The 124,607-nt window shown below is 40.2% G+C and overlaps 1 protein-coding gene across 6 annotated transcripts; it reads left to right on the top strand.

Annotated features, from left to right (window-relative positions):
- Positions 1 to 28,342: 28,342 nt before the first annotated feature.
- On the top strand, positions 28,343 to 108,617 carry JPH1 (junctophilin 1). Of its 6 annotated transcripts, none has more exons than XM_015145592.3 (6): positions 28,343 to 28,971; positions 34,255 to 35,014; positions 88,769 to 88,887; positions 98,073 to 98,719; positions 106,000 to 106,095; positions 107,936 to 108,617. In XM_015145592.3, exons 1-5 carry the CDS (start codon positions 28,593 to 28,595, stop codon positions 106,078 to 106,080), a joined length of 1,986 nt encoding a protein of 661 aa, XP_015001078.1. In that variant the 5' UTR covers positions 28,343 to 28,592; the 3' UTR covers positions 106,081 to 106,095; positions 107,936 to 108,617. The 6 variants fall into 6 exon arrangements, with proteins under 6 accessions (XP_015001078.1, XP_015001077.1, XP_015001076.1 ...); XM_015145591.3 differs by having other exon boundaries at positions 107,829 to 108,617; XM_015145590.3 differs by having other exon boundaries at positions 106,698 to 108,617.
- Positions 108,618 to 124,607: the final 15,990 nt, after the last annotated feature.

Below are 124,607 nucleotides of genomic sequence, written 5' to 3'. Positions count from 1 at the left end.
CACAGAATCATAATTTTATATTAGTCTAGTTATTGTATGTCTCTGAAAATTTGGCATCATATAGTAAGTTGAATTAAAAAATCTCTTACAGTAATATGTATAAATATAACCATGGAATAAATGCCTGTACAATGTATTTGGCAAATATTTTTTGAGCACCTACAATGTTCCAGACATTGGGCTGGCTCCTGGTAATATAACGATATGTAAGATCTAATATCTAACACTCAAGATATAATCTGGCAGTACAGACGACCAAGGAAATAGACAATCACAATAAAGATGAGAACTGTCTTACGGTGAATGCAGAGAACAATGAGAAAGGAGGGGCAGGCAGTCAACCGAGGTCAGAGAAAGGCCCCTGTAAAAGACAAATCTCATGAGGTTCTTCCTTGCCTTTACAGTACTTCATTTGTTACTCTCTGTAATTCTTTCATAATTTTTAAAGATTTGATAATGTCTTTTTATATCCTTCAGTTAATTCAAGTGCTATGGAAAAAGTGAACTCCTTGCCAAAATTGTTTTTATCAGTTCACACTTAACAGTAAAAGGGGAAAGAGGAAAACATTGAAATCAGAGTGGGGTTTAAATTCTAGCTCTACTCTAACTTGAGCTTTCTTCAGCTTTGACATCATTGTGTGTAAAAAATGGATACATAAAAATTATATGCCTACTCAGATGGCTGTGGGAATTCAAGAAAGGATGTACATAAAGCACCTAGGGTATTGCCTGGAATGTAGCCATTGATAAAAATATATGTGTAAAAGCCCCTTCACTGTCATTAGGAGGACATCATATTACATTTCATCCTCTCTCTTTTGGTCTCAAAATTTTTAAAACTACCCATATAATCCCCCTCTCCCATTCCTCTTCAGAACTTCATTTTTTAATTATCCACCTTCAGATTCCTAGTTTTCTATTCCATTACTTTCAGTAGCAAACACTGCACTTACTTTTGCACCAACGTTAGTACTAAATCATTCTAAATATTTGAACAAATTCCAATACTAATGATAAGCCATTTGTCACCTGCAGCTGAAAAAGTCCTGACAATAAAGCCCTGGTCCCTCAAACACGGAACACTTTCTCCATCACATCCTGCCCACAGCAAAGCCATAGAAGAAACACTGAATGGCTTGATTACTTGGGGTTTAGTACAAAGTAATCATAGATCTCATTGGGAGTGTAAACATGCACAGAACTTCTGCAGGCAAATGTATCAATATGCTTCAAGAATCTTGAAAATGGGCATAACTTCTAACCTAGCAATTCCTCTATTTGCAATTTAAGGAAATAATTGTGACAAATTCTGACAGTTGATCCTACCTATTTTCCCCTTCTTCCATGGTAATAGAAATTTTAGCTGAGTACATGACTGCTGAGAATAAAGACTGTATTTCCCAGGCTCTACTGCAGCAAAACATGGTCTTCTGACTATCTTCTAACAAGGGGAAGGTCATGGATGTGCCACAGGGCAAGTTCTGGGAATCTTTCTTAAAGAGACAATCAGCCCTGTGCCTCTTGTTCATCCCACCCTCCATGCTGCTTCAGAGAGGATGGATTCTGATCTGGACCATGAAGAATGGAGCCACGCCCTAGGAACAGCTGGGCCATGAGCTTGGGGAAAATTGACCTTCTGAAGACAATGAGGAGCAGAACCCACACCAACTTTAGTCTGCAAACCTCCAAACTTTTACTTGAAAAGGGAACAAAGGATCTTGTGCAAGGCACCGTTATTTGGTGCTTTCTGGATGGTACTCTCTTAACCTATCCTCACTAATACATCAACCTTGTAAAATATAGGTGGCTTTTATTTCTTTATGCTTCTGCATGGTCTAATTGTTCTATAATGAATGTGTGTTGCCTTTAACTGTTAAAGGTGTCAACACTAAAATAGTATCATTAAATAGATGACATAAGGAAAAAGGTGTGTGTGTGTTTGTTTTATCACAATAGAAGAACTGCTACATCTACTTCCAATGATCTATAATCATTTTTTTCCATCCCAATAAAAATATAAAAACCTTATTATCCATTCACATGTTTATTCAGAGCTTCTACTACACTGTGTATTCTGTATCTATGAGTTTTTGTAGATCATAGATATAATTATTGTGGGCTCCTTGAGGACAGGAGCCAGGTCCAGGTAAATTTGTTTTCAATATACACTTGTTGAGCCCTAAGTGCTAGATAGAGAAGATACAGAGTTCAAAGTCAGTCACAGTCACTAGCCTTAAGGAAATCAAGTGTGAAGGCAGAGAAATGAGATCCCAACATGGGGTGGTACTTGCTGTGAAATCTAGAAAGTTATAGTAGGAATATAGAGAAAGGCACCTAACACAGATAAGCTTCCCAGAGGCGGTGATAATCTTTACCATAACTAGTACCATACTAATGCAATTACCCATATATCCAGGGTAGTGTCCCCACTGGCTCATGATAGCTGATTGTTAAATTTCCGGAATTTGCAAAGTGGATGTTCAACTCAGCTATTTGTCAAAATTAAATCAAACTGAGTTGCATTTAAATGAATTATTTTTGCCAGGCGCGGTGGCTCACGCCTGTAATCCCAGCACTTTGGGAGGCCAAGGCAGGCGGATCACGAGGTCAGGAGATCGAGACCACCCTGGCTAACATGGTGAAACCCCGTCTCTACTAAAAATACAAAAAATTAGCCGGGCGTGGTGGTGGGTGCCTGTAGTCCCAGCTACTTGGGAGGCTGAGGCAGGAGAATGGTGTGAACCCAGGAGGTGGAGCTTGCAGTGAGCTGAGATCACTCCACTGCACTCCAGCCTGGGTAACAGAGTGAGACTCCTTCTCAAAAATAAATAAATAAATAATTAATTAATTTTTAAAATAAAGCTAACAAATACTTAAAACTCATCATTTCCTAATTATTATCTATACTCCTGAGTTTGTGTCTATCATATCCATACAAAGGAAATAGTATATAAGGATGTGCTACTTGTATATCTCTTCCTCTCTGTTCAGTGATGTCATGTTAGTGACTTGAAATTGGCCATGGTAGAACTTTTTACAGAAATCAGTAAATGCTATCATGTTTAACTTTTTCCCAGAAAGTTGGTTGTTAAATATTTACTAATATACCATTGAATGTATCTATCTTATTTAGTATTTAATAAAGTGTTTTGATGAGGAGAAAGAGAACTGGGTAAATTTGTGAATGAGTAAATTTGCATACTAATTTGTTTTCGGTACCTTTTCCTTTCCCTAATCAGCTTTTGCTTCCTTCTCCATTTCCGAGACATCCACTATGCTTATTATCTTTTCATTCTCTTCACTATCCTTAGGAAGAACATGGATATGCACAGGTCAATCTGCCCACTATCAAACACTGAGCACTTCCTCTAGCACATCTTCCCAGCAGCAAAATCATGAACTAGTAAACACTGAATGAACTGATGACTGCACTGATGTTCAATATTAATACTTTATAAACAAAAGGTATAAAGTAGAACGTCTGCATCAAAAGATCGTAAACACTTTTCTTACAATCTCATTTGATCTTCATGATAGCCTGTGAGGTAGCTACCATCCCTAAGTTAGAAGAGCTTCCACTACAGTTATAGCTGAAGAAATGAGGTTCAGTAAGTGAAAGACTAGTCCAAAATTGTGGAGCCAGTAAGTGACAGAACTACATCTCAGACACACATTTTCTGATTACTAGTCAAGTATTAGCTTCTACTACACTATGCTAGCCTTAAACCAAAGAGAGAAAGTTGTGGACTTGCAAGTTTTAACCAGCCTGAGGTGGATTTTGGAGAAAAATACAGCCAGCTTATTGAAAATGAGTCCATGCAGATGGATACTGTTCCATTAGAGTCCTTGTCAAACTGCTGTATTATTAAACTACTGTCCATATGTCTTTCTGGTGCATCAGACTCTGAGCCACTGAAGGGCAAAGATCCAATATTATTCATTTTAGTGTCACCAGGAACCCAGAAAGTGCTTGGTACATAAAAGATGAACCCAAACTGCTTATTAATTAATGGAGAAAAATAGCAGGTAAGCACTACCAACAAAAAATAACAAATACAATAATAATAAATTGTGACCTAATAGTCTACTGCTCTAGAAATTATACGTGTAAAAGTAACTTCATTTGATAAATTTTCATATTTATAAATCTAGATTATAGATCATGGCTCTGTAAACTGACTTTTATGTTAACATTTATTTCAAGTTCCTTCTTCATTTTGCCTATTTCTGAGTGAATGAAGTTCACATGAATTTGACTGATGTTATAAAACAATGAATCACATAACTTCTGAGCCTGAGTCATCTTACCTATAAAATTATGATAAAAAATCTACCAGATATGCTGGCTACACAGAAATACCCAGTTTAGGAAAATTCCTCAAGCTAGACACTTTTATGTTTTGTGCAATTTCTTGTATGTTTTTGCTTTATGCTTCAATAAAGTTTTACTTTATCCTATAGTACTGTTACGGCTGAGGTGGTATACATTTATGTAAGTCACTGTTATGTAAAAATCCTATTACTGACTTATCATATATATTTTGACAGGTATTAGGTAATTCCTATATTTAAAAAAGAAGAAGAAGAAGAATGACAACTAAGCTAGAGAAAACTGATAAATTAGAATACTCTGGATTTCTGGTTTTTTCAGGTACTTTTATGAATGGCCACAAGAGGTCTCTCTGTTTTTAAGAATAACCAATCGCCTGCTATTTTTCCTTCTTGACAAGTTAGAAAACAGAAATGGTGATATTCTCCAGAGAATATATTTATCTAATTAAGCTATTTCAAAACCAAATTTTCCAAAATTAAAAAAGATTTTTTTCTTTTTTTTTCTGAGATGGAGTCTTGCTCTGTCGCCCAGATCTGGAGTGCAATGGTGTGATCTTGGCTCACTGCAACCTGCGCCTCCTGGGTTCAAGCAATTCTCCTGCCTCAGCTTCCTGAGTAGCTGGGATTACAGGCACGTCCCACTCGGCCCGGCTAATTTTTGTATTTTTAGTAGAGACGGTGTTTACCATGTTGGCCAGGCTAGTCTTGAACTCCTGACCTCGTGATCCACCCACCTCAGTCTCCCAGCCAGGCGCGAGCCACCGCGTTCAGCCATTAAAAAATGATCTTTTATACCTGTAGAAAAAAATAGAATTGTCTTCACTTTCTCCTGACAGTAGCAATGTTAATACTATTAATAAACACCCAGAAACTACTTTGTCTGCTCAGCCTTGACCTATGCCAGTAATCAGATCCATGTGAATTACACAAGATTTTTAATTGGGATACACATAAGAATAAAGGGTGGGGGAGGGGTGTTCACCCACATAGACACAGGCTTAAGAAAGCAAGCATACTGTCTGTGGCCAAGACATACTAGAACCACAGCACACTGTGGACAGGTGCTCAGTGATAAAAGTTCAGTGCCATGACAAAGGTATACTGTGTCAAAGGGGCTCTGTGATCAATACGCTGGGAACAATGCATTGGGGACCAAGAAGCACTGTGGCCACCCCCCCCCCAAAAAAAGGGGAGTGCTTATTTTAAAATTTTTTTCTTGAGAATTTTTATCTTGAATGTGAACAATTCGTGTTAGCTGATATTTCAAGTGTCTATAAAATTCTAAATATTATCTAATTAAATGAGATAAAAGATGGTTCATCAAGTATATGGATTTGATAAAGAATTGTGATGGTTCTGGCTAGTTTACTAGAGTTCCAATCAACCTGACTCCAGTACTGTATTTGATTTATTGCAGTGGCTCACAAAGTATGGGTCCCTGACAAGCAGTGCAACATTACCTAACTTCTTAGAAATGCATATTCTACTGAATCAGAAACTCTGGGGGTGGAGCCTAGAAATCTGTTTTAACAAGCCCTCCAGGGTTTTCTCATGCAGATAAAATTTACAAACTATCAATTTAGTGTATCACTGATGAACTGTCCCAATTCTCAATCCCTAGTTTTCCCTCATCTGTAAAATTTTCAGAGCAGAATAGTGAGAGTCTAAAAGAAAAGGTTAAATAACTTGAAACAACCTCCACAAAATGGTCTGTAAAATCTCATGGTGTCAAGCTACCAGTTAAAGAGTCTCCAGGTTCAAGGTGCTAAGATTCCACCACCTTCCCCTCAAAAACACAGATTACCCTCTGAGGGCTTCTAAGCAAAAGCCTCAACAACCTTAGAACAGCCCAGACTTGATTTTGAAACTCTAAAATGTTTTCTCTGGTCTTTCACTGCATCCCAGAACAAATAATCATGTTTAATAACAAGTGCAACTCATTAAGTCAGGACACCTTTGCTATGAGGTTACTATGGACTTATAATAGTTTAATATTCTAGTTTCCCAAAGAATGGCTAATAATGTTAATGATGCACTAAATTCTTTTAGTAGGAAATTCACTTTAAGTGGAAATTCACTTTTCTTGTGAAAAAGATTTGACATTATCTATCTATGCTCTTTCATCCAACTCTTCTGTGATGAACGGTGTACATATTCAGAATAAGTACACGAATATAGACCAAAGATGCATTTGCACCACTTGGTTGCTAATACTTCTTGGAGTGTTTTCTGTGTGCCAGGAAATGTCTTAAGGGCTTTATATGTATATTGTACTTAACAGTTGCAAATCCCTCAAAGCAGGGAGAAATATCATCCCTGTTTTACTGATGAGGATACCGAGGAGCAAAAATTTTCCTGAACTCACACTGTTCATGTCAAAATGAGGAATTAAACCCATCAGTCTGGTCCAGAGATTGTGTTCTTACCACTACATGATCTGGCCTTACTATATAAGGCACAACCACAGTCATCAGTTTGATTTCACTAGTCCTACATATAAATATCACCTATTCCTTAAGTCACTAATTGTTCTACCTTAGGAAATTTTTGCCCAAGATTGTTTTGAGTTCATAGAAAAAAACTGGGAGAAATAGGGTAGAAAGAATATCCTGCTAAAAGTAAACCGACTTTTAATAATAATATAATTATTATATATGCTCTAATAATATCTAATTTCCTTCTAAAAGCTTACAAAGTGCCTTTGTAAACAGTACTTATTTGATTTTTCCAACAACCCTTCCAGTAGAAATAAGACATTAGCACTGAGGTGTGAAGTTCACTACCTCACTAATAACCAGTAGAGCTGGAACTAAAACCCAATTCTTCTAGCTGCAAACTCGCTGTACGCTCTAACCGTGTCCCACAGCCTCGGTGTGGCCTACCACTTGCCTCAGCTTGTATGCAGGACCAACTCTAGAGCCCTCTCTTTACCTACTGGCAACACAGCCTGACTTCAGTTCAGTTTCTTGGCTTTTGGACACATTGGTTGGGTCATGGAATCTTCCCAGTGCATGAGGAAGTTTTATTCAAATATTAGATGACAGTGGGAACTGCCTTCTTTTTAAATGCAATTTCTCCACTGTAACATAGCATTACCCTTCACTCCAGAATATGGAGTTGTTAAGAGCTCAAATTCTAAAGCCAGAACTGGATTCAAATCCTGGCTTCACTGCTCACCAGCTATGTGATCATGGGCACGGCTTCCTCATCTACAATCCAGGTAAAGCAATTATACCACCATTATTGGGATATTTTGAGGATTCATTGTAATTTTTAACATGTTAACTATTTAACACAATTTTAGCACATGGCACATAAGAAGTATAATAGATAATAATGACAGAATGGTAAAAATAACTGGTTTTTTTAATACTCTGGGTAAATGTCAGCTAATAATATGTTCTCCAGTGTATCCTGCTAGATTGACCGCACTTTGTAACTTCATTTTTGGCAATTCTCTCTAATGGTTTACAATGAATTTTAGGTACTTACACTTCAAAACTACATGTGAAATAATCACTACTAGCTGGAAATTACAGTTTATAAAGAAGGAAATAATAAATAATAAAAATCCTTAGATATTACTCATATTTCCACAGATTCATTTCTTGACTTCATGCTACGCCTGCTGAAAATCATTAAAAGAACATTTCAATGGTTATATTAATATTCTGCAAAAATCACTTATAATATGAAGGTAAGAAAAATCTAGGAGAAAAAAACGAGGTACTTCCCACTGTCATCTAATATTTGAATAAAACTAATAATATCACAAACATTTGTCTTATTAAGAATAATTAAGAGGTATATTTATAAATGCAACTATAAAAGCCTGTAGGATATGTTAGACACAATCTTAGAAACACACATTGCGAAGAGGATACTTAATGCTTAGGTTTGAAACTGCAGCTTTTATATATTTCCTAAAGTTAAGTGCTTTCTTATTAATTTGAAACATGTTTGTGTACATTTTAACTATCCTCTCAGTGGAGAGTGCCTTTTTCTTGCTATTTCCCAATAAATGATTCAAGTAGTCTTCCTGGACATCTTATTTTATCATTCTCTTTTCATATTTAAAGGAATCTTTCCAGAGATTTAAGATCATTTGGAACATAGCTTTGCCATTCAAATTAAGAGTATTTAAGAAGACATTGGTATTTATTTTTCAAACGTCCTTGCTGTTGTGTTCTTTTTGTCACTAAATAATATATAGAAAAGTTAATTTATGTCTGCACAGTCTCTGGCTACATGAGAAACACGGCATAAAAACTCAGAGACATAAGCTTTAAAGAAAGAAAATGCTAATGTTGCAAAGGTTTCTCTAAGTAAGATTTTGCTTTTTGATGGTATAAATAGGGCAAGTTAAAGTTCTGGGCAGCAGCAGACCCTGAGCAGCAATAATCATTTATGCTCCTTTGGCACCAGCTTCAACACACTGGCATGATTTTTTTTTTTTCTTAACCACCCATTACCAAGGACAGTGAGAGCACAAACATGAGAGTGATTACAGTACTATAAAAACATACTTCATTTTATCTTGTTTGTCTTAATAAGATCCTAAAGAAGCATAAGATATCAGTGATCATAGAATATAGTGCTGAATTTTACAGAGACACCAAAGTGTAAAACATTGGCTTTCATTTTTTAAGTACTATATTTTTCAAACAAAAGTAATATTGCAATCCATAGAGAAAAGATCAATTTAAATCCTCAGTATGTAACTGAAACAAATGAAAGCACGGAGTTGAGTCTGTGGTTACTAAAGCTCTATGAGAGAAAGGGGTGGTGTGGCCAAAGTGAATCTGCTTCCAGGGACTCCCTGTGGGGACAGGTTGGAGAAGTCAGTGAACCGCAAATATGGCAGACAGGAAAAGCTTGGCTTTATGAAATTGCATCATTTTAGAGCAAGGAAGTTTAACAGAAAAAGGGAAACTGGTCAAATCCAGGTGATGCTTTGGTTTCCAAAGCACATGGGAAGAACCAGCTACATATGTTAGCTTGAAAATGATTCGGCCTAAGAGACTCCTGCTGTATGCAAGTTATGAAAATGCATAAGCCCCATCCTGCCAGTTTCAAGTGGCAAAAGATGATGGTAAAACCGCAACTCCCCAGAGATATGGCCATATAGTATACGAAATTGGAATGTATATGAAAATAGAGAGATGAAGATGAGGCATCTAGAGCCTGAAATGGCTAGAACCCAGCGGCTTGGTCTGGAAGGGAAGCCTTGATGAGTTTTGAGGTAAGGGAGATGTTCCTTCCTGTTAGACTTCCCAGAGAAAGGTGCTAATTCTGTGCAAAGAAGTCACTGAAATCTAATGGACCCTCTTTAAATAACTGATGACCAATGAGAGCCCTCTTTTTTACCTTCCTGATAACGCCTGTGCCTTGATGGCTGTGGCAGCTGCAGACAACAACAAGTTCTCAGGCAGACATGCAGAGAAGTTCTCAGCTCTGCTCTCAAGAGCCCTGAGCCAGCTGTCCTGAAAGCTGATTTAGAATGTCCTCCCCTGTGGCCAAGAGGGTGCCAAGTCCCTTCTAGCTCTGAGTTGGGGTCTAGACCCTATGCCCTGTTTCTTTCTGTGCTAAGTCACAGCTCTGAAATCAGCACCAACTTTTGTACACATTCCTTCCAAAGCCCTGAGCCACCCCTTGTGGCCAGTGGGCCTGCTGGGTGCCGTAAATGTGATCCTGTCTGTCGTTTTAGCCTCAGCAGAAGAGCGACATGACCATATTTATTGCTGTTGCTATTCTGGGGGGTGGATGACGTTTTTCTCCCCTTGTGGCTGAGCCCTGCCTGTTCATCTTTCACCACTCCCTCCAAGTCTACAAGACTAAAACCAGTGATACAAATAGATTCTATCAGGAGGAAAGTTAAAATGAGAAGTTCTTAGGCATTTCCAAATCTATCTGCTGTATGTCATCAAAAGCTTCAAAATCTGTTGACCTACATTTTAAACGTGTACTGTTAGCATCCCACTAGTACCATAAACAGCTATTGGTGGTAACTTTGTTAAGCAAAGAAAAGATGGATAAGGGTGGGGTGGGGGGGCGGGAGGGGGGTGAAAAAAACAACTTAACTGATAAGTACAGCTTAGAAATTTGGCAAATGTTGGCTTTTTCACCAACACAATGTTGAGTGTTGGGAGTGTCCAAGATTTTCTACTTGCCCGAGCGTGAGCTCAGTCTCTCCACTCTTCCTAAGACACTCCTCTTTTGTGACATGAAATAAACTAAATGACAAGCCACCAAAACTCCAATTGAGGATAAAATGATACAAGGCACAGGTGACGGCTCCTGGGAAGTAACTATATACAGGTTTTCTAAATGAAGGACTTAGATACATAAATAACTAATTACAACATGCATTACATGACGCACCAACTGAGAGGGATTCTTCCTGCCTTTCGAGGTTGTAAAAAGGAAAGAAAGAAAGAAAAACAACAAATGAGAGTGACTTTGACTTAACCACTAATCCATACTCATTACCAATTGGTAAAATCTTCTACCATAGCTTATAATCCCTCCGTGTTTGTATGCACCTAGTTCATCATACGCATGTGACATTTTTAACTTTGCTAAAATGACTGTTCAGATTCCTTGTGCTCTTCTGCAAATTTGGCTTGAAATGTACACAGAAGCAGAACAGTATAGCGGAGGCAGCAGGTTGCAGAGGTGATGAGCATGGGCTGTGGGTGTAGAGCCCTGCTTGGCCACAACCCAGGTGTGGAAGTGCTTGAAGACTCCATTTCCTCTGTAAAATTAAGGTCATGAGCGTAGCCACCTTCCAGGCTTGTTGTGAGAATTAAATGAGAGAAATCTCTGTAAAAGCAGTTAGAAAAATTAAAAGGCTGAGAACAAGAGCCTTGTTTGCATTTTAGTGCAGGGGCATTTAACCTCCCTTTAACAAGTTTCCTTTGGATCCACTGTAGTTCATGTTCAACCTGTCCGTTCAGTCTTAAAATGACAATACACAGGAGTTGTGCTCCAGATTCTGATGTTTCTGGCTGTCTGCCGGGGAAATACCTTTTGAACATTCAGGGTATTATTTAAAGTGCACTATCAGCTGAAAGCTTGGCTAATTTTCACCTGAGAAGTCCATAAACTACAGAATTATTTAAATAAAAGCCTTCGAAGAGGACGTGGTTCTTAGTGCCAAGAAAGTGATTTTATATATATATAATATATATAAATAGTATGTAAATATATAATCTTACAATAAATAAATATATATATCACATATATGGCTTATCTGCACTGTGTTTTTTACTTTCTTCTCTCTTTTCAGTTGCATATTTCTGCACAATTACATCACAGATGTGTACAAATGAAGCCATCTTATTTCTCTAGGACCAAAATTAGTAATTCTAAAGACCCATTTCTACTTTTTTGTAGAAAAAATTAGCTGTCTGTAGAAAAAAGTAGCTTTTCTGGCTGTCTCCTACTCATCCTCCAGAGCTTGGCTTAAATGTCACAAAAATGAAGCGTGGAAAAACACTTCATTTTGTCCCTTTCAGGGAAACTTAGCTACCTCTAGTATAATATGATCCTTTTGGAGGTAAATATTCAGTCACCCTTCTCTGTCCCTCTGGTGGTGGGAGGAAGGGTGGAGAAAGGATCTAGTTTTCAGGTGGCTTGCCTCAAGGGAAGGGCATCTGGTTTAAGAAACATCCTCTGGTACTCACTGGCCTCCCCTGAAGTGTCTTTTCCAACAGGATCTTTGGCACTTGACCTCTGGCCTTGCTGCATCTGCTGAAAGATTCATATCTGAGGTCACTCATGGTCAAGCCTCCCAGCACAGTCAGCGTGTGGGTGGCCTCTCCTCCTCCCTAAGGCTGACTCAATCTTGGCTCTAACTGATCCTGTGAAATACAGCCATGTCTTCCATCCAGGCTGTCCCTTTGTGATGCACACCCAAAGCCTCACCTCTCACTATACCACAGCAACCCACCAGCAGCCCACCAGCTTGCAACTCTTACCCAGGTTACGCCAGGAGAACTCATCTCCAGTTTCTTCCAAACTTCAACTCATGACCCAGAGGACCTACAGAGGCTTGTTGTAGCTACAGCTTCATAGGAAACAGACTTTGAGATTTGCTTACAGAAGGTTTATTGGCAAGAGTTCTCCATACAACATCTATAGAAGTGACGGGAGCCGGGTTGAGCAGAGAGAAGTTAGAACTGCCACACACTTGCAAAAAAGCTGACTGTACAGGGAACTGGAGCTGGGACAGCCTTTGTGAGTTGTTCCAATTGAAGCAAGGAAGCCAGACCTTTATCACTCCGACAGTCTATCAGTTATTCCATGTAGGCTGCCCCCAGCGAGTTCACATGACCTCTCACTAGGAGGCACTCTTTGGCTAAGGGCAATTCTGGGAGAAGGAGTTAGTCACAGGCATCAGCTACCAACACGCACATCAACAGAGCGATTGAATGCTGGATCCCAGAAGAGTGTCTGTGCAGCACTACAAGGTCCACTACAGGACTATCTCAGGCTCTGCCTAAATACCCAAAACCAACCCCTCTACAGTGGCTGTCCTGAGTTGGTTCTGAATATTTGATGAGGCTGCTGCCATACCTTCTCCTAAGACATCTGGGAGGAAGTCTCATTTGAGACACTTGTGCCCTCAGATAATCAAATCTGGAAACTTCTATCCCCACTCCCTCTTGAAGACCTCTCCAAAATGCTCTGATATCATGTCCTACATCCTCTCGCATCTATGTGTCACAGTTAAAATCCTGTATTCAATTCTCCAATTGATAACTTTTGGGAACCCCATAATCATTTTTTCCTCCTTTCAACAAAACCTGAATCTTACAAATATTAGCCTTGATCTCTTGTATATCATTTCTTCCAAAGTTAAAATCCATCTGCAAGTTGAAAGTTTCAAGTTTACACCCTTTGTAATTTGACCTCCTCTGCTCCTGAAGTAATCAACATTGTTGAATGATGAGAAGACTTGTGAAAACAGTGAAACTAGCTTAAGCTGATATTTCAAATATATTAACCTGATCAGCTTACAAATGGAGGCTACACCACTTTCTGCTGTGTCATGAAATGTACATTTCTCTTATTGGCTGCTGTTTGCATTTGGCAAGTTATACAAAGTGTTTTGGAGCTCTCAGTTTTAGAGGGCCTTTACTCAAACTTCCTTGAGAGCTGTTCTTTATGTGCCTGAGAACAGGGCTCAGGTTTTCCAGGGCTCTTATATTTTCTTCCCACACCCCAGTGGATCAGTTTGTGGACTTGACTTTGGAGCCTAGTTCTCTAAGCCTTTTTCAGCCACATGGCCAAGGAGGCAAAGACCTCTCAGTCGCCTTTTTCTAATCCTGTCTGTCCTAGATACCATAAGCAGGAATCACGGGGATGTGTGATCTCACCCAAGTTGGTCTCTCCTTAGTCTCAGATCTTAATGATCACCTGATCTTGACCATACCAAACGCTGGGGTCTAACGATCCCTTTTTAGGCTGTTAAAAGGTATAATTTATCCTGTCCCTATGGATCTATGTGAGAAGAAATCGTTTCCTTTTTGTTTTTCCTTTAGGAATAATCCACTCTTAGGATTCCAAGCAGAAGTCCACATACCCATGGGAGTTCACCCATGTATCCTAAGGGGTCTGCTGATTCCCTCCAGATTTTTCATCTCCATGGGCTGTTACTTGATTTCAGAAGCTGATTTTATGTTTATGTTTAGGCTGACTTTGGCACTAAGTCCTTCTACTCTAATTGATTCTGACTAATGAGAAGAAAAGCAGACCTAATACATAATTGATGCATCTCCACCGAGCAATAGCCAAATGGTACACTGTACAAAGAACGGCTTCCTACTAGATCGCAAAGCAGAGTCCTGAACAGCATCTAGCAAGACGCATGGGCTGAAATTAGGAGTGTGGCTCCACGGGTAGTACCGTAACATTTTAAAATGAAAAACATCATCTGTCACATTAAATTCAGGTTGTTAACTTTGATATTATTTGTTTTCAATTATGTTAGCTTTATGTTCTAAATAAACTATAAGCATACAGAGGTATATCTTATATTTTATGTACTGAAGTACACATATACAATGATTGTAAGTTTAAATAAAATAATAAAATTTAATCCACCACGGGAGAAAGGTCTGGACACATTTTTGTTTTCTTTCAAAAGTTATTCCTGGATTTCTCAAGCTTAAAAATAAACACTGTTCAATAGCAGAGGGGTCACATCTTGCTTCAGGATATGTATCAGAACCAATAGAGAGGGGCTAAAATTTAACAACCTTTCATATTTTCTAATATTACACTTCTGCCTCTTTTGCTTTCTCTGCCCCACCTCAGCTATGGGAGGGTAATTAAATAGTCACTGCTTCTTACTGAACTCTTAGAGTAAGATCACAAACAGGCCCTGGTCTCTGCCTTCCTCCCCACCATCATCTCTCACCAAGATCCTCTCCTTTGCTTAATGAGCCTTCTCAGTCCCTTCAATGTGCCACACTCATTGTGCCACACTATTTTCATAATTATTTTCTCTTCTCCAGCTGATCTACTTACTTTTCTGGCTGTCTTCTACTCATCCTCCAGAGCTTGGCTTAAATGTCACTTTCTTAGAGAAGCATCTAAGCAATATCTATTGAAGAATGGATGGGTGGGTAGATGGATGGGTGGATGGGTGGATGGTGACCAGACAGAGGGATGGGTGTGTAGATGGATGGATGATGGATGGATAGATGATGGGTGGATGATGGATGAAGGATGAATAGGTGGGTAGATAAATGGGTGAATGAATAGATGGTAGACGGATGGATGGATGAATGAGTGGACAGACGGTGGGTGGATGAATGGGTGAGTGGGTGGGTGGATGGTGAATGGATGATGGATGAATGGGTAGATGGATGGATGGATGGATGGGTGGGTAGGTGGATGGATGGATGGATGGATGATGTATGGATGAATGGGTGGGTGGATAACGGATAAACGGACAGATAGATGGGTTGGTGGATGGATTGTAGATAGATGGTTGGATGGATGGATGCATGGGTAGGTGGACAGACAGATGAATGAATGGTGGATGAATGGACAAATGAATGGATGGATGGGTAGGTGGGTGCAGGGATGGATGGGGAGGCCTTCCCTGATCTTGCAATCTAACTGAAAGTATCCCTTGCCATTCTTTTTTATAGCACTACTTTTTCTTCTGTAGTACAACAGTTGGAAATGATATATTGATTTAATATCTATCCTTTCAGTGGACTGTAAATTCCCTGAGGGTAGGGAGTTAATGACCTTATACCCATTACAAAGCACTCTATTTAGAAGGTACTTGTTACATATATATTGAGTAAATGAACAAAAGGAAATCTTGAAGATTATATTCACATCACTGAAATCGCTGTAAAGAATGGAAAAGCCCTTTTCTAACATTTTTCAATATTTTAATTAATGAATTATGTTAACATGGAATAATCTAAAAGAACAATACGTTTTGAGGGTAAGTAACCTGTGGCCTTTGAGAGGGAGAATCATAAACCAAAACAGCACTTGCAGATGATCCTGCTTGTATATTAATCAGAGACAAAATACACACCATAGTCAGTATGAAAATTACCTCAAAAGTTGTATTTTTAAAGCAAAATTCCACTACTGCTTGGACAGAATAGTTCTTGGGATACATATGATTCAGCAGTCACCACGTGCTTATAGTAATAGAAAAGAAAAATTTGGTTTTTTTTTCATCCAACAATAAAAAGCATCTTGAAAAAAAGTCTGAAAGAGGTGGTCCCAGGATCACTTGGACATACTCTCTTCCTGTATGTTCAACCCTACACCCCTCCTGTCTCAACATTGCTCTTAACCACCAGGAGTGGTGGACAGGAAATCCAGCTAATCCAGATGCTGATACTCAGAAGCAGGGACAGGCCAGTGTGCCCAGTTGCCACAATGTCCAGCTAGTCCAGGGCCATGTGAAACTCGCAGCTCAATCAAGGGTTCCAGCCATTCTAAAGTGGCTGGAAACCACAAGGGCTGGGGCAGGGAGTACCTTGCTGTGTCATGGCCTAAGAACAGAGCTCTTTGGGGGCTTACTTAGCCTGGATACTGAGCCCACTGCTTCTCCAAGGTGGATAAAAGAGACAGACTTCCCATGGTGCTGGTGCCTAGACACAGCACCTCCTAGTTCAGTCTCCAGATGCTGGACAAGAGAAGATAACTTACAAGTCCACCCACTGGTTTGGCCTAGTTATCAGAGTTTTGTTAAGGTCCTGGTTTCAAGGCCACCTCATAATGGCTAGTTTTGTTTTGTAAATATCAACTATCCATTGTATACTTATCCTTAGAAGACATGTTCTTACATAGTACTTTTGAATTTTGCTTTTAAAATTACAAGGAGAAGGATATTGTTTATAACTATGAAAGCACTTTGAGAGATAATTCATGCAAAAAAAAAGTAAAGTCATGTTGGGATCACTATTTTCAGACAACTTTGAACTTATTTGACTAGCTTAACGAATCTAAGATAGGCCGGGCACCGTGGCTCACACCTGTAATCCCAGCACTTTGGGAGGCTGAGGCAGGTGGATCACAAGGTCAGAAGACTGAGACCATTCTGGCTAACAGGGTGAAACCTCGTCTCTATTAAAAATACAAAAAATTAGCCGGGCATGGTGGCAGGCGCCTGTAGTCCCAGCTACTCAGGAAGGTGAGGCAGGAGAATAGCGTGAACCCAGGGAGGCGGAGCTTGCAGGGAGCCAAGATCGTACCACTGTACTCCAGCCTGGGCGACAGAGCGAGACTCCGTCTCAAAAAAAAAAAAAAAAAGAATTCTGATATTGAATTCATCAGATGAATTCTGATTCCATGGGCTTGGCATTGGACACCTGGGCATGTGTACACAGACAGTCCCCAACTGAGGATTTTTTTGACTTTACAATGGTGTGAAAGCAATATGCATTCAATAGAAACCATACTTCAAGTACCAATACAGTCATTCTGGTTTTCACTTTCAGTACAGTATTCAATAAATTACATGAGATATTCAACACTTTATTATTATAAAATAGGCTTTTGTGTTAGATGGTTTTGTCCAACTGTAGGCTAATGTAAGTGTTCTGAGCCCTTTTAAGTAGGCGAGGCTCAGCTATGATATTCAGTAGGTTAGGTGTATTAAGTACACTTTTACCTTACAATATTTTCAACTTATGATGGGTTTAATGGGTTTATCAGGATATAATCCCATAGTATGTCAAAGAGCATTTGTATTTAATAAGTTCCCCTTGGTGACTGTCAGCAGGGGAGTTTTGGAAATTGCCCTACGATAATGATTCTCCATCAGATAAGTACACTAGGATTGCTAGGAAAGCTCTCAGAATGTATGAGATGGGGCCACTCTGACATTTTGCTAGAGGAGAGCAGAACCTACACAAGCATCTTTTGAAAATGCTCACCCAATGATTCTTACCTTTGCTTTGATGAAATTATCAGCCCTAAAGGAACATTTAGTATGGAAACGAGGCATGATTTAGCATAGGCTGTTACATTGAAGGAAATGATGGTGTATACTTCTTTCTAGAAATAGCAAAACTTTCAGAACAACCAAAATGGCAGGACTGACACAGCTGGAGGTTTCTAAATGCCCACTTCTGTCACAGACAGGCAAACAGTCTATGAATTATTCAATCAGTTGGTGAGTTGGAAATCACTCATACCATCTGGATTACCCAGGCAGTCTTTTTCCATTTCAGATGGTAAGTTTTGGAGGGTCCCAAAATTTATCAAGTCTATTTATTGCTTTACACAGGCTATTGCATCATCTACCAAATGGTGGTTCTATCCAGTTACATATACAGAATGGAATTTTCAAATAACTAAAATAATAAAATGCTAAGATGCTGAAGACTGACATTTCAATTTAATTAGTAATAAGTACTATAATTTCAAGTTTCAAATTGTTCTTCAGTGAAGCTTTCCTACTCTCACCCCATTGATTTGTATCTTTATAGGTTTTTACATATGTACAAATATAGCAAACTATAGCACACTACATACACTGTTCAATACCTTGCTTTCTTTTCTATCTAATAGATCTTGGGGTTTTTCCATATCAGTACATAGAAAGCTTCCCCATTCTTTTTTAAGAACCTGGAAATCTGATTTTAAACCCAGTTTTAGTAAGTTCTGATTTAGACTTTCCATCTCTCTCTGACCAAGAACAACCTGTAAATGTAAGCGTATATGTATGCATGTGTGTGTTATCTGTGTGTTCTTTAAAGATCACTGGGTGTATCAGTTCAAGGTCTCCAAGAAGCAGATTCCAGGATAGATTCAGACATATCAGAGATCTACCAGGGGAATACACATGCAGGATAAAGGCTACAGGAAACAGGAGTAGGTGGGAAACCCGTGAAAGCAAAGCAGGGAAGGAAGAATTGCGTAGAAAAGGCTCAGACTGCAGTGTAGCCCTTAAAAGGTTTTAGTCAGCTCAGTGGGGAGCACAGGATATCTCACCCATAAGAGGAGGTCTGTGTTGAGAAGGAATGACCCAGTTCTTGGAATCCCACTGTGCTTGGTTATTGGCTGGAAACAGCTTAGACAGAGTGTGGCCTCAGCATGAATGCTATTGGAATTCAAAGGTGCAGCAGGTACAGGCTGTTCACCAACCTCTTCTCTCACAGCAAGTTCTCCTGAAGGAAGCTCTGAATGGTGCACATCTATGACCACCACAATCTCCCATTGCACTGCAGAGATTGTCTTCACATGTATCTGGGGGCAGTTCCTGGGGGACTTTCTTCCCAATGGGAAGCTCTGATAAAGGAAGTTAGTGGGACAAACAGCAGTCCCTGTTTCTCAACTCAGCCTTGCGGTTGAAAATGGTTCTCATCTTCTCCCTTTCCTTTACTTCATTCTCCTCACCATCAGCTATCACATGAGCAGGTTCTAGTGGCTTACCTAGTGGTGTAACCTAATCCTTCATTTCTGGAAGGTCTGAACCCTTTGTAAGTCATATATTCCTCATACCAGGGTTGCCAAATGAGTGCATCCATGGTTACAAGGAATCCGTAGAGTCCCAGGAAGCACCCAAATGGATCACCTGGGTCTGCACGTATTTTCTGTCCCCATTATATAAAAGCCTCCTTCTGCTCATCAAAGTCAACCATTTCTGCCAATTTGGTGATTCCTCTTCTTACCTGCTGATCCTGGGCACAATCCCTGGATCTACCAGGCAGGAGCCATAGTTTGCAGCTCTGCTTTGTCCCCTGGCAAGAGTGCTTCCCCTCTGGGGACCCTGCAGAGCCCAGAGATGCAGGGATAGGAAAGACACTGAATATGATAGTAAGTGAGGTACTACTGATTCTAACTCTTAGTTCCTAGGTTATATGTCCTCCCTATTAGAGATAATGCCATAGAAAAATCTGATTCCGTGCATATACCAAATCCCCAAAAGTGCCACTCCATCTTCGCAGATTACTACCAGAAACTAGAATTATAGCTGCGCCTTTAGGAGACCGTTCCATTATTCTATGAGGTTAGCCCCTCAAATGTTACAGAGGTATGCAGTAATACAGTGTCTAAGATACAGGGGACCCCACAATCAGGGCTTGTTCTGGCACCTCCTTCACTGTGAAGTGGATTCCCTGGTGGGAGTTTATGTGTGAAATTCCATGCTTGTGAATCAGGTATTCTATAAGCCCCCTGGACAGTGCTGGTACAGGCTGAGGCTCTGTGGGGAGGAAAGGTAAATCCATACCCAGAACGTCTATCCTTAGTAAGGATGAACCACTGGCTCTTCTAGGCCGAAATGAGTCTGATATAATCAACTTACCACCAAGTAGGTGATTGATATTCACAAGGAATACTCTCTGTTACTAACAGATTTGACTTGCAAAGTTAGGAGAAGTTAAACTGACCTCAATAAGCAGCAGTCCTTGCTTATGATCCCGGGTGCAACTTCTATTTCTGCCACTGAGTCTACTAAGCTCATGTGCCCCTTGCTTCAGATTTGGGATGTCTGTTGAGGAAGGCTGACATTGACTGGCTGAGTCCTGTCATCTAATTGGGTTTTCAGTGCCTCTTGCACTTTGTGTCCATTCCCATATGTTCATCCACATGTCTCTAGCCTAGACCTCCATGTTTTCAGTCTTCCAGTCCTTCTCCATCCAGCCCCTGACCAGGCAAGGCTGTTAGCCACTGCTCAGAAATCTATATAAATATTCCCACGTGGGGCCACTTTCCCTTCCACACAAAATACATGACTAGTTCAACATTCACAGTTCTGCCCACTGGAAAGATTTTCCCTGTCTACAGAAGTTCAAGACCACTCCTGAGTATAGATATAATGCAGCCTCCATCCATTTTCAGCTTCATCTACATACTGAGCTCGTGCAACCATAAACCAGACACAGGTTTTTCCTCCCCCTTCAGCTGGTTATTTGAAACCCCAATCTGCTCAGAGGAGCGAACCAGTGGAACCCTGGTGGGGGACATGAGGGTCTGTCCCACTCAGCCCTTAAGAAAGGGCAACCTGTTCTTGCAGCTTTCCATGCCCTCTGGTCCCACTCAGCTTGCTCCTAGAGATCCCGGTCCCAACTCACAATAGACTGCTTCTGGGTCTGTCCAGCTTTGTCTTGTCAGAGTCAAGAAGACTCAGCTCATAATGGGAAATTCTGAATGAACAGGCTACCTTTACTACCAAGGCCAAGTAACTTTCAAAGAAACTGTTCCTAAAAAGATGTGAGACTGACTGTTGCAGATGACATAGATCCTTGCTTTAGATCCCCATAGACCTGCAACTATGATTCTTCCACAGGGGCTTGCCATAATCTTCATATATCTTTTCTCACCACTGATACCTCCAACACCATAGGCCCTGCCTGATCATATGGCCCAAGAGGCAGGGCTGCTTGCATCACAACCTGGCCCTCTGGCAAAACCCCTTCCTGCTCTGAGCCCTCTCAAAGCTAGTGGCCTCCCCTCTGTGTCATCTAGCACATAAGCTGAAGTACTGTCTAAGTGTGTATGTGTTGCTTCCAGAACCAAAGAGTAGGCCTACTGGGTGTTCTGCTTCCTTTTTGCAGCAGAGGATGCAAGACACATCAATTTGCCCTTAACTTGGAGGGGCTGTCAGGGGCAGTGGCCTTGATGCAAAACCCATAGGAGATGTGAAGTTGTGGCAGCTGGAGTCTGTTTGCCAAGTACCCTCCAAACTGTAGGTTCTCTTGAAGGGAGATCTGAGCAGTGAGCCTCCACGGCCACTCTTTGGGTGTTCTGATGTCTCTGTAAGCTTTAAAAAGTGCTTGCCACGTGAAAATGATGTAAAATGCAAGAGATGACAAAAATGCTAGAGTGTGATGAAGGAAAGGAAGAGGAATTTAAGCTTTATTTGGAATGCAATCAGTATCTGAAGAATCCTACAAGGGCTTTGAGGTGTGCATGCTGAGCTGATATGCAGATTGGTACTGCAACGGTTGGCAAAGATACCACATCCCCCCTTGTCATTCAGTTAGAGGAAAGCCTCTTCTATCATTGCCTATTGTTTCAAATCCCATTCCCAAACTCTTGGAACCATTCACTCCTCGATTATAATTTACATTTCTTTTACTGCCTAATAATTGATTTCTTTTTTCTTTCCTTCAGCTATGAGTCATTTAGTAGCTTACTCCTTTGCTTTCAACAATATTGTGTACCTCCTTTCTTTATGCAACTGCTTTATGAAAAGGTTATCTCATCAATTTTTACAACTTTTAACAACATCTCAATACTGACTCTCTTCAAAATGCTTTGATATTCCCTTGCTATCTCCAAGTCGTGCAATTTCAAATACCGAGTTGCCTTTCAGCCATAGTTTCAGAACAAAGCATTGTGATTTTAAATGTAGGATGAGAGATGAACTCATCACCACGTCTCCTCAGATTCCTGGGACTTCTTTTTCAGGAAGTCTCTTCTGTTCTTACAATCACAGATTGAAAGACAGACTTGAAAGAGTGGTAAACCTTCCTTCCCTTCATTCCTTCCCTTGGTAGGGTGCCTCTTAATTCAAGAAGATCACTGCATTATAAATATCTGGAAGGGTATGCCTTTACTATATCCATGAACAACGTGCCACTGACTACCCAAAATTGTTTCAACCATAGCAGTCCATTAAATCACTCTGTCCTCTTAACTCTTATGATACTTGGCACTTATTGGCTACTTGTAGTTATCGCCCTTGTATGTTTATTATTTTTCTTTTTCATCTCATGTCTCTTTAGAAATATTTTATATCCTTAAGTGCAAAGGCTGAGCCTTACTTCTCTATGTCTCCAAACCTGATAGTAATCATGTATGCATATATATGATGAATAAACATAAGCACACATATACATACATATAAATATATATTTTGTGGTTTGGTTCAGGCACTACATCTCTAATACAGACCTGCAATCCACTCTGTCTTCAAGTTACCACTCTTTCAATTCTCCCTTTCATCTGAGGTTACCTTTTTTATTGTTAGAACTTTCCTGAAACCCTCTGTGAGTCTCATCATTGGACACGGATGGTGTCCACGTCTATGTGGAGCTTTCCCCATTAGGAAGAGGAGGCAGAGGGCCACAAGAGACACATCATGAGAAGAAACCAAAGCATTGCCCTTGAGAGTTAAATAGGCTCAGCTGGTGTTTTTAGAGCAGAATTAGACTATTTCTAAATCAGACTCTTGGCTTCTAGGGCAGGATTGCCTAGTTATACAAGACAAGCCAACAAGTACCCAGCAACTATACAAAATTCTGCTACCATGAGGCTAATAGTTGGAATACAACAGATAACCTAAAGTTAAGGAGACTAGAAAGGGATAAGAAGAAGAAAAACACACAGGGAATGACAAAGCTGAAGTGGTGGGAGATAAAGATGGAGAGGAGAAGCATGAGATATGGGCATCACAGAAGCCAAGGAGATGAGTGCTCACAAGTATCAAATTCACTGTTGCCACTAGCAGGATAGGAACTGAAGAGATACCATCATATCTGTCAAACAGAAGGTCCCCAATGGCTAGACAAGCTTCACTAGACCGGTGAGAACAGAATCCAAATCAAGTAGTACATAAATCAGAGGCGGGGACGTAAAGACCAGAATACATTCTTTCAAGATCTGCAGTTTCAAGTATGGACATAGAAGACTTAAGGAGATGGCAGACCAGCAAATTAGGACTGTTTTAATACGGAAAACACGAGAGCTTGTTTTTTGGCTGAAAGAGAACAAATTAAAGCATATTTAAAAGAAAGAAGGTTGGGAGGCCAAGACGTGTGGATTGCTTGAGGTCAGGAGTTCGAGACCAGCCTGGCCAACATGGTGAAACCCCGTCTCTACTAAAAATACAAAAATTAGCCAGGTGTGGTGGCACACACCTGTAGTTCCAGCTACTTGGGAGACTGAGGCAGGAGAATTGCTTGAACCCAGGAGGCAGCGGAGGTTATGGTGAGCCAAGATCGCACCACTCCACTCCAGCCTGGGGGACAGAGTGAGACTCCATCTTAAGAGAGAGAGAGAGAAGGAACTGACCCAGAACCTGGGGAGGAAAAAGGATATCTTTTCCTCTTGGAGGCAGGTGAATGGGAAGAGGAAGAAAATGGGAACCTATGTAAAGTTTTTGAAGAGAGGAAAGGTGCAAGTGTTCCTAGCTCCTTCTTCCTCTGTAAGACAGAAGACAGTGTCCTCTGCTCAGCAGGAGAAAGCTGGGATGGAGATGGGCTCCAGGATGGCGATAAACATCTGGAAGTTGCTTGGGAAAAGTTGTGCTATGTAGCATGGAGGACTTTGATGAGAACCAATGGTGTATTCAGTGACAGTGGCAATGAGGGAATGCTGTCAGAGTGGAATTATAAAATCCCAGTTTACAATTTTCAGCTGGACCTTTACTCTCAAATTCCAGAGAGTTGGCCTTACCAGACCTTACTTGCTGGATCAAAGTAAGGTCCAGGCTATGTCCGAGGCCTGAGTGAATAGTGTAAGTCTCAAAAGGGGGTGTTACTGAACAACGGCTGTCAGAGGTAGGAGAAAAATGGGCATTATTTACTTATCCACTTATTTTTAATTTTTGACCTCTCCTATCTAATTGCCTATTGATCATCTCTGGGGTATACTTCTGGACCATTCTCTCCTAAATAAATATATCTTCCCCAGCTCCCGTAATTTACTGTCCTTCCTCCTTTAAAAAAAGAAAAAAAAAAATCTAGACAGCAACATTATCATTAACCCAGGCAGCTAATCTAAAAAAATAAGAAAGAAAAGTCATCTTTACCACACCTTTTTGTTCTCCGCTGAGCATTTGAAAGCTCTCAATGTGTTCTCTTCCTCTCTCCAATTAAGGACAGGAATAAAGAACCTCCTCTGAAGTCACACAGACCTGGGTTTGAATCCTTCCTCAATCATTTCTACCTTGAATAATTCTGGGCATATGAATAAGCTAAACTTTATTTTCTCCTTCTGTAAAATGGTTGTATGACTAGTACAAATCATCTACAATTATGATATTTAAGTGAATTCATACCTGTAAAGAAAAGCTTAGTATGGTATCTGTCACACAGTAGTTACCATAAAAGATTTGAAGACCATTAATCTTGGAATTCTCTTCCTCTTCTGATTTCACGCTGCCTGCAAAGTTTCTCACCATATTTCTTAATTTTTATATTTATCATGGACAAATTTCTTGAATGTTTGTGAATGCTATATTGCAAATAGTCAAATTTTGATTATTTGATTTTATAAATCAAGATGTTAATACTTTTTGACTTATCTATCAAGTGATTTTAATTGTATGTGCTTTTCTACACACTTTGAATCATGGTCTTTAGACAATAAACACATACAGATTAGCTTTTAGTCATTTGTAAAGTTTCTATTAACAACTCTCAATAATCAGTCTTTTTTCTTTCTTTCTTTTTTTTTTTTTTTCTTTTTTAGAGATGGGGGTCTTCCTATTTTGCCCAGGCTGGTCTCAAACTCTTGGGCTTAAATGATCCTCCTGCCTCAGCCTCCCAAAGTGCTGGGATTACAGGCAAGAGTCACCTCATCCAACCAATAATTAATCTAATATGTAAATAAAATGAAGTCACCAATAAATTTTTAAATGCACCTTCATTTTTTAAAAGACATCATTAAATCCCAGCAAAACATCCTTACTAATATGTTGTTAATTGGTCATAGTCACACTCAAAATAGCTTACAATATGTTATAAAATTTTTTAGAATGGAACTATATAGTAACTAGGTTTTCAACATGGAGGAAAACAAACTGCTAGGGCAGTTGCTGGCCCCTGGATTTTCATGGCCTCTCCCACTCCACCTGTCAAACCAACATTCACATTCTCTTCTTACTAATCCCTTCTTAAAGCTAAATTCAACTCCCCCTTATCCAGGGCAAAGGTTCAGAGGGAGAGGGAAAATAAGGACATTAACCCTGACTATTAAACTGCAACGTTATTCCACTGTCTACTATCTGCTACCCCATCACTCTCAGCACCTCTTCCTCTTCCTAGTTCTCTCTCCCAGTCTTCTCCAACCATTACTATTGACCCTGAACACTTACATGAACACATACGTCTTCGTGACTGGGGAAACATTCCATTGTGATGGCAGCTGGTAAATGGAAGCATGGCCTATATGGTCATTTGCCAAAAATTGTTTAGTAATTTACCAAAAATACTAACTTTCTTTCATAAAGAAAGTCAACATCAGAGCTAGGCTAGGATTAAGATTTGTTAAAATTTAATCATAGATACCTGGTGGTAAAGTCTCATTTTAATTAAGGTTCTTCGCAAGGCATCTATTAGGGATAGCCACAGGAAAAGTAAGCAATAAATGGCCATGTCTTTTTTCCTCCCCAAATCTCCATATTCAAACCAGATGTATGTGCACCTCACACCACAAATGGACTAGATATCCATTACAGAAGCCGGAAACTTATTTCATGCTGTATGTTCCAGAAAATCCCTCATTTACATGACAACTAATTAGAAAGAGTAATAAATAAATACATAAAGGTTTCCCAAATTTATCCCCTTAAAGAACATATATGGGTGCTAACACACCGGGTGGGTCCAACAACAAAAAGAGGTTAAGGGACAAAGACTACTCTGTGACGAAATTTAGTTTAGAAAGAGACTCCCCCATTCAAAATATTGACTTGACCAACCACACCTTTTCTCATATTATACAGAACCTCAAAATATATGGGAACACATATTTCTACATTAGCTCCTGATTCTGGTGTATCCCCTAACAGGGAAGTGGAATTATGGCTCAGCCGCAAAGCCCTGGCCCTCATCTTCCCAGCGGCCTAAATCAATCCCCAGTCCAGGACAAGATGCTTCGAGAGATGCATAATTATTTCAGGCCACTAGGGTAAGCACTATTCCTGGCAACTCTGCCGGCAGTGCCATGGATGAGGGCTTCTAATTCTCTTTGGTGATTTGGTTCCGCATAAACTGAGATTTTTCTTTCAGTTTTTCAGCCAGATAAGCAGGAAAAGTCAGCTTTCATCCTTAGAGAGAGGCAATCAAGGTTAATTGGAGTTCCTTTTCTGTGCAGTTTAGTCTACTTTTTCCCAGGCTGTCTTCCTGACACCTGTCCTTATATCTATATCTGATTATCAAATACTTAGTGAGAGAACCTTTGGCAGCTTCTGATGCTCACATAGTCATCCAAAGGCCTCTCAGTCTAAGAAATAACAGGAATACACTTCAAATCAGTTTCCTTGAGAGGCCAACCTGAGACCCTAGGCTGTGAACGCGGGAGAAGTGTCTCCCATGGGTATTTTGAGGGTGAAGTGAAGAATAATGCTTTTTCTCACCAGAGACAATGCTGATTCAACTTGCCTATTACCAAATCTCTAATTTTTGGTTTGGCACTGAAGCCACAATATACTCAGTTATTACCTAACATAGAAAGAAAAGCAAATCTTGTCATTCCCATTCGGAAGATGGTGAAATTGAGGTTTAAAAGTTTAGAAGAGTTGTCTAAAGTGAATTCGACAAAGCAGTGTTGTAGCTAGAAAGTAGATAAGCTGACATCTGTCCCTGGTTTTGTAGGTCACAGTTTCTTTGCAAGTTTAGAGCAGTGTTTTACTTACCATATTCCTCCTTGCAAACTTGTTTACTTTCTCAAACAGTGGATACCACTGGAGAGGTGTGCATTCCAGACACTTATACAATATACACAGACCGAGCCGTCTACCTGTTGGGCACACAGCTCCAAACTCAAGAATCTCTAAGGTTGTTAAGAAGCATAAACGAGACAGGAGAGGGAGCAGGCTCTAATGTAAAAGGAATACCCTGTACCGCTTCAAAGGCCGATTAAAAAATCCTCTTCACCACTATTAATAAAAAACTAACCAATATATTCTGTGTTTTTTCAAACTGTACTGCTCACCCTCAGTGTCTTCATTAAATAAATGCAAACACGTGTGCTTTGAAACGGGTAGGTGTAAAAGAACACTCTGCACAATTATATCTAGGCTGCCGCAGATTTACATCACATGCATACATATATCTAGGAGATATCAATTCACGATGACAGCTGAGCATGACAAATGCAACAGTACACAAGTTGGAACGCTGAAAACAATGCAACTACAAACCCCATGCAGACAAACACGCACACAATGAGTTTTCCCTCAACACACACGTGGCTGCACTCACAGGAGCTTAACCACATTGAAAAACCCCAAACACAAAAACCGGAGGCTCCAGCGCCCGCGAGCAGCCCCCACACAGGCAGCCGCGCCTTCATCTCCAGGCAGGGATTCTCGTGCGTCCCCGGGTACACTCGCCCTCCCACCGGCATCCCACTGCGAGAACACATGAGCGCCAGCCGGTCCCCGCGCGCGCCCGCCCGCCGGGAAAGTGGCGGCTCCCGGGGCTGGGGGCAGGGCCCGGTGGGGCGGGAGCGCCGCGGGGCCGGGCCTCGGCGGCCGGGGAGGGGACGAGGGGCGGGCGCGGGGCGGCGCCCGGCTCACGTGGGCGGGCGGGAGCAGCTGAAGGTCCGCTCGGGAGCCTGGGCTGTCCTCTCGCGCGCGGCGCTGGCCGGGGCGGCGGCGGCGAAGGAGGAGGAGGAGGAGGAAGGCGGCGGTGGCGGCGGCAAAAGAGGAGGGAGGACGGGGGCGGCGTCGGACTGGAGCCGAGCGGCGGCGCGAGCTGCCCAGGGCGCTGTCGTGAGCTCGCCCGCCGGGCCCCCACCCCCGAGCTACACCCTGCCGTGCCCAGCACTGCCCGCGTCCGTGCCCCTGCGGGGAGCGCGCCGGGGCTGCCCCCCGAATGACGGGCGGAAGGTTCGACTTCGACGATGGCGGCACCTACTGCGGCGGCTGGGAGGAGGGCAAGGCGCACGGGCATGGCATCTGCACGGGGCCCAAAGGCCAGGGCGAGTACTCGGGCTCCTGGTCGCACGGCTTCGAGGTTGTCGGAGGCTACACCTGGCCCAGCGGCAATACCTACCAGGGCTACTGGGCGCAGGGCAAGCGGCACGGGCTGGGGGTGGAGACGAAGGGCAAGTGGATGTACCGGGGGGAGTGGTCACATGGTTTCAAGGGGCGCTACGGGGTCCGGCAGAGCCTGTGCACCCCCGCTCGCTACGAGGGTACCTGGAGTAACGGGCTGCAAGACGGGTACGGCGTGGAGACCTACGGGGACGGAGGTGAGCGGCGTGGCGGGCGGCTCGGCTCCTCCGCGAGCTGGTGCGGTGGGCTCTGCCCTCGCTGTGGGGAAGTGAGGAGGACGCCGGGCGCACGTGTCCGGAAACCCGCCAAAACACCTGGGGGCGCCTCCCGCCCGCGCCCGCCCTTCCCAGAGGCGGCGCTGGGGCCGGACTGGGGCGCCAGGGCTGGGGCGCCAGGGCTGGATCTGACCCCGTTCTTGGAGCGGACCAGCGGACCGTGTGTCCACACTCAGGGGAGCTAGGCGTGAATGTACCTGGCCGGCGCCAGCGCTGCGCTGCCACCGGGAGGGAGCGCCGCCCGGGAGGGTTGGACTGGAGAGAGGACGCTGTCACTTGAGCCCGTCACATTACGTTCCTGATCCCTCCCTCTCCCGGCTGGGTTTGAAATCGCCACTCCCGTGGAGTTAGAGCGAACACCCTGAGCGAGTGAGGCTGGAGGTCCGCTGACCGCTCCCCGGATTGGTTTCACGTGGAATCGTATTTCGCTCCTGGTCCTCTAGTAGCCTAAAGATAGAAGCCAGAACCCCGTAACTAGGATGTTGGGGAATTGTACCTTATTTGGGGGTGCATTTGGAAACGTCCGAGTTATGGGAGCAGAAAGGCCACCTGATGCAGGTGGAGTTCAGAGTGTGAGAGTTCCTAGTTTTCATTCCATTCCTTAAAATATTGGTCTTAAAAGAGTAGCAGTCTTTGCTGACCTGGAGATCTTGGACAAATTACTAGCAAGATATTTTAGAAATGGGCCATGAAGTCTACGTTGAAAAAAATACAATTGGCAGGTGTGTTCCTATGCTGCTAAGTTAGCAGCTACTTTACTCCTGAGAATGGCAATACTGAAACAGAAATTTGCATTATGTATGACCTAAGCAGTATGCCTGGCTGTGAACAAAGATCACCTTCTTTTAAGATTTAACAATATTTGCCAAAGGGATTGTGTATATACCAGGACAGAAGTTCCTCTTTTATTAGGAAAAGTATACATTACTGAAACAGGTGTCAAAACCTGATGAATCTCCTTGTGTAATACGCTGAGAAAGATATTCATGGATAGCTTATGCTTTAGCAAAGTGCATTTCCCCATAAACATAATCATATTTAGTTGAAAAGGGTTGTAGGAGGCGACATCACTTTTTGGAATTAAGCAGCTCAGAGTTGGAGGATATTAAAGGGATGTAATTAAAAGTTTCTCCAGCCCACTGCAACCCCATTTATACCATTGCTTATATAAAAGCTTACACAATTTGTACACTTCACTTAGTCAGAACACTTGGGCCGTGTTTCAAATGCAAAATGGCAGAATGGTAGAACTTGCTAAAAAGGACATCTTTTCATCCTACAGTATAAATTAAGTGTATGGTTCTCATGGATTAAAAGAAAAAAACGTTCTCTAATACTTTTCTGTGGGGCTGAGTACCGAGTTTCACAATAGTTAATTAGGACCCTTAAATGTTCTGAATGGGCATAAAGTACCTGGTTGACAGCGCTATAAATATATTAGTTTGTGACTGGATTTTGTTGGAGGCCCCAGCTCTACTGTATAACTAAATTCCATGCTCAAAAGTAGAAGGCAAAATTTATTTTTTTAAATGTGTGCATTGTTTTATAATCTTTTAAGAAGGCCAGGGATGGTTCTCTTCAGTTTTGGAAAGTTGGAAATAGTCTTCTTTTAAAGATGCTATTCATTAAACACACTCTCTTGGTTTAGAGTATTCATTATACCTAGTAATCAAAATATATATAGCACAGTAGAGGTTGTCTGTGTACATGTTGTAGAAGCCCAAATAAGTCTCCAGAATGATTTTATGAATAATCTGCCTTCAGTTTTAAAATAAACTTAAAAAAACAAAAAAAACTTAAAACTTGGCATCATGCTAGGTGGTACTGTGGTTTTCTTCTTCTACCAAAAAAAATCTAATATGCTACAGTTAGGAAGAAAAACCTTAAAAATCACAGCTGAATGTCTACTCTGTGCTAATGGATTTTCTGCTGTCTCATATGTAACTTTATTTCATTAGAAAGTCCTCAATCATAAAAGGGGAGTCTAAAGCAAGTGTATTGCTATAACTTATTTCATACAAAGGTTTTGGCCAAAATAGGAATATCACAAAAAAATTAGCTTGTTTTCTGCTGTTCTCACTAAGGAGTTAGCTTGTTTTTGTCTCCACTCTCCCCATCGCCACATGTCCATCCCTGTACACCCTGTATCAGATTCAGGGAAAATCTGATTCCGTGTTTTTTTGTGGTGACATTAAACTGGAGGAGGAAGGAAGCAGTAATTTCATATGAGAAGTATAACTTATTTTATTAGTGATTTGTGTATGGTATGTTGCTGAAATAGAAACCCCCTGAATATCAACAATACGTTAGTCTCATACTCATGAAATCCAAATCTAGGTGCCCAGAATTTTTTGTGCTAATTCTGATCTGTACTTTGTTTTTCACTTGCCGTAAAACTATTGAAAATTTCTGGGAAAACATAATGTTTTGTTAACTAGATGCATATTTGCACATACCCATTCAGAGCATATAAACTGAAGTTTGGCATAGTGCAGTGCAGATTTGACTGAAACTCCTAAACTGGATGCCTTCCACTACAAGATTGTGTAGTTAAAACGACTAAATCTTAAAAATTAGCTCCCAAATGAACACAGTTTAAAACTGGTAAAAGTAATTTTTATACTTGTGAAATATGCATCTACATTTTAGGAATCAAGAGGAACTAATTAGAACTTTATTTGAGCAGCAGGGAGAAGTTGGAACCCACCTGCTTCATAAAGAAATAGGCCCTTTTTTTTCCTAGGTTCATTGACTAAACTAAACCTATTTTAAATTTCAGATGAACTGCTAACAGTTTGACTGTAAATTGGTTTCTAGCAATTCGGTGGAGGAATTCTTTCATATACTGTGATTTAACAAAATGGGAGAGGAATGTGGCCAATGCTCTTGTCCCCCCTTCCCTGTTTGACAGTTAAGCAGAGACTTAAACTTTCTAATTATTGCTGTTGCCTTAAACAGCTTGGATTTTCAAGCCATACTTTTTTGGAAATTCTAAATACTGTACTAGTCGTATTTTTGAAGATAACAGTTTAAGGAAACTAGCTGTTAATTTTCCATCAGTGTTAAACATTTACCAAGATGGTATGGTTGTATTTTAAAAGTGTAGATACTTATTGATATCAAACAACATCTCTGCAAATTGTTCTAGCAAAATTAACTTGTCACTCTAGACAAAAGTTAGGAGGATATGATTACAGCTTTCTTTTAACCAACAAAATATTAAAAATAAGGTGGTTTATTTTAGTATGTTCAAGCCAGATTGTGAAACTTTCATTCTAGAATTTAAATTTTACCCGTCTAGGCAAAGGAAAAATCAAAGTCAAAATTTCCTAAGAATTCCATTCCCATTCCTGTTGAGATGGCGGTATTTGGAGATGGCCGATATTCAGTAGGAATCTTCTTAGCCTGAAATGTTTTACATGACTATCTTATCCTCTTGGGTTAATCTTTCGGAGAAAACTATGGGCCACCCACCTCCTCAGAAGTTCATAGATGTCAGGTTAAGACTTCACATCTACCCAGAATATGACAGTTAGAGTACCAGACCCACTTAGTATTTCATTGTATATCTGCTATTGCCTATGTCACCTACGTCAGAATGAACAAAAAGAGAAGGTAGTCTTGAAATTGGTCAAAACTGTTGACTTGGGAGTCGTTATGGTTTTAACTTTTAAATGCAATGAAATAACCAGCCATTGTTGACACAGTTATATAAAACCACTAGCATTTTTGCTCAGTGTTTTAAAAATGAATATATGCCATGCAGTGGAAATCTGTACATGGCAATATAAAATGCAAAGTGACTGCAGGGTAGATCTATATAATCAGAAATGGAAAGAGGTCAAGACAGACTAATCATTATTTGTTTTCTCTGACATTGTGAATTGTTATGAATAACACAGAAGTAATTACATTTAAAATTTTCCAGATAGCTTCTTTTGAGGGATACTGTAAATTAAAATTTACCCTTAATTAAAGGAAATGGCCTTGATTTTGAAAAGAAACTTCTAAATTCCCTAATTTAACATTCATTTCCTCCTAAGATTATTTTAAAACCTGTACCAGGTTATTTTTTAATGTCTTTGTTTATTTAGTAGCAAAATATTCACTACAAATGCTTTAGATGACAGATTATCCTGAAAAAGCATAATATTTGTTGACAGAGTGATCTGGTATCAACATTGTAATAGTGTCAAATATACCTTTTCTCTGAGATGAAGTCCAAAACGGTAACAGTAAAAGATTTCATCTGGCCTTACATCAGTTTCTCCAAGGGTAAAGGGTATACCTTTTAGCCACCATATCATTTTAATGTCAACATAGTCATCAAACACCCTCTGTCCACAAACACAGACCACAGGACACATGAGAATTTTGTGTTCTGGTATGAAGTAATTCTGCCCTCAGGGTGCTTCTAGTCTGTGGTGTGATTTACAATGCAGTGGCAGCTAGGAAAATCCATAGAGGATGCAGAGATTTGGCAAATGACATGGCACAAAGCTTTGACCTTTTCACTTAGAAGCACAAAAATGTTAAATTGCTCATTTTTTTTCATAATAGTTCACTGTATTCATAATATATATTATGGTTGTCAATTCACTCAGCTCAAAAAGGTTCACCCAAATTCAAATGATAATCCTGAATATTCAACAGTTTTCTCTACACTAAAAAAAGAGATGCTGAATGTAGCAGAAAATTTAAGACGTTCATTTGATGACTGTGTCCCAAGTATTCAGATTTAAGCCTCTGTGCTTTTTGGAATGTTATACTGACATAGACCTAAAAGTCATTTTTTAGAGTTTTCCAGCTAAATTAGTAATATTAGAATAAAATGTACAAATAGAATTCATTTCATATTCTCCTGTTTCCTTGTCTTCTTCCTAAGAGGAATTTTTGATGCATTAATTTCAGAGGAGAATGTTGTTTTCCAGTGTTCACTTTTTGTATTAGAAAGTACTGGTTTTCCTCTGAAATACTTGCATAAATTTTTTAATGAAAAGCAAAAATTATCTGACTACTGGAAAATTCTGTGCAATGACATTAAAACCTTACCCCCAAAATTACAGGGCGGGGATTCACAAGTGGATGCAAAGTATCCTCCAGGGTTGACTTGGAAATGGTCAGATTTGAGTGTGCGCTGGATGGTGCAGGTGATTGCGCAGCTTCTGCCGCCGACTCACGGTGCTTTCTTGCGGTCTCTCCAAGGTACCTACCAGGGCCAGTGGGCTGGAGGTATGCGGCATGGCTACGGAGTGCGCCAGAGCGTGCCCTACGGCATGGCCACGGTGATACGCTCGCCGCTGCGCACCTCGCTGGCCTCGCTGCGCAGCGAGCAGAGCAACGGCAGCGTGCTCCACGACGCCGCGGCCGCCGCTGACAGCCCGGCTGGTACCCGCGGTGGTTTCGTGCTCAACTTCCACGCAGACGCTGAGCTAGCGGGCAAGAAGAAGGGCGGCCTTTTCCGGAGGGGCTCACTTCTCGGAAGCATGAAACTCCGCAAGTCCGAATCAAAGTCTTCCATCTCAAGCAAGCGCAGCTCTGTCCGCAGCGACGCGGCCATGAGCAGAATTAGTTCCAGCGATGCCAACTCCACAATCAGCTTCGGCGATGTAGATTGTGATTTTTGCCCGGTGGAAGACCACGTGGACGCCACCACCACGGAAACCTACATGGGCGAGTGGAAGAACGACAAGCGCAACGGCTTCGGCGTTAGCGAGCGCTCCAATGGCATGAAGTATGAAGGGGAGTGGGCAAATAACAAGAGGCATGGATATGGCTGTACCGTGTTTCCTGACGGCTCCAAAGAAGAGGGAAAATACAAAAATAATATTCTGGTCCGTGGGATAAGGAAGCAGCTTATACCAATAAGACACACAAAAACTAGGGAGAAGGTGGACAGAGCAATTGAAGGCGCCCAAAGGGCAGCTGCCATGGCGAGAACCAAAGTGGAAATAGCAAATTCAAGGTAAGTAAATGCAGGGTGGTTGGTTTTGCCGGGTTGGTCAGAACAATGGAGTATCAAATATTATGTTTGTCTGCCGGTGACATTGCTAAATGCGCTCTACAACTGCTAAAAAAATCAAAGGTGGAAAATGATTACACTCAGTAGAGTCAAAGTCAGAAATGTACCTGCACTGTTCTGCAACTTCCCATTGTCAAAAAATGTTGAAGGCACTTTGAGCTCCCCTTCCCATTCTAAATTACTTCCCTCATATTAAATAGCGTGAGGGAGTTCACTGAGACCTTGTGCTCATCTTCCTGAGCCCGGGAAGTTGCTGTTTTCTTTTCTTTTCTTTTTTTTTTTTTTTTTTTCCTTGTTTTAAGAAGGACCTCTGAAATGCTGCCATAGAAAGCATTGTGTTTTGTGTGCCAAAAGAAAATAGCAATCCACATAGAAACATACCTAGTATAGACGTGTATCTCTATTCAGATATTTACATTGGAGGTATGCACACTAAGCCTAGCTTATACAATTCAGATTCTATGAAGTCTTATAGGTAAAATTGGTTTTGAGACAGCCACCAAAATCTACATATGGCAAAAGTGGAAAATAACATGAGAAAATCTGGCATGCATTGTTTAAAACAACAACTATATGGGAAAGGCAAAGAGACCTAGGAGAATCGCCACATTCTATGCAGAAGAGATTAGGTCACTGGTGTATTAAAAGGAAAGGGGTGGAGAGAACCTACAACCTGACATGGACAGATGGGACTCTCAATGTGCCAAGGTTGGAAGAAAGAAGAGCAGTAGAGAAGGGCTGGAGTGAGTAGGAGAAAACCGGTGAATAATAGATTGACAAGTGGGGTGTATGTGTGGGCACAGAAGGACTATGTGCTTGAAGTTTTACCATTAATAGCTGGTTTCAGGGATCCAGCAAGAGGGATGGAGAAATCTGTGGGGAATAAAGTTCTATTAGGGAAGGATATTATAGGTGAGACAAAAAGAAAAAGGTGTGGTTATAAATGGAAAATTTTATTTTTAGTCTTATTTAAGTGGGTACTGACTAGCCACAGCTTTGTAAGACTTGAAGCATAAATTTAGCATAGAATGTTAAAAATCCTGTTTCTGCTTCAATAACACTCTTCCACAGAAGTAAACGCCCTTTTGAAACCACAAAATGTTAGCATGTCTTCAAGTTTTTGTTATTGGCATTGAATTAATGAACCTCCCTTTTTTTTTTTTTTTTTTTTTTTTTTTGGTGGAGCCATAATGAAATTTCCACTGTTCGAACTTCTTAATGTACCAAAAAAAAAAAAAAAAAAATGGTGACATCATATGGTTCAACTTCTAGAGTTCTTTTTTTTAAATGCCCCTACTTGAAAAATAAGTAGGGCTACTAAATAAGGTTGCATTTTTTGCATTACTTTTAGATATAATATTATATATTATGTTAAAAGGCTTCAAGGTTTTCATCTTTATCCCAAACTAATTTCATTTCAAAGCTAGTATTTTTTGTTAATCAGCACAAACTTTCATGAAAGGTCTCTCTCTCTCCTGTCTTCTCTACCAGGCATCTTTTACTTCAGATCACAGTTTTGGATCTACTTTGCTTTTCAGTTTGCTTATGGATCAGATACTCAGCACATCTAATCTTGCTGGCTTACTTTTAGACCTAGTGATATACATGTTGTTAGGCCCTAACCTCTAATTTTAAATGCACACTTGGATTCTTCCATGTTGTTTTCTCTTTACAACTTAGTGATATGCTAAAGGCAGATCAGTCTTGGCAGGTGAAAAATGAACCTGTGCAGAACACTTTAGCAAACAACTTGTGATTAGTTTCCATTGGAGGAGTTCATATAACAGAAAGCGACTAGCAATGCAGAGATGATCTCTGATTATGCTAGTATCGTAAAACTCTCACCTAAGTCCTAGCCATGTTCTCTCTGCTGAAAGTCTTTTGGGGGTAGTAGTATTTCATTTGGGAATACTGTATTGTGTAGTTATAACCAAGAGATCTTTAGTTTAAGACCTTACACTTTTAGCCAGTTAGTTACTTCATAAAGATTTCACTTAGCTGTGTTTAAAATGCTTAATTCATTATGCAAATGAAAGAGGCCAGTCACAGAAAAACAAATACTGCATGGTCTCACTTAATCAAATACTGCAGTGACCTGACTTTATCTAATTTGATCAAACTCATAGAAACCTAGAGTGAAGTGGTGGTTGCCAGGGACTGTAGGGTGGGGAAAATGGAAGGTTGCTGTTCAATGGATACAAAGTTTCAGTTACTCAAGATAAGTAAGTTGTAAAGATCTGCACTACAACATTGTGCCTATACTTAACAATACTGTATTTTGCATTGAAGACTTTGTCAAGGCCCGGTGCTATGGTACATGCCTATAATACTAGCACTTTGGGATGCTGAGGCAGAAGGATCTCTCGAGCCTGGGAGTTCAAGACCAGTCTCTGCAACATAGTGAGACCCCCGTCTCTACAAAAAATAAGAAAATTAGCGGGACATGGTGGTGCATACCTGTAGTCCTAGCTATTCGGGAGACTGAGGTGAGAGGATGACTTGAGCCCCAGAGGTCGAGACTGCAGTGAGCCGTGATTGCGCCACTGCACTCCAGCCTGAGTGTCACAGCAAGACCCTGTCTCAAAAAAAAACCAAACAAGAGAAAGAATTTGTTAAGAAGGTAGGTCTCATGTTAAGTGTTCTTACCACAATAAATAAAATACTGTTCGGATGACACAATCAACAGCTTAAAAATATTCAATTAACCTTCTATATTTTACTTACCTTCATTGTTTTAGTCATTTTCCCAGATACCTTACTATTATACAATGAATACTTCCAATTAGAGCTTTGTAACTTGTTTTTGGAGAAAGCAGTTAAAGGAATGACATTTCCCTTATAATAGCTCTGATTTTAGAGTCCTACAGTCTTTTAAAACCCTTAAAAATAAGAAAAGATTCTTTCAAGATTTGCTGCCTGGGAGATAGGACTTTTAGCTACGTTATTGTCATTAACCATGGCTCTAATGCCAGAAGATCTACACAGTATCTGTACAGAACATCTATATGACTCCTCTGTGGTTGCTATTATCAATGTTTTTTAAAACTACTGAAAATGTAAGAACATAAGATGATACTCTTCCCACCTAGCCCAGTGCACACAGAAGAAAAACTAGAAACTAAGTCTCTTGGCAGCTGCTGCTGTTGAAGTCACAGTTCATCATTAGCAACAAAAGGAGATGATCAATGAATAGTTATCTACTATTCAGTTTGTCCACCCAGTTGGTGTAAATCACTATTCTCGGCAACATAGTGAGACCACGTCTCTACAAAAAATAAGAAAATTAGCCGGGTGTGGTGGCGTATGCCTGTAGTCCCGGCTACTCAGGAGACTGAGGTGGAAGGATGGCTTGGTAGAGAAGACTGAAGGCCCCCAGTTTCAGATCTGGAAAGGCCAAGAGAGAGCATCTCGTCCAAGCCACTCACATTCAGAGACAGGGACTGAGGCTGTCCCCAAGATCCCAACACTCCCTGTAATGTTTTCATTTCATTTATGTTATTTCTTATGCTTTAGGGACTTTTATTTATTATTTAAGTCCCAGGGAAATGGACGCACCCTTGTACCATCATCCTATTTTATCTTGAAGCAAAGGTTCAAGTTGACTCTAAGGGAAAACAATTATATTCTCCAATAATGTCTCCAGGAGACACAGAACCTACCATCTTTGGCCCGAAGATTCCTGAAAGCATGGTGATCTGTGGACCTTTGCTTTGTTTCTCTGAAGAGGGAGTTGTGTTACTCCGCAGTAAACACATACAGGAGGCTTGTTTCAGAAGGCTTATTATGGGCCCCTGTATAATTCCGACAGATCAAGGACTATGCGGATGACATAACAGTAGATAGTAGATATCACATAGTTGATATAGAGTATTTAATAGATTCCAGTGGATTAACACTTAGAGTCAAGACCATAAGAGATACTTATAATTTACTGACTCCTGGGACTTAATTTTCGTCCTCTGCTCTGCTCCAAAAGGCACTGTGTTTGTAAGATTTACAAAATTTTATTTCCCTTTTGTCATAGTACTGAGGGTACAAATCATCATCTGGGATTGAGAGTGTCAACATTTTTTTTTTTAAGAAATGTTCAAAAGGTGGAAAAGCAACTCTAAATATCTCAAGAAATGAGTATACCTAGCAGCTACTGAGACCGCTCCATGCCAGTAGCTGACATACCACCTCTAGTTCTGGATCCCAGCTGCTCTGCTCTTAGATGAAGGTGCCACTCTGACAGATAGATGTTAGAACTGGGGAGAGTGGAGCCAGTTCCTAAGCTCAGGCTCCATGGTATTTCCTTTGTGCACCCTTGATGATAATTTGGCCAAGCAGACCCTTTTGAGTAACTGGAGTGCTGTTTTAGAGCCCTAAACTATAACTAGAGCCTTATAACTTAGAATTGGATCCCCCAATATGCGAATTTACTTTCTAGAAACTGTAATAAGCAGAATCTGTTTTGGTAGAGGAGACTGAAGGCCCCTAATTTCAGATCTGGAAAGGGCAAGAGAGATTATCTGGTCCAAGTCCCTCACATTCAGAGGCAGGGACTGAGGCTCTGCCCGAGAACATCCCACCGTCCCTGTTGTTTGCGCTCTATTTCTTAGGCATTCAGTTTTCATTCCCTTAGCTTTTGCCTCCTTAATTCCTTCAGCTGTTCCTGTCATTTTAACTGTATTTCTCATTTCAACTATATTTCTCATTTCGCCAATTTTTACTCCATCGACTCTTATCTTCAATAATTCCTTAAATGAGATGTTCGAAGATGTCACTACTCCTTGAGAAAAAACTTTAAGAAAGAATGTTAAGGTAAGACATTTGGTTGAGAAAGCAAATAAGAAGTGACCCTTAGAGACCTCCACATCTGTGGAAATGAACAGATCACTTAGGAAGAGGTGTGGACAGAAGCAGAGCTTGGTGTGATCTGAATATTAGAAGAAATAATTATCTTGCAAGAAGATAGAAGATGTAGGAGGAGTGGGAGAGAGCTGGCCTCAAGCAATTGAGAACCACAAGCCTTTGCTTGTACTGGCTTTGTTATATTAGACAGATAAGAAGAAATACTATAAAGTGAGGAGGTTAGCAAGTTAATAGGTAACTGCTCCATTTTGCAAAATTTGACTAACTCTGACCAGCCTCACTTAAGCTAGTGAAGCTCATTGGTACTCAGCTGAGTAGGCTCCCCGTACTACCAGAAAGTGTCAGTGATGAGGATAGGTGGCCAGTCACATGGGACTCTGCTGCTCCTTTTGCCAACCTCTCTCTGACCATTACTGGCACTTCAGGTGATGATTGGGGCTACCTAGACATGTAATCTTAGGAGGGAGTCTCTTTTGCTCCTTGTTCAGCCCAGAACTAAGGTTGGATGCCATGTTTGCCAGTTTTGGACTTAAACATAAAAATGATACATACTTTTCCTGTAGGATTTTTAAAAAACCATTCCCCATATGTTTGCATGAAAAAGGATATATTGCATTTTCACGCAGATCTCCCCTCCTCCCCCATACTCAGAATGGTTCAACCATGCCAGCTTGCTTTCTGTTGGAAAGAAGGTCTCAGCCCCTGTCCCTGCTCCCTCTGGCTGGATCCTTGGGCTGCTGGGTCCTCACTCTGCTTTAAGCCTAGGTCCCTTAGGTCTAAACTGATACTTAATTTCACGGTATTTGTTGAATCTCTCTCACCCCAACTAGATTGGGAAGGATGGGCTGACTCTGAAGTCAGCTTTGCTCACTTTTTTACACCCAGCAGTGAGCTTAGATCAAAACACGTAAGTGCTCTAGTAAATATTTGGAGAATAAATGAATTAAATTCTCACGACTTAGGGTATGACCACTGCCAGTGCTCCTAATTTTGTTTTGCTGGGCAAAACCACATTTTAAGGATGGAAACTTAGCTCTCATAATTCATGCTATAGTCTGACAATAGTCAAGGAGTGCAGAAAATGCCAAGTGTGTGCTACAGGTACCCTTTTCCTTAATTAGGTCAACATCGTTACAGGACATAACCACGGAACAAGAGCATCAGGTTGAGCCAAACTGTTACCTCCATTCTTTATAAGTATTGAGCTGGTCAGTGATACATATGAGAGATTCCCTTCCAGATGTGGAAACTCCAGGAAGCTAAGTTGGCTTAGCTTCCATATTTGACAACACCAAAACATGTAATATGCCAGAATGCAGGAGCTTTTTTTTTGGTTGGGGGGGGATTTTTCTTGTTTGGGGGTCATTTTTCTTAGGCCTAAAGAAAATCATTTAACTTAACACATAAAATTGGCTGGGATAGAACAGTTATTCACAAGATCACTTGACTTGATTCACATTTCACTCATAAGTAATTAAAACCCGAAGTCAACTATGAGTCAGTGCACATTATGGATCCAAATTAAACTGACTATTACCAATATCAAAAAAAAAAAGGCCCATTCTCTGCTAAGTTATTATAAAGGGCCAGGTCTTTGAAATTCTTAAATTATCCTCAACAAAGGGATCTTTTACAAGTCAAAGCTGTTTATAAGCTGTCTTTATGTCTGTACTGTAATGATAGTGGTTGTATTATATTTTTAAACAGAAAGTTTAGATCACCTTTTCTATGGATTTTTTTTTTCTTCTGGTGTTCTGGTTAATTTTCAGTAATTATCACAAGTGATTTTTACAGAAAGGGGAAATCCTTCTGATGCCTTCTGAGTCATTTTAATGAATAGATTGTTAAATAGTTAAAGAAATTTTAGAACAAAATCACCTAAAATGGATGGTGGTACTGTTTACTCAGAAGGATACCGGACAGGAAGGGACAGATTTAGGGAGGAAGATAAGTTTGGATTTTTGGCTTCTTGAATTTCAAGATGCTAGCCCAAAAGATAATGGGGGAAGATGTATCTGGAACTCAGAGATTTGAGCTGTGCTTGCAGAGCTTGGAGCCAAACCTGGGAAAGACTCTTATGGGACATGCAGAGAAAGAGGAAATCTGTGTATGTAATACTAGACACAGCTCTTTTTAAGAAGTACAAGTAAAGCAGTTCTCACATTAAGTGACTAGGAATTTGTTGCCTTATGACAATGCAATTCAGGTATCTGAATTTCTATTCTTGACTTTGTGAAGTTATGCTTTCTAAGGTTTGTGCTCAAGGGACCTAAAAATGTGGCACTTATTGCTAAGGAAAGCATTGGTTATTTTCTTTAGTTCTACTACCTATGTTCTTCCATATCTGCACCTTGACTGCCTGTCACTCTTTGCAACTGTCGTAACCGGTGCTTCTAGGAGCAAATTCCAGAAGCTTGGTTGAAACACCCAGACTCTGAGGTTCAGAAAAGTTATGGTAAACAGGGAGCAATTATTACCTTACCCTTCATGGCAGGGTTGTTTTGAGAATTGAATGGAAGAGTGGGTATCATGGGTCTTTGTAAACTATAAACCACACATAGCAGTTGTTATTTAGGAAAATGTTGCAATCCTAGAAGTACCATTTTCGCAAGTGAAAGTTGATAGAAGACCAAGAAGCCAAACTGGAATGGAGGTAAAGATGAAGTGAGAAAGAAAACGGTTCTGCAGAGACTTAGTGAAAGCTGGCACTGAAGTCTGGAAGGGAAAACTAAAATTTCAGGATGACAATAAGCCAGGTTTTGGGGATACATGTTGACCCTGTTTTAACTGTAGAAGCCTGAGCTTGCTTAAATAGTACAAACTTCAACAGATTCCAGCTCATTTAGCCCTGAAACATGACCCTTTCTCAATAGTACAAACATGAAGAATTAAAGCAGCAATTTCTTTTTAGTATAGCATCATTTGTAATGAAAACCACCCTACTCCTATGTTTTCTGGAAAGCCCCCCAAAATGGGATTGCATTCCTATTTTATCCTGTATGCTTTGTGTGAGTTTCAGCTTTGACCTGGAGAAACTCTGTTTTTAAGCAAGTGGCCGAGTTCTGCCTGCATGCTGCCATAGCTGGTAGACTTCTCCAAGCAGCAGCTGCCAGGCAGCCGAAGCACCCTGCTCACAACTTTCCATTATGGATTAAGCTGACTCTGCCAATCTCACTTTACTCAAGACACCAAACTGGACGCTTGCAAGACTAGTGCCTTGCAAATCTTTGAGATGCTTTTCTTATTATAGATGAAATATGAACATTGTGTTTAGGAACAGGATCCAACAAATGCCAAAGGTATTTATGTAAGTCATTCAGCTTTAGTACAACAGCCTCTTGAGAATAAAGTCAAATCAGCTTTTAATAATTTCACCTTTCTGTTTTAGTTGCTGTTTCACATTTGTTTGTATAATGTGCTAAATTAAAAATAAGCTGCTTTCACAAAAATTTAATTAATATGTAAGGAATCAAGATTGGCTCCCAAATAGTACAACTCTTTGAAGTCAATCTTCTTAGGACTTCCATGTGGGCCAAAAGAAAGTTATTTAAGCCAAGTAAAATACATTAATTCACTTTCTAGCACTTTTAATACAATAGATTGTCAAAGATTAACAATTTTATTATGTTTTGTTAATTTTTAAACTCAAATATGGTAAAAATTTTGGTGACTTTTACTGTATTGAATCAATAGAATTTTGATCTCGGTTGCTTGATCTAGAAATCCCTATCAATGCCATTTTTTAAATTAGTGTGGGAACTTTTTTGAATTATTATTTCAAGATTTCAAACCTTCCATCCATTAGGGAAGCATTTGAGATACACGTGGGGAACATGTTTTGACATGTTAAGATAACCCATAGAAGCCAGCAATTTAGGGTTCAAGGATAAGAATGGAAGAGCCTCAGATGATGGGACCTTACTGCCACCTTGTTTCCTCCACCAGCCCCAGACACTTGTTCCCCAGCCCACTTCCTGCTCAGCCCAAATGATTTGAAAATCAGTTGAACTGTGGACTGATAGATTACTTTGTAAAGACTCAAACACCCTGGAAGGGGTGATAGTAGCCCGGCCCATTTATAAGGTTCAGTTCTTAAGGGAAATACCAACCTTAATCATTCTTAGTTACATTAATCCATTACATACAATGGAAATGTAAAATTATGATTAAGACCTAATCCTTTTCGGCATGGAGTCTGGTTAAGACAGATGAAAAAGTAGTTATTATCCATTGGATTATCAGCACCTTGCTTAGGTAATGCGTAGGAAGGGGTTGATCATAGCCTGCGGCTGGAGGCAAGTGTCTGCAGGCTGCATCCAGAGTGAGAACCAAAGGATGTGTCGGTATTTTCCAGAAAATAGAGGTGGGTGCAAAGGACAGTGGACCATGTGTATTTGGGGTCTGGTAAAATGTGCAATATGGTTGGAAAAGAGTGCTAGGTGTAGGGTGTTGAGAGATGAGCAGGGTCTCTTGAACCTATAAGGGGGAGTTTGGACATTATCCCAAGGGTAGGGGAAGGCTATTGATAGGTGTTAGGCAGAATTACATCATCATCTTTAGAAAGATCACTCTAGCTGCAGGTGGTATAGGGAATGGAGACAGTAAGGGGCAGTGAAACTGGAGACAAATAGTCACAGGCTGGGCACGGTGGCTCACACCTTTAATCCCAGCACTTTGGGAGGCTGAGGCAGGAGGATCACTTGAGCCCAGGAGTTTGAGGCTGCAGTAAGCTGTGATCATGCCACTGCATTCCAGCCTGGGTGACAGAGCAAGACCCTGTCTCTAAAAATAAAAAAATAGTTATCTGCTAACTAGTAATCTAAGTGATAGCCTATGTGTTGGGCTAAGCCATGGCAGTGGGATGGAAAGAAGCAAATGATTGAATGAGAGCCTCCCAAGCAGATTCACTAGGACCTGTGGCTGGTTGAGTTAAGCATGGTAAGCCTGGAAAAGGAGTCATCAGAGTGGCTCCAAGTTCCTGGCTTAGCCAACTAATGGATGGTGGTACTGTTTACTCAGAAGGATACCGGACAGGAAGGGACAGATTTAGGGAGGAAGATAAGTTTGGATTTTTGGCTTCTTGAATTTCAAGATGCTAGCCCAAAAGATAATAGGGGAAGATGTATCTGGAACTCAGAGATTTGAGCTGTGCTTGCAGAGCTTGGAGCCAAACCTGGGAAAGACTCTTATGGGACATGCAGAGAAAGAGGAAATCTGTGTATGTAATACTAGACACAGCTCTTTTTAAGAAGTACAAGTAAAGCAGTTCTCACATTAAGTGACTAGGAATTTGTTGCCTTATGACAATGCAATTCAGGTATCTGAATTTCTATTCTTGACTTTGTGAAGTTATGCTTTCTAAGGTTTGTGCTCAAGGGACCTACCCAGTAAGCAAGCTCTGTTGGACTGTTTTTTTTTTTTTTTTTTTTGTCTTTTCTTGGCAACCTACTGGAACAAAATATCACTCTCACAAATTATTATACTAAAGAAACATCATTTGGCAAACATTTATTTAGTGCCAGCTCTGTCCAAATATGGCACTAGGCCCTGGGAATACAGAGATGAATAAGAAACAAAACCTGTCATTAAAAGCAAATACCCTGCCAGGTTCACAGTACCTTTGTGCAACTGGCAGGTGCTGTGGGGCTGCAGGCTGGAGGGACCTACCGAGAGGCACCCGTGACCCATCCTGGGTAAGCTCATCATAGACACTGTCCTGGAGCTCTTCGCACCAGCAGTGCTCCTTGCCTGAATGCCTTCTGCCTTGTCCCCCTCCTTGCCTAAGCCCTGTCAGTCCTTAGCAATTACACTCAAGGTCCATAGCAGGCGTGGACTGCATTAAGAAACAAAATGTCTCTTCCAGTAAGTAATTGTATACCTGATAACAGGAATGCTATCAATAGAGCATACAAAATATGTGTACAAATGTTATAATGCAAAAGGGAAAATTGCTAGTGGTTTCTTTGAAAAGTTTAAAAAATTATTTCTGCATAGAGTCCATAAGATACAATTTTGGGTGGTAGCAGGATCTTATTAGCAGTATTTGTGTACAGAAACATTACAGTTAGCAATTTGCAGTAAATGAATGTTTTGGCAGTGTTTCCAGATAGAAAAACAATGTAGATGCTACTAGGTTTCCCCTAAGTGTGTTATGCGCTAGTGCACATTGTTCTCTCCTTGTGGTCTGAGGATAGTAATTTGGGTGATACCTTTTGGCTACACATAAACAGACCCAAAAGGTCTTGAGTGGTTACCTGCTGTGAATTTGATATCTGTCATCTCATCTCATCCCCATGGCAACCCTGTGAGTTGGTAGGAAACTGACGCATAGAAAATTCACATGGCAAGCACACGACAGCGTCAGAGCCCCAAGCCCTTCCCCTCCACTGGGCTTTGAGAATTGGTACAGGAATTTTTTTTGAACCCATGTACCCTCCTTAGGCTCATAAAAGAAGATCTTTCTGGGAACAGCATTATTTAGTCATAGACTTCTTTTGGCCACTGTTTCATTTAACAGACATTGTTCATTCAACAGCCACAAATCTTGTGAGCCAAACAATCATAAAAAGATAAGGTCAGTATAACATGGTAAATTCCAAAAAAAAAAAAAAAAAAAAAGACGACAATGCAAAAGAGGGAAGAACACTGAGGGCATTTGGGGTTTACAGGGATGAGGCTGAGCCTGTGAACATGAAGAATGAGTGGAAGTTAGGGAGCAAACAGTGGCCAGTGTTGCATGCAGGAGGAAGATCCTGAGCAAGGGTGGAGTGGAATGAAAGTGTACAGTGTGAGTTCCCGCAAGCAGTTAGATAGTGGAAGAACGCTTTCTCCAGGAGTGATCCGTCCACCCACTGCAGCAGATCACAAGGGGTGCTGAAAATTCTCCAGTCCTCCACGCAGTACTGAATTAATGTTTCTTTGCATGAGGTCCAGAAGCTTGCATTTATTACAGACTTCCCAGGTTATTCTTGGGCACACTAAAATTTGATAAGTGCATTGGGGGGATATGATAGGAAACTAAATTCCCAAGGTTTGGGAGGTGCATTTTCTACTCTTGGCTTTGGGGAGTCTTCAAAGGCATTTGAGAAGGGAGCCATCTGCCTTTGAATGGATGGTCTGCCTGCTTCATGGAGAAAGAATTTAAGTGGCGCCAGGACTGGAGGCCTGGTCTGTGGAGGAGGTGATAAAAGACCCTGGTTGAGGGCAGGGGTAGCAGAACACAAGGGATACAATGAGCAGGACTTGATGGACTGCAGGTAGTGGGTTAGGAACAGAGGCAAGTCTGAGATGTTGTGTGGCTGATACTCTAATACCCCTATTAGGGTTAATGAAAAAGGTTCATTCATTCCCAGTATATGGGTGATAAATTATTCAATTAGTAAATGTAGTGATTCATTCCCAGTATATGGCTGGTGGGGGAAATGGGGGCGCAGTAAGGCCCCATCATTCATATGAAACAAGTACATAGGAAACAAGTAATCTTTCTGGGTCTCTCTTTCTTATCAATAAAACAGGGGTGAGGAAGTGGGAAACTTGACCAGATTGTCACAGAAAACCTGAGTTTGGATCTCTACTCTTTTGTTAATTCCTCTCCTTTCGCCTGTTTTTGAACCTGACTTTACATAACAATACCTATGTTTCTTACAGAAATTAATCAGTTAGTAAATGTAGTGAGACATCATTGACATTTTACTTTTCCAACTCCAAATTTTTCCTCTATCAGAAGATGATATAAAAGGGAAAATGTCCTCCTGTGTACTCTTAGGAATAAGATTATATATAGTTAGGACTCTCTAACCAAAATTAAGTAAACATTCCACATGCACAACTCACCAGTTATTCTTGTTTATATCAGAAGTATTATCAATACTTACACACTTAATACTGTGCTAGATGTGAAGGGAGAAAAAAGCGTGGGCCTGACCCCCACCGCCCCACCCAACACACACAAGCTTATTCAGAGAAAAATGCATGTACATGGGAGGTAGTTAAAAAATAACACGAAGCAATTCAGTCAGTCCCGTATTTGTTTATTAGTGCTCTGCCACATTCCATGAAGGTTTCATAGTTTATATAAACATCAAAATGGCTAGTCTTCTAGGAATTACAAAAGAGTGGACTGACTTGTTTATAAACCAGTTCCAAAGACTTTTTACTTGGCCTATAGCCTAGTGATATTTTGTTTTTATTTTCGTTTTTTTCATGGTACTGTGTGAGTTTGACAGTAAAAGCATTTTGAAAAATTATTCTAACTCTTCGCTAGATCAGAATAACTTTCAGTCCATTGTTGGAACTATGAAAATGTGATTCTAGAGTAAGTAGTCACTAATGTTTAATTCCATAAGTGAAAATGAGGGTTCGAGAAGAACACATTGAAGGGGTTTTCTTTTCTTTTTTTCTTTAAACTTTTCAGTAATGAATCACTTTTGTGGTGTTCAAGTTCAGCTACTAAACTTTATGGTTTAAAAGTTTTCTTTAAATTACAGTTGCTATATTTGTAAATAGTTACAGATCTGCCACTGTATTCAGCACCCAGTGGTAAGATGTTAAAGATATTTCAAGGGAAATAGAAGGCATACACCAACAAAGGGTAAAAACAAAACAAGCCTCAGACAAGCACCCCGCTCCCCATAAACAATGTCTGTGTAAATATGCATATGTGGCTGTGGTTAAAAGAAAAACTTTAGCCAAATTTAACAGAGTTTAATTGAGCAAAGAACAATTCTCACATCAGGCAGCCACCCGAGCCAGAGTGGGTTCAGAGATTCCAGTGCAGCTGCATAGTTGAAGAAGATTTATAGACAGAAAAAGGAAAGTGAGGTACAGAAACAGCCGATTGGCTGCAGCTCGTCATTTGCCTTATTTGAACACAGCTCGAACCGTTGACCCCCTTTGATTGGCCCAAAACTCAGTGATTGACACAAGAGTAAGCTACAGTCTGTATACAACTCCATTTAGGTTGTAGTTCATGATGTACAGAGAAACCTTTAGGCTGAACGTAAAATATGTGAGGAGGCAGCTTTAGGCTAAACTTAACACCCTAAAGAAATGCTGAATAATGAGAAAAAGGGAGAAATATTAGAGAGTCGAGGTGAATAAAGAAAGTCTCGGTATGATTAGTGTCTGGTGCCAGGAAGAGTTGGTCTGGAATGACTTTGTAAAGAATTTGGTCCTTCAGCAGCATTTTAAAGGGAAGCCAAGGCAAGATTTGTTCACAGTGGATGGAAATTTTACCAGGTAGGAGAAGACCCCATCTAATGAGGTACAGCCCAAGGAGAAAGAAACCCCCTCAAAGGCAGTAAAGATCACCAGTGTTTATTATTTGTGGGCAGTGTTGTCTTCGTGACTTTTTGTAGCAGGTCTTAATTTTAGCTTCATAGCCTGTTTGATCTTCTCCTCATATTCTGGGTTGATGTTCCATAATGACTCCCACTGCCAGTAGTAGAACCTGAAACCAAGGATCTTTCATATGCACACAGCCCTCTCATGCCCTCATTCTACCACCATCATCCAGAAAAACATCCAGAAAGGTAATAAATTTGGGGAGAACAGCAGTGGTGTGACTACTCATATTTCTGAAAAAGAATGCTGTTGTAGGAAAGTGGTGGAGATATTGGACACAGCCCTGTCAAATTTGTACCTTGTAGCTTCATCCTCTTTTGAAAAGTCTTACAACAAACCCACCTGGATTTCGCGTTGCAGTGCTGTCGAGTACAGCTGAGTCATGGCAAGAGAAGAGGACAATTAGATAAGGGGTGCCTGACTATTAAAGGATCTGAAAAGCACTAACTAGGGTATTATGCAACACACAAGTGGAAACCGTTTCAGAGTGCTGAGGAAGTTATTAACAGGAGCAAAACAGTATCTGAGGAGAGTGATTTTAGCTACAGTGCTCAAGGTAGATTGTAAGCAGCAGAAGTAGGGGATGAGATCATAAAGAACATAAATAAATGCATATAGGCAATAAAGAACTGCACCCTTGAAATTTTTAAAGGAAAACCCATCTTGTATACAACAACCAGCTATGTACAAGAGAGTTAACACTCTTAATGATGTGAGTACAATTAGCTAAGAACATAACTGGCACCATAAAGGCTGATGGAGACATTATGGGGAGAAAAATAGTGAATCTGATGTGTGGATATTCAAGGTGGAAGATAAAAAAGATAACGTGAGTTTTGTGTAAGAACAGTACTTTTTGAAGCTTTGAGCACTTAGCAGCTTCCCGAGGATATGAATAAATCAAAATCGGAGATTGGCACTGTCATTTATAACAGCAATTATTAGAAAAGTGAGTAGAGGGGGCTGGAATAGAGAAATCTCTAAAGAGGAGGCAGAGATGGTGACCTGTGTGTGGAAAGAAGCAGAGAATTATTTTTGTGCTACTATTAAGACAAAATGCTAGACAAGGTTCAATTGTTGTTATAAATGTAATTTCTCTATATAATTTCATCATCTAAAATCAAATTAGCAAATCCTTTTTATTTAAGGTGTAATAAGAGTAGTCATCACATTATCTAGATAGCCACACACTATCAAAGCTTTAACTCTTCATGCTGACTCTTTGACTACATTTATATAAAAGAGTGAAATTCACATCTCTGACTTTCTTTGCCTTAGAAAAGGCATTTTCCAGTTTTGATTAGTTGTGTGCAAAATGGAGCAAAAGAATGAGCACATGGCTGACATGAAGATACTTGTCTTACCAGTTAAGCAGTGTAGAAAACTTTGCAATGGCTAATTTCAGGCCCCAAACGCTGTGGTCTGGGGCTGTACCTCTGGGAGGACATTACTAGGCATTTTAACTGCATGGAGTCGGTAGGGCAAAGAACAGTGAGTGAGCTAAGAGTCTTGCGAAGCACACTTGGATGCAGCTTGAGAACAAGAGCAAGGGGAGCTGAGGGTCTGTTTTGTGTTACGTTCTGTGGTACCATCTGTGTCTTTACGTTCCTTGGTCCCTGCTGGAACGTCTCACATGTTGACTCTGTTTGACGTCCCTCTCTGGTTTGTAATAGAGAATCTATGTAGTCTCCAAAGCTGGTCTGGAGCACAGTCCAGCTGCAAATCTTTGGTGATGGCAAGTGTCTGCTTGAGAGGACTCCTTGCCCATCCGAATCTGATCCATCCTGCTCCTGCAGAGGAACAGCCAGGTGTTGGGTGCGTTTGATGAAGTACAAGAGTCTCTGTTGAGCAGTCTGATTTTTCTGTTAAGAAAATACTAGTTATGTGAATATTCTGCTCTAGTCCACCAGCAGTTTTTTTTTTTTTTTACTGTTCATCAAACATGAAAAAATGTAAAGAAAAAAATATTTTTACTAAATGATGAACAAATGAGTCAAAATATAAAATTGTTTATGTCCTGAACTCTTCAGGTATCAATTTCTCCTGCAAAATCATAGCTTGCATTGGATCATGCCTTATGCTTTCTGTCTATATGTGGACCTTGAGTTAGCCAGAGATGCAAAAGTTTTAAGTTTTCAAGCCATGGAGGTTAAGAAGGGATTTCTTGGATATATTAATTAGCTTGATTTAATAATTCTGCAGTGTATCCATATATCAAAGCATCACATTATATACTATAAATATATACAATTTTTATTTGTCAATTATATCTTAAGTTGTAAAAGAGGGAAGAGAAGGGATTTCTTGGTAGGAAAAAATGAAATTTTTAGGCAAGTTGATATATTTGCAGGCCCTCCATCAAGCAGCTATAAAGACCTTTAAGAACTTGAAATAGGCTTTGCATAACTGGATTTTCTCATGACATTTTGAAGAATTTTTTTCCTTTGAGTTTTCTGTTCTTCCTTTCCCCATTCATTGCATCTCTATGATTAGTATGAAATTCTGCTCACTTAAATTCTAAATAACTTTTAGAAGGCTGAATAAATACTGAACTATGAACTTTAAAGCCAGATAGAGTTACTATAAAATATTTTTTCCAATAATTAAACATAAGTCTAAAGCACGTTAGGATCATTTTTAGTGAGAACTAACTTTGGTTTTGTACCCAGAATAAAATGTTTGCTTATACCACTCTGGGAAAGAAAGTGACAATTATGAATAGGTCATTTTTAGATGTCAGTGACTTACTTTATGCTTATTAGTATATACTATATAGCTAATAAAAATAACTCTGTTTTCTATACCTTGCACGGGACCCAGCACGGATGCCAAGACATTGTAGGCACTCCAAATACTTGGTTTTGATTTATCTCCTTTGAGTTAATATTCTTCCTTGGAGATTTGGAATAGGCAGTATTAGGCTAAGATTTAATCAGGTTTCTGACAGTTCATATATTAGCCCAATACTGCGTGTGTGTGTGTGTGTGTGCGCGCGCGCGTGTGTGCATGTGTGTCCTTACTGAGATTGCTGCATACCAGTTTTTCCATTTAGTGGAGATGGTGATTATTCGTTACTGAAAGTCGTTTGTGGTTAGTGACAATGATTTCACAGGACTTGGGTAAAACACACGCAACGCCTGAGTGGTTTGAGATAAAACCAATGAGTTGCAGTTTTGGAGGTTTTGTTGACTCATGACCTGGGGACTATACCCACTCCTTGAACAGGTTTCAAATCAAGAACCCAAAAGGCCCATCTGCAGTCTAACTGCAAGAGAATATCCTGCTTTTCCTCAGGATACTAGTCCTGCCCTATGTTTAGGGCCAAGAATGCCAGAAAGACTCTGGGACCTTATTAAACTGAGCTAAGGGGGGAAAATTTCATTCAAGTGTCGTCTATGAGATCTGTTAAGCCTTAGATTTCTTACCCAGAAAATGGGATGATTTGGTACTCAGCTCACAGGAGTTTAGGAGAATTAAATGAAATCAAGTATATGTGAGTGCCCTTGACACAGTGAGTAGCACTTAATAGGTGCTAAATAAACTGTTACAGCCAACAATTGTTAAATATTTTCATGCCAAGTATTGTGAAAAGACAGTCTTTGTCCTCAGAGTGTTCTGGGCCAAGAAATTGAAAAAGCCAGCATATAATATATGATGTGATGAGAGCTGTGATGTAGCAAAGAATTATATATACACACATATAGAACTATATACACACACTCATACATATAGTCACATGGGTGACTATATCATCGATGTATACATGAGCCCAGCAGAGGGTCCCTAATCACTTGGAGGAACCAAGAGACTTTCTAGAGACTTGAGTCCTCAGCAGGGCCCAGAGGAAACCAGTAGGAGTTTCTAGAAATAGGGGAAGAAAAGCTTTCCAAGCAGAGGGACCTGCATTGGCAAAAACATGGAGAATTAGGAGCTCTCATTTGTTTCTTCCCTGCTAAAGTGCTATTGTCATTCAAACTTGCGTAGGTCCAGGGCACAGAGAAGCAGCACGTGTGGTTAGTGGTTAAGCACGCACTCTGTGCCACTAGACATTCGTTTAGACCTTGGCCCTGCCAATGCTGTGAGTTGGGCAGATGGCTTAACCTTTCCACGTCTCAGGCTCCCTCATCAGCAAAATGGGAAAAGAACAGCAATAGCTACTCAGAGGACCATTGTGAAAATTTAAAGAGTCAATAAATTTGAGGTAGAAAGTGGACACTAAATATTTCATGTTAGAGTAAATGTTGTGATCATTTGAACCAGCATTTTCCACATACCTGCTCTATGTAAAGCATGTATAGTAGGTGCCTTGGGAGAAACCAAAATGAAAAAGATATGGACTGTATCCTCCAGGAAATTTATAACCAAGAAACAGATGAATATGTAAACAACTAGCAGTGCAGCTTGAAATTGAACAATAGCTATGTGGAGGTTCAGACAATGTGTGGGAGCATCACCAAAAAAGAAATTTGTTCTGAGGAAGAGGAAGAATTCTTGTGAGAAGAGAGATTGGTGTAGAATTTGTGCCTAGTGCTCATTTTGACTTGCTTTGTCTTGGTCGTACGTGAATCAGGACAGGGACATCTGGGCCTGCTATTGGCCTTGTTTCCTCACCGTGGCCGACTTTGTCTTGGCTTCTCTCTGGTCTACCTGGACAGTGTTCAAATGTTTCACTTAGAGTGAAGCTGGAGAGGTGAATAAGGTAGGTTTGATTTATCAGTTTTATCACTCACCTGCTTGAGGGAGGTGCAGAAAGAGCAGGGGCTGAGGGCAGGCAGCACCTGGGGAACTTTATCTTCAATGAGAATAAATCAGGCTACAGAGGAGTCCCCAGGCCCTGGCTGTGGAGCACATTCGCGTAATTCCCCTTGTGGCCATTTGTGCTCCTGCCTCCCACGTTCAGATACAGGATTCCCCCCCGCCCCCACCAGCCCCCCAGGACAGACCAGAGTGAGGCCTGCATTGTGTTTTGGAAGTCGGGGCTGAGATGAAGGCAGCCCCTGCAGTGAAGGGGGACCCTGGTCTGTGCCCTACAGAAGACACACCCCATGCCCAACCTAGGAGCTGCTGGCTCTTGAATGCGAGGTTGGTGTCAATTGGCCCCCGGTGTCTTTGTCTTCCAACAATTGGGTCCAGACTACCCTATTTTTGCCAGAACTATCTCACGGGCAGTGGTCCAAGCCTGGCACAGTCTCATAGTTTCAGCTCTGATAAAGTGCCCTCCCCTGTTTATGGTCAGTCTGGTCCTGGAAGGAGAGGTGGTCAGTCAACTCTAATTCAATTATGGTTGCCAGAAATCAAAGAAGTGAATGTGAGTTCCATCACCAAGTGTTACAGAAGGCAGAAAAGCCAAAGCATGCCTATCAAATCTTTAACATGACAGCTTGGTTTTTACTGAGAGAAATTTAGGGAATTATTTTGAAATATTTCTGCAAGATGGGGGTAGTGGTTTGTTCAGCTGTGCACTTGAGATCTTGGTTCTGTTGCTTTAAGTGGCCTTGAGCAACCGGTTTCACCTCTCCAAGCCTTAGTTTCCCCATCTGTAAAATGGGCATGATATTTAGTGGCACCTCCTCACAGGGTTAGAATGAGTGCTTGATGACTTGGTGTGTGTTAAGTGTTTGGAACAGCGCCCAATGCTAGTAAACTCTGTGCAGGTGTGAGCCCTTACTCTTATGGGTCACATCAAGAGATCTTTGGTGAATTTGTTTTCCTGCTGCCACACTGGGCCTATCCGAGGATACAGTAGTGTCTTTGAGGCATTATCCAAGGCTTTTGTGAAGTACAGGTCATAATATATATTTTTTCAGTTACTGGATTAGCAGTAGAAGTTCATTGGCACTCAGGTCTCTGAGAAAGATAACTGTACAGGTTCCTACCCAAATTCTGGAAAAGGGTAAATGATTTTCTCCTAATACTTTGCATACAAATATGAAGAAAACCCCCAGCCTGCGGTTTATATGACCACACCTCTGTTTGACATTCCCAAAGGCTGCTCCAGGGTGTGTGCACACTGTGGCTATAAAGACAGATTTCTTTGATGAAGGGTTCCTCTTTAAAACTCGGACCAGCCCGATTTCACCTCTGCCTGCCATCTGCTATGAAGTTTAAACAGCTATGAGCTGAACACCTGTGTCTTTGTCTTGCTTTTTGCCTTGCTAAACAGGACTTGATTGGACTTCCCTTTTCAACACAATTGCCCACCTACACATCTACATTGCTACGTTGCTGCCTCATATGGCTTTGATCAACCTATTCAGAAAAAATAGAATTTAAAGTATGAGAAAGTAACATTAAAGTTCAGTAGGAAATTCTCCTTACACTACTTCTCTGGGGTTTTTTGTTTGTTTGTTTTTGTTTTTGTTTTGTTTTGTTTTTTAACAGCAATGTGAAATGTCTGTGTTAAGATTATTAAAACATCTTCATTTTACCCATTTGTAAGTGTGTCTGTTTAGGCTTTAAGGAAATAACTGAAGCCATTCTTTTCCCCCATATGCAGTTAGGTAAATTGCAATCTGCAAAATGACATCAGAAGAATTAGGTAAAACACAGGGAGCTCAGACCCCTCCGCCATGTGTATTAGTGGCAGTTCATGGAAGACCTAGACCAAGCCCCTTGCTTATTGGCCGTTTGATGTTGCTTCCTCGAGTAGACACTGCTGGGTATTCAGGGGGTTCCAAGTGAGCATGGAATAGTGCCAGCTCTCAAGTGGCGTACTAGTTAGTAGTGGAACATTCCACATCACTGTGATACAAGGTGGAGAGTAAGTGCCATGAGGAAATCAGTTGTGTAGTTGTGTTTTTCAGAACCTTTTTTTTTTCCTGTTTAATTTATTATTATTATTATTATTATTTATACCTTAAGTTCTAGGGTACATGTGCACAACATGCAGGTTTGTTACATATGTATACATGGGCCATGTTAGTATGCTGTACCCATTAACTTGTCATTTACATTAGGTATATCTCCTAATGCTATCCCTCCCCTGTCCCCCCACCCAATGACAGGCCCCAGTGTGTGATGTTCCCCACCCTGTGTCCAAGTGTTCTCATTGTTCAAGTCCCACCTATGAGTGAGAACATGCGGTGTTTGGTTTTCTGTCCTGGCAATAGTTGGCTGAGAATGATGGTTTCCAGCATCATCCATGTCCCTACAAAGGACATAAACTCATCCTTTTTTATGGCTGCATAGTATCCCATGGTGTATATGTGCCACATTTTCTTAATCCAGTCTATCATTGACGGACATTTGGGTTGGTTCCAAGTCTTTGCTATTGTGAATAATGCCACAGTAAACATATGTGTGCATGTGTCTTAATAGCAGCATGATTTATAATCCTTCAGGTATATACCCAGTAATGGGATGACTGGGTCAAATGGTATTTCTAGTTCTAGATCCTTAAGGAATCACCACACTGTCTTCCACAATGGTTGAACTAGTTTACAGTCCCACCAACAGTGTAAAAGTGTTCCTATTTCTCCACATCCTCTCCAGCACTTGTTGTTTCCTGACTTTTTAATGATTGCCATTCTAACTGGTGTGAGATGGTATCTCATTGTGGTTTTGATTTGCATTTCTCTGATGGCCAGTGATGATGAGCTTTTTTCATGTGTCTGTTGGCTGCATAAATGTCTTCTTTTGAGAAGTGTCTGTTCATATCCTTTGCCCACTTTTTGATGGGATTGTTTGATTTTTTTCATGTAAATGTGTTCTTTGTAGATTCTGGATATTAGCCCTTTGTCAGATGGGTAGATTGCAAAAATTTTCTCCCATTCTGTAGGCTGCCTGTTCACTCTGATGGTAGTTTCTTTTGCTATGCAGAAGCTCTTTAGTTTAATTAGATCTCATTTGTCAATTTTGACTTTTGTTGCCATTGCTTTTGGTGTTTTAGTGATGAAGTCCTTGCCCATGCCTATGTCCTGAATGGTATTGCCTAGATTTTCTTCTAGGGTTTTTATGGTTTTAGGTCTAACATTAAAGTCTTTAATCCATCTTGAATTATTTTTTGTATAAAGTGTAAGGAAGGGATCCAGTTTCAGCTTTCTACATATGGCTAGCCAGTTTTCCCAGCACCATTTGTTAAATAGGGAATCCTTTCCCCATTTCTTGTTTTTGTCAGATTTGTCAAAGATCAGATGGTTGTAGATGTGTGGTATTATTTCTGAGGGCTCTGTTCTGTTCCATTGGTCTATATCTCTGTTTTGGTACCAGTACCATGCTGTTTTGGTTACTATAGCCTTGTAGATGTGTGGTGTTATTTCTGAGGGCTCTGTTCTGTTCCATTGGTCTATATCTCTGTTTTGGTACCAGTACCATGCTGTTTTGGTTACTGCAGCCTTGTAGTATAGTTTGAAGTCAGGTAGCGTGATGCCTCCAGCTTTGTTCTTTTGGTTTAGGATTGTCTTGGCAATGTGGGGTCTTTTTTGGTTCCATATGAACTTTAAAGTAGTTTTTTCCAATTCTGTGAAGAAAGTCATTGGTAGCCTGATGGGGATGGCATTGAATCTATAAATTACCTTGGGCAGTATGGCCATTTTCATGATATTGATTCTTCCTATCCATGAGCATGGAATGTTCTTCCATTTGTTTGTGTCCTCTTTTATTTCATTGAGCAGTGGTTTGTAGTTCTCCTTGAAGAGGTCCTTCACATCCCTTGTAAGTTGGATTCCTAGGTATTTTATTCTCTTTGAAGCAATTGTGAATGGGAGTTCACTCATGATTTGACTCTCTGTTTGTCTGTTATTGGTGTATAGGAATGCTTGTGATTTTTGCCATTGATTTTGTATCCTGAGACTTTGCTGAAGTTTCTTATCAGCTTAAGGAGATTTTGGGCTGAGATGATGGGTTTTTCTAAATATACAATCATGTCATCTGCAAACAGGGACAATTTGACCTCCTCTTTTCCTAATCGAATACCCTTTATTTCTTTCTCTTGCGTGATTGCCCTGGCCAGAACTTCCAACACTGTGTTGAATAGGAATGGTGAGAGAGTGCATCCCTGTCTTGTGCCAGCTTTCAGAGGGAATGCTTCCAGTTTTTGCCCATTCACTATGATATTGGCTGTGAATTTTAGGCCAGTATTCCTGATGAACATCTATGCAAAAATCCTCAATAAAATACTGGCAAACCAAATCCAGCAGCACATCAAAAAGCTTATCCGCCATGATCAAGTTGGCTTCATCCCTGGGATGCAAGGCTGGTTCAACATACGCAAATCAATAAACGTAATCTATCACATAAACAGAACCAAAGACAAAAGCCACATGATTATCTCAATAGATACAGAAAAAGGCCTTCGACAAAATTCAGCAGCCCTTCATGCTAAAAACTCTCCATAAACTAGGTATTGATGGGACATGTCTCAAAATAATAAGAGCTATTTCAGAACCTTTTAAGTGCTAAGTAATGTTCATAAGGGCAAAGGGCTTATTCATGTGGCAGCATCAGAAAAGGTCACGGGGAAAGGGGAGTTAGAATTGGATCTTGAACCATGACAAGGATTTGGGCAGGTAGAAATGGGGAGAGAGTGTTCTAAGCAGAGCAAAGAGGATGAGAAAAGGGCACCAGTGCAGGTGCTGGGGGTGCCAGCAGCACTGTGGGAACACCAGTTCTTAGTGTGCTACTGCAGGGTTATGTTTATTGCATATTTTTCATTTAAATACTTTTAGGATTATCTCCTCCTTGTTTTTCAATCAAAGCATGAATTACCATTATTAATATGTTAGCCTGTTGTCCAGTCAAGTGCAATGGTGCAATCTCGGCTCAGTGCAACCTCTGCCTCCCAGGTTCATCTCGCTAAGATGGTGTTCCTTTCTCTGAAGAAGGCTATGCTGTAGCTAGTGGTGTCAGTGGAATGGACACAGGCATTGCCAGACTGCAGTGGTGTGAAGCCATAGTAGCCATTTCCTATTAATCGTGTAAAGAAATGAAAATCAAATCTGACTGGACCGTTGCTCCATTTTCTCAAAACAGGAAAGTTTCTATAGAAAATGTCCTTTCCCGTTACTGAAGGTTGCTTAGTTTATAGGGTCCTGTGGTTTTAGTATAGATGTGTTTCCTTGGACTAGTTTCTATCTTTCAGAGTTTATGCTGCAGCTTCCCCACTCCCTTCACAGATGGGTGGCCCTACATTGACCCAGCACTAAACTCTTAGTTAAAGTCTTCACTCCATGCACAGAAGAAGGGCATAGTTTGAGTGTCATTTTTAAGACCAAGTCAGCTCTCTACATACTTAAAATATCTACAAGCTTTTACCTGAAATGTGCAAACAAAAGGTTATTCAAATAACCTAAGACTGTTACAGTTACATAAGTCCGTGATTTCATACCCTCTGTTTATTTAGTATTAGGTTGGTGCAAAAGTAATTGCTATTTTTGCACCAACCTAATTAATTGCAAAAACTGCAATTACTTTTGCACCAACCTGGATATTTGCCAAAGATGACATGCATTCTCTTGAGAAATTGTCCATGGGCTTAACTCTGCATTTCACTTTCCTAGTAAAGCATTTCCTTGACTATTCCCGTGCTCCTTCACTATCCTTTCCTTCTCTCTCTTGCTTTTTCTAGCCTTCTGCCTACGTTTGCCATTCCTGCCCACCCCCATTTTCTTACTCTTCCCACCTCCCTACTTATAGACTACAATCCTCTTTCCTTCTGGATGTCTGGTTCTCCTTTCCCCATTTTCACCCCAAAGTCGTTCATCGATCTAGTTCATTTACTGGGTGTTGATTGAGAGCTTACTCCATGCTCATGACATGCATGCTGTTGAAGAAATGGGTTTTCAGAGGCAGCCCTTGGGTGAGACAAATAAGTACACAGCCAATTGCAAGGCATAAGTGCTAGTGCAGCTGAAATTCTGCTGCAGAGGGCGGCGGAGGCTTAGCAACCCACGGAGGATGGGAAGATGAAACCTGTCCTCCCCAAAGCCCCTCCTGGGGCTGCTCTTCCACCCGCCTCCATCTGCCCTCTTCTCCATGGCATGCAATACAGACCTCTGTTTTGGTGTAATACTTATTAGACAATATTGTACTGAGTCCAGCCAGTTCTCTTTAATAATTGTATACCTTGCAGATAGAACACATCCAATAAACTGTGACTTCCCTGGAGTTAATTTTCTCTGCAGTAAAGTGAGACTGGTGACTTAGAATTGTTGTCAGGAGTTTTCTAGCTGAAAAAAAAATATCGTCACCTAAAACAAGTACATATTTGTATTGAAAATTACATAGATGTTTTCTCTTTAGTTTGTGATTATAGGGACATAGTTTAAAAGTGAATTTCTTCAGTAAGATTAATTTCCAAGGAAAAAAGTTATTTTGTTTCTTTTTTGCTGGTTTTGAATGCAACTGTTTGTTACCCGTGCCAAAACAGTGGATGTGAATGAAATGTATAGTCAGAGGGAAATTTCACGTCACTGGGTGAAAGTAAATGAAATGTATAGTCAGAGGGAAATTTCACGTCACTGGGTGGAATTTCACCCTTCTTTAAAAGTCTCCGCTTTCTGCCTTAAAAAAAAAAAGAAAGAAAGAAAGAAAGAAAGAAACTAGACTAAATGTTAAATCGTATGTGTAAACTAATGCAATTTAGTGACCTTCTCAGAAATCATTTTGAAGTGATTTCAAGAATTCTAGGAAAAAGATCTAGGCTGTTTCTAAATTTAGTAGCCTGTGATTTTTAAAGATTTCAACCCTAGGTACTTGGGACTCAACAATAATCAGTAGATAACCTTTTTCCTTAACACTGCAAGAAAAAAAAAATGTAATTTTTAACTCACAGTAATTTTTTTTTTTTTTTTTGAGACAGAGTCTCGCTCTGTTGTCCAGTCAAGTGCAATGGTGCAATCTCGGCTCAGTGCAACCTCTGCCTCCCAGGTTCAGGCAATTCTTGTGCCTCAGCCTCCCAAGTAGCTGTGATTACAAGCACGCACCACCACAGCTAACTTTTGTATTTGTAGGAGAGAGGGGGTTTCACCATGTTGGCCAGGCTGGTGTCAGACACCTGAAGGTGATCCGCCCACCTCAGTCTCCCAAAGTGCTGGGATTACAGGTGTGAGCCACCGCACCCAGCCAACTCGCAGTAGTTCTTATTAAACCATTTCTTATGCATGCAAGAGCTCCAAAAGCGTTACCGGGTTTTCTCCACCACAAGTGCCTGTTTCAGCACTTGAGAGTTATAAATTCAAAGTAGCTCCCTGTTAGCCCAGGGTTCTATCTCCTATATAGACTCTTGTCATTACAGGTGGTGTATGAGTCTTCAAAAGCCTGCCTTGATTATTTTTTCCATTTTATTTTCTATTTTCCTGGGAAATGATTGTGTTTTATAAGCTTAATTCAGTTTGGCAAATATTTATCACTTACTGTTTGAGCAAGCCCTGGAAGGCTGTTTAGGAAAATCAGACATACACACCATTTAACTAACCATCAATGCAAGAAAAACTGTAACAAGTAAAAATTTTAAAGCCAGATTATTTTATTTCTGCTTTCATGAATTTCCAGTGTAATGGAGAAGATAAGAGAAATAAGTAAGCATGTATCTGGCCAATTACTTATATGTTTTATAGAGTTACAGACATAATTATAACATCAGATAGGTTAGGGAGATACAAGTTTCATTTAAGAAATGAACTGTAGGGGAAGGTAGTGGGGAAGAGGGATCAGGAGAGGTTGGCCAATGGGTACAAAGTTACAGTTAGGAAGAATAAGTCCTGGTGCTTTGTTGCACGGTGGGGTGCCTCTGGCAAACAACATTGTAGTGTAGCCTTTTTTTTTTTTTAATACTTTAAGTTCTAGGGTACATGTGCATAACGTGCAGGTTTGTTACATATGTATACTTGAGCCATGTTGGTGTGCTGCACCCATCAACTCGTCAGCACCCATCAACTCGTCATTTACATCAGGTATTGTAGTGTAGACTTTTAAGATAGCTAGAAGAGAAGATTTTGAAAGTTATCACCACTAAGAAATGATAAATGTTTAAAGTAATAAATGCAGTAATAACCATGATTTGATCATTATGCAATGTATACACTCATTGAAACATCACACTGTACCCCATAAATGTGTACAATCATTATATCAATTATAAATATTAAAAATTAATTTTAAGACGAAAAGCAGAAAAAAAAAACTGTTGACAGTGTTTTAAAGGAAAGGACAGCTACATTGGAAAGACTTGGTAATGTGTAAGGTGACAATCAAGAGAAATGGGAGTTTATGGTGACCGGCAGGATATGGATCAAGGTAACCACCAGCAATGGGTGTGAAGCATTGCATGTGAAAGTCTTGTTAACAGGATGTATTTTAAATAGACGAGGTTCTTGCCCTGTATTTACAAGTGATGATTTTAAAACATTTAACTCCGTATTTTTTGAACAAATGATATATGTTCATGGTTCAAAATTTTAAGGTACAAAATGGTATAGACTGAGTGATAAATCTCCTCCTCACTCCAGCTGACTACGTCCTTTCCCTGAAGGCAGTGAAGTATCTTCATAAAACTTTTTCTGATATTTACATATATAGAAATATGTTTTATCCTCTTTGATGCAGATGGTTACATGCTCCAAGTCCATAACTGCTATGCAAAACTTTTTGGGTCCAGATATGTGTTAGAATTCAGAACTGGATTTTAAAAAAGCAACATGTTGCATATAATACAGATTACATAATATCCCCAGGGGGTCTGAGCAGCACTAAGTAATCAGACACATTAATTCTCCAGGGAAACTGAATAGTCACACTAAGTGGGATAAAGAAGAATCATAGATAGCCTCATGTCAGTTGCATTCAGGTGTTACTGTCAAGTTTTGACACTAAATTTATAAAAAGGAAATTTTGGTTTTTAAAGCCTTCAAGATCTTGGAGTTGCAGATAAAGGATTCTAGCTCAGAAAACACTGCATCCTAGTTTGTTTGTTTGTTTTTAATTTAACAATATACTATATATTGGAGTTCATTCCATAAAGAACTTCTTCATTCTAGAAGTAGTACTGGCATACATGCTAGACTTGTAGGAAATATTTTAAATACATATAGTATTTATACATAGCATTTATATAGAAAAATTCATATAATATTATAATATTTATATGGAAAAATTCATTTGTGTGTGTGTATGTGTGTATGTGCAGTTAATAGCAGAATCAGGTCTAGATCAAGTCACTAACTTTGAGTGTAAGGCTCTTTACAACATCATAATGCCTGCTGGTTTAAAAAAAAAAAAATCTCCAGTTAGAGATAGTAACCATAGGCTGGGCGCAGGGGCTCACACCTGCACTTTGGGAGGCCGAGGTGGGTGGATTACGAGGTCAGGAGTTCGAGACCAGCCTGACCAACATTGTGAAACCCCATCTCTACTAAAAATACAAAAATCAGCCGGGTGTGGTGGCACCTGCCTGAAATCCCAGCTACTTAGGAGGCTGAGGCAGGAGAATCACTTGAACCCACGGGGCGGAGGTTGCAGTGAGCTGAGATTGCACCACTGCACTCCAGCCTGGGCAACAGAGCAAGACTTTGTCTTAAAAAAAAAAAAAAAAGAAAGAAAGAAATAGTAACCATACCGGCGTACCAGTCTATGAAAAAAAAATGTAGTTTAACCAAGCTAATAGAGTAATAATATTCAATATTATAATTTGTTTAGTGTTGGGGGGGAAAAGCCTTAAGAACTAGAACTCAATTTGTATTATTCCTTATGAGAGTTCTTTTGCCAGGTAAACATATTCAGATTTATTTATAATATCATTATCTTTATTCTTTGTAGGAAAGTTGCTAGTAGGAAAGGTTGTTTCAATAATGGAGACGCTTTTTTTAATTGATGTGTCAGCAGATGACTGAAAGGAGAAAGCCTTGTAATAGCATGCACAGTTGTCACCGTGCACCGGTGTTTCAGCAGAGAAGTCTGACTAAATAAGGCAATGCCCAAGTGAGCCTTATCAGCGTTTGACCGGAATACAGGCTAGCTAGCTGATATACACCACCCAGCCACTCTCTCCGCAATCCCTTAACTTCTCAGCAGATGTGCGTTCATCACATCAAAAGTTACTACCTACAGTGCTGGAAGATGTTACACCTGCATTTTATTTTATAAAAAGTTCAATAAGAATGAAACATAAGTCTCTAGAGAGGATAAAGGAGAGAGTTCAGTTTACTGTTCCAAAAATGTGTTATGCATGTAAGCATACTTATTTTTAGTGATGTGTCAATAGGGAGTTTGTTTAGGAGTTCATTCACCAGCCCTGGCTCCTGAGGGCTTTTTCCCCAACCACCACAGCCCTCCCCAGCTGGCCTGAGGTTAAGAGACAGGAGGACTCCGGGGTCCAAGGGAAGGAAATTTGCAATCACTGCCACCTCTTGAATCCCCTGGGTGGAGGGGAGGAATGTAAGGAAAAGAAGAACGACTCAGACTTTAAATCCTATCCAAACGCTAGCTTGCCACTGTTCTTTTCATTTCCTCCATTTCTTTGCTCTGTGGTGTTTATATTCTGCCAGTCTATATATTTATAAAAAGAAAAAGGAGCATTTTTATGGGACTAAATCCAAGAGTTCAATTCTAATGCCAACAAGTACCACTTTCAGTGTATGTTAGTATTCAAGCTGCAATCTGGGCTTCTAATCAGGGCTTGGGGAGAGGGAGCTGTGTGTGCACTCGGCACACTGTTAAAGAAGTTTCTGAAACTGATGATTGTATATTATACCACTATAAAATAAAAATAGAACTAAAAGATAAAAATGAGTGCATAGAGCCAAAGCTCTGAGTTAGATTCATAACTTGTATTCATCCTCTGCCTACCTATATCTCTGCCCATCTTTCCTCCTTCCCATCTTCCTTTCCTTTTTCTTAACCTTTCAGTGTAGAGAGTTGACATCATCACAACCCTCCATTTCTGGCTTTCTATATGCAACCATCAGTGCAAAGCCCCTCTCTTGTGCTCCCTTTTTCCCATTCCCCTGTATAAGCACTCAGTAATATGTTTATTATATGTCATTTATTATGTAGACATTGAAAAATGTAGTGTTTTCTTTATTTTTTAGTTTATGTAAAGGATACTATGCCACACAGGCCATTTTCTTTTATTTATAATTTAAACATATATATTTAAGATATTAACAACATTTTATATTTTACATGCATTTTAAGTTGTATTTGTATGTACTTTTCGCCACTCAACACCGTTTTAAGATTTATCCATGCAGCCATATGTACACCTGGTTCGTTCTGACTGCTACATAGTAAAGTCTACATACACTTTTTACTCACTGCTCCCTAATAACCCCTAATGCCCCAGTGTCATAAGTATTGCTACAATAAACATTGTTTAACTGTCTTTTAAAAGTCAAGATGCCCTTCATTAAAATACCTCTAGTAAAATATTGTACCCATTTAAATTCATTGATTATGTTTAAATGACACATATAATTGTACATATTTATAGAGAACAGTGTGATATTTTGATACATGTATACAATGTGTAACGATCTAATCAGGGCAATTAGGAAATTCATCACGTCAAACGTTTATCATTTCTTTGGGTTGGAAACATTCCCAGTCCTCTCTTGTAGCTATTTGAAAATACATAATGAATTGTTAACTATAGTCACCCTGTAGTGCTATAGAACACTAGAACGTGTTTCTCCTACCTAACTGTAATTTTGCCTCAGTTAACCTCCTCTGGCTATCCTCATCTCCCTCCTCACCTTCCTCACCTCTGTTAACCACTATTCTACTCTACGTCTATGAGATTAACTTTTTTAGCTTCCACAAAAGAATGAGACCATGTGGTATTTACCTTTCTGTGCCTGGCTTATTTTCAAATATGTACATTCTAAAACTCTTAATTTAAAATGTTTTCCTACAGTTTAAAAGACTGTTGGTATCCACCTCAGCATGCATGCATATTCATGACATCTCTGTCCTAATGGCGCAGAAAAAAACTTAAACTTTCCAATAGGCTATAGAATACATTCTGTGGTTGGGCAGATCGCCCCGAATGTTCTGTTTTAGAATAAAATATTCACACATCTTTTGAATAATAGCTTTGGGTCTTTGATAGAGAAAACTTGGTGGAAGATCTAGACTAGTAGGCATGCAAGGGGGACTGATTTTATCCACACTCAGTGAATAACTCAGTGATTTAAGATAGTGGAGTGTGGGAACAATACATGCTTTGGGGTAAGGCAAAGTCTTGACTCCACCTTGGGCAAGTAAATTAGCTTCCCTGAGCCTTGGTGTCTTCATCAATAACCTTAGGATACTGATAGGGAAATCAAAAGGATTAGGTAGGTTCATGTATGAGCTGGATCTTGTGTAATGCCTGATGCGTGGTGATCCTTTCAACACAGGGAACTATGGAACATTTGGAAAGTCTCCTAACCTCAGGCTGAATTAGACAGCTTCTTAAGCATGTTTCCAAGAGCCAGTTTGGGCATTTCTGTGTAGCCTTTCCGCATCTTCCAGTCTGTTATAATGTCAAAGGTGGCTGCCATTCAGCTCTCCTGGGAAGGAAGAGGCTGGTGGTGGGTGGTACCAGTGGTTATAAGAAAAGGGCAGGGTGTGGGAGGGGAAAATCCAAGAAGATTTATCGCATGACCTAAGACCACAGAAGTATGAATGTGAGGGGATAGTTGTGGAATGAGTCAGGTCAGGGTTGGGGTAGCTCCTACTAACCACACAGGACAGATGAGAACGAATCTGGAAGACATCACAGTGATCTTCAGTCTTGGAATTTGGATCCCCTGCAATCAGAACTCTTAGCATCTTTTACAGACTCTCATGAAAACGAAATGTTCGTATCAAACATTAGTTAGAAAGTTGTCCATAGTCACTTGTTTCTAAAGAAGTATGGGGTTATTTCAGTGTGTTGGGTACTAAGGCTAGGTCTGTCCAACTGAAATTATTGGGTAGAGACATCTGTCCACTTAATATTTTCATCACTCTTAACCAAACTGGATCACTGAGGGATCAGTAGGATTTTTGCTCCTACTATATTAAGTGAAGACTTACATGTCCAAGTAACCACTGGTAACATTCTGATCCAGGGAGGATAACAGTAAGCAGAGCTGGTTTAGCAATGCTAGTTAATTTCCAGTTGATTATTCGTTTTAGCTGTAGCTCGCAGAATTGATAAAAATCATCTTTATCTGAAAGATCAATTTAGTGAAAGTTCATTTTAAGACTTTAAATAGAAAAGTTTAAGATGTTTAAGACTTAAACACAAGAACCAGTTTAATAAGCAAATAAGCAGCACAAGTTGGCAGATATTTCCCCATAACATTTTAATTATTTCCAGGTGAAAGACAGAATCATGTGGAGGAAAGAAACATGAGCTGAATCATTGAACACAGTTGGGTTTAGTCCTGATTCTGCTGTTTATTGATGTGTACTTTGGACAAACCATTTCCTACTGGAGCATATTTCCTTATACATAAAATAGAGGGAATAATAACCTTGTAGGACTGTTGTGAGAGTCCAGCATGATGATTTGGTTCATAAAGTGTTTAGCAAAATTCCCAAAATATAGATGCTCAGTAATTGCAGGGCAGGCAGTATTATATATGTGTATCATTTGAGTGTATATTTTCATGCATGTTATGGTCTTATATAAATATTAGATTTTTAATTTCCACATTTTTGAGAACTTAAGATGGATTTTTGATGTTAAATTTAACTCTAGAATGTCTTCTGGTTAGTTACCCTCTGGCGTGCTGAATCCACAGTAGACAATGTGTTGCCATCCTTCCTTTCCTCCTCAGTTTCCCTGTTACCCACTTTTCTCTGTGCTGTTCCTTCCCTTCCTGCCTCCCTTCTTCCTTCCCACCTCCATTCATTTCATCACTAATAAGAAAGGTGAATGCGTCAGGAGAATAATCAAAAATTAAAAACCAATATTATGTGAACCATCTGTCTACTTTGCTGAAAAGTAGCCCAGTTCTGGGAAGTCAAATTTAAAATGACCATTTCTGCAAATAATGAGTTTTTATCCCATGAGGATGGCAAAGCCCCCAAGTTTTCACCACCTCACGGCTGAGGAAGTGATACCTTTTGCCCAGTCCATTAAGGATATTTGTACTTTGCACCCTGTATGGTTCTATTATGATGCCTCCTACCATACACTTATAAAAATAATCAACTATTAATCCTCGAGTATTATGTTAATATACATAAACATCTTGCTAGACTTTACAATCTACAGTTGCAAATACATACAGCTTAATTTTTTACTTACTACAGATGATTTCATTGCTGTGCATAAGCCTTTATTTAAGATTCTTTATCATTCAAATGATAGGAAAGTTTAGTTAGAAGGTGTATTTGCCTCTCCTTTGTTGAATGTGATACCTCTATGTTTTTTTACCAAAGCAAAAAAAAAAATCATATTTAATACGAAGACTATCAACACTAAATAACAATAAAGAGGTCTAGTTTTCATTTATATAAATAAATGAATTTCTCTAAAAATAAAAGTGCAGCTACCACAACTATTGAATATTCAAGTTGAAGGGAACTTTAGAACTCTTTAGTTTTCCAGTGGTTTTCAAACCATGTTCCTCAGAATTCTTAGGTTTTATTGAAGGACTGTTGTTGGAGGCAGGGAAAAGCCAAGGGGTGCAGATGGGTAGCTGTAAGCCAGAACATACACACTTTTATCTGCTTTTATAGCAAGGGGAGAGAGTATGTTAGATTTTTATATAAGAAATGAATTAGAATTGCCGTATTTCTCACCCCTTAATTTTAAACGAGGAAACGAATATATCACAGGTAGATAGAAGGGCCCTAGGCCTAAGTAGCAAGGAGTCTGTAATAGAAGGAATCCAGTGTCTTAAGCCCCCATGCAGAACTACTACTCCACCTGTGTTCAGCCCCTAGGAACCTAAGATCCCAGCTGCTGCCAGTGTCAGGAACGCAGAGGGATTAAAGTCTGGCAGCCCTGGTTTTAGGACTAACCTGGTTGTGTTGCTTCTGAGGAAGTAAAAACTCCTAGGAAGTCTTCGGTGTCATCTTCTGCTCCCCTTCCCAATTTACCTCTTGTTTATTTTCAAACCTTAAGCCTAGCATTAGGTAAAAATTACTGTTGATGACATTTTAGCTCAGCTCCCAAAGAAACTGGATCCGTATTGGAAACATTGAACAAAGTTGAGCTAAGTCAGAGTCCACCTCACACCGGGTCTTTGTTTCTCAAGGAATGGTAGAGCCTTGGGACCCTAGACAAGGAATGTCCTCTGGCCAGCCAGTTACTGAGTCAGAAACAGGGACTTCGTGTTTCCAGAGTGGGAAGAGTGGCCTTGTGGGTTGTGGCAGCTTCTAACTTAAAATGATGCTGTGTGTGCACGTGTGTGTGTGTGTGTGTGTGCGCCCGTGTGTTTGTGTTTATGTGTGTGTGTCTGTCTTGCTTCATAATTTACAAAACTCTTACACACATCCCTCATTATATTCCCACACAAACATGTTGGCAATACCACTCCTCACATCCAAGACTTTTAAGTGATCTGCCAGAGTCACGCAGCTTACAAATGGTAGAACAGGACCCAAATCCAAGTCTTTGACCAGCACCCCATTAACTCTCTGCTGTCCTGTTTCTCTGTCATCCCTGAAGAAGGGAAAAGGATACAGTAGTTTGGCACAACATATTACCTTAAGCTTGGTTACTGTTTTCTGGTAGCATTTTACAAAGGTACGTGAGTGTATTAGTGTGGGTCAGTCACCCCAGCCAACACTGTAACTCCCTTCTTAGCCTGTTGACTTAAAGGTAGGAGGAGCCCAAAGTGTGCAGGTGGCAATCTTAACTTCCAGTTTAATAGAATTGTTGTGTCTTCCGGTGGCAGCATTCCTCCTTCTGGAACTAAAACCTCTAGACCAGCAGAATGTAATGTCACAGGAACAGGAAGCAAAACTTTTGCTAGTGGATCACTAGGGGTGATGGTAGGTGGTGCCACTTCCACTTCCACCCCTTGATTTCTGGACCCGTGAATCCTGGCTATGGGAGAAACAGTACCATATATTGGACTTACAGTTCCCCTGACTGGGGAAGCCTCACAATCATTGTGGAAGGCAAGAAAGAGCAAGTCATGTTTTACATGGATGGCAGCAGGCAAAGAGAGAGAGCTTGTGCAGGGGAACTCCTCTTTTTAAAACCATCAGATCTCATGAGACTTACAATCATGAGAAAAGTAGGAGAAAAATCCGCCCCCATGATTCAATTACCTCCCACCGGGTCCCTCCTGCAACACGTGGGAATTCAAGATGAGATTTGTGTGGGGACACAGCCAAGCTATATCAATAAATATCGTATATATTGCCTCTTTTTGTTTAGAAATGGGAAATAGGATTTTATATTCATATTTTCTTGTATATACTTAAACTCTGGGAAAAATCCTTTTGCTTAACAACAACAACAAAAGCAACACTGTTCAGTTATGGCTGGATTAGTATCAGGGTGAATGGGAGACTCTTCCTTTTTTAAAAAATATATCTTTGAGCCATGTGAATATATTACTTATTTAGAAACGTATTTTTAAGTTATTAATCAAATGGATAAATATTCTCTGCATGCCACTGAATGCTCATTCTTTGCCCAGCACCGTGTGTATTTTTTGTTAGGATTTATGTATATCATCTGTGAGCCTCATCTAGCCCTAAGAGGTGGGTTCTACCACTATTCATGTTTCATAGATAAGAAACTGAGGCACGATGAGGCTAAGTAACTTACCCTGGGTTACAGGCTAGTGAGTGGTGAGAGCTGGTTCACATCCAGGCAGTCTGATTCCAGAACCCATGCTCTTAGCCACCATAGGAATGGATTAGACAAACAGCAAGAAACTCAACTTCGGCTGTGTACAAGTATGATGTAAGTGGTACTTGGAGTTTGGCACTTTTGAAGTCTGTGAATCCTAAATAATGTGTCTACATCTATAGTCCAGGAAGACTAAAATTCCATTATGCTTATCTAATTCAAGAATTGCATTTATGCTGTGGTTGTAACAATATGCTGTAGATTGAGGTAGCTGGCTTTTCAATGCCAAATATTACAGGTGCCAAGACACCTAAGGACATGCCCAGGGCAGTGGGTGGGAAGGGAACAGTGAGGGCCTCCAGATGGCGGAAGCACAGCGGGGACCAGGATGGAATGGCAAGTGTGGCCTCAGGGTGGCCTTGCAGGCAGAGGGCCTCATATGCCACCCCAAGATCACAAAGTGCTTGCTAGAGCGAGTTTGGCCTGCGTCACCTGCTGAAACCTCAGTGAACGAGAACAAACAACAGTGGCAACACCTCAGCATCTTACAAGGGCTTAAGGGAGATGTTGAAACTTGATAAGTTTTTTATCTTAAAGTAACATAATTTGAAGAGCTAGTGTAGCTAACAATCACTTATGACATGTTATGGTCGATTATACTCTTATTTATACTAAAAACTCTTCGTCTCTTAAAAAGTCATTATATGCAAGAATCAACTCACACAGTAAGGAGAACTGTATGTTGATTTGAGAAAAATTTTTTAAATCATTTGAAAGAAAATGTTCATCTTTTATTAATTCAGATGATGAGGAAAACCAAGGATTTACAGACAGGATGGACAGAAAGACCACCATAGCAAAAATCTACAGCTCGACTAGGACAGTGGGGTGGGGTGCAGGTGCGCATGTGTAGTTCTTACCTTCAGGCCACCCTAGCTTCCACCACTCACCAGCTGGTGGCCCAAGGTAGATTACAGATGTTATGCAGAAACTCCTCAGATAATGCTAGTTAAATCTGTCGTATAATAAGCACTCGGTGTTAACAGTAATTATCATTATTATCAACACTTACTTGATTAACTTAATATCATCAGTATATCCCAGGTATTTATATTTTTGCAATGGTAGTAATTTATAGGTTGCAAGGCATTGACTAGGAAGAGTCTCTCACTCTCCTTTATATATTGTCCTGTTACTGCCACATAAAGGCGAGAGCCTGGGGCTTGACCTTCATGTTACAGAGGGCAGAGTTCACAGGTCATCTCCCTGCTCCCACCTTCACAGCCTCGGATCAGCCTGTTGTTCAGGATGAGTGGAGCACGAGCCTGTGGCTAGTGTAGACATCTGAGACCTGTCCCATCTGTCACGACTCTTACCTAAAATCTTTGGCCCATGCCCCTTTTTTTCCAGCTCCCAGCACCTATGGTTTTATGTGTCTGTTTAATGTTAGTTTCTCTCCTGGCCTCCTTAAAAGAATATACACTTTCTCTTAACTTCTCCTTTACCCTCTCATTCCTAGAAATAATGACCCATAACCCTTTCATTCATTTAAATCTTAGAGCATGTATGAGCTATATGTGTGTTTATAGTTGATAGTATTACAGGGAAGCGTACAATATAATCAAATTTGAACCATAATTAGGAATACTTTTTAAAAATATTTTTAAAAGCTCAATAATAACCACTTCGATTGTTTTTTAAGGCCAGAATTGATCTCTTTCCTGATTTGATTCTGATGTAAGAAAGAAGACTCAGAAACCTTTCTCCTCATTCTCAGAGCAGAGGGTGGGGAAGTGCGTCTGCCTCATATCCTTGTTCTGTGAAGAAAAACTGATGACTGTTACATTAAAGGATTGGAAGTTCCTTTAAGGACGTTATGCTCCCATTGTCTGTTGTGTTGTAGACAGAGTGGGCCTCCAAGGCAGGTTCTTGATCCAGATCAGTGAATACACAACCTCTTGCTAAGTACAGTTCTGCATAGTTACGGTGGAAGAGTCGCTCACATTTTTCGTTGTCATGCTGGCCTTAAGAATGAGCTTGGAGAAACATCTTAGAAAAGGAAAAGAAAAACTAAGAAGACCTTAGATAATTTTCTTACTTAAAAGAATACCAGAGAGCTTGGGAAGGCATTCAGGAAAGAAGATGACATCTTGTTTACTGAAATCTGGAATTTGCTCTTTGAAAGCTCAGAGCACTAAGGGTAACATGGGATTTATTTGGAGTTGTGTTTTCATTATATTCAAACCATAATTATATTCAATAACACTTACGTGCCCTCCAGTAAAAACAGACATCTCTGTTTTTGCTACTATGTAGATAAGTTTGAAAGTCTGTATCCCTGACTACATGTAACCAAATAGTCTGTGAATGGTCCCTCCTGTGTTAGGGACATTTAAAAGTGGCTTTGAATTAATTCAAGTCTAAGTGGATGAAAACTTTTTTTAACTTAACATTTTTAAGATGGTTTTCCTGCTTATTCCAGAAAACAAAAGCCCATTCTGTTATTTACTACTTGCTTGGGTAGTAATGTTTATTCAACAAAAAATCAAATAGAAATTTGGCTGACAGTAGGAAAATTCTCATAGCCTAGGGAAGCAAAATAAACATCTTAAAAGTAAATAGGCTGAAACCTTGGTTTCTGTACTAAAATTCCTCTAGATCTGCTAGGTGAATATGATCATATAATTTAAGCTGGATTTTAATTCCACTGCCAGCAAAATGAAGATGTTAATATCAGCATCATGTGTGTTAGGTCTTTAGGCAAAAGTCCTAGACATGTAAAACATTTCCTTAAAAGTTAACTGTCCTCTGATTTTTCATGATAGAGGGATAATTCTGGCTTTAGGTCAACTTTGAACTGTGAAAGTTTACAAGCCCTCAACAGCTGTTCTCTAGAAAGGTGTTTTGTACATTTTATTTAATTCTTAATGATTCAGGGCATTTCTGACCTATTTTTCTTCTTGAAGCAACAACATAACTCCAGGTAAGAAGTTATACCCTCTGTCTAGCACAGAAATGTCTAAACTAATGGCAGTGGAGGGGGCAAAAGGGAGGCACAGCTTAGAACCAAATGTGCTTAGAATGTCCACATCTAAAAGCTCAGAAACTTGAGAAAGCTGGCTTTTTTGTGTGCATGCAGTTTCTTGTAAGCTTCTCTCGATAAATGTATTACACCTTACAAAATTTATATCTGGAAATTGGTCTTTGAAAAATTATTCTATAAATATTCCAGCAGTGCTCAGCTGGAGCCAGAAAGCATCTTTACTTTTCCTTTCATTATTGTTCATGTTTCTCAATTCAGTCTCTTAAGTTTCTGGTGACTGCGCCACCGGTCCCTGCCATGGCTCATTTCTCCCAGAAAACGCCCACTGCCCCACCTATTGGGTGGTAAACACCTGGGAATCAGGGAGTGGGAGTCAAGCCAGGGTGTGTGGTGCAGAATCTCACAGCTTGATTCAGAGCCAGCGCGCAATTGGATTATGTCAAAAAGGGAAAAGGTGCCACGTGCATTTGCCGTGTTTCTTCGCAGAGCAGGCCAATTTAAATATAGCCTACTACCACAACTTGTCCAGAATTAAAATAGCCTAGAACAAGTGGCAAATGGCAGGGACTGGGGCTCCTTGCCAGGAGATGGCTAAGGGACGGGAAAAATGGGCTTTTGAGAGAGGCTGTAGAGGCTCAAGTAACAACAGAAGATAGGACACCTCCTTCATAACTTAAACTTCAGGTCAACATAAGGTCCCAGGGCATAAAAAAAAAAAGACTGGTTAAATCACTCAAAAGCTTAGAAGGGTATTTCAAAAACTGAATAAAACATGCTGTATTATTTTTAAAATAAAATCTGGTTACTGAATTCCAGTTTAATGATTTCTTACCAAGAGGCAAGGACAGTACCATTCCAATTAGGTTTTCCAGACTTAGGAGACATTTTTAAGCCATGAATTGAATTACATAATAGCTCTGTAATAAAGCCTTATTTGACAGAGGAGCCTGGTACTGTAGATAATGAAATTATAACTTAAAAATATGAGCGATCCTGACTTGTTGTCACGGCAGTGCTAATATAAGAGTTGTATCTAATATTTCGGTTAAATTATTCATTCCTGAAGTGTTTTGTGTGGTTGGGTTTGTCGTCATTGTTGTTGATTCGTTTTTCTTGTTATTTTTCCTGGGACTCAACAAAACCAAAAAACATTTGATTAAAAGAAGAATTCAGTTAAGTATTTGCCCCAAATGAAAACAAAAAACTTTCAGATACTCCTAAGTTGGTGCAGATATATATGTATTTCAATCTAATATAATGTATACATATTTAAAATGTGTCTACAGGTTTATATATTCTTCTCTAAAATTCACAATCATATTAAACCCACCGAGCAAACATTCAGTAGTTGAGAGATTTTTCATTATACAAGGGATTCATCGCCTTATAACATTTAAGTTGGTAGTTACAAATGGTGTGGTTAAACTGATAGTTTCTTCTAAGATTACAAAGAAGATTTTAAAAATAATCCAGGTCTTTCCATTATATTTAGAGTAGACAAAGTTTTGGTTTAAAAATTAATTTCATACTTTGACAGCCAAGATAGACAAACTGTTTTCTGGAATTATGCCAGCACCCTAGAAAATATATTTCAATAAGTAACTTGCAAGAAGCAATACTTGTGGTATCTCAGAGCTAAGGGTCCAACAGAGGCATCTCTGATCAAATCAGAACCTTTTCATTTCACTCTGCCATACAAGATCATGCTTTGAGCTGTTGTTACTATGACGTCTTGGAAAAACATTACAGAGAAACTTCATATTTATAATTGACTGTTGCCAGCAGTGATCTTTTGCCAGTGAGAGATTTAAGGGAGAAGAAGCTTTCTTTTCACCCCTAGCGTTACAGAGGGGTTGGAGCAGAATGATGTATGCAATGTATGTAATAAGTAGGGAAAGAAGAGTGAACATGATATTTAGAACTAGGCAGAATTACCTGTGTGCCCAGAGTAGCAAATAATGTAAAAGCATTTCTAGACATGTGTAGATCGTTAAGTATGTTGAGGTTTTGTTGGAGGTAGAAAATATAGTTGATCAGGAAATGAGGATTTGGACAGCAATGAAAAAATTTCAGGGGAGACAGGCCAGGGTTGATTATTTTAGGGAACACAAATTCAAAAGTATCTGAAACCTGGAGAAGTGTCACTAGGAAGACAAGGAGCAGCAGGACATGCGTAGCGTTAGTAAAAGCTCCTGACGGCATAGCTGCAAGCAGTGAGCAACCCCCCTTCGAGTTTCTGTGCAGTTGCCTGCATCTTTGTCTTGGATGGGAAGGGGCTTCTTAACTCTCCTTCTTATTCTGTGGAACAAATGCCATTTTCCAGGGTGTTCCAGCTCTTGGAAGAAGCCCTGTCTGCCAGGGCAGTGGGAGCCCCTGCAGGATGTGATTCTTCCAAACAACGTGATGGACCTCACAGGCCTCTCCTTGCCCTGACAGCCCTCATGTTTTCAGGGCTACTGGCCAGCCCACGAGACTCCATATGAAACTATAAAAGGGTTTTCTGTGCCCCTGTTTTCTTCATGCCATAACAAAGCATTGCCTGTGAAGTCCCATCTCCCATTGTGCCTGTTGCAGCAACATTTAGGTCCAAATTTTTAAATGCATTTTAAAAATGTATTTTTAAATGCATTTTTAAAATGTATTTTTAAATGCATTTTTAAAATGTATTTTTAAATCCTAGAGAGCCTCATGGCTACAGGGTTCTCTGCTTTAAATGGAAGGGGATTTTTCACATTTGTGCTTCAGATAGGGCAGAGTCAGCCAGTAAGGTGAGGGCACATCTTTCTGTCACCAAGTCTGTTGTCATGTCAGAAGACGAGTATGATTGTATTGAAAAGGCAGGAAAATCTATTTCCAGTACTCCTATTGCTGGCCAAGACTTAGCACATTGAACAAGTCTAACTTGGCAAGTACAGCCTGATGTCTAGGGCAATCCTGTAGACCCCACTAAAGTAGCTGTCAGATAGCAGCGAAGCAGCAGGCAAGGCCCTGGACCCCAAAACTAATACTAGACAATTTGCAACAAGGGGGAGGGTGGGCCTGGGGTGTTGGCGGGTTACTTTCCCTACTCCTCCCGATTCAGTCAACTTCCCTACAGTTACAAGATGGCAGTCCATAGATTCTGAATTCTTGGGCCTCTAGAAATTCTTGCCTCGGTGGAAATGACGTCCTAAATTTCCCCCTTGTTTAGGGGATGTGCAGCATTCCCATTGTGCCTAGAATAATTCTTGAGATTCTTTGGACTCAGTCTGAACCTCGGATTGGTGAGGAGTAGTTCCATTCAAGTTACTGCATCTGTCACTAAGGAATGGAGTCCAGGAGGGCAGACCCTGCATTCCTCAGTGGCTGTAGCAGGAATCCATCCATTCCACCGACAGCCGTGGCATCCCAGGGCCCAGAATCAATCCCACTACGAAGATAATAAAGGTTAAAAGCTCATCAAAATGTGTGTAGAAGATCTACCCAGGCAGACAGCAGGCTCCTGGTCAAGAATATCCCAAGTCCTATAAGCGTGGTAAGTATGTAAACTTTGAAGCAGTTCACTAACAATCTGTGAGAACCAGAGGAAAAGATTCCTGTTATTTGAGCCAGGGTTTAACATGATTCTTGTACTTAGTTGGCTTGAATCCTGACTTGCATTTCTACCACCATTTTTAATGAAGGAGAATTGAACATTTTTATCTTGATGTACATGCATTCATCTTCAAAACTGACTTTGCTCCCCAAATTGTACCAATGTTACTTTTATTTAAGGGTACTAAACAGAAACGAGTCACCCTGGTTTACATATTTGTTTCTGCTTCCATTTTCTCAGTGTCCTCAGATAAGCTATTATTTTATCTCTTGAGTATTGGGATGAAGAATTTGTTTTTGGTGTAACACAGCAAATGCTAAAAATAGGTAAACTCAACAAATTTGAGACTCCCATGAGGAAAAATAAGAAAACTTCTTAAGAATCTCGGAAGAACTAGATGATCTTCTGATATTTCCTTTTAAACTTGGAGGCGTTGATTACTAATTTGGTGATTTGGGGAAGGCAACTATGAGTTGGATGAATCTGTAGTATTTTTAACACCACCTAAAAATGTTCCTGCTAAAGAATAACCTTGATGAAAACCAAATCTGTCCTATAGTCTTTAGTAAGATGTTTCCTAAGCTGTGTTATTTCATTTGAAGGTCAGCTGAAACTGGTTAAAAAAATATATATTGGGAGAAGAAAGCTCAAAATGTGCATTTTTCAATAGGAGGCATAAATGTATTAAAATAAAAGATTGAATAGAGAAGTGAGGAGAGCAGTGACAGATTCACAGAGAAAGCATGAATACAAGAAGATGAACTCTAGATATAAATGAATTCCTATAGTAGAAAGAAAAATGTATAACTAGATGATAATAACAAAATGTTTGCTAAAACAAATCTAGAAGATGGTAATAAAGAAATCTCTTTTCACAACGTAGTCTTCATCCTAAAGGTTAGGAGACCTGGGATCTACCCATTGATTCCTCTGGGTAGCCATATGACTTTGCTGTGTGACTTTGAATATATTCCTTAGTCTCTCTGAGTCTCAGGTCTCTACAGAAGGAAAAGTAATTGCCTGGTCACCAGGAGGGATCATGTGGACTCTTAGAGCCCCGTTCAGCTCAAATAGTGTGTTTTAATATGTCTGTTAAAGCAGAAGTTTCAAGAGCAAAACCAGAAGTTTAATATAAATCAAGGCAAATACCCTTGTGCTTGTTGTATTGCTCTCCTCAATATCTGTTGCAGCAAGAAACTGAAGATTTAAAGTAAAAATATGCATGGGCTTCTTAGTTGAACTGTAGAATGAATAATTCCTTGTCATCAAACAGATGTGAAATAAACAGTGACAGAGCGACAGTTCCTACAAGGAAACATGAAGTGAATAAAACAAGTTCACTGAGAGAATAACTATACCCCTAATTTTTTAACGTTCCTCACAAAACAGTTCTCTCATAAATTCTGTAACTTCAAAATGTGTGCCTTGACAAGGATAGAGCTTAAGACGCACAATGGTTTTGTACAGCCAGTCCCAAGCAAGTTCATGTTCATACTGTTCAGCATCAAAAGCCTGATAGAGGAATCGATCTTTTTGTTCTTCACTGGTTGGGCATATCTAGACAGAACAAAGTGAGGTGGCAGAGTGGTGGATCTGAGATTTCTAGATAACCATTTTAGATAATATAAAACAGGTATAACCTTAGAGAATGTTTTTCAACTGTGAGTTCAAGGAGGAGTTCTAGCAGGCGCGTGTCACTTTTAAGGAGTGAATGGTATTTGCTTAATTTTTAAAAATGTAGTTACAAGTATGTATAAAATGGAATCATTTGAGCACCACAGTGTGCATTTAGTGGGCATTTGCAGCTGCTAAGTGGAGGTTAGGTCAGTTTATGATCTGATCACTTGGTCAGTGTGTCATTCAGCTGAATAGCCCTAGCTGCCATCATGTATTTTGCCCATGATGCAGTCTTGAATTGCTCTAATTCCTAGTCATGCTTAAATATGTACCCATAGTGGACCATTGGTAAAGGACAAGAAGCATAACAACACTGATAGGTGAAAAAAAACAGCATTGACGTTGGTAATTCTCATCATTACCCAGAAGGTCTTCTCAGGTTCTGAAGTTCTTATCAAGCGCTTTCAGATGTTTGCTCCAGTGCTAAAAAGAACATGGAGTCAGGGTTATATCTAGTATCATTTTATAGAATATGCATCCATTTTAAAATAATTTGGCCTGCCTGATTTTTTGCTTGATTTTTCACCCTTTCTATTTCCTCTGGTCCAAAGGCTCTATACACTTCCTTCCTTCCTACCCAGAACTCTGTCATGGGTTACACCGTGCTCCCCATCCTCCTTGCTCCATGTCTCTGACCCTGCATCAAAGCCACCTTTTCCCTTCTCTTCTTCTCCCAGAAGAGACAGCCCTGCTAGAGAACGATGCAGAATCATATAGATTCTAATGTGCCTTTCTTAACATTTCTGAGAACTTCTGTACAGTGCTGACTCCAAATCTTTACCTCTTTAAGCCCCAGATTTCCCCTGCCAGCTGTTTATTTCAGCAGAAGATCAATAATGGGCATTTATCTACTAAGTACCTCTCTGTGTTAGTACTAAGTACTTCATATATATTCGTTCTTATCCCAGACCAACTCTAAGAAGTAATATTCTCCCCATTTTACAGGTGAGGAAATTGAGACTAAGGTGATACAGCCAGCATGTGATAAAATGGGGTGTGCACCGGGGTCTGCCTGGTTCCAAAGCCCACGACACTTTAGGTCTTTTTTGAGCTTAGGCTTCTTCAGGTTTTATGATCCTTAAAAATCGCTGAATCACCCCTTTCACTGTTCTTACATTCTTTCCTGTTTCCTTTCTTTCACTTATCCAGGACTTAATTCCAGCAATTGTCACCTTTTCAGAGCTGCTTCATTTTCTCCTGTTCTCTGGGCATCCTTCCCACCTTCCAACAGGATCAGCTCTCATTTTCTTAAAATACGAGTAAAATGTCTTTTTCCTTGACCCAGCTAATCCTTCTGGTTACTGTCCAAATTTCTTCCTTCCTTTCTGGGTCAAAAGTCTCCAGCATGTGGCCCACACCTGCTTCCTCGGCTTCCTCTGCCCGCTTCCTCGCCAACTCCCTTCAGTCCGGCTTCTGGGGTGGCCTCCTTGTGAGAACTGCTTTCTGAAAGGTTCTTATCAAATTCAGCAAACTTTCCCTAGCCCTCACCTTCTCCAGTACTGACTCAATTCAGTGACTGCACATAAATCCGCCAGGCAGGCTGAGAAACATGCAGCTGCCCCAGAGATAAGGCAAATTCAGATCTGGCCCGCTTACCTCCTAAAAGAAGCCCAGGATTTGTGCAAGAACAAGAACTGTGAACAGCTTTATTAGAAGTTCCCCTTCTACCTGTATGCTACTGCTGTTCCATTTACCTTCCTGTTTCGTTCACCCAAGGACACTTTTGTCTCAGTCCTTAGTTCTTTGCTTTTTTGACTCACTTATTTGGTGAGTTCAGTCACCTTTCATTGAACTCATCTTCTGTGACATGACGCTCACAGTTCCGTTTAGAACCTTGACCTTTAATTTGCATAGCAGCCCTGTATCTCCAACTACAGATGCCTGTGTCGTGTAAAATCCTAGTTGTCTAAAACAGAACTTGTCATCACTCTCAGACCATAGTGAGGTCATTTATTCGTACACCAAATTAGAAATCTTGGGGTTATCTTTTATGTTTTTCTCTTTTTTACCTATTTATTCATCCACTAATATTTGTTGAAGACAGCCTCCATGCCAGGCTTTATGTTAAAAGCTTGACAAACAGGCATAAGTCTGCCCGCATTTTACAAAGTTCTGATCCCTCTTTCCTTAAAATGCCCATCAGTTATTGCTTTATGTTACAGCTGTTTCCTCTATTAGATTCTTAGCATGCCAGGGCTGAGTTGCATGCAGCAACTTCTCAACAGAGAGCCCAGCCTTGGTTTTTTCTCTCCTCACTTCCTCTGGATATATAAGATGCTCTGTAAATAGTAGTACATTAGGTGACTTCCTTTTCTTTTTAGTTGTTGTAAAATATGTATAACATAAAATTTACCATCTTGACCATTTAAGTATACATTTCAGTAGTAGTAGACCCACATTGTTGTGCAACCAATCTTCAGAACGTTTTCATCTTGCAAAACTAACAATCTGTACCCATTAAACAATAATGCTTTATTCTCCCACCTCCAACCACCTGGAAATTACTGTACTACTTTCTGTCTCTATGAATTTGACTACTGTAGGTACTGCATGTAATATTTGTCTTTTTGTGACCGGCTTATTTCACTTAGCATAATGACTTCAAGATTCATCCATGTTGGGGCATGTATCAGAATTTCCTTTTTAAGTCTGAATAATATTCCAGTATGTATATAATCGCTGCATCCCACTGAATGGGAGAAAATATTTGCAGATCATCTCTCTGATAAAGAGTATCTAGAATACATACAACACGTTTTGTTTATTCATTCATTGACATTAGGATTGTTTCCACCTTTGGATTATTATAAATAATGCTGCTATGAACATAGGTGTATAAATATCACTTTGAGACCCTGCTTTCAATTTTTTTTTAGTATATACTGAAAAGTAGAATTGGTGGATTATGTGGTAATTATATTTTTAATGTTTTTAGGAACCACCATCCTGTTTTAACAGTAGCTGCACCATTTTCCATTCCCACTGGCAGTGCGCAGAGCCTTCGGTTTCTCCACATCCTTGCTAACACTTGTTATTATCTGTTTTTTTTTTTATAGTAGCCATCCTTATGGGTGTGAAATAGTATCTCATTGTGGTTTTGATTTGCATTCCTTTATGCTTAATGATGCTGAGTGTCTTTTTAAGTGCTCATTGGACATTTGTGTCTCTTTGCAGAAATGTTTATTCAAGTCCTTTGCCCATTTTTCCATCAGATTGTTTTGTTGTTGAAGTGTGGGAGTTCTTTATATGTTCTAGATACTAACCCCTTATCAGATACATGATTTGCAAACATTTTATCCCATTCGGTGGGTTGCAGTGATTATGTTTTAAAGAGGAGTTTTCATCTTATTTAATGGTAATGTTTTTGAACTTTTGAATGACCCTCATTATAAAGGACCTTTCTCCAAAAATTATTCCAAGAAGAAAACATCCCTTAAATATGTCTACATCAGATTTTTCTCAACACATAACATGGGAAGGTAAATCTTAGATAAGTTTTATAAAGCTCAATGAAGTAGAATAACCAATTATTTGGCATATTCCAATCAAGGATTAGAAATGTGCCTTTGATCTGTCCTATCCAGAGAATATAGCCTTTAAGCTTATTAAGCTTTTGATCAAGTGTTAAGGAATAAAGTCTATAAAGTACTTAATTAAGTGCTTATTTTCCAAGCTTAAAAAATGTTCTGGTGATAGACAAAAAGAGATCTTATAAAAGGAGGCTGAATAGTAGACACCGCTATTCCTAAATTATTACATATGTCCCCTGAGCAGGAGCACACTGCAGGGGTCTAGAGTTCAGAAAACTTGGTATTACAAGAGCTTATTAATCCAGGAATGTTTTGTTTCATTTATTTATCCTGCTTTCCAAAAAGTATTTGCAGGACTCTATAATGAGTTACATACATGATAGAATTCCTGATATTGAGGGTATAAAAATAAAGTCATGTGGTTAGAAAGGGTTACTGTGCACGTACATTGATAGTTTTGCTTCCAGGTAGCCTTAACCAAAAGAGAAACAATCGATCCAATAGTTCATGTTGTATGATACAAGGAAGCACAGCAGTTAAGCATCAGAGACCACATTTTTCCTGGTACCAGACTCTAAGGAGGAGTGTATCACCTAGATCTTTATAAACATGACAACGATTCCCCATAATGGACAGCCTTTTACAAAAGGCATATGAACATTCTTCATGTGAATCTTGGTTCCTCTCCTCTCCCTACGCATCTGTGGATGCATTTGTAGGATGGAGTAATGTGGTTGAACTTTTTATCTCATTGACAAAAATCATTTGTGGCTCAGAATGGCCTCACCTACTCTCTGGCTATTAATACTTTCAAAGCCTATGTCATAACACCTCTGCAGAAGTTTAGGCCCTTGAAATATCAAATACCAGACTTCATTAGGAATATTATTCCCTTTAGTATAACACGGGGCATAATAGTTTACATTTTATATTATTTAGAAATAACTGAATAACAATAGTTTACATTTTATATCCAAATAACTTGATATTGCTTTTAGAGAAAAGGAAGACAGGAACTCCTGCCTTGGCAAAGTGGACAACTATTCACTGGTGATATAACTTGTTTTAAACCAGGACATAAGAATTCTGTCTTAAAGTTATTATTCCAGGTCCTATCTTGTTTTTTTTTTTTTAAAAAAAAAGGAATTTATGGAGAAAATTAACATTCAGTAATGAATAGATGGTGAAGATGGGTTCACATAAGTCATCTTCCCAAATCAAGTTTACTGAGAATGGAGCTGTAGCAGAATTATTGTCTATTCTAGACCAAAATCTTTATCAGCTTTGTCTGTTAGCAGATGTATAAAAGATTGCAAGTTAGAAGTTGGGACAGACATCTCAGGGCCCTATGTGTACCTGTGCTGAGCCTTGCTGAGTCTATCTTATCAGAGACCCAAATCCAGATTGAAAGAGTCATTTCTTACTAGGTGCGGGTAACTCAGAAATCACACCTCTGATTTTAAGCTGACGCCTGTGGAGCCAGTTGGTTATTGTCCCTGTCAAGAGTGTTCCTTGCTTAACAGACTGATTTCTTCTTAAGAGCTCCAACTGGCTGCACGGGATAATTGGTTTTCTCAAATCTAGGTCTCTCATAAATGAATAATGTCACAGTCCAAAAGAAAGGCTAACGGCTCCTATTTTTTGCATTTTCTTACCCATGGTGCCATAACCCAGGAATGAATTTTTGGTTATTAGGCATTTTCAAGACCACCTGGAAGGAAATAAAATGGCAGAGAAGAGGATTGAAGTAGGGAGGTCAGTTACCTTTGTACTAACCCTGGTGAGGTGGCAGTGAACCAGAGAACGTGAAATGGCTGGGTGGGGGAATATATTCTGAAGGTGGTGCCAGCTGGATTTGCTGACAGTGGATATGGTGTGTGAGACAACGGGAGGTGTCAAGGATGACCCAAAGGTTTTGGCTTGAGCAGCTGCAAGAATGGTGTTGCCATCAACCAAGACTTGGGTTTTTATGTGCCAATTGCTTTTATTTTTAAATTTTTCTAATAATTTTCTTGAAATACTTGTACATCAAAGCAAATCACAAGGACAGCCCCTGAATCAATTAGGTTATCGCCTCTGCTGTCAAGTTTTAAGAGTCAGATCAGTAAACTAACTTAGACTTAATATGTCACAGATTTTTAAAAACATCAATATCAGCACAATTTTGAAGCAGTTTATTGTTGAGAAAAGGCTATGTAAAAAGTAGAAATAGCGCTTCACCTTTAGCAGACTTGTTCTCCATTCTAGATGAAAATCTTTATCAGCTATGTGAGAGTTCACAGATGTATGAGAGATTGAAAGGAGCTTGGAGATGTCTCAGAGACCCATGTGTACCTTAGCAGGAGGAGAATATGCTCAGCATGTTCCATGTATGATTGAGTACGCTTTTTGTTAAAGCTTTACACGTTTAAGAAAAGGAAACTAGATTATCTTCTCCTAAGCCAACTAGAGAGCTCATAAAACACTATTTCAGTCATTAAAGAAAAGGAAACCTCACATACTCATCAAATTGCTGGTTAGGAAAATAATTTGTCATTAAGTTTGTAACTACAGGTGATGCCTAGCATTCAGAAATTCCCCATTTATTGTTGTGGCTGGTCACGGTTGACCCCTGCAGAGCTTATGTCCAGGAGGGCGTTCCATAGCTGCTCAGTGAGCATAACCAGCTGCCCAGGTCTCCGCAGCCAGCATGGCTGTGGCGTCTTCACGCATAAGGTGCAGCTCTTCACAAGTTAAAAATTTGGTTTATTTGTTAAAAATATATAGCCCTAAAAGAAAGTCAACAGCTGATGCTTAACTGAAAGAAGTGGCCTTTCAGTTACTTTTTACTGCATTTGATGGGAGAAAGTATCTGAGATAATGGTATTTGGAGGCTCTTGAAGGTCTGAAGATTTGTAAATGTCAGCAGTCTTTTGATACATGAAATGCTTTGGGGCACGTATGCCACTTTGGTGTATGCACGTTTTGCCTGTGACCAGCAACAGCATCAGGGCATGCAGTTTGAGTGGTTTCAGCTTATCTCTCCGGACTGCCTGACCTGAACCCTCCCCCCAACACAAAAACAATCACAATTGACTGATTACAGGGGTCGTGTGTCACTCTGGAGCTGAGCCTGGGATGTGATCACATGAATTCACTAACATGAGCCAGAGGCAAGTCCAGATTATTCCTGGGCAAAATCTAGACATGCCACTGGCCTTAGCTCTACAGGCTGGTGTTAACAGCAAACTAACAGTGGGTTCCTGTTCTTCCTTCTTGTCATCGGTTCCAAAAGCTCTTGAGCAGACTTCAGGATTCAGGTTTGAATGTGGTCTTGACTCATCTGACCAGCTGTACAGTAGCACTGAGCCACAGAGCTAGGCTGGATAGAAAGGTCCTCCTTTGCTGTGTGGTCTTACAGGAAACAGCAAATAAAAAAGTAAAGGGTTAAATGCTAGCAGCCTTCACTGATGCTGTGCTTCCAAAATATATTTGCAGAAAGGTTAAGCTGTATTTGTCTATTCTGCAGTTTAGCATATTATAAAAAGTAGTAGATATACTACTACTGTTTATTTGACTGTGTGGTGGTGTGTTGTGATTGGATCAGAGTAAGTTATCTGTACTTGAGTTTTGCAAATTTATTAAAGGGCTAAGAGATTGTATTATAAAGCAGCATAGCTGTACTCTTATGGCTTCATTAATTATGACACCTAGACATAATTAGGCCCTGGCTAAGAATAGCAGACAAAATGGAAAATCATTTGGGGGAAAAAAAAGTTTAGATTCTGAGAAACTGAAAGAACATTAGTAGAGGGCATCCGTTTGATTCTCAGGCACAACACACAGAACTAAGGCATTACCCATCATAGATTAGCAATGGCACCCATGCGGGGTTATCCCGACAGCTGGTTGTTTAAGAATATGTCCCTCCCCTCTTGATATTATTTCCATTTCATATTTCCTGATACCCTGTACACAAATAACCTAAGGCGTCCTCCATGGTTTAGAAATAGCAGTTTTGATGATTCGTTTTTAATTAATAGACTTTATTTTTTTGGAGCAGTTTTAAGTTATCAGAAAAATTGAACAGGAACTACAAAGTTCCCATGTACCTCCTCTCCTCATGCATACACACAGTGTCCCCTATTATTAACGCCTTGCATTTTGAGGTGCATATGGTCTAATTGATGAACCGGTATTAATACATTAGTATTAAAGTCTATAGTTTACATCAGGCTTCATTCATTTTTGTGTTGTACAGTCTATAGATTTTGACAAATAGGTAATGTCCCCCACTACAGTATCATGCAGAATAATTAAACTCCCCCAGATATGCCCTTTGTTCTACCAATTCATTCTTCCCTACTATACCCCGAACTCTTAGCGACTCCGGATCTTTTTATGGTCTCTATGGTTTTGTCCTTCCATTCAGTTTTAAGAACTACCCAGCTTTTCCTAAGGAAGCATCATTTATTCCTTTATTCATAAAGTGGTCCCTCAGTAAATAGTGTGTGCCATGTCGTGTTCTGCACTTTGGGATTATGACAGAGGACCAAAAATTAAAAATCCCCATCTTCACAAAGCTTACATTCGAATACATCAAGCCTCCGTGCTTGCTTAGAGCCTAAATAGAAGTGAAAGGGGCCCCATGAGAGCACAGGACGAGAGGAAGTTATTGAAGACAGTAATGTGAAAAGGGAGCCTCCTACCAGTTGGCCCCCTTGTCTCAGGCCAGGCCCGGCTCCCCCCATGTTTTCCCCTGCAGTCTGGTCCCAGGAGTTGCGCCTGCCAGCCTCCTCCAGCTGTGTGTTCTCCCTGAAGAGCATCCAAAGTCCATGCCTTTTCCCAACTCCTCCTCTCTCCTGCTGCCTCCAACATAAGTGTAAGCACCTTTCTCAGACTTCCATTAAGTTTTCACTGCTAGTTATCTATAGCCCTACCTAGTGGTAATAAAATATAATAGAAAGTTTACAAAGTCATAAGAAAGAGGTACCCATAAACATCTGAAGACTAACGGGACAAGGCCTTCCCCTCTGCAGAGCAGATAAACCAGAGTTTGTTGTTGTTGTTGTTGTTTTCTTCCCTCCAACCCTCTCTGGGACCAGTAGACATCATTCCCTGGTCCAGCCATAAGAAACCCTATTCTTTTTCCTGCCACCTTCCCCATAACCCTAGTCATCCAGAAAGATGAGAGGTTTCCATGAGTGAGGACAGGCCAGGGAGGTGACAGAAGACTGAAAGATCCATTTCATCCCTGCCAGTTCTGCCTCGCTGTCACCTTTTTGGTTCATACCAGAAACATGCCTAGAAGTCAGCTAAATGGACTCCTCAGGAACCCTTCTGAGCATGTTCTTAGAGCGGGCCCTGTGGTTTGCTCCGGCTGGCGAGCGCCAGTAGTGCATATATCCCCACTACACATCCAGCGGCATCATGCTGGTAGCCTGAAATTGGCCACGGTGAGAGCATTTACACATGGATATGAGTAAACACTACCAATCCCCATTTCGCTAATTTTTTTCTTCAAAGAGCTACTTCACCAACATGCCAGTGGGCAGACCTTTCTTAGTCAAATTCTTACACTGATTGTACCATAGAAATTAATTCGATAAACACTGTATTAATTTATATGTTCTAATTCTACTTTCCATAATTTTAGGGGTGGGGAGAAATGCCAACCAAAGTCAGCAGCAGATTTGATCCAGTAAGTTTTGAAAACCACACTTAGCATCAAGCTACACAGACCTTGTGCTTGTTTTTTATTTCCCTTGAGAGAAGGGCTGAGGCAATTCATAGGAAGTTTAGTTTCATCTATGGCATCTTCATTGAAATTTTACGGCAATAGAACTCTAAAATTTTTGCTCTTGTGGGTGTCGGGCCATAATCATAATTAACATTTCTTTTCCCAGATTACGATTTGCTTGTCCCTGTGTAAGTAACAAGGGGCCACCTATGCTGACTCGTCCTTTTGTACCCCATGTAGGACTGCACACGCCAGGGCAAAGGCCGATGCTGCCGACCAGGCCGCGCTGGCCGCTCGCCAGGAGTGCGACATCGCGAGAGCTGTGGCCAGGGAGCTGTCACCTGATTTCTACCAACCAGGTAAAACAGTGCTTTGATGAGCGAGGCAGGAGCACTGGCTTTGGTTTGCTTTTATTTCCTTTTCGTTTCAACCTAAAGGTCTGTGCTTCCTGAATCCCAGCAATACCGTTATACAGAATAAGCAGGGGCGCATGTGGATCCTTCATCTGAAATGCTTGGGACCAGAAGTGTTTCAGATTTCAGATTTCTTGATATTTTTCTATATTTGCATATACATAATGAGATCTCTTGAGCTGGGGACCCAAGTTGAAACATGAAATTCATTTATGTTTCATAGATACCTTATACACATTGCCTGGAGGTAATTGTATACAATATTTTTAATATTTTTGCACATGGAACAAAGTTTTAACTGCATTTTGACTGTGACCATCGATCATGTGGAATTTTCCACTTGTGGCATCATGTTGGTGCCCACAATGTTTTGGATTCTGGAGCATTTCAGATTTTTGGATTAGGAATGTTCAACTTGTAGTAATAAATATCACCTGAAGTCTGAGTGTTAGCCCTGGAAATGGGTTATACCCCAGAGTCTCGCCCTTCCTCCCCTCTACATATGACCAACAAAGTTTGACCTGATAGCAGTAAACCAGACAAGAATCTAAAAGAAATATCTGATTCTAAGAAATTGTGTTAGTGACAGCCACAGATTTTATAACAAATACTCCCAAATTCAGAGGCACTTTTAGCATTAAGAGAAGAGCCAGTCGGTACTGTGACTATTTTTTCAACATATCTGAACTAAAGTTCAAAGGAGTGTGGTTAGGAAATAAAGCAGCATACCACTTAAAGAGATTAATCTGCCCAGATTAAGAGGAAAATGCATGTCATGATGGAAGAAATAAAAGTGACAACCTCAAAAAAATCGATCTTGGTCATCTGCCCCCCCCCCAGATGTTAGTAAATAGCAATCAACAAATATGTGCAATAGGTTTAAATACTTAATTCACTTTCTAGTAGTTTCACAGTAGACTCTTTCCACCCCCTCTGTAATATACTAGTGTTTTTGTTTTGAATTTCAAAAAGGCAATATTCACCTTTTTATATATATTCCATTATTTTCTAAAGAACATCTGTCTAGTGATTGTTCGAGGCATCAACAGATTTCTAGGTGGAGAAACCAAAATAAATGTTCTCAATTTCTATTAAAAGTTACATTTCTTGGTAAAGAATTTTTCCACCCTGGTTTTTGTGAAATCAAGCTGTATAACTAGCATCCTGTGCCTAGCCCAGCACCCTGCATGAGATAGGTGTTCGATACATGTTTGGTTCTGGTGAGGGGTATACACTGTTGGAACCCATAGGGTATCACTGAGTCCTAACGAACAACATAAGTCAAAGTGAACAAAATAGCAAGATTCGTAGAAAAGCTAGAAACTTGGCGATAATCAAGGATGGAACAATGAGAAATGACCTGGAGAATGGGAGCATGAGGTTCCTGCAAAGAAAGAAGACAGTGAAAGGCCAGGCAAAGAAGATTCAGGTTTTATAAGAGAAAGGCTGAGGAGGGACCCAGGGTGGTTATTGAATGATAGATACCATCATCACAGAGTGACTTGTCTAAGAGTTCAAGTCCAAGGCAACCACTGAGAAGGGTGTTTTCTTTCACATGCACCTCTTTTAAACCTCTGGTTGAGATTTAAATCATTTTTTATATATATGCATTTTTTTAAGGATTTTCCATTTTTTTGCAGTGACCTCTGGTAGGAATAAACTCTCCTCTGGCATGAAATGAACTCGTACTTCCCTGGTACCTAAGTATATTGGCAAATTAGCTGTTCCAGGGCATGAGAGCTGGGGAAAGACTTCAGCCACCCAGGAGAAATTGTTCTCTCCTCCCCAGCAGTTGTTGCCATTGGAAAGAACCTGACTGATCAGGAGACACTGGGCTTGAGCGGTTCTGAAAGCACACAAACTTACTGTTGTCTGCAGATGGTAATTTCTTGGTTCTGTTAATTCTGTTGGGGAATGGGGTCCCTTTAGATTCCTATTAGGTGTTAACAAGAGGTAAATGATATGAAAGATCATCTCAGTTTCCCAGTCTGAGTGGTTTTAAAAGCCTTTTCTGGTGTAAAAGCATTTGAGGGGAAAAAAAATATTGTGGGAAAATGTAATCCCACCCTTTCTTAGCTAAAACAGCTTCATATAAGCAAGTTGTCCATCAGGAATGAATACATCACAGTAGCATGGATGACAGCGGGTCTATTTGAGACCAGAGCTTGTGGGGGAGGCTGCAGTCCCCTTTGACCCACAGCCAGCACTTCCTTCAGCAACTGTATAGAAAGCTTTTTCTGTCGCGGGTATTATTGATCTTCTCAAGGGAGCATAACTCATGCTCTCCACTTTGCATTTACAGGGTGAGCGAATCAGATAGACATTTTTGAAAAGGGCTTTCAAGTACTTCTAAATTAGGTTGGCCATTTAATTTACATATCTCAGATATAAAAGTCTCCATTGTTTGGAATGCATGTGTTCGTGCATAGAAGTTGTTAACCCTGTAATAAAGGATGCTTGTCGTAGCTTACATGTTGAACGCTTCCATGGCAAATTACCTATTTTCAGGAGCTGGCAGTATTTTCAGATATTTTCCATCTTAATTAAATCTTATGATCTTTAGTTTAAAACTGTATTATTCTACAATTCAGTTAGAAACTAGGGAAAAAAACATAGCCTCTTGATTATAAAAGCGAGAAATGGAAAAAAAAAAGGTTGCTAGATCATATGTAGATTAATCAAAAAAATTTTTAAATAAAATAATAACTTTTGTCATTAAAGAAAAAAACACAGCCATGTGGGACGGCTTTCTCCCCCAAAGGGTTAAGCTCTAATAAACAGAAAGCATACAAATGGATGTTTGTGAATGTATATATAGATAATTGTGTACATACACAGAAACCTAAATTGCCATTAGTGGGAGTGACACAGTGAGTCATCCCCCAAGAACTTAGAAGATTGCCCTCTGAGAGTTCAACTTGAAAATGAGTCCCTGAAACTACACAAAGGTAGATCAGGTGATCATAAGTAATAGGATGGCTTTAAGAACCACAGGATTTCCTTGTAACCTGATTGGGCTATGAAAACATCGAAAGAAAACTTGGTCACCCAAGGAAGTATAGAAAAAAGAGAGTCACAGAGGCAAAAATTGGCAGTGTTCATCCCAACACTATCCAGAGGAGGAGAAGCCTGACCCAGAACCTTGGAGGACTGCTCTCATGTTGGCAAGGACGTTTCTATTATGGGGAAGGATGCGGGGAACTGTGGCTCTGCTGTACGGCTTTACTGGCAAGATCACCCTGACTCAGGAAATGGATGTATCAGGCTAGCCCAGCTTGATGCCATTACATATTTGATTCAGCTCATGCTTCTTGTTCTGATTCCATGTTCACCAGTAACTTTCTAATTTTGGTTGAGCTTTCCATGGAGTTCTGCCAACAGGGAGAGCGTGTACTGGTAGTATCAACATGAGTCCCCTGACCTATGTGACATTTACATTGCTCATTGTAAACTAGTGAATTGGCCTTCTAGGATTGTACATCAGTCTGGTGAGCTTTGGTAATGTGAGTCTGCCCCAAGGGATGGCTCTGCTTCAAAGTGCTGGAAAATCAGGTTTCTATGCCAGCAAGGCTGACATAGGCTTTAGAGCAAGGGTGTCCAATGTTTTGGCTTCCCTGGGCCACATTGGAAGAAGAATTATTGTCTTGGGCCACACATAAAATGCACTAACACTAATGATAGCTGAGGAGCTAAAACAAAATCACAAAAGGATCTCATAATGTTTTAAGAAAAGTTTATGAATTTGTGTTGGGCCACAGGTTGCACAAACTTGCTTTAGAGGGTAACCACTAAGGAAGCAGGAGGGACTGGGGCAGCGACCCTTCCTGGGAAGGAAGATTGGGAGACTAGATTTGTGGCTCTTTCTCCCACTGTTTCAATTTCTTTTTAGGCCAGACACAGTGGCTCATGCCTGTAATCCTAGCAGTTTGGGAGGCCAAGGCGGGCAGATCATGTGAGGCCAGGAGTTCACGACCAACCTGACCAACATGGCAAAACCCCATCTCCACTAAAAATACAAAAATTAGCCGGGGCTGGTAGTACATGCCTGTAATCCCAGCTACTTGGGAGGCTGAGGCATGAGAATCATTTGAACCCGGGAGGCGGAGGTTGCAGTGAGCCAGGATGGTGCCACTGTACTCCAGCCTGGGTGACAGAGCGAGACTCTGTCTCAAAAAAAAAAAAAAATCCTTTTAGTCAAGATAATTCATTTTAATTTCAAGTGATATTAAGTAGCATGTAAAATTTTTATATTTATTGATGGGGCAGGGGCTGAGCATGAGTTAAATTAAAACACTGCCCTGGAATGTGGTAAATTTAGTACTTGGAGCCCTCTTGGGAGAGAGCCAGCCTGCTTCCCTGGTTATCATCCCCAACAAGATTTGTCTTCACATGTTTAAGCATAAATGTGCTCATATACACAGTGCATTGACTATTTAGAGTGAAGTCTTTAGCACAGATTTTTATGGACCAGTGTTAACTGAGCTTGCATTTCTGATATGAATTAGAAGACTTCAGAAATCAAAGCATATCTCCATTACATAATTGTCTAGGCCTATCATTAATATGTCATGGATTTGATTAAGAAAAGGGAAGCATCCTGGAATAGATGACTTCTAAGCTCACCTTCCAAACCCAAAATTCTGAATAAATTTTTTCATTAAAAAGGGAAACTGAATAATCCACTAGATGACATGAAATTAATAATTCATGAGTTTGCTGGTTACTCATACCACATATTCATTCTGGTACATTCAGTTTCACAAATGGGTATTGAGTGCCAGCCAAGTGCAGGGTACTAGAAAGGATGTCCCACAGTTTGCAGACCAGAGCAGTATGACTGTGGTCACAGAAATTGCAGGATTGTTATAGACGGGACTGTGAAGTCCTATAGGAGAAGAGTGTTCTTTCTATATCGAACACAAAAGTGATCCTGCTATCAGTTACACAATGTTTTTAGACTCTTTCAATCTGGTCCTCTTTTCAATGATTGTCGGTCTCCACAGAAAATGTCCAATTTGTACTTAATGACTACTGCTGTTGCTACAAAACTTTTGATATTGGCACTGTCCTCATAGACATTTGTTTTGGGGAATCTTTATGGTGCTGCTGCCCATAGCCAGCCCACCAAGGCTCACCTCTGAAGAACTAGCTGGATACCCTGCTGCCACCATCTGCCATATCTGTTCAGAGCCTTCGTGCCAACTAGAACGAGTAACCTTTGAGTGTTGGTGGATGGCATGCCGAATGTTGTTTGTTTTTTCACGTTGTATGGGAGCCATGTCCGTGAGCGGGTGACCTGTATCTGACTTCTTCCCAATATGAGTCTCCAGGAGGAGAAAATCCTTTGGGATTCATAGATACTGTCTATATAAACAGATGAAAATGCTGACTGCAACGACTATCAACATTTGTCATAATTTCCCTCCCTGGCAATATTCTGACTAGTCTTTTTAATGAACTGCTGCATCTTATCAACTTTATGTTGCTGGCTCTGCAATACTGACACACACATTTACTACACAGAACAAGTAGCAGGCACAACATGTGCCTTCCAAGAGAAAATAGTCCAGGAAAAACTTCTGTCTTCTGCATTATATTAAACGTCTTGTTTTAAAAGCATTTAATCTTCCTCTGGAAAATCTAACCATATATCCTCATTTAGTTGGCTAGGCCTTGTATGACTGTGCCACATCGGAACCATTTCCAACGGGATGTAGTCATGTAAGGCTGGTGCTACGTCCACCTCTGCTCATATTGCTTGCATACTGTCAAATGCCTATAACCCAGAGTGTTAGAATCACTGGGATAGTTTGTTAAACATTAATATATCTAGGCTTCAATTCATACTTATTAAAATCTCTGGACAAAGCACCTCAGATGCTCTGATAAGCAGCAAGCATAGGCACCCCTGCTTGGGAGTGCGTTTTTTTCTCTTACCCAGATATTTTTTGAATGCATAATAAAGCTAGGAATTTTTTAGATGGAAAAGTTGATGCTAAAATATACTTCCACCATTCTAGTAAATTCTTTGAGCTTAACAGATTTTGAGTATCATCAGAAGCCCTGTAGATCAATTTGAGTAAGTATACCTAAACTCATCTTAGCAGAGTGGGCATGAGTAATCATGTAAGACATGCCTTTCTTACTACATTGAGGACCAGAAAACTGTCTAAAGAGGTGACACATCAGATTTCTAAAAGTTAAAGAAGTGATTAGACTAGTATTTGAGAGTTGATACATATTATAATACTTTCAGTGGAATCCAAAATGTAGCTTCGTAAGTTCATTAATACAAATTCTTCCAATGGCCAAATCAGTCTCGCCTTGGCCTCTCCACCGATACTGGTGGTACTGAAGGTCACTAGGATACATCCTAATGTTTTTAATGTATATATTGATAAGTTATAGTTGTATATATTTTTGAAGTACAAAGTGATGTTACAATTTCTTAATACAATACAGAATGATTAAATCAAACTAGTTAACCTATTTATCACCTCAAAAAAAAAATGACATTTTTTTGTGTGATGAGGGCATCACAAAGATTTAAATCCTAAATTTGTAAGCTACGATCTCACGGTCTCACATCTTCTAAATGAAATGCATGGGCTTTGTGACAGCTGCATTTCTCAGGGTGCAGTGACTCTTTACCTTTTCCCTCCAACTTTGAGAATGTATAATGAATAATGTTTGCCAGAGTCTATTTTTTCACTCTTTTCTGTATATTTAAGTTAAACATTAGCTTTTAATGTGCCTTAATCTTAGTAGATATTGCCAATTTTTCTTGGCAAAAATAACCTGCATTGATCTTTAGATCAAAGATGTTAAAAGTACTTTGTATATTGTGTAATTGTTTCAGCATTAAGTGGCTGAAATTAAAAGTCCATTGGCTCCAAGGCCCTTGACTGTTTTAATTATCTTTGCACAGTACATCCACTACCATACGTAGATGGGTATTTTAGTAATGCTGTGAAGTCGAATATCAGTAAAGCACAAATAAAACCAACTGTAGTGAAATTTTGGGTAGAGAAGTGAGGGGAAACTATGTAAACATCACACTGCATCAAGATCTATTAGAGAATGTACTTTATCACAGAAGAAGAGGGGTTTTGTTAAAATACGCCTGCAGTTGAATCACGAGGGGCTTCTCCATGACTGACTAGTATCAGTGACCTGATGAGTTTTAAAGAGCAGAGGCAGTTCAGCTGATGGAAGACATAACTTTTTTGTGCTCATGCTGCCCTGTTTCCCCTTAATGCTATGTCCAGACACACAGCACCAAGAAAGAATTCAGAAACAGAAGGACATCACCTTTTGAATGCTTGCAATTGTCCCTTTTCGTCATTCAAAATACCTTTCGCTGGCCTAAGAATTCACACTGCCATTTTTGATGGAGGAATTAAAAGAAAATTGTCAGTTATATAAAGGGGGAGCTTACCCAGTTTAGAAAGGAAGTCTCAATTGTCGATGTGCGATCTTGACAGATTTGGGAAACTTGAATCCCCAGGAGTGGATGTATCTTCTAGAAGGTGGAAACTGTGATAATACTATTATGTTTTGTGCCCTGAGTATAACTTGCAATGCTGGGTGCTCAGGAATTCTTTTCTCTGGCTTTAAAATATTATGTGTTGCATTATGCTTTTTTCTTAAAAGATACATGGGAGCTATGTGATTTTTTATTTTTCAGCTGCTATAGCTGTTTCCATTTCAGTAAAATGGGGATAATAACACGTACTCCCTAAGATTTTGGTGAGGCTTTAAATTTTGGATAATTCCTTGTATAATTAAATAGCAGTCTCATTACAATAACTTATTACTCAGACCACCATGAGAAGAGCAATTAAAGTATAAGTATGCAGTATGTAGTCTCACAATTAGGGATAATTGCTGTTCAGCCCCTCTGTAAATCTTTTAGTTAGTTAGTGAGTTTGTCTGGGGTGAAGGGTTGCGGGGTGGAAGGCAGGAAGGAAAATGAACAGATGCAGTGCTGTGGAATTGACAAGAGCCTGTCAACTCTCTATAAGCATGTTGGTGGGGTCAGTGTCTTCCATGTATACTCCAGAGATGTCAGCTTCTGCCCATTTGTGAGGAAGAGGGTCAACTGCACTGCATGTGACCTTGACCTCATGAGGCGAAAAGTGGCAGATGGGTGGAATGGTAGCCAAAGTATGCACATGACTTGCTGAGATCTGAAGGCCCTGGAAGTCTAAGGTCTCTGTGTCAGCCCAGAGATGCCCCTTTCCAGACCACAGCCTTCTCGAGTTCCCAGGGCCAGGACATCTTGTGGCACATACCCTGTTTCTTTACAGCTTACTCCCCATAAAATAACAACGCAGCAGGACCACTTTTTTTTTTTTTCCATTTTTTTCCTCCTCTGTCAGAGGAATAGCCACTTTTTTGATGAAAATTTGTTCCCATTTATAAAAAATAACAAGATTTTTATAAACAATCCGGAGGTATATAAAAAAGGAAAAAAAAAAAAATCTTGAAGCTACAGAACCAGAGACAACTGCCTTGTGTTGACTTTGATATCTGCAAAACACTGCTTGTGCAAATCCATGTTTTCCAAAGCTGTGAATGGATTACATGGAAGTGACTTTGTGTCATGCAACCTAAGCCTCAGACTTAGGTTGTTTCAAACTAGGATGTTTTAATGCATGTTTGATGACAGATCATTAAAAATATAGTATCTACAGGTTCTCCTCTTGCAGTATACTTTATTAAATTTTCAGACACATACAGTAATCAGCTTACTTCCTTCTACAAGTATATACTTTCTGTGTCTTAGTTACACCACATAATTTGAATAAGCAGATTATGATATTGTGACCAGTGTTCCATCAACATGAATTTTGCCTCTATATTCTGCAAGTAGGCAGAAAGAATGCAATTATCAGAAAAGTCAGAACTGTTTAGATTCTGTATTATCTTAAAACCTTTCCATAATAAATCAACTTTTCCCCTAGAGAATGAAATGTGTGCTTAGTCAAAACCTTATGAATATATTATTTTTAAAAGAGAAAAGGTTAATCTGATTTAGCAAAAAATATATGTATATATGTATACACACATATATATACACATACATACATATACATACCTCCTTTTTATTTTTTTTATTTTTTGGCCAGGCCCTGATTACGTCAAACAGAGATTTCAGGAAGGTGTAGATGCTAAAGAAAATCCAGAAGAAAAGGTACCAGAAAAGCCACCTACACCAAAGGAATCTCCTCATTTTTATCGCAAAGGCACGACACCCCCAAGATCTCCTGAGGCAAGTCCCAAACACAGCCACTCTCCTACTTCCTCCCCAAAGCCCCTGAAGAAGCAAAACCCCAGCTCAGGGGCGAGACTCAACCAAGACAAAAGGAGTGTGGCTGATGAGCAGGTGACAGCCATTGTCAATAAGCCCTTGATGTCAAAGGCTCCCGCGAAGGAGGCAGGAGCGGTTGTGCCCCAGTCCAAGTACTCTGGCCGCCACCACATCCCCAACCCCAGTAACGGGGAGCTGCATTCTCAGTATCACGGCTACTACGTGAAGCTGAACGCCCCCCAGCACCCTCCAGTAGACGTGGAGGACGGCGATGGATCCAGCCAGTCTTCCTCAGCACTGGTGCACAAGCCATCCGCTAACAAGTGGAGTCCCTCCAAATCTGTGACAAAACCAGTTGCCAAAGAAAGCAAAGCTGAGCCAAAAGCTAAGAAGTCTGAACTTGCTATACCAAAGAATCCAGCAAGCAACGATTCATGCCCTGCTTTGGAAAAAGAAGCCAATTCAGTAAGTACTGCAAGTAGCGTTTTCTCTTTCTTTTTTCCCTTTGGTTCTTTTCAGTGAGCTGTGTGGTGTGACTATGCGTCTTGATCACAGCCAGGCTAACCGAAGTTCTAGAAGCACAGGGTTGTTTAAAGCAGCACATAACACATCTGTAGTTTGAGACAGCAAAGAGCTCTCCAGACAGAAATTCCCCCCACTACCCCTGTGTTCACCCGGCCCCACTTTAGATGTAATTCAGGTAGGTAAGATCTGACCAGCTTAGCACAGCATCTTAGCACATTTTAGCAGGGCTTTAACAGCGTGTCTTGGTGAGCTTCCTGGTAGCTTGCTCTCTGATTGCTGGAAAGGAAGAAAGGAATCATGACCCCTGCCAAGGGCCAGCCGCTCTCAGAGCTCTAGGAAAAGAACACCACCAAGTTCTTAGCCCTCCTGTTTTCACCACCGCGGTCAGCATCTTTACACAAAAGAACCTCTCCTCTAGCCATTGTGAATTCTTCTCATACACACCTAGCTTGGATTTTAAATAGCCAGGCTTTGCAGCTAGAACATTTTTCTTCCCCAAAAGAGAACTGAAAATTTCCAGTAGTTCAAGAGAATTTCTTTGGTCTTCTGTCTTTTCAAAGTGTGAGAACTCTTACAATTTCAGTTTTCTGGTAGATACAGGTTATTAGTATCAATTAGTCTTAAGCATTTAAGATATTTATTATTCAGCCAGAAAAGCTCTGTATTATTGAAAAATCTTTATACCCTCTTTCAAAGGAAATTTTTTGAATAATGTATGGAATTAGTATTTTATCAAATGCTATAGAATTTGTAAAATCTGAAGCTAATTATTGATTAAAAAATGACCTCTTGACCTGGTCACATCCCTTTAGAACAGAGGTGTTGAATGTTATACACCTAGTATTCACTAGTGATTATAGAGACATATTTGCATAATGGTACGGATTAATACCTTGACCAACAAGAATATAGTACAGCCATCAGTTTCTTATTTTTGTCTGTTTAATTTACTCACAGGATTAAACAATTAAAATTCCTCTGTTAACTTATGCTTAAAATTTCTTAAGTGTGTTTATTTTGCTAGTATCTATAAAACACTGTCTTCTTTTTTCAAATTTTCAACTTTTTAATTAGCTGAACATAAATTATTCAGATTAACTGGACCAACTTCCTAAGAGTCGACCTGCATGGAGAAAAATTGTTTTCAAAACAGACTAAGATTCTGACTCTTCAGTAGGCATTCATTTTAAAGATTTGAAACCTTAATATGTCAGTATCCTGACATTACAACTGGAATAATCACTGTTGAATTTGTTAAATGTAATAGTTTACTTCTCATTTGACTTTCAGCATGTTTATCCCCAAGTTAATAAGGCCTCGCATAGATCAGTATTAGTTTGCCCGATTTACAAGGAGAAAAATTCAAACAATGCAAGGCCATATCTTTTATGCTTTTGGGTACCCATTTGTGGGCTTTAGTTGACTTCTAGACCTCTACAAGGAGAAGCGTATGCCCCAGTGTCGTGTACATTAGGCTGTGGTAGGGGGAAAAGAAGTTGAATTACCCAGCTCTTAGCTGAAGGAGTCTCTCTGTAAAACAGTAGTATACATAGGTTTGGTAAATTCACAGCCGCCTCATTTAGAAAAATCATTTGTTTTATTTATTTGCGGAATTCTCAGATTCTTAGAGTTAGCCAAGCATCCTCCATCTCAGTAGTTGGTCCTTGTAGAGGACAGTAGTTGAACCCTGTAGAGGGTTCCCCTCTATACCCCAAGGGAGAAAGGAGGCCCCAGCAGCTCTGCAACCACCCTGAGCTTTAGACTGCCTCTGCAAAATTCAAGACTGACTTGGCACCTTCATGCAAAGATTCTAAGAATTAACATTGTCTTCCTAATAGTAACAGAAAGCTGCCTTCCCCACTCCTAAGAGTCAGGAAGTGACACAGTCACACAGTCATCATAAATGTTGTCAGTGGATGACCTTTAAGACAATGGAGTACTACATAGTTTTGAGAGAAAGACGCTGTGTAAGTTAGACATAATAATTTTAAAATTCACAGAATTGAACTTTGTTGCCAAACTTCCTCGGTTCACATCCCAGCTCTGTTGCTTACCAGCTGTGTGACGCTGGACAGTCTCCTTACTGCTGTGTGCCTCAGTTTCCTCATCTTTACCTATCACAGGGTTGTTGTGAAGATTAAATGAGTCAATACTTTAAAAGTTCTTAGCATAGTGCCTAGCACAGAGTAAGTGATGAAGAAACCTTAGCTATTATGATGTTTGTTTCAACACAATGCTAGTTGAAGCATAAGCAGTTCAGAAATATTCAAGTAGATTTGATCCATCCTCAGGATCACCCTGGATATTGGTCTCCTAGAAATACAGAAAATCTCCTGGGACACAGACTAACACAGGAAATTAGTTAACTTGAGTATGAGAGGTAGGAGAAGGGAGACTGTGGCTTTGATTACTTTCTTGAGGAAGATTTTCCTCAAGAAACTTCTGTGACCCCTGTGGGCACTGGTTGCGTATGGACTCATGTCCTAGAGGCACACATTCAATATGATCCTGAAATTTTATAGGATTTTGCAACATGACAACTCTGGTAGGGTCAGAAGAGGCATCTTTAGCATCTTACCATCAAGTGGGGGAATTTTCCAATTAGGCATCTCAGCCCATTCTGAAAAACGACTGCACTTCTTTCTCAGTCATTCCTGTGATTTGCATCCAAGTTTGTTTTGAGGTTTATTTGAATGTGTGTAAAATTTAAAGCATCCCCATCAAATCGGGTTTGAACCTCACCCCAAAAAGAGGTAAATATATATAATTAAACTTTGCTATTAATACTTAATTAAACTTTGCTCTTCTCACGTGTTTCTAACTAGAGAAGCTTTAGATTTCACATAAACTATAATAACTCTTCTAGCAGAAAATTCCTTACAGTGTTAATATGAATGACAGTCTCTTAAAGGAAAAAAAGATTAATTTTTTGAGTTAGGATTTCTTTCTGTATTTTGATTTCCTGTTTTTTATTTTCTTACTGCCTGAAAATTTCTTCCAATCAAGACTTACCCTGTGCCCTGCTACAGCTTCTTGTATTACACCTGTCCCAGTCAGTCTTGAAAAGCAAGACAGATTTTTTTTTCATTTTGCTATTTTAAGCTACAACTGGCCACCACAGTCATATTTATGGGACTTTACCTTAAAGCTTTTCACCCTGTATCCTGTGCCTAGGTATATAAAGAACACAGAGGCCAGGGCTTGGTATCTGCCACTGAACATAGCATCCTGGATTTTTTTTCCCCCCTGGTTGTTGTTTGAACCTTTCATGTCTAGTTTTCCCTCATCTTCACTGAGTCACCTTTAAAAATAGCTTTCTAAGTGGAGCCACCCTGGTAGGATAAATATATATGTGTGTGTATATTAGAACATACACAGGAGAAATGTGTATGTGTGTGTGTGTGCAAAAGAAAAAAATATGTATGTATGTATTTTTCATTTTGGATAAAGCACTCATTCATTATTCATTAAATCTGAATTGCCAGTACAGTGATATGTGGGCTAAAAACTGGAGAAAAGATAGTAAACTAAATTCAAACCAAGAGGATATACAAATTCAAAATACTAATTCAAAGGGGTTAGATAAATTCACAGAATCTTATACGGATTTACGAAATGGGAGTCAAGGTTCAGGCACACCTTGGACTTTAGAAGTTGGCTTCATGGAAGGCATGTTCTCTGCAATTTCACTTTCCTGGGTCCGCTGTAAGACACCGAAGTCTACGTTGTATTGTTCTGACCAGGTGTATTTTTCCTCATCTTTCGTATCACTAAATTACCTTTGAAAATTATGAAATAAACCCAGTAGCCCAGAATAGTTGAAATGATCCAAAATTCTTAGAACACTCATGAACAAAATCTAATCCAAGTGTACAGGTGGAACATCCAGAATGTTCCAGCATCTGGTTGTGATGTGAAGTGAAAGAAGCCAGGCACAGAAGGATAACCTTTGCATATTCTCACTTATTTGTGGGAGCTAAAAATTAAAGCGATCAAACTCATGGAGATGGAGAGTAAAAGGATGGTTACCAGAGGCTGGAAGAAAAGTGAAGACATAGGGGAGGGAGAAGTGGGGATGGTTAATGGATACAAGAAAAAAAAAATAGAACAAATAAGATCTAGTATTTGATAGCACAACAGGGTGACTATAGTTAATAATAGTTTACTTGTACATTTTAAAATAAAGAGAACTGGGCACGGTGGCCCACACCTGTAATCCCAACACTTTGGGAGGCTGAAGCGGATGGATCACTTGAGGTCAGGAGTTCAGGACCAGCCTGACCAACATGGTGAAACCCCGTCTCTACTAAAAATACAAACATTAGCTGGGCATCGTAGTGAGCACCTGTAGTCCCAGCTTCTCGGGAGGCTAAGGCAGGAACATCACTTGAAGCCAGGAGGCAGAGGTTGCGGTGAGCCAAGATTGCGTCACTGCACTCCAGCCTGGGCGACAGAGCAAGACTCCACCTCAAAAAAATAAAATAAAAAAATAAGATAACTAAAAAGAGTATAATTGGATTGTTTGAACACAAAGAATAAATGCTTTAGGTGATAGATATCTCATTACCCTGATGTGATTATTACACATTATATGTTGGTATCAAAATATATATACACCCACTATGGACCCACAAAACTTTAAAATTTTTTAAATCTCCAAAATCTGAAACTTTTCGAGCACCAACATGATGCTCAAAGGAAATTCTCATTGCAGCATTTTAGAATTTTGTATTTGGCATGCTGAACCCATACATCTGAAAAAATCTGAAATCCCAAACACTTAGGGTCCCAAGCATTTCAGATAAGGGATGTTCAGCCTGTAATAGCATTTCCTTAATCTCTGTGCTGTTGTGACATTGAAAGATCGTCTCCACTATTTTCTGAGTTATAAGAGTTTCCTGCATTATTTTTATGCTCTAAATTAACCATAATTGAGGAGTTGCACAGGTTAGGACTCTCCTATTAATTTAGAACATAACTATTCTAAAAGAGCAGTTGGTCGTTACCACAATTTGATATTTTTCTGATACTGTGGAAATTATAGGATATAGATAAAAATGTCATTTTAAATAACTAAATGGGAAACTGCCTTTAAACTAAGGCCTGTATCTTTAATAGACATATGGAGAAAAGAGCATGGAGCTCCGAAGTGACTAGACTAAAGCTTAATTCGAGTTCTGATTCTTAATTCGAGTTCTAATTTGTTCAAACTGGCTGAGGAAACTTGAGCAAGACACCTATCCTCTTAAACACTGTCAAATGGAACTAATAATTGCTTGTGAAGAATAAACCAAAAAAAAAATCTACTCAGAGATGCTTAACCCACTGCCCAGCATTATAAAAACCTGCAATAAATGTTTATTTTCCTCCCATTTACTTAAGGTTTAGGAACTGATGCTTTTCTTCTTCTTAATAGTCCCCACTTAAAGAGGACTCATGTTTACTTTCTCTCCCTCCCCCAATTTACTCATCACCCTGTTTGTTCTTCATTTAATGCAAATGATTAATGAAATGATTAATGAAATTAAATCATTTCAGTGATTTAATGCGTTTTGTTTAACAACCCACATTTGGGTCAGGCACTGTGGTTCATGCCTGGAATCCCAGCACTTTGGGAGGCCAAGGTGGCAGGATCACTTGAGGCCGGGAAGTTGAGACCAGCCTGGTCAACATAGTGAAACCTCATCTCTACAAAAAATACAAAAATTAGCCAGGTTTGGTGGCACACACTGTTGGTCTCAGCTACTCAGGAAGCTGAGGTGGTAAGATAGCTTGAACCTGGGAGGTCAAGGCTGCGATGAGCGGAGATCACACCACTGCATTCCAATCTGGGCGACAGAGCAAGAGCCTGTCTCAAAACAACCCACATCCACAGCACTTGGAAATGTGCTGGAAGATAGTGGGGTCTCATTAAATATTGGTTGCCTGAATGAACTGGGCAATGTCACGTGTCTGTGCACTGGGTACGTAGCAGTGAATAAGACAAGGCCTCTGCCACTGCAGAGCTCAGCGTCTTGTGGGGGAAAATAGCAGTTAAACAACAAAGGACAGTCAAGTGTGAAACTCACTGTGATAGAGAGAGCAGGGTACTCTGACCTCTACCACAGAGATGTGGGCTCAGTCAGGGAAAGAGACCTTCTTGAGTAAATGATGTGTGACCCAAACCCTAGACCCGAATTGATGAGTGCTTGACCAATGATAGCTCCAATCTCCCTTATTCACTTACCCCACACCCAAAACACATCAATACTTTTGAAGCCTCTGTAACATTGTTTCAGTGTAGTCTTACCCAATATCCAAATAGAATACCACTGTTTCCTCATCTGTAAAATAAGGACAATAAAACTACCTACCTCATAAAGCCAGTTTAGAACACTTTTAATGCTATATAAGAATTGGACACTATTTTCACAGTAAATACCACAATCATGGCTTTGTAAAACAAGGTGGCTTCTTCATGGAGCAGATCTGAAAAGATGGGTTATATGAGGTTGGCTGGTTTAAACAAGTAAAATTTGGGGCCCTTGGACTATCTGGTATTTATTATAATGATATTTATCAAAATAGGATCCTGTAGTTTGTAAAATATAACTTGATTTCTGAAATGTTGTGATTGTGATTAGAGAAATTTAAAAAGCTAGGCCTGTAAGATAACTTCTGAAAGTATCCAACTTCTCACTTACAGCTTTTACTTAACGGAAAGGGTGGTGTCCAAACAGAGAACCAGGGAAAAAGCAGGAGGTAGAGAACCTCGTTTTGAGTTTTCCCTGAATTGTTCCTTGGAGGCGGCTTTGTCCTACAGATTTGTCCTACAGATTCCTAACTGCCCTGAGGAGGAAGCAGCTCTTCCTCATCTGACCTGCATCCTAACAACAAATGCACCTCTAACTCCCAGCCCTTCGTAGGCCCTGTTATGGTGAGCTGTGTCTCTCAGCCTACGCTGTTGTCCATTGTTTTGAGGTGAATGAAGTAGATGAGTTGTTTAAAACGTTTTTAAACTAATTCAAGCCTGGATTCATTTTTAAGTGAAGGTTCTGAAATGTCTCCATCTAAACATAGCATTGCTGTTTTTAGTCTACACCTTTTGGAACTGCTGTCATCTTTTATGCCTTATTTACTGCAGTCATGTTAACTTTCTTATTTTTTCAGTAATTGGCTTTGGTAATATCTTGATATTAACATGGAAAAGTTAGGATTATTTTGTTCTCTTTCATTTTCAGGGCCCTAATTCGATCATGATTGTCCTTGTCATGCTGTTGAATATCGGGTTGGCCATTCTTTTTGTTCACTTTCTAACTTGATTGGAATTAGGAAAGGTAAGAATCGCCTTAATTTCTATCTAGAATCATAGTAAATAACATTCTTTTCTCATATTCAAATTTGCTATTTTTTTAACAATGACATATTGTCCTTCACTTTAATTTTGGCTATGCCTGAATGTGATTCAACATAGTTACTTAATGCTATAACTGTTTTGACCCTTCAGTGAAGTCCTGACAACTAGTGGTGTGTTAGCCCACAGTTCTCTGCAGTGGTGCCGTCAGCCCTTTAAATGGCCCACCCCAGGCAGACTCAGACACAGGGAAGGAGGCTTGGAATTAGGATGGGATCGCAAGAGAGATGAAACTTGGAAAATTCAGCCAGAGGACCTGTTCGGTTCCCCTGGGAGTGCTTTGTGGCTTTGGGGTCCTCTGGGAGCTGAAGCGCACAGCCATGTTGGAGAGCAAAACTTAATAATAATTCTTTTTTAAAATCTGCTGAAGCAGCCCCATCCGGCGAAGTTCTTGGCATTGGCTACTCCATCTGTCCTAGCAGAGTGTGACTAAACTGGAAATGTATGGAGCTGCATTTTTTTTTTTTTTTTTTTTTTGATGGAAGTCAACAGCTGCCTTACTATTTTACCATCTGACGTTTTTAGTAGGGAGCTGGGGAAACGACTGCCCGAGGAATGCGGTCGGAGGATTGTGTTGCTGTGGACGTGGTTCCAACATTCACTCCTATCTCATTAGAAGAAATAGGTAGCAGCATCACTCACCAGTCTTATGCCATGACCTGCTGCTTTAACATCTCCTGGAATGTTCTGGGAGAGAATGTTTCGTTTGCTTGTGCACGACTCTGTTCATTTTTGCTGTTTATTTAAATATGATGTATAGTCATCTACCACCTGCGGTCCTGGCCGGACCGAAACACACGTGTTGCATCTCAAGGAAAAGAAACAACAAAATGCTAGTGAAAATGTGCTTATTTTGATAGCAATATACCATCTTTTATGTCATTTATTCTTCCTATACTTGTAAAAGATTATTTATCTTTAAATTTTAGCAATTTGAAGACACTATGCCTTCCTAAGAACTAATTTAATTTTAAATCTTTTTAACATTACTGAGGTGAATTATTTATGCACTTAGGAAGTGCTAAATTTTAAAAACCGAAACACGACAGAATTCTAAGAAGTATAGTCCAAACGTTGCATGGATTGCAGTAATCAGTGTTTAAAGGATTCAGTTTCTTTGCTGACGTACTTTACAACCAAATAAAATCTTGTCGGTGGCTGTGTTAATTCCCATGAAAGTTAAGCAAGATGCTATTAATAAACTGCTCTGCTCTTTCTTGTTTTCTTTTTCCAACTTAAATTTCTGTTGAATACATTCAGGTAGAACATAAAGCCTTGTTCAATCACTGCCTCTCAGTTTTCTGCCTTTCCTGTTTTTCAAAGTCCTTTTGTAATTTCATTTCCCATTTTAAAGGCTTAGACATTTTTATTTTAAATATGTGTCTTTTACAGTCTTTTGTCATTCTGACATTTCTGGGTTTTTGCTGTTTTATAATTTACCCTTTATTATTGAGAAGCATGCTTACTTAGAGAAACTAAATGGTCTTTATAAAAGTAATTAGTTAAAAAGAAATCAGGGGAGGAAAAGTATCTATCTAATCTATTAAATCTTTTTAAAACATTACATTGCAGAGGGGGAGCTACTCCTAAATATTTTCATGATTTGCATGGTTTAATCAGATTTTTTTTTTTTTTTTTTTTTTTTTACCGTATTAGCTACCTTTTCAATGCAGAAGACAGTTCACACAATTCCCTGGTTAGCACAGATGTGGACTGAGTGCTTTGCCACCTGCAGGGTAGTAACCCAGTGATGTTTCTTACAGAAGCACAATATGTTGAAAATCCTGGGTGTGACCAATATGGAATAAAGAAGAAGGCAGAAAGAGAGCAAATGAAAAATTTCAACTTGTATATTCATTTTTTACATTTTGCTTTGACTTTTAAATTTAGGAAGTCCGTTTATACCTGAGAACAAACGTTTAAAGTTCCTGTGTCACTCTCAGTATTCTCACCGCCCCTCCCAAACCCTGTAGCTCCTTATGCTGGGAAAACTGGTTTTTTAAAAAATAATAATAATAAAATATTTAATCTTATTAAGTGTTTATTTAAAATGTGTAATGCTTTGGAAATCATGGGTAACAGATAGCGAGAGGATATGTTTATAAAGTGAGCATGTTGGTCCCATTTATAAATATATGTATGATTTATAAGCTTTTTTAAAACAAAGCTCAAATTGTTGGTATTTTTCTAAAATGTGCACAGCTGTATTTTACATGAAGGCTCTTTCTAATGGGTTGTTATACTGTACTCAACATTTTGGACAGCACATGAAGTCTGCCAATGTACTTAATAAAACATGACTTTGTTTATTTAAAGTTTCTTGCTGTGAAAAAGAACTCCCTACCTGTGAGTTCCTTTATTTATAATTCTCGAAACCAAAATGTATAATGTACAGTTTTCACAACTGTATCTGCTCTAATAAAAAAAAAGTTGGTTATTAATAAAGTCGGAGGTGTGTTTTCTTTGTGAGTAAATTACTGTCTTGAGTTATGTGGAATGCTTCGGTGGTGGTGTTGAAAGAGATCTGCTGAAAAATTAACAGCAGAAATAGAAGGAAAAAATGCACAAAGAAGCCATGTGCCAGAAGGTAGTTATACCGCTCCACCAGTTGGTTCTACGTTTCTTTCATCCTGGGCCTTTCAAATAATTTTGCAAAATAAGGTTCATTGCTCTGCTTAATGCCTTCATTAATTGGATTAGTGCCTTATCCAGAGTTTAAAGACTGCTCTTATTTTTAAAGAAAACTTGAAGTAAATCTCCCTCCTACATGGGCACTTTTCAATTAATTAGAATTTTTTTTTACCATTGTGCCCCAAATAAATTAATATGTTGCTATGACCCCTGCTGCTTAGGTGCACTCCTGGAAGGTTAAGCACAACATGGGTTGAATAAACCTGCCGCCACCGGGACTTCTAGCCGCTGTGCTCCCTTTGAAGCCATCCAGGGTGCCGGCCTAAGCTGCTGGCTCGACACGTAGGCAAGCCACCTGTGCACTGTGATAAAAGGACCATCTCCAAAACAGCTTTCCAGGGAGGTGCCATGGTGCTTTTAAATTCCCAAATTCATCACACCTGTTGAGGGCTAAGATCTTGGAGCCCCTCATATAAATAATGCACAGAGTTATTGCCTCTGGGGCTAAACAGATTACTCAACTTCAGTAATTAGCCTCCTAGCAAATCCTAGAGGGGAACACAGAACAGACTTTTGAAGCAGGGAAGGAAAGCACAAGGTGCTAGAGAGATTATTGATTCCAGATTCGTGTCCAAGCCACACATTGTGAGCGCTGATGCCAAAGCCAGGGTGAAGCTTGTGTGGTTGGGAAGTCTGGAAAGTATTCTACATGCCCTTTTAATGTAAAAACTGTTTCTCAAGAGTTGTGGCTAGCAGGCTCCCCAGGCATACCCTCCCTGCCATTTGCAGCTCTCCTGCCATGCTTTGGAAAGTAACATAGCCTCATCTTCCCAACTTAATAGGTGGCTGTTGACGTGGCGTATTCTGCCAGTACAGTGTCACGGTTCATCAGACTGCGTTTGATTATTCCAGGTTTAAGAATTATCTGTTCTGACAATTCACTCTCACCCCAAAGGTACTGAAATGCAGTGGCCTCTGTAATAGGGGTCTGGTTTATAGGAATAGGGGAAAATAGCAGAGATAGAGAAGACAGTGAATACTGATGAATCTAGTCAATATAGATGAAATTCCGGCTTTGGTCATGATTGATTATGGATCCTTCTCTAATCCATGCCCCTGGTTTCCTTATCAATAAAATGGGTGTAGTCATAGCACTATCTGGCCTCACAGGGTGATGGTGAGAATGAAATGACCTTATTTATGTTAAATGCTTACTATAGTGCCTGGCACATAGTAACTGCTTTGTATGTTTTTTACTGACTGAAAGGGATAAAATAATTAAATTCCTATTAGTGTCTCAGACACATTGAAAAATACAGTGAGATTCCATTCTAAGGGTCTTTTTGTAATGTTTAATTAGGTCGGGGTCATGGGATGTCCTTGCTGCAGTAATGACAAGTCAGTCTTTCTCACCGGGAAAATTAAAGGCCCCACCTACAGAGTTCCTTCTTTATGCTAACATGTGTTTTCCAGTATAGGAGAATATGAGACATTTGCTTTACAAAGAGCTTTCACATCAGTGTCTCACTGGATTCTTACAATCTCCCTGGAAAGTTTTCCTGCAGTTAAATGACTTGCACAAGATCACGTAGCCATAAAGTCATAAAAATCTGTATCAGAGTCCCAGATCTGACACTACATCTTGTGCTTTTTCATTTCACATATTGCCTAGCATTATTCCACATTGCCACTCATCAGCCATGAAGATGTGATGGCAAATACCATGAAATCCAAGGTAGTAGTGCGGGTTGAATGAGCCCATTTCTATCTGTCATAAGCTCCTTAATGAGCCACTGAGTTAATAATAACTACAGCAGAGTCTTTTAAAAGTTCTGAATAGCATGTATTTACAATCCTGTTTCATCACTTTTAGCACGATATTTATATAGTAATATATTTGAACCTTATACTAAATATTACTAAAATTTAACATATAAGTAATGGTGTTTTTGAAGAGGCATGTTGTACATGAACTTCGTATCTATGTTTGAACTTAAGCTCAATAATTAACACAGAAGTTGCACATAGTACCTAGAAGACATAAAAAGGTTTGGCCAATGCTGTGGTATTCTTTTGATACCTTATGTCAATATTCCATAAAACTTCCTTGGTATTCCCTTGAATCTGAAGTCTGATTTAGGTAAGCCATAATGGAATTAACACGGAAGCGAGGCCCTGAAATTTGTTCAGCTGGTGGTTGATAAAGCTGTTTGCATACTGTGGTAAAGAGCATATCAATCCTTAAATGGAGGCAGAGATGAACAGAAGATTATAGCACTGATACACACATTCTTCCTTGTCCGCTGCCTCAACCCAAGCAACTCATTCATAAAATGTGAGGAATGATATTGAACATGTGCAGTGGAATTCATGATGATATTTGCTTATGAGAAAACAGTGGAGGTCTTCAGTTTCAGGAATGCATATGCCACATCCTTGCCACTTACAACATATATTTGGAAGAAAAGAGTCATCAATATCACATCATCTGCACAATAAAAGCAGAAGCAAAGGTGAGGATAAGCCAAAGATTAATTATTCTCTGGACATGATTAATTATTTTCTGGACATATTTTAACAACTGTTTCTGACCAGTAGAGTGAGTACCTATCTAGAGGTCATATAGCTGCTTTGGAAGTTGATAAGGCCCAAGGAGGTGCTTAGACATAGGATTGCCGTAAAGCCAGCAGGTGGTGGAATCCATGACCTAAGAACTACAGATGCATCGTAAAAGCAGTTTTACATCAGATAATTGGGCCAAATAAAAAGTCAAGATTGAAAATATTCTAATTCACACATTATACAAAAGGATAAATATTATGTAAGTGTGCTGTTACTTACTGAAACAAAGCAAGAGTTTACAAAATCTCACACAATAGAGCACCAAAGAATGAGATATTTATGTGCTCAAAATAAGACTTGATGTTATCTACATTCAACTTGTCATGATACAGCAAGTAATGTGAGGAATTCAGCATAATTTTCATGTCTCGGTGTCAGCTTTATTCCATTCAAATTTTTGTGTATAGAAATCGTTTTCCATTTTTACTAACAATCATGTTCATTTTTTTCTTCACAAAGTAGTATTACTAATCCAAAATGCCATGGCAGGCTATATTTGGGGGTTTTCATTGGTTCACTCAAACTATCAACAGTTCCCCTGGATTTGTTTTGACATTCTAAAGACTACCTGAGTAGGTTATAAAAGAAGCACTCCAAACCTTTCTGCTCTCCTGCTGCTAGCTTTCAGGAATGTTAACATTGCCTGTGTGTTTAGTACACTTTAGTCCCTTAGTCCCGTACAAAACCTGAGCTCTCCCTCTCCCCTGACCATAGCGCCTTGTCAGCATCACCACACCAGTAGCATGCTCAGAGTTCACCAGTGAAGTCTTGACAAGCAGATCAGATTAGTTGGTGATATTAATTCGAATAGAGAAGTATAAGAAGAACTGAATTTGGGCATCTGGTCTTCCTTTCTCAGATGCCATTTTTTGAAACCAAGCATACCCTTCCTTTTGAGTCTTCCCCATATTCATTGGGTATGCCAGCACCAAACACCACATGCCCAATTCTGGTAAACTCTAAGGATTGTTTTGGTGTCTATAAAATGGGAGCAATAATATCTGCCTCATAGTGTTTTTTATAAGAATCAAATTAGGTAACTTTAGTAAACTCCCCAACACACAGTAGACTCTCAACATAGAGTAGATACTATTACATTAATAGTCTCAGTTTTATTAGCAATTTTTTTTTTTTTTTTTGGAGACAGAGTTTTGCTTTTGTCACCCAGGCTGGAGTGCAGCGGCAGGATCTCAGCTCACTGCAACTTCCGCCTCCCAGGTTCAAGCGATTCTCCTGCCTCAGCCTCCCATGTAGCTGGAATTACAGATGCCCATCACCACACCTGGCTAATTTTTTGTATTTTTAGTAGAGATGGGATTTCACCATGTTGGCCAGGCTGGTCTCCAACTCCTGACCTCAGGTGATCCGCCCGCCTCGGCCTCCCAAAGTGCTGGGATTACAGGCGTGAGCCACCGCGCCTTATTAGCGATTTTAATTGCCTTATTAGCAATTTTTACTTCATCAAACATTTATTACATGCTTAATTGATACTTCTTTAAATTCATTGAAAAAAAATTCTACCAGCCTTAGGTCATTAAGCATCAGGTCCTGCCCTAAGAAATGTACTCTTCATACAGAATCAATTGTAGTTTATACAATTAAATGGGTTTCTTCTCTAAACCAAAGGGCAGATAAAATCCAAAGCTTTTTAATAGTCATCAGAAGGTACACTGGTGATTACTGATGCATCTCTCGTAAAAGGCTTAGGAATATTCAATAACACAGAGCACTCATTATATGCACTAGGTACAACTGCATTCATGTCTATTACAAAGACTGCATGATAAAAAGATACAATTAAGGTGTATAAGAAATGATCCTGACAAAGACTTGCCACAATGATTATACTCTTGGTTGTAGGAATGAACTTCCTGGTGTGTGTAGAGCCTCAGGATTTTCACTGATACGCAGAAATGTGTTAATGGGCCTAGCTATTATGTTTAATCACTGTGGTTATGAACACGAGCAAATGGTTTTGGCTTTAAATAACATTAATATATTTAATCAGAAATAATAGCATGGCAAAGTATCATGTCAGATCTTCCATAGCTGAGTAGTCAGGATAGCAACCATTAGTTTATAAGTTCGGTGATTCATTGTATAAAGAACAGAAAAGATAAAAACATGTATCTATTCCAGTTCAGTGCAGACATCCAGATAGCTTATCTCAAATCTGGTGTTAAGCTTAAACTCTTGTGCTTTTCTTCAATAAGTAACAAGAAACAATTATACTTTAAACATGTCGTTTATATTTTAAGGAAAATATGACATTAGATGAAAGTCACCTCCTAGGACTTTAAATATTAGCCTTTATGTCATTAAAACATTCTTTTTTTTTTTTTTTTGAAATGGAGTTTCGCTCTGTTGCCCAGGCTGAAGTGCAATGGCACACTCTCAGCTAACTGTAACCTCTGCCTCCTGAGTTCAAGCAATTCTTCTGCCTCAGCCTCCCGAGTAGCTGGGATTACAGGCGCCTGCCACCATGCCCGGCTAATTTTTGTATTTTTAGTAGAGACAGGGTTTCACCATGTTGGACAGGCTGGTCTCCAACTCCTGACCTCAGGTGATCCGCCTGCTTCGACCTCCCAAAGTGCTGGGACCACGCCTGGCCCATTAAAACATTATTTCACCGGCTGGGCACAGTGGCTCACGCCTGTAATCCCAGCACGTAGTCCCAGCTATGCCTGAGGCTGAGGCAGGAGAATGGCGTGAACACGGGAGGCGGAGCTTGCAGTGAGCCAAGATTGCGCCACTGCACTCCAGCCTGGACAACAGAGCGAGACTCTGTCTCAAAAAAAAAAGACAAAAAATTATTTTACTAAATCTCATTCTATATTGACCACAATAGAAAGGAGACTATTTCAGTGGTTCTTGAACTTGAGCAAGCATTAGAATTGCCTAGAAGTGAAAACAGCTTGTTGAGTTTTTGATCAAGTAGGTGTAGGAATTTATACTTCTAATATGTTCCTGGGTGATGCCAATGCTGCAAATCAGGTGGCCACATCAAAGTGGTCCCCAAAGGAACCGCTGTAGTATTTAGTCAAGCAATGAACAAGTATTAGACATCAACTACACACTCAAGGCCTTCTGCTTGGCTGTGTGTGTGATATAGTAAAGAAAAGAAAGAGTGGAAAAGAATATGTACACACATCTAACATCTGTATAACAATTTATTATCATGTTATTTAATCCTTATAATAACTCAGGAAGCTAAGAGGTGTTTCATTTACTTTGCATTTGAGAAAACCAAGGCACAAAGAGGTAGAGAGAAATGCTTAACAGAACACAGCTGATAAGTAACAGAGCCAAGAGTCCTACCCAGGTACTTTTGGCTCTAAGTCCTGAGTGTTGCTTCCCCTACATTTCAGGCAGCTTTAATTCTGTCCTCTGGCCACCAGGCATTTAAAACACAAAGCACAGTTGGAGAGTCCTTCTGCCTGCCATCAGGCAAGAGACCAGGAATGTTGAGTCCTTGTGTTAATTGGGACATTGATAACTGGTTGAAGGCATTGTATTTTCTGTTACATGAATGAGAGTCATTCTCAAATCCATGTAGTAGTTTATAGACATTTCTCTCACACCACATATGAAATTGGACCTCATTCTTTAACATTTGCACACTCAAATACTTCGATTTATCAGACAGTTCTCACATTTGCAAACCTACACATAACTCCCTCTGTCCATCTGGGTAGACTTTCTTGCTTACTTTTGAAAGAAAAAAACTGTTAAAAATGACGATGGTGTCTGCACATACAGATTCCATCATGTCCTGCTGACCTCCCTTAGGAAGCCAGATTACTGGCAAGAAGGCAGGGACTGGCAGGAAGCAAGGGGGCTTTTAGAGAAACATCCTGATTCTTATTTTGTCCGTAGATGTGTGTAGGACTTAGGAAATCAATCCTTCAAAGAGCAAAAGACAAGCTCCCTATCTGCCTCAGAGAGTTTATTCTCAATACTAAGATTTTCCACAAATGATAAAACTAAATGATACACAGAAGAGAAAACGCGGAGGGTCAATAAACATGAGAAGATGCTCAGCCTGACTGGTAGGCAGGAAGTACGAAGTGAAATAATACTGAGACTATTAAAGTCCAGCGCCTTGTCACATTGATTACATTCTTAGCTGAAATGGGAAAAAGGCCAGATGTGAGATCAGGACTGGATCTTAAATTCAGATCTTCTTTACTTTCCAGCTCTGGAAAGCTTTCCCCAACCATCCCTGGCTGTGAGAAATGCCCTTCCCCATGACTCCAGACCACCTTGCTCTATTCTCAGCACTCCACCCTGCAAAGCAATAGTCTGCTTTTCCATCCGTCTCCACCCTAGGCTGTGTGCTTTCTGCAGGTAGAGACTGTCCCATCTCTCTATTCCTAACAGTGCTCCATACATATAGATATTGAATAAATGTTAATTAACTGATGAGTAAATTGATGAAACTAAAATAAACTTGTCCTGGACAACTCACATATTAATGTAAGATACCCATTTTCCATAACACTCCCTGAGCACCTGATCCCCAGTTCTTTTGTCTCACACTATCAGTGTTACTATGCTAAGTGGGGAGTGGGGTTGAATATTTTGTGGAAGGGTAAGAAGTTTTAAGTATATGCAAAAGTCCTGCTGAGAGATCACTAATTTCCATTCTTCAAAAATTATGGCTGAGTACCTTTGTAAAATTGGTTTGCTAAGCAACTTGATAGTATCTCCAAGAAGGCCAGCAGATCATCTACCTTGACTAAGAAAATGATTTCTTACTTCCTTGGAAAGACTCATATTAAGATCAGTGCATGGCAAAATGGATGCGAGGAGCTTAGAGAAAGAATTCCTGATTCCTTATTTACCTTAGCATGGCAACTGTGAAGGTAAGAGAAGTGGACAGATTAGAGCAACGTTGAGAAGATAGAATTAACCCTACATGGTGATCAGTTGGTGTGGAAGATAAAGGAAAAGTTGGATTCAAGAATGGCATCCAGATTTCTGGCTTGGGCAGTTGGCTGCACGGATAGAGAATGGAAGAGGAGGAGCAGGTGTCTGCAGGTGAACCGAAGACACTGAATTCACTTTTAGACATGGTGGACCTGACGTGTCTATGAGACGTGCCAAGTAGATTGAATGTACAGGTCCAAGGTTCAAGAGAATACTGTGACCAAGATATGTACTGAGTGTAGAGAGACAAGAAAACACTTAAATGCAATTGTTTGTTCTTCTCTTTACAAATTATTTATCCATTCATTGAAGCAGACCTCTCAACAAGGCTACATTCAGTAATGAAATACACATGACATAAAATTTTACCATTTGATGTGGTTTGGCTGTGTCCCCACCCAAATCTCAACTTGAACTGTATCTCCCACAATTCCCACATATTGTGGGAGGGACCCACAGGGAGGTAATTGAATCATGGGGGCCCATCTTTCCCATGCTTATTCTCATGATAGTGAATAAGTCTCACAAGATCTGATGGGTTTATCAGGAGTTTCCTTTGCTTCTTTCTCATTTTCTCTTGCTACCACCTTGTAAGAAATGCATTTCACCTCCCGCCACGATTCTGAGGCCTCCCCAGACATGTGGAAGTGTAAGTAAAATTAAACCTCTTTTTCTTCCCTAAGTTAAGTCTTTATCAGCAGCATGAAAACAAACTAATACAGTAAATTGGTACCAGCAGAGTGGGGCATTGCTGAAAACATACCCGAAAATGTGCAAGCAACTTTGGAACTGGGAAACAGGCAGAGACTGGAACAGTTTGAAGGGCTCAGAAGAAGACAGGAAATTGTGGGAAATTTTGGAACTTCCTAGAGACTTGTTAAATGGCTTTGCCCAAAATGCTGATAGCAATATGGACAATGAAATCCAGGCTGAGGTGGTCTCAGATGGAGATGAGAAACTTGTTGGTAACTGGAGCAAAAGTGACACTTGTTATGTTTTAACAAAGAGACTGGTGGCATTTTGCCCCTGCCCTAGAGATTTGTGGAACTTTGAACTTGAGAGAGATGATTTATGGTATCTGGCAGAAGAAATTTCTAAGCAGCAAAGCATTCAAGGGGTGACTTGGATACTGTTAAAGGCATTGAGTTTTATAAAGGAAGCAGAGCATAAAAGTTCAGAAAAATTGCAACCTGACAATGTGATAGAAAAGAAAAACCCATATTCTGGGGAGAAATTCAAGCTGGCTGCAGAAATTTGCATAAGTACCAAGGAGCTTAATGTTAATCCCCAAGACCATGGGGAAATTGTCTCCAGACCATGTCAAAGACCCTCACAGCAGCCCCTCCCATCACAGGCCCAGAGGCCCAGGAGGAAAAAGTGGTTTCGTGAGCCAGGCCCAGGGTCCCCATGTTGTATGCACCCTAGGGACTTGGTGCCCTCTGCCCCAGCCACTCCAGCTGTGACTGAAAGGGGCCAACATACAGTTCAGGCTGTGACATCAGAGAGTGGAAGCCCCAAGACTTGGCAGCTTCCATCTAGTGTTGAGCCTGTGGGTACACAGAAGTCAAGAACTGAAGGTTGGGGACCTCTGCCTAGATTTCAGAAGATGTTGGAAACGCCTGCATGCCCAAGCAAAAGTTTGCTGCAGGGGCAGAGCCCTCATGGAGAACCTATGCTAGGTCAGTGCGGAAGGGAAATGTGGGGTCAGAGCCCCCACAGAGAGTCCCTACTGGGACACTGCCTAATGGAGCTGTGAGAAGAGTGCCATCCTCTAGACCCCAGAATGGTAGATCCACCAACAACTTGCACCACACACCTGGAAAAGCTGCAAATGCTCAATGCCAGCCCATGAAAGCAGCCAGGAGGGAGGCTGTACCCTGCAAAGCCACAGGGGCAGAGCTGTCCAAGACCATGGAAACCTACCTCTTGCATCAGCATGACCTGGATATGAGACCTGGAGTCAAAGAAGATCATTTTGGAGCTTTAGGATTTGACTGCCCCACTGGATTTCAGACTTGCATGGGTCCCGTAACCCCTTTGTTTCGACCAATTTCTCCCATTTGGAATGGCTGTGTTTACCCAATACCTGTACCCCCATTGTATCTAGGAAGTAACTAGCTTGCTTTTGATTTTACAGGCTCATAGGCAGAAGGGACTTGCCTTGTCTCAGATGAGACTTTGGACTGTGGACTTTTAGGTTAGTGCTGAAATGAGTTAAGACTTTGGGTAACTGTTGGGAAGGCATGATTGGTTTTGAAATGTGAGGATGTGAGCTTTGGAAGGGCCGGGGGCAGAATGATATGGTTTGGCTGTGTCCCCACTCAAATCTCAACTTGAATTATTTCTCCCAGATTTCCCATGTGTTGTGGGAAGGATCCAGGGGGAGGTCATTGAATCATGGGGGCAGGTCTTTCCTGTGCTATTCTTATGATAGTGAATAACTCTCACAAGATCTGATGGGTTTATCAGGGGTTTCCACTTTTGCTTCTTTCTCATTTTGTCTTGCTGCCATCATATAAGAAGTGCCTTTCACCTCCCACTATGATTTTGAGGCCTCCCCAGCCATGTGGAACTATAAGTCCAATTAAATCTCTTTTTCTTCCCAGTGTCAGGTATGTCTTTATCAGCAGCATGAAAAAGGTCTAATACACCATTCTAATGATTTTTAAGTGTACAGTTTAGTGGTATTAAGTGCTTTCACATTTTTGTGCAACCATCATCACTACCCATCTTCAGTAGATTTTTTAAATTAAGATTTATTAAAATTGCCTTTCAAAAAATAACTACTTTGTAATTAATGTCACTATTAGAAGCTCTTTTTTTACTACAGAGGCATTTGAAGTTATTACATATCTTGTTGAAGTTATCGAATACCAAATCAAATATACAACTTTTCTCATTCATTTTAGAACAAGACATTTGATAATTAAACTACTGTTAAGTATCTGTAGATGCTTAAGCTATCTTCAGCTTAATCATGAAGGATGAGGAGGGTTTTTCTTTACCAGAAGGAACCTGGGCCTTGCCATCAGGACAAGAGGAGCAGCTGCTGATGACTACTGCACAGGCCCCTTCCTGCACGAGGTGACATGGGCATCTTTTTCCTCCTTCCTGTAGTTTCAGCTTCCAGTGCAACTCAGTCTACTGCTGAACTCAGTAATAGATTTAAAAACCAACCACAAAGTTTAAGCTTGAAGTCCACCAATATTTTTCAGTTATCTAATTGAAGAGTCTTCTATTTACTTACTGAAATATGAAAAGAAAAGAAAAAAAAAGAATAAAAAAAAAAAGGAAGCAGAATTAAAGCTTCTGTAGGCCCTGGAAAACCAAAAAGGCAAAAATATCTCTTCTTCTCAAATGCCCTTTCAGTTCTCTTATCCTTTGGAAAACAGTTGTCATCTATTAAAATGTTATTGATCTACAGTTAAATGGTAAATCACCGGATAAACCAAAATTCTAAGTTGCCAAAATCTCAGCTGCTTAAAAATCTTTCACTAACATACCGAATCATTATCAGGCAATCCTATTCCTCTTTGCCAGATATTTGCTTTCCCAGACATTTTTAATCCTTGGTCATGACGATGTGACCTAATTCAGGCCAATGAAACTCTTCTAGAAAACGTTTGCTTTGCTGATAAGAGGGCTAGGTATCAGCAAGCTCAATGGTGTTGCACCTTCCTTTTTTTTTTTTTTTTTTTGTCTTGAACATAAATGCGATCCCTTCTGCTATGGCAGCCATCTTGCAACCATGAAGCAACAGGTATAAGATGAAAAACCCAACAAGAATTGGGAAACAGGCTGGATCCTTAATAACATTGTTGAATGTTTCATGTTAAGGAAAAAATAAATGTCATTATGGTTTAATTCCCTTTTTTTAAAATCTCAGCTGCTATTAAAATTGCAAAAAAGAGGAAGAAAATTATTTCTATCTTATGTATGAAAGAGATTATCAACAGTATTCATGCTTGTCATTTACGTCTAACTCTGAAAAATAAGAGACCATTTTATAAATTGATTCATTTCTGTGCTTAGAAGAGTTGGCCTTCTAAGACCTCAAAAACCCTAAAGAGACACTAGCACAATCTCTGGCTCCTCCATGAGCCTTCCGTGCGCCGCTCAGCTGGAACATTCACTCTCTTCTGAGGGTCTGACTTCCTCTACAACCTCATAAATTGCACTAATCAGACTCTACTTCAGTCACTTCCATTTATTGAGTGCCAACTGTGTGCTGTCCTCTTGAAAATGTTTTGTGATGTTTTCTTTTATTCTTTGCAATAAGTAACTATGAAATCATCATCATCATCATCTCCAATTTTACAAATTAAAAAAAACAACAAGGGCTGGGCGCGGTGGCTCACGCCTGTAATCCCAGCACTTTGGGAGGCCGAGGTAGGCGGATCACAAGGCAGGAGTTCAAGACCAGTCTGGCCAATATGGTGAAACCTCATCTTTAATAAAAATACAAAAATTAGCCGGGCATAGTGGCATGCATCTATAATCTCAGCTACTCGGGAGGCTGAGGCAGGAGAATTGCTTGAACCCAGGAGGCAGAGGTTGCAGTGAGCCAAGATCGCACCATTGCACTTCAGCCTGGGTGACAAAGCGAGACTTCATCTAAAAAAAAACACAAACACACACACACACACACACAATTGGACTCCATAAGGTGACTTGTATATCCAGTGGCACCCACACAGCTGGTAGTAATAGGGCTAGAATTTGAAACCAGATCTATTTTTGAAGCCTGTCTCACAGGGTTTGTGAGAATTGACTTCCCAGTTTCTTTTAATGGCATTATCAGCTACCATTCCCTCGGGGCTGAAACCAGACTTCTCTGTGTCTGAGCCATTGTTGCTGCCCACACATTCTGCCTCCAGTGCGCCTCAGATGATCCCCTTTTCCATTCCCACAGCCACCATTCCAGTGCAGCTCCTCCTTACCACCAGCTGGAGGGTCACAGGCACATCCAGACTGGCCTCCCTGCCCCCGATCTGCCCTCTCTACTGCTGCAGCTAGGACTTGCCAGAGACACAAAGCCGAATCTTTCCAAAAGTCAGCTCTGAGCCTCATGCTTCCTTATTCAAAAATGTGTACCAGCTTCTTTGCTGTCACACACATTGGAAGAAACAGGGAAACGGGCCTCCGTGTATTCCCAGGATCAGGTCCAACTCTTTCTGATTAAGGGTCTCGGTGCCTGACGAATGTCAGAGGTTACCCCCGCCATGGGGTCCAGGGCCCCTGCTGGGGCTCAGCTTTTCAATGGCCAGCGCTTGGCCATGAGAAATCAGACAGGCGAGGGGCAGAGAGCAGGCTCTGGTCACTCAGAAAACTCACTGGAAACTTGAGGGCTGCACCTGTGCACCCACACGCAAGCCAGGCAGGCCTGAGATACTTTGTCAGGCCTGTGCCCTCCTGTCGTTGGAGTGCAAGAGGGATTCTGAAAGACCCCCAAGTTCTCCAAGGAGCTGCTCAACACTAAGGGGACCCCCACAGACTGGGCCAGCCAGATTTTCCAGCTTCACATACATATAGCCTCAAGCTGCTGTGCTTCCAAAGGGGAGTCTCTGATTTACAAATCATAATTTTACATTCACTAAGTCGAATGAAGAATAACTTGCTTCTTGATCCAAACTACAGAAAATAAATCCCAATGGAACCATCTCTCCTGAGGGGATTTGTAGAAGTTGGGCTCTCCACTCGGCACATCTGTGATCCTTTCAAGCATGACTGTTTTTTCCTTATGATGTGTTATTTATTTATGCCTGTTTAATTATTTTAACCCAATGAATATGTTCTTTTATTTTACTATAGTAACCATTTTATTACACTATATATACATTTCATAACACCACGTTATATGTGTATAGAATATATAATATATACAGTGTGTGTGTATTTAAAGTAACACAATGTTATGAAATATATATATATATATATTAAAGTGTGTGTGTGTGTGTGTGTGTGTGTGTGTGTGTGTGTGTGGCTTCACTATGTTGCCCAAACTCCCGGCCTCAAATAATCCTCCTGCCCCAGATGTGATTACAGGCATGAGCCACCATGTTCAGACCAAAGAATATTTAAAATATATATCTTAGGGGTAAAAAATCACTTAAATGAAAGTACTCTCAAATTAATATTTATAACTGAGCATGATATTTTCATATTTTCATTGCATCGAAAGTGAGCCCAAGTTTTTTATAAGATTGAGACCACCTAGGGGTCCTTCTTGAACTCTGATTCTCCTTCCTGCTCAACACTGGGCCTCATTCTCAGCCGGTTCCTCCCCAGTTTCCTTTCCCACATTCTGCTCCTCTCTCCACTGAGTGAGGGCTACAGACCCCTGTGGAAGACAGTGCCTGAACTTTGGAGTCCTCCCTCGCCCTGACCACCACCCTACCGCACCACACACATACCCTCAGCTCTGACCCGTCAGGTGGAAAAGAATGTGTCCCTCCCAGAAAAGAATGTTAAGGGGGTGGGTGGGAGGTGGGGGATGGTAGGCCGCAGGTCCTGTGTGAAAACACACTAGCAGGCTCTGGGGTATCCATCAGTCATCTATGTTGATCCCCCTCTCTCACCACCCAGCACCCGGGAGTGGGCTGCATCCTGCAGACTCAGCTGCAGCCCAAAGCTACAAGCTTTGATCCAGATCTGGATTCACAGGTTGGGTTCCCTGGGAAGATAAAACAGAGATTGACAGACATGCAGATGCCTATTAGTGCTCTTGGGCCAGCATCCGTGGTGGGGACAGAGCAGGAGAGGGAGAGGTCGCCCCAGGTGCAGCCCTGAAGAGGACCTCAGCTGACTCCATGAGGACCTTGAGCTCTGAGAGAGCCTTCAAAGTTGGCACAAGTTGGGCAAAAGACCCAAGCCTCAGTTCCTGGGTGTGGAAGGAGGTGGGACTGTGGGCGAGGCAGTCTCTTCAGGAGAGGCAGTCCCCAAAGGACTGGCAGCTGAGGGCCATCTTCCTGCAGCACGTCTTACAGCCAGGGGAGTAAGTCCTTCATTCCTAAGAAGGACACTGGGGCCTTTACAGCAGCCACCACTCTGGGGTTCCCTCTCTGCTTACTGTCTTCAGCCACTCCAGGGGAGAGTTCCACTTCCTCCAGGAAGTCCCCACCACCACTGCCCCTCACTGGGACTACGCCTCCTCTAAACCCCTCTAGCACGGCCACTCTGTGGCCCCTTCTGTTTTGCAGTCCAACCTTCATGTTTAACAAGCCAGACTGCACGCTCTGAAGGAAGCCACACACGTTGTTTATACTGCCCCTCCGCACATCGTGCCTTCTTCCCATGCAACAGTGTATTTTAAGGGGCAGAAGGTAGATTCAAATCTGGACCGGAATTCTTACTGTTGAAACAGCTTAAACAAGCTATTTCAACTCTTTCCATCTCGAATAGCCCAACTATAAAAATGGAGATAACATACCCATGCCTCTCTCTGGTTTGTTTATTCAGATCGCAAACCTACCCCCAAGAGACCACGATGTACCTTACACCCTGTGCATGTATTATTCCCAGTTCTTACAGCATTCCTCTTTTCATGGTAACAATGCCATTGCAGAAGGGCACACAGCTGTGAGTGATAGAATGAGCCTTGAAAACTATATGTGCCTGATGCCAGTCTTAGGTCCCTGATGCTGATTCTACACCTGTGGAATGAATCCTCTTTCCAGCTGCATCTCCTGTGACCTCTCTCCAGTCTCACCGTCCTGCACACACTGTTCCCCAAGCCCAGCACTCCTCACAGCCCTGTTTGTCCTTCCACTCATCCTCCCACTGCTGAGACCTTTCTCGTCTCTCAGAACTGAGCTGCAACAACACTTCCTCTGCAAACATTCCATTATCTGCCATTTAGAATTAATAGCTCCTGCTTCTATATGCAAAACACTTTCTTCCTACTTTACATAAGCTCTGATGTCATCCTCCTTTGTACCATGTCTAGTTATCCATAAGTCTGTCTTCCTCAATAGATTGTAAAGTCCTCGAGAGAAGGGACAGTCCCAGTCATCACTGTATTCGTTGCACTTAGCATAGGGTTTTTTTAAATACTAAGTGCTCAAAATGCATCTGCTGAATTTCTTTAAAAATTATAGTTCTTTTGTTTCAGAAAGATTTTCTAATGCTGTGATTTCAGTGCCTTAAGACTTTTTGTGATATATTTTGTTCAAGTTCCTTTTTACCTTGTTTATGGAAAGAGCTTAGCTTTGAGAGAGTCACCTGGGCCAGATGTCCCACTTGGCTTTCATATCC

The sequence above is a fragment of the Macaca mulatta genome, chromosome 8 (genome assembly GCF_049350105.2).
Source record: "Macaca mulatta isolate MMU2019108-1 chromosome 8, T2T-MMU8v2.0, whole genome shotgun sequence".
Taxonomy (NCBI): Eukaryota; Metazoa; Chordata; class Mammalia; order Primates; family Cercopithecidae; genus Macaca; species Macaca mulatta.
This window is presented reverse-complemented; position numbering and strand designations above follow the sequence as displayed.

Bases quoted from the DNA above. Each gene is read 5' to 3' on its own strand.
- JPH1 (XM_015145592.3), top strand. From the start codon at position 28,593: ATGACGGGCGGAAGGTTCGACTTCGACGATGGCGGCACCTACTGCGGC. The intron at 35,015-88,768 runs GTAAGTAAATGC...TACCCCATGTAG, and splicing joins GTGGAAATAGCAAATTCAAG to GACTGCACACGCCAGGGCAA. The intron at 98,720-105,999 runs GTAAGTACTGCA...TTTCATTTTCAG, and splicing joins TGGAAAAAGAAGCCAATTCA to GGCCCTAATTCGATCATGAT.